At 35.7% G+C, this 128,606-nt stretch overlaps 2 protein-coding genes across 7 annotated transcripts; both read right to left on the reverse strand.

The window, feature by feature from the left end:
* Positions 1–913: 913 nt before the first annotated feature.
* Positions 914–13,109, reverse strand: TTC21B (tetratricopeptide repeat domain 21B). Its single transcript, XM_039387982.1, has 13 exons — positions 13,006–13,109; positions 12,652–12,781; positions 11,578–11,688; positions 10,745–10,911; positions 8,372–8,494; positions 7,061–7,218; positions 6,583–6,667; positions 4,952–5,050; positions 4,189–4,381; positions 3,182–3,279; positions 2,476–2,676; positions 1,526–1,655; positions 914–1,080 (listed from the first exon to the last, which is right to left on the reverse strand). Exons 1-13 carry the CDS (start codon positions 13,084–13,086, stop codon positions 914–916), a joined length of 1,743 nt encoding a protein of 580 aa, XP_039243916.1. The 5' UTR covers positions 13,087–13,109.
* A 2,032-nt stretch (positions 13,110–15,141) lies between these two features.
* Positions 15,142–107,732, reverse strand: LOC113994551 (sodium channel protein type 1 subunit alpha). 6 transcript variants are annotated; one of them, XM_027733731.2, is made up of 28 exons: positions 107,383–107,732; positions 99,488–99,564; positions 77,786–78,101; positions 71,244–71,362; positions 65,967–66,056; positions 65,059–65,187; positions 64,254–64,345; positions 63,068–63,340; positions 58,058–58,121; positions 57,573–57,714; positions 57,216–57,422; positions 56,423–56,728; positions 55,326–55,706; positions 54,028–54,160; positions 53,002–53,240; positions 50,617–50,790; positions 49,639–49,995; positions 48,438–48,920; positions 46,185–46,302; positions 45,449–45,603; positions 42,639–42,812; positions 40,047–40,169; positions 27,875–28,156; positions 21,674–21,727; positions 21,210–21,347; positions 19,404–19,508; positions 18,767–19,037; positions 15,142–18,406 (listed from the first exon to the last, which is right to left on the reverse strand). In XM_027733731.2, exons 3-28 carry the CDS (start codon positions 78,047–78,049, stop codon positions 17,238–17,240), a joined length of 6,042 nt encoding a protein of 2,013 aa, XP_027589532.1. In that variant the 5' UTR covers positions 78,050–78,101; positions 99,488–99,564; positions 107,383–107,732; the 3' UTR covers positions 15,142–17,237. The 6 variants fall into 6 exon arrangements, with proteins under 6 accessions (XP_027589532.1, XP_039243937.1, XP_039243939.1 ...); XM_039388003.1 differs by lacking the exon at positions 64,254–64,345 and adding an exon at positions 64,444–64,535; XM_039388005.1 differs by lacking the exons at positions 64,254–64,345; positions 99,488–99,564 and adding exons at positions 64,444–64,535; positions 104,795–104,936.
* Positions 107,733–128,606: the final 20,874 nt, after the last annotated feature.

Raw genomic sequence — 128,606 nt, forward strand, 5'->3', positions numbered from 1 at the left:
AAAGAAAGTATCTGCAAGGGAAATATAACTGTGTATGAAGTGGCAAGCACCTCAGTGTCTCCCAACTAGGTATTAGTCTTCAGGCTTCTTATATCACTTGGAGGAAGAAACTAAGATGAGAACATATTTGTGAGGAAATGGTAGTTTGTCACTTTTCAGCTAAGGAGTCTCAAGAGACTTGGCACAACTCTGACTTAATGGGTGGTGTGTAAAGTGCTTTCAACTCTATGTTAATCCTACATAAAGTTCCACTGATGTAAACAAATCAAAAATCCCACACTGCAACGTATTAGCCCATGAAATAAAACTGGTGAGGACCACTGCAAAACAGTAATGTTTTTTAATACAGTGCTCAATTTACAAAATTTGCTCCTAAGGGGACAGAAAAAATGCACAAAGATGTGACATTTATGGAAGACAGTATAGCACATGGTTAGTCTTTTAATACTTAGAGTGCTTAAAGTATCAGGAATTGTCAAGAGGTAACTACAGATCCCTTCTGATCCCCTCATGTATCTGTGCATATTTTCATTAGCAATTGTACATCTGTGCAAAAAGTCAGGAAACAATATTGGATGACTCTTCAAGTTCTTCTCTGTTGGCTTCTAAAGACTGTTGCAAGGTAAGTCTGAAATGACAAATTCTGTTTATATATTTTTAATATTTAAGTACAGATTTCAGGAAAAGCTGCCATTTCTTTCTTTTGTATTTCAAGCAATTTCAGCATGTTGTAATACGGTATTAGCTCTGTCTTTATGGTCATTTCTTTGATAAATATTCAGATACCACGTTCATATAAACATTTAGATATTAAATTTGTAGTGGAAGTCATAAAAAGTTCAGTTGAAAATTATTAGATCCAAAACCATACAATTCAGATGACTGATTGAATAAAATGGTTTCATTCTTTTGTTCAACTCACCTCAAAATTGTAACTTAGACAAAGTTCCAAGGACTGAGAACATAGTTTAGTATTGTTTTGAGCCAAATACACCTGGGCCATCAGTAAGTGTGCATCTGCATAAGAAGGATTCCTTTCCAGACAGTAACGTAGATTACTATAGGCTGCTTCAATATCCCCTAGAAAGTTAAAAAAGGAAAAGCAAACAACAGTTGACATGAAATGCAGAGGTTAAATACAAAACATTTATTATTTACTGATTTTTTTTTAAATAAATGTCAGCACTTAATGATTAAACTCATATACAAAGTATTATGTGGCTATGATGTGAAATCAAAAGCAGGTCAAAGGAACGATATTTTCCCATTGTTCCATCTGTAAGTCATCCAAAAAGTGAACTTTTTGGGAAGAAATAGATAAAAAAATACTGTATTTATGTGTCTCTACAATTAAGATACTTCATATAAATTACAAAAAAGGCAAATGCAAATATTCTTCACTTAGCTGTAACACAGTGTTCTGAAGTGAAAGGAAAATATTCATTAAGATTTAAATGTGTGAAATTATTTTTTTATCTTTAATAAACTAAAGAGGTGGATAACTAACCACTCATATAACTATTACCTGACAAGTACTTCACTTTTGCAATTAAAAAGACAGCTTGTTGAAGACCAGGCACAGTTTTCACAACAGTTTCAAGAACAGAAGCACAGTGCTTGAGAAGTGGTGAAGGAGACTGACCAGGACTTGCAGGCTAGGAGTGAAAAAAAAAACAAATATCATACTGATGTTTTAGACTTTCAAATATTATAATTTTATTACAGGTGGTGGGATGATAACAATGGAAAGCTACTTGTTTGCCTGTTAAGATTTTAAAACTCTAAATAAACAAATTTATGGAAAGTTTCTATAATTAGGCTAGAAATCCAGTAATGACAGAACGACAAAAGTCAGCTCCCAGCTATTTCAGAAGAATAATCCATTTAAGGAAGTTACTATTTCAAGAAATTTTAAATGTGTTTCTTCTGCTTTAAAGATGTCAGGTCCTCATTCAATTTATTAGGTTCTACGTTCCCAAAACTAGCACAAAATTCAGTCAGAAAATTAACCACCTAAGTAATATAAAAAGGCAATATTCCACTGATTTTTACCAACACAAAAAATGAACAGAAATGAAGAAAGAACATATGTATATTGAAAAGATATCCTAAGCCAGCAAAAATATTTCATGAATAGGGTTCAGTGTGAACACCGTAGTTTCACAATGAGATACCTCTATTCACTGTATTGTTAGAGTTTCTTAAGAGATACTAAGAAAGTATAAATATACACACAGAGTGCATTAAATAAATATCCCAAGTTTCCTCAGCTGTCATTACTGCAACTTGCTCACATCACAAGAGATGTATTTTTATCATTACTTTGATTAAATAGTGGTATAATATCTTAAAACACACTCTTACTTCAAATAAATTCACATTTTAAGAGGAAAAATTTCCTATATTTTTGCTTCCTGATTAACTGGTCTCAAAATGAAATAATTCCCATTTTCAGACAGATCTACAGCTGCTTACCTGTGCTGGGCAAAAATTAAGGTATTCTCTCATAATTTCTAGCAAGAAATCAGGGTTTAGTTTTTCAAAATATTCCACACCAAGAGGAAATCCATGCAAAGATGAAAAGTGAGTATCCAGAACATCATTCAATAAGGCAATAACTTCTTCTTGTCTCTTATGTTTTTTCATAGCTAGGACTGCACGCAAGAAAGATAATTCCTACAGGAAAAAAAAACACAAAACCCCCAAACATTCTCCATATTCCAGATACATTCATCTGTTACTCATAAAATACTAAATACTTATTAATGTTAGCCATTTCTTCTTTATATTTTGGAATACTGTAAGACATTTAGTATATTCACTGTAAAGGACACTGATGATTATGATATCAATTCATTCCTTTAATTTGTGCAAGACCCTCTAAATTTGTCTGAGCACAACATACTGAAAATAATTAATATCTCCCTGACATTTCAAACTTATCTTCAGAGATAAAGCATTGTTGGAAAGCAGTGATGGCTTTGCTCTGCAAGCAAACAGACTTGCATTGCGAAGTTAGGGAACACATTGCTCAGATAGGGAGAAAAACTGAAACTTAGATTTAACAGTACTCCATTAGGAATGCTCTGCACGAGTTACTGAAATACAGAACATGTAATAGCTAGTAGACCACAGCTCAGATTGTAATCAAAGTATTTTAATGAAGAAAGATCTCTCCTACCCCAGATTTCCCAATAGACTGTTGAATTTCATTAAGAAACTCCAACTGCTGCTCTGCGTCTTCCAATTGTCCTTGTATTAGCTGACAACGAATGATTCCTGTAACATATTTAAAGACTTTATTGCCAATTCATCTTCCCAGTCAAGCATATGCTTTGTATGCCAGAATTAACTTTTTCTCTCCTCAACCTCTTCATAAAGCGGTGACATGAGAAGAAAGAATGGATCAAGACTTATGATAATGCAAATTTTACATACCTAGAAAAACCTAGGGGAGATGATACATGATTGATACATTAATATATGCAATGCTACAAAGCAGTTTGAAATAGTAAATCTTCAACTGGTTCTAGACTAAGCAGAAGAACCACAACGTTTAGCTTCTAAATTCAGAACCATTACAAGAAGGAAATCAAAATAAAAACACACACAAAACACTCCTACTATCTAAATTTTTCATACTGTTTAAGGCAATGGCATAGTCAAGGGGAAAAAAATACAGGGGAAAACCTGCCAAGCAAATATGACATATTTTATCTTCCATTTTCTTGATAGCAGTGGGACTTTTTATAAAGTGGTTTGTTTTTTTCATGTAACATGCATCTAAGGTATGATGTTTTGACTATGCTTTTCAACCTAATTTGGACACAAATGTAGATATGGACAGCTTATTCTATCAACTGCCCCTGATTTTTTAATTTTTGTAGTGCCTAAGAGTTCTCCAGTTTCTAGGCACTGCAGAAATAAAATAAAACAATAAATAAAATACAGACACATGTCTGTTCCTACCATTACTTTGAGAGTTCTGTTAGAAAAGATCCACTTTTCAAAAAGTAAGACCAAAAGACATATCCAGTGAGGAGAAACTGTTGCTACAGGGAAGACAGCACAACATGAATCTGGAAGTACAGTCCAGTGCTGTTCTAATAGTTATAGATTTTCCTAGCAGCAGTAGTAGGAAAACTTGATCAAAAAAGCATTTCAGTAAAATAAAGTGTAAGACCTTACCAGTTAGTGCAGAAACACTTGTTTCATCAAGTGTCATAGCAGTCTTGTACCATTTTAAAGCTTCCTTCACTTTCTCTTGTAAAATCATTTGGTAGCCAAGTTCAGTAGCAAATTCTGCATTGTCAGATTCCAAATCAAATGCTCTTTCAACTAAGGTTTTTGTATGTTGAAGGATGAGCTGGTTCCGGCCACACTAATGGTAAAAACAATCTTTAAACCTTAAGCTTTTCTTAGTTTTCAGATTCAATTAGAAAAACACACCCAACATACTGTAGCAGTTGAGACAACATCATCTCATACAAAAATAATATAATCTGTAGTAATTCTATGAAAATAGTTACCTTAAAGTGGGATGGATTCAAACATATATATACAATGCTATACAACAAAGAACAGTTGATAGTTGCTTTGAATGCTTCCTTAACAGCATTTCTGATAAATACAGAGAGTAAAGAAACCTTCCATTTCAAGGTTATGGGATTAACCTTGTCATTTCCCTACATAAAGAACATCATTGGTAGACATCTGAATATTTTCATTGCAAACCTGTTTCTAATTTAAAAGCAGGCAGTAAAACCATTTTTAGAATGAGATGGCTTCGGTATTGTAATTCATACTGAATGTGGTTACCAAAGGCTACATGAGTTAATCTATTTCATTTGTCTGCAATCTTCTACTTTTTAGTAGACATTTAACATCTGCCTACCAGAAAATAAAAAAAAAACCAGGATATATAGATAGTTGCATACAATAACATACTCACTGTTCTACTGAAAGCTAAAGCCATTTTACAGAAGAGCTGAGAATTATGTGGTTCTAACCTATCCAGTGCTTTAATTAGGTCTCCCAGTCTTGCCGAAGCCTTGGAGAGAAAGGAAATATAAATAAGTAATAGAAAGAATTAACAGATTAGGACAACTGAAGAATTTTCACTAAAAACTACTCACATTTTTACCATGGAATAATATCTTGAAATTTAAATTCAGAGGTTTTCAGGGCTAGGAGTTAAGACTTTAGAATTCCTAAGAAAATACTCTGGAGTAGTAAAGTACCAATAACGCAGATTATGTGTCTTCTAGCCATGCTCTAAAAAAAGGTGAAAGACTTGAGCTAAGTCTGATATAAAAGAAGAGTTCCATAAAGCAAGACAGTTCAAAGAATCTGATCCGTGAATCCTGTTTGGGCTTCAGTGTGATACGGACACACATGCTCAAAAACAAAGCACTTCCAGATGCTCAGACTTTTAACATCAGTTTCTCAAAACACCTAAGGTGATTTTCTGGGCTTACAATAATCAGGTACACAGAATTTTTTAATATGATTTTAGATGCAGGCACCTGAAACATGTTTAAATCTAATCAGGCCTTTAAATTTTTCCCTAGACTTGGCTCTTAGTTACATGTGACATTTTACCCCAGAATCTTTAGTTTACACTCTACTACGCCCAGCAAGTTTCCTTCCTGGACAGATTCACTGGAGTCATCAATTTTTACTGTTTCTCCAAATTTCCCATGACTGTGCTTAAGTAAAACTTAAATTTGATTATAAATAGACAAATGACTGAGTTCTTGAAATAACTAAAAATATGTTAAACAACCTAAAATACCTTTTCTTCTAGAACTCGAAAACTCCTACAACACACTGAAAACACTTTTTTTGCTAAATCTCCATGTAAATTATACCAGTATTTTTGCATAACGGGAAAAAAAATTGAATGTTTTTTTGGTGACAATTTACACCACGTATTTTAAAATTTCCAGAAAAATGGCACAAGCACAGTATGTACAAAATACATGCATATGGCCCTGTGCAAAAAAAGAAAAAGGATCTTGCGAGTAGAAGGAAGCTATGTAGAATTCTTAGAGCTGAAAAAACCAAACAGTAATTGCCAAAATATGGTGAACAAAACACAGGGTATACAGTCTAACATCACAGACTGTTGATAACTAACTGTGACCTGCTTCCAAAAATCTATCACTACAAGACCTCATTATTTCCTTTATTTCAATTCATAAAATACTTAAAAATAATGGAAGACTTGCAATAACTTTTGAACTTATCAAAAGAGCATTTAAACAAAAAAAAGCTTGCTTTGATTCAAATCAACATGATTTAATTAACTGTCTAGTGGAGACTCCTGTTTGACTTGATACCTGTTTTCTGGAAAGATGGGGTTAAAAATTTTCTTTTCCTTGGTATCCAGAAAACACCTCAAGAATAATCTAGAGCAGCCATTCAAGTCAGAATAGATGAATATACTCCTTCTGCAGATAAGAAGTGTAGCACAGGACCAGACAAAAGTATATGAGAAGACATAAAGACAACAGTGCATGTGGCATCTAGTCCCTACAAAAGCTGTGTTGTGCTCAACATTCTGCTAGTAAGACGACTCACCTCAGTTATATTTCCTTCCCTGCACAGATAATGCAGGGCCTCCATTCTTATGGCTTCTAAATTGAGGGCATCTTTCTGCAATAGTCTAAAGCCAAACAAAAAGTGAACGTGAAGAAACCAAAACAAAACCTTTGCTCAATCATCTATTTTATCCTAAAATGAGAACAGATAACTTGTATTGTGTAGTCATTTTCATCATGGCTCTCAACTGAAAGCACAGCTCTTACTCCATGCCTATCTAAAGAAAGGTCCTCTTCCATCCCAAATGGATTCATGTATTGATGTAGTATCCTCACAGAATTGGAAGGCTGGGTTCTAATAAAACCTAATTTACTTAACATTTATTTTTAAAAAACTGATTTAACTAATTCAGATTCATTAAAAATGAATGGAAACCTATTCACTTTTGTTTCTAAGAGTCCTTAGAGTGTAAACATGGCAAGAAAACAATTTAGTGGCGTGCTACTTCATACTCAACCTGTGCGCTGTTTCAACCGTCTGCTCCCAGTCCTGCAAGGCTAGTTGTAGCTTCATTTTCTTTATGAAAGCAGGAATGAAGTTCGGGAAGTTTGCAATTATCTGGTTCACAATTTCCAGAGCTCCTGAGTAATTCTGTCGCACCTCAAAATACTGTGCCTAATGGAAGGAAGGGAAGCCATATCAACAACCTGTACACTCACACAGGTGAGAAGATTCTTTCATACAGAAACCAGGAAAAAGAGCTAGTGAGAGAAAAATCTTTCCTTACATAATAGCTTTACCTCAATATCTACCAGAACTAGACATACAACTGTTGTTGCCAGAATTAACAATTTTTAAACTGTGAAGTGATTTACAGAGTGCTCTAAATACAAAACTACTTCATGTCAAGTATCACAGTTTTAAATTAATTCAAGTAGAAATCAGGACTTCAACCCTGGTTTGTTTTGATGCTTTAAATTTACTTACCATGTTCCATTTGTGCCATTTTATTTCATCTTTTTAAGACAGAAATGGTTCAAACACAGTAGTTTCTGAGAGTTAATCTCTTAAGCCCTAGAAAGATAGCTGTCTGTCTAAAACCTAATTGCAGTAACTAAATTTCACATATACTGTTAATCTAATTCAATGGTCCACATGCAGCCAAACACACACCTGACTAGATACCATTGTGCACGCTCTCCTGAACTTTATCCTTTTAATATTCATTGAACAATTCCTTTGTGCCTTTAGCTTTAGAATACAAAGCAAACATGTCAATGAGTAACAATGTCTATGATATAAACAAACCAATATGCTCTGAAACAGAAAAATATGTAAAGAAGACAATTCATACCACTCCTTTAAGGAAATATAATCAAAATAAATCCTTGAAACAGACTAATGACAACTAAAAAAACCAGTGTTCACAAAAGATCACACTACAGTGTTTACTACTTTTTTGCCATGGCTAACAGCAATTCTGTAACATGCATAGGTGTCCCATGCAAAAAGGAAGAGATCACACATATTTTTACATTTTCAGGTGATTTGAAACCTCATTTTGTACATACAAATACATGAATAGAAAGGTTTTCTTGTGTACATAGTAAATTCATAACCTCAATATACATTTAGACTGACTGTATTTAATCTATACCTTTCTTTTTTACATTGGTGTCTAACACACCCTGAAGTACCTATATGATCCGAGTTATATTTCTATACCTTGAACAAGCTCACTACAGACAACTCTTCTCAGAATCTCTCTAATCACTCTACAAAGCTAACGTGACATTCAGGAAGAGTTAAAATCGTGAAGTAAACTTACTTTACCAAGCAGTGCAAAAACATCATTGCCCTCCTGCAGTGCTTCATCAAAGTATTTCACAGCTTTTTTAATGTGAGTTTCCTTCCCACAGGTGAGATCAAGCCATGCTTTCAAAATTAACCCCTGTAAATAAAACATAAATTGGAATTCTTCATTAAATAGGCAGTAAAACAATTATACTAGATACAATAAGCAGAAGTGACTTAAATATAAAACAGGACTTAAGAGTATCTATGTAAATTACTTAGAATATATATAATTATAACCAGTTTACAGCATAATCTAAAACGTTAGTAATTCATTTCAGCGTTAAATTAAACAAATAGTGTATTTACTTATAGGATTAAAAAAACACCAATGGCACTGAACTAGTCTAACATGCTCAGCAGACAGAACAAAACCTCACAGAAGTGATCACAGACAGAATATTTTCCACAAATGTTTCTGCACAATGTTTACTTAAGATTTTGCTTATATAAGACACAGAGAAACATATGGGTGCTGGAAAAAAGTGAGAAACTTGGGGTTTTTCTTCTACTTTCTGATTAATAAGAAAAACTTGTGTATGAAGGTCAAAAATCTGACATTTCCCAAATCTTCAACAGTATTATTAAAAAAAATTTAAAAATAGAACTTTTAAAGGTGAAATGTGGCTTTTCATTGAAGAAATTATTACTTGTAATTATGAATTTTATTTCTCTTATGTGTTCCAGACATTAACCATAGCTTAAGCAAATCAAATCTATTTTGAATTGCTGAATTATTTAACCAAATTATAACTGCCATCAAAACAAAAATTTAAAATATAAAATATCACTAGCTCTTTGGTATCTTAAAGAAATGAGTCTTGTATTTAAAACTCAAAGGTTAGCAGAAGAGACGTATTTTGTAACTGTTAATAACCAGGGTCATGATTTTGTTATGCAACACAAACTGTCTGAACTTCATATACTGAAGCATTTTTTTAAAGAAAGGCAGGTATCGTACTTCTATACAAGGAGCACACAGAGTATCTTATCAAAACAAACTGTATATACTAAGCAAATCATATTTCACCAAGTTTAAGCATCCTAAACAACCTCTAAAAAAATCTGAAGTACATATAACTCTGTATTGTCAAACTAGAAAAAGAGATAAGCATAACTGAAAGTAAAAAAAAAGGAAAACTATTTTTTCTATATATTTAAATATTAATGTACTTATTCATCTATATACAGGTGTCTATAAAAAAAAAATTACCTATTTCAAATATTATTAAATACTTCAGCTGGAAATATTTCCTACTAAGCAACATTCCCAAATTCTTAAGAACAAAAACCAACTACTATGACTTCAATAAGCAGTCATAAATACTGCTATTTCACCAAAATGACCTGTCCGTAGTTTTCTTAGAAATTAACATATAAATGCTTTGTGGTGTCCTTAATTATTTCTTCATTATAAATTATTTCTTAATTAGTATAAATTAGTCGGTAATTTAAAATAACTACCAGTTGTAATTAATAATCAGTGAAAAGCTAAGCCATTAGTTAATTCATAATGTAATGTCAGAAATTAATATTTAGAATAGTTGCAGATTTCTAGCCCATATTATAATAATTTATATCAACCATAAAACTATAAATTACAAATTGAGCAATGTACTGAACCACACAGTGGGACAACTCACAAACAGCATTTGTGTTTAATACTAGTGTCCTAAGAGAACGATTACGCATTCAGTTCTGACAGCTCTCCCTCAAAGATGTTGGACTACAAAAACTCCCCAATTTTTTGTGTTTCTCTGCCTGAGCTAAAGCTGATACCTCCTTAGAAAGAAAAAACATAGTAAGTTTTCACAAACCTCTTTAGAGATTAAAGATTCTAGTGAATTTTGATGTCCATATATAAATGCAGAGGACATTGCTACATATAACACTTATAGAGATTTCTAAAAAAAAAACAACAGTAGAACCCTGGGCAAATGTACCCTTTAACAACTGCTGAAAATTTAAATCCCCAATCCTCTGGGTATTTTAGAGCCTTCAGATTCAAAACAGATGTCTCCCTCTAGTGAGACTATCACGCTTATTTTTTTGTTAGGAATTATGATGCTCAGTATCAAGCTTAAGCGGGTATTTCTTTCCATTTATTAAGCAATTTTTTTTCCATTTATTAAGCCATTATTTATTATTTACTAAGTGAAAACAAATACTTGGTGGAGAAAAAAATCATCATGGGAATTTACTCAGCTGTGTCAGAAGAATTTATGACATTAATTAAGAAAGTACTAGAACAGAAAATAGTTAACCTTCAAACAGCATTAATGGAATAAGTCAAGCTTCACAGTACACATGGCCCTATGAATATTTTACATATGAAGAAAACAGTTACCTCTTTACCACCACCAGAAATTTTGATCATTCTATCAACATATTCCCGGGCTTTGTCCTCACGACCAAGATGCCACAAAAACAAGCCAGCATAGTAGAGAGCCTTCTGTCCTGCTGTTTTACGTTGCTCCTTCAATTTTGCATCCAGCTCTAGAATAGCATCTCGATCTGAAAAGGTTTTGTTCAGAGCTCTTGTTGATAGCCTCTCAAAATATTACAAAAGAGCAGCACATAAGCCAAGATCTTCCAAGGCAAATACTGTTTTCTTTATTGTACATTGATAAACACACAGGCAATCCCTCCCAACTAAAAATATTTATCAGTTACAGATGGAAAAGGCAGAAGAGGGTTCCCATCAACACGGCTCATGGGAAGAGGAAGTCCCAGTTTTCAGACTGGAGAAAGGAATACCAAGGTTCACAAAATTCTTTTTCTCGATTTGTATGGTCAGGGAAACTTGACAGATAAAAATGGCATGGCTTTAAAGATTTCTTAAACTGCAGTTCTGCTCAAAAGTACCAGTATCAGACATGAGTGAACAAGAATCACAAGAAACTTGATTCAATATTTTTTCCCTCAAAGATTTGTTCATCATGGCGGATAAGTCAGACTTGTGTGTGTGTGTGTGTTTTATTTTAACGTTCACCCTTACTCTTCAGAGTTTTGTGGTTTGGTTTTTGTTTACCATCTTGTGTCACTCAATTCAGTAAAAAATCCTATGTCAGAAACAAAGCCGGAGTATACCTTTTTAAATTAGGCAGAATTAGCCTACAACTCTCAGGCCTTCATACAGAGCTGTTTAAAACATGAAGCAGCATGTTTTAGTGAGCATACCTGGATTAGGGCTCTTTTTATGAGCATAAATCAGAGCCATCATTGTACAAAGTGACACCTCCTGTTTGTTTTTAAGACACTCCAACTGTCGAATACCTTCTTGGACATCACCTAGTGAAAACAATTGCAGAATAAGGTATAAAGCTTCTCAAGATAAAGAATATCAACATCAAACATCGATCTGACTTAAATTTTCCTCTCTATTTTTAATTCCATGCTTTTGTTCATTATTCACACATCCACTTTCACTTCTCTGGGCAAGTCTTTCAAACAGACACAAGAAAGAAAATAGCACCTCAATGCAGAGAACTTGAAAGGAGTTATGTGCTAGTTCTGCCAACTGCCATAAAGATGAATATCATATTTATTATTTACTTCATATGGGACATTGAGCAGCTCTTTTTGTTCTCATTTCTTTATACAGCCAGGATTTTTGCCCTGCTCGTGTGAATATTTTGAACATCAATAAGATAGACAATATCTTCAAAAATTATATGATTGTAACACAAATAAAAAACGTCTGGGAGTTTGGGAACAGATACACTACCTCAAAATCACCAAACCTTCCTAGACCCCTGCTACAGCCATCTGCCACTTTGGGTTATTTGTTTATATTCTGTGACATCCTTGAAATAAAAATATAGCTAAATAAACATATTAGAACAGTTTAATGTACACAAAAATTACCCCAATAGGTATTAGCTACCAGCTCCCCCAAGGCAGAGAATACAACAGAATTAGACACAGCTGCTTTGAAGGGAAGAGCTATTAGCTGGGACACAGGAATGACTTTGTTATCGAACGCTGTATGCGTTTGGGTAGAGCTCAAATTCCCTTCAGGGAATCCATTTACCTGACCCATGTTCACGTAACCATTAAAAAGAAAAGTACTCCGTATTTTTCACTTTGGCACTATGTGATCTAGATCACTTTCATCCAAACTGGAAAGGAGCGGTGACAGATCACGACACACTGGTGATTTCCTCAACACGGAAAACAGACTCCGTAATGTTGCTTTTCCCTGCGCAGTTGACTGAAGACTGAGTTCTGCGAGGCGAGGACGAGCAGCATTACCTGCCCTAAGCGCGCCGTAGGCCCGGTAGAAGAGCAGCACGGGGTCGCTGCCCAGCCGCCCCAGCGCCTCGTCCGCCGCGGCCCGGACGTGCTGGAATTGCCCCTCCTGGCAGTAGTAATTGAGCAGCGCCTGCGGGGGGAGCGGCCGCGGGTCACTCGGTCGATCGCTTCACCCGGGACGGCCCCGGGGACACCGCGCCGACCGCCCCTCACCGTCCCGTCCCGTCCCGTCCCGCCCCAGCCCGGCCCGGCCCGGCCGCTCGCCCTCCTGCCCCGGCCCCACCGGGCCCTCCCCGCTCCATCCCTCGTTCCCAGCCGCTCGTTCCTGCGGGGCGGGGCGGCGGAGGCGCCCACCTGCTGCACCTCGGCGTCCATGGTTGCTACCCAGCGGCACGGCGGGGGGGCTGCGGAAGGGCAGGGACAGCGCTCTGCCATTGGCCTGGACGGGAAAGGGGCGGGAGAGGCACGGGAAGGAAAACTTGTGGAGGCGGCGGAATGCGGCTATTGCGCCCCCTGTCGGCGGGTGGGCGGTGCCGCCGGCTGTCTCTCGGGAGGAGTCACAGCCGGAATGCCGAGGGGGAGCTTCGGGAATTTGTGTGTTTTCTTGCTTCTTGGCTGAGCATACGACTAAGTGGCCCACCCTCCATAGGTTTCATAATGTGACTCAACCCTGAGCACTTCGAGGTACGTGACACTTCTCTTAGAAATAAAACAGCAATAGGATAAAATCCGATATAGAAAGGTCGCTTTTACCTCATCCCCCTTTCGTTCCTCCTGGAGAATTACAGAGGTGCAAAGGCTAGCAAAATTCAGATTTTCCTCTGGAGGTGAAAGCGTCCTCAGCCATAATTTCTAGACACCAGGAACAAAAATTGCTGAACAGCGTTCCTTTGGAACGGGTGCGCCTTCCGTCCAACAGGAAAGCCGTCAGGAATGCCACCCAGGACAAGGGCAGAGCCCATCCTGCACTGAATCTATACGAGAAGCTGATTGACTCTTCCGGCAGAGAGCGCTCAGTGAGCTTTCCAAGCAAGTCAACCCCACGTGTGACTCCTCCATCACACACTTCTTATCCCAGCATCAGGAAGGAGACAAAGCAGCACCGTGTAAACATGTTTGGGTTTTCTTGTTGGCCAAGACAATCCTCTGAATTTTCTGTTTAAGTTACGTTTGACTTGTTCTGAAGCAACATTTTGGCTTCTGTAACACTTAAAACCTAAAAGTGGCATGAGAAACAAGGGGGGTTTTACATAGTTTTAAAGGTAAACTTTAAAGACATATTTTGTCTACATATTAATCTGAAAATACTTATCTTTTCACTTTGATACTTAGGCTTTTCTATCGAAGTCTTAGACCTTTTTCTTTCATAGAATCATAGAATCATAGAATCGATTGGGTTGGAAAAGACCTCCGAGATCATCGAGTCCAACCCTTGGTCCAAATCCAGTCCATTTACTACATCATGGCACTCAGTGCCACGTCCAATCTGCGTTTAAAAATCTCCAGGGATGGTGAATCCACCGCCTGTCTGGGCAGCCCATTACAATGCTCTCTCTGTAAAGAATTTACTCTTTACTCTCTCTGTAAAGAATTTTCATAATGCATTTACGAACAATTTGAAGGAGAAACATTTCCCGCTCTCAAATGACTTTTGATGAATTTCAGGGAAGATGCTATGAAATTTTATTTCTGCAATAGCCATTGAGCAAGCTTACAGACTGCAATTGCTCCTAATCTGGTTTTATACTAAGTTCACTATTCACCTCTGAGTGTTTTCATTGTAAGTTGTAGGGAAATGCAATATAAAATTATGTAAACATTAAAATTAATATTTTCAGAAATTCACTGAAGCGATTGATAAAGAACAACCAGAAGGCTCAATTTCCAGCAGCATTTGCATTTTTCCATATCAGTATCCACAAATGATTGCTTCTAGGAACATGGTGCTTTGAGACAGATTCTTAAAATTCCTGAGGAAAAGACTAGTGGTTATTCATTCCAACTCTGTTTCACCTTTTTCAGAAATGCACTTGAGTGCAAGATGCTCTTTAGCCTGTTTGTGAACAGTAGCCATCAAGAATAAACTGGTCCTTAATCCAAGTTGGGGAATGTCATGTATCCAATACTATTTTTAATACTCATTTTGTCTTTGTAAACTCATGAATGCTCAGTTCTCATTTCTTTAAATGCTCTGAGCCTTGTGGGACACAGTCAGCACAGCTGTGGTACCCCACTGCATGGGGCTGCTGCATGAAGTCATGAAGTCATGAGGTCACTCAGGGCAGAACTATTGATACATGCAGAATCATCATGCTCACTGTCTAACATACACTGAAGTAGAAATTCCTAGTTGGTGACTAACAAGCAAGTCCTAAGGATTTGCTAGTGAAAGAACAGTATGGCTGTAAAGGTTTTCAGTACCGTCTCATTCTGTGGTTTTAGAAGCATATCTTTTTATATTAATGTCAGATAATAAAGAGAAAAGGAACATACAATAAAAAATGTAATCTTTATTATTTTGACGCATTAATAATGTTTTTTAGCATCAGTTAGGGTAATAGTAGCATTTTCCTGCATGCAGTTCACTAATACAGAGTTAGTCAATAATTTTAATAAAAGTAATCTATATTTAATTTTCCTGTGTAAGAAACATAAAATGTCCTGATGTGTTGGATTATACAATTTTGATACTTTCTCTTTGTGAAAAAATATTGTGGACCCTAGATAACATTTAGAGCTGTTCTAGTGCAGCATGAATAAAAAAGAAAATCTGTGAGTAACTATGAGAAAAGATTAAGGATTCTGTGAAAGAAAGGTTGTATCTGAAAACTTATGATGCAGGCACTGCTTAGACATTCAATTTGAACTTTAGACCATTTCCCAACTGCAAAAAAACTTACATTTTTTGAAGCAAATTATGAACTTACTTTGCAGAAAGTAGTGACATGTTGGCAAATATTGTAAAAAATAAGAACCTACAGCTATCCATTCATGTAATTGTATCTTGTTCTCTGGAGTTCTTCTGTGAAAAAGTGCTATGGACAGAAAGTAACAAAAATGGTGTGACATCAACCTGAAGATAAAATTCAGTTCTTGTTTTATGTACATAATGCTGAAAAATAAAATAAAATGATTTTTACAGTATTTATATTTGCTTATAAAATCCTAACATTATTTTCAACAGGTTTAGTAATTTTCAACATGTCTGTACAGTTTGGATATACAGTATATGCTCTTCACTGAAAATTCAGAAATGTAAAACAAATAAGCTCCTAAATAGCTGCAAAATATTGCTTAATGGTATGGAGGAATGAGGTCTTGTTGAGTAGTTTATTTCACTTAGCTCTGATGTATGGCTTTCAATGTTTAAGGATCCTGGACAGTAAAAGGAAGAGCAGCATAGGCAATATAAACATGCATTGATTGCATCCAAACTATCTATAATGGTAGATAATACGTAATTTTTCCTGTTGAACGCTTGCACACTACACTTATTGTGGTACATATTTGATGCAATAAATGTGCTAAAGTCATTATCTGTTTGCTCAAACATGCACCACAGGTTAAAAATTACTATTTACATAGCAGAGGGCTTTTCATTAACGTGTACAACAACATCAACCTTACTGAGAGCTGAAGATGGCTAAACAATACTGCAGGATAAAGCAGAACAACTTTATAAAGGGCTCCTTTTGATCAATTTGGAGGGCTGAGGCAGATTCATTTAGTATTTGTATGCAGAAAGACATTTGACAAAGACAAAATCTGTGACTCCAGACCTAGAAAGAAGTTTGCACCGCTTGAAACTTAATGGTTTGTGCAAAAAATAAACCATCTCTACTATTCTTGTGAGTTGTAGGGGACTTTACAGGCATACCAAGACTTGTTTGGACATGATACAACATGAATACATTAATTAAGCACCTCAAAATCTGTTATTCCTTTCCAGAAACACTGTACTAAAAAAACCTGTTTTTCTTTGTGACTTTATGTTATTTTCATGCATGATCTATAAGTGCAGCATGCCTTCATGCAAATAATTTCTTTGTGTATATTAGTCATATAATAGAACACCTGGCCCTTGTACCTGTAAAGGTGTACTTAATCCCCTTCCCAAACAGAAGCCCCATTTACAAAAATAGTCACATATAATAAACAACATATGAATAAAAACAAGATGAATCCACCAACACAGATTTTGTAAAAATATGAAGTATGTGGCAGTTGAAATGCAAACAGTGGATACAGTTACCATATTGTTTTATGCTAAACACACAAATACTTGGTTTTGCACCCCTTTAACTGGTCCCTACAGTCTGTGTAGCCATTTTTTCTCTCCTCTTCAGCAGTGTCAGCTGGTAGTGAGAACAGTAACCTCCTGTCAAGGTTGTTTCCTCTTATCACAGTCACAGTCACTGACAAGGGGTCACTGTCTTTTAATAGGCACTGACCTTTAATGTACAGTATATTTGTAAAAATTGTCAGTTTGGCATAGACCTCCTTCAGGAGTCCTGTTGACACAAACACGTGATCCTTACAGGCTATGAACTATTTTGCACATATATGATTTTGCTTGTGATTTGCTTTTATTTCTGACCATCTTTATCTTCCTTTTCATGCTTTTCTTTGACTGGCCTCATTACACGATCATAAGAAGGTGGACAAACTGCTGTTGATGCAGTTATATCAGTTTTCTCTGTAAATGAGTTTTCATTTAACTTGTCAATAAGGATTTCATCTTTCATACCCTGACCAGCCCCTCCTTCGCTTTTGTTTTTATTATAGATAAAGGAAGCTTGTTTTACTGTTCGTTTTAAAAGGTGACGTCTGAAAGCACGCTGGATGATAACAGCAGATACTTCCTCCTGTTTTCGTTTTAATGTAGTAGTAATTGGTTCATAGGAAGCTTTTGAAGGATTGGATGCCATAAATCGATCTTCCATCTGTATTCTGAGGGCATCCATCTCTCCACTTTCCCCCAAAACACGCTTTGTGAAAGCAAAGAGGATGTCAAGGCAGTGAATTCTGTCACCACTCACCATGGGCAGATCCATTGCAATGAGCTGGACTTTGTTCGGTTTGGGTAAATGAAGAGGAGGCTCAAGCGCTGCTGCAAAATCAGACAATTTCTCAAATTCCATGAATTGTGTTGCATCGGGATCAAACTTCTCCCATACCTCATAGAACATCTCAAAGTCGTCCTCGCTCAAGGGTTCAGCGCTTTCCTCAGTAGCAACACCAAAGTTCTCCAAAATCACAGCAATGTACATGTTCACCACTACCAGAAAGGAGATGATAATGTAGCTGACAAAGAAGAAAATCCCAACAGAAGGGTTGCCACAGTCACCTTTCACAGAGCTCCCAGGATGAGCCTTGTTAGGGTCACAGTCGGGCTCCCCACTGTTCAGAATTGGGGCGAGCAAACCGTCCCAGCCAGCAGACGTGGTGATCTGAAACAGGCAGATCATGCTGTTGCCAAACGTTTCAAAGTTGAACATGTCATCTATACCAGCTTCCCTCTTAACATAGGCAAAGTTGGACATGCCAAATATCGCATAGATGAACATGACCAGGAAGAGCAGCAGACCAATGTTGAACAGAGCAGGAAGAGACATCATCAAAGCAAAAAGCAGAGTGCGGATTCCCTTGGCGCCTTTAATGAGGCGCAGGATTCGACCGATTCTGGCAAGTCGGATGACTCTGAATAGTGTGGGGGACACAAAGTACTTCTCAATCATCTCAGCTAAAAACATTCCTAAAAAAGAAAAGAAGAAAACCGAGACACATTATCACTTAATTTCCATATCACAATAGAAATTTAGAAAAATAGTTTTAAAATTGTTGGTTCTGTGTAGCAATCCAAGATATTCTGTAGATCCCACTTGAATAGTTTCTGTTATAGAAGTTATACTTAATAGTTGCAGGTGCAATATATGTTGAATGATTGTAACAGTTTTGATGGTTGGTTTAGCTAACGTATGAGATAAAATGAGAAGTTGAATGCCTTGGTTGATAAATCTTGCAAAGGCAAAAGCTAACCATATAAGCTCTATTCAAGTAAAAGTTCACCTCTTATTCATTTCACCTTCTTTTTACTTTAATAAACAAGACTTACCTACTATTGAGAGAATGACAACCACAAAATCAAAAATGTTCCAGCCTATAGTGAAGTAGTAATGGCGAAGTGAAATTAATTTCAGGACACATTCTCCAGTGAAAAGGACAATGAACACCAGGTTTATCCAGTATAAAATATTTTCCATTTCTTTACTCTGGTCATCAGTTTCTACCATCATGGTAACCATATTAAGACAAATAAGAATCATGATGCTGATGTCAAATACTTGCTGTGTCACAAAATCAAAGACCATTCCTTGGAATTTATTCTGAGGAGGAAAGTAAAAAAGAAACATTCAATACAAACTGTAATTTTTTTCTTTTCCTGTTACAAGAAGGTAGACAACCACATGCAGTAAGGTCTATGAGACTACAATAAAAATGTGGTCTAGTGGTACTTAAGACTAGTGGTCTTGAATACTCAAATACAATGGCTTAGTTCAGCCTTCTCAGTTGCGTATTCATACATAAAATGGTTGTCAGGGAAAAATATTTTTTTTCTGTTTTTATTTTCCATTTCTGCTGACTAATACACAATCAATGGTAATTTTCACCTGGGCATATTTCTGCTCTCTCTGTATCAGTAAAAACTCTTTGTAAATAGCTATTGGTCTGATGTGTATAAATAATTTTACCCCTGGTCTTGGTATAGGTTTTTGTGGTTTTTTGGATCCCAGCTTTTTCATTGCATTGTAGTATTTCTTCTGCTCTTCTGTCATAAATATGTCTTGACCTCCAAAGTAAAAACATGAAATCAAAACTGGTTATAATCACATTCATATGCAGTGCTGAAAAAAACTCTTAGAAAAATACGATTGATTGATTGATTGACTGATTTAATGAAAATCAAGAATACTGAATTGGGAAAAATCTCTTAGCTGGCAAATGCAGCTGTCTGTCCAAAGTAAACATTTAGTCTAGAAGTTGTCTGGGCATCCAGTACAGCATCTCACAAAAGCAAAAAGGAATGCAACATTTCTCTACAGTTATTTTCCTTGACCTCCAAAAAATCATTTTCAGTACCCTTGTTTATAGGGAGAGATACAGTAAGTAGTATTTGAGAGAAGCTCAAATAGTCTTGACTGCTCAGTACTGTCACTTCTGCAATTTTAGTGAAACAAAGGAAGCAGACAAAGTCAGGTTTTCAGTACATGAATGTGTTAGTGCTTTAGGTATCTCTAGCAATCATAATATTAGCATTGGGACTCAAAGTCTTCAAGGTTTTTGAGAAGATGGATAATCGGACTTTGGAGAAACTTAGCTAAAGATTGAAGCACTCTTGATACTGTTAAGAGCAAAATGTTCTCTTTTAAGTCTTTTATCTTGATTAGCTTCCATGTTCAATGAAGTTCAGTTTAGCAAAAGCCTAAACAGGCCTTTGGTGTTTGAGACTAACAGTATAGAGAGAATTATGGGTCATTCATGGCAACCTAGGCAAAATCCATAGTAATGTCCTTTTAGGGACAGCTTGAATGAAAACCTATCAGACTTCCCATACCTCATGAAGAAAATTTTTCATTGATAAAAGAGACTCACAGACATCTAATTCCAGGAATGTCAATGCATGCATGGGATTGGATACAGCCCTTTGTGGATGAGTGCATGGGAAGCTTGAAGACATGGGATCGCATGGACTCTAAGCTGGACAGGCTCCCTAACCATATACCTCTAGGTCTCTACCATGTACAGCTTCCAAAAATCTTACTTAGCATCTCTCGTTGTTAATATAAACCCAAAGAAAGTGATGCAGTCCAGTAAAGTAAAAGTAAAGTAGTAATTCGTAGCTGCTTTTTTCCTTTAGCTTTCTTTGCTTTATTTATTTACAGAAAATAATTTTAAAGATGAGCATTTATACTCAGACCATCTATACAGTGAGATTTTCTACATCTGCACTGTGAAACAATAAAAAAAGGCCCTGAGATAGTTAGAAACCACTCCTGCTACAAGTGGTTAAGATTGTTCAGTGCCGCAAAGTAGAACTTGAATACTTGAGTTCATTAAAACAGCATCTGTAGTGACCATTAAAATAGCACCTTAAGTTGTGTGATGAAATAATGCTTTATGTTTCATGACCAGCTAGTTATTTGTGTGCTGATAGAATAGCTACAAATCAAGAAGAAAGAAAATTCAAGAAATGATGAGTGCTTTGATGTAGAGACCTAAGTCAGTGGTTTGATCATGCAAGGTGATTTCATGAAGGTCAGGCACGGAAAAGCAGATGACTTGAGGAAGACTAAACTGGACATTGACAACATCTGTCCCATTCACTACAATGAAAAATCTTATGATGTTAATGCCTACTAGAGTTATGATTTTATGTCCTAATATACTTCAGCTTTTTCCATTTTGAACAAACCATGGGTGTACTTTCCATATATCATGCACCTGCAAAAATGAAATATTTTAGAATATCTTTAGAAGGGAAATGAAACAATACTTATCTTCTTTTTCTGTTGATTGAAGTTATCAATAATGACACCAATGAACAAGTTCAGGGTGAAAAAAGACCCAAAAATAATAAAGATAACAAAATACAAATACATGTACAGGTTGTCTTCATACTTGGGTTGCTGTAATACCTAAGGAAAAAAAAGTGAAATACCATTCCTAAGATTTCATGTGAAAACTTCAACTGAACAAGTGGCAACCTTGCGCAAAATGTCTCCAATATTTTGTGTTTGGACAATACTCCTATCAAATTTATCAACATATTTTGCCCATTCCATCTATAGCTGAGAGCATCTGGCAGTTTGCATTCAGTATTCCATATTTTTTTACCACAGAATCTCACACTAATTAATTTCTTTTTTCATTCTGTTGTATGGATATTAATTGCTTATGTAAAACACTTGTTGATAGACAGACCTCAAGAAAAAAGGTAATCTGAAATATTTGCAGTACTTACATCTCTTGAGTCAATAGCTGCGTACATAATATCCATCCAGCCTTTAAATGTAGCCTGTAAACAGTACACACCTGTTTAAGCATAGAGCTTGAAGACAACTCATTTAATAATTTCCACAGCAACTCAGTACAGCACCAGGAATAATTAGCATAACATTAGATTTCTAAGAATTTTGTCTCTTGGCTTTCTACAGAGCTGCTCATCGGATATACTGCTGTGTATCCCACTAGTTTGTCTCTATATGAAAATTTTAATCAGTAAGCATAATCAACTTATTTCTCATTTCTGATTAATTATCAAAAATCATGGAAGGCAGTATCATTTTAGTTCATCAAATCATGTCAACTGCAAAGGCTGAGAAGTAGCCTTATGTAACTGAGTTGCCCCCAATGAAGACTGATATGTAGTTCCTCCCTCTCAAGTCAAAAGGTGGCAATGAAAGGGAACCAAAAATTTGATCAGCTCAAAAGAGGTATTTTCCTATCAACCAGAATTTAGATTTTTCTATACTTTGAAAGATTATACCTGATTTAATACTTCTATTTTCACAAGTGCTTTATGTGCATTGAATACTTAATATGCCTCACAGCATTTAGTGAAATTTTATAGCTATTTCCTCTGCCCAAAATCTGTAAATTTTTATATTTGATGGTGAAGTGTAGATTGCTTAATCAGAGAGTTCAAACAGAAAGTAGTTTTCTCTGTTGTAGAAATCACTAATTTTTTAATCCAGTTGTGCTCAAAATAAAGCAAAGAAGTAGACTGTTCTCTGTCATTCAATCCTCATTATAATTTTGCTAAACAAGGCTGCAGATCATTGGTTCCTTCATATTTCTTGCCATAGAGACCAGTTGCAGAATGGAATCAGGAGTGGAACACTCTTCATCCATGGTTATTGCTGTATCACCATCATCTTGAGGTTTAATTTCTAGTGAAAGTTTCAAAAAGCCTTTGCTTATGCAGCACTTTGGCATCATCCTGAAGTGAACTTAAAACAAGAAGAAATTATTCTCTTATAGGAAAAGAGGTCCCTTACACACTTTTTCAAAAGTGGAATACTGAAAAGAGCATGATTATCCTTAGAAGCAAATCCAATATATATCAACTTTCACATCTTGGGGTCAACACAGAAAATATGAAGTTCAGGCAATGGTGAAATCAAAGTGTAGTATCAATAAATCAACAATAAATCTGAAAAAGTAGAAGTCTCAGCTGAAGAAGTCCTTTTGGAATACTTGCACTGCAAGGGATTAGGAGAAGTAGATCAGCTTTATTTATGTAATTACTAATATATGTTTAACTTGTTCTCAAAGGCTTTTAATGGTGAACACTCCACAACCTTATAAAAAAATATTTATTCCAGCACTTGCTTTTATTGTTTCTTAATACTTACATCTTTCTGTTGCCTTTTAAGACTGTCACTTGTCATAGTCATTACATATCTGGAGAACAGTAATAATCACCTTCATGCAGCATCTTTTACTTATTGCAAACTGATTGTTGCTGCTTTTCTTCTTTAGACAGTGATCACTCTTCCTTCAATCTTTCCACACAGATCTTGTTTTCCAGACCTCTGATCATTCTCATTATTCTCCTCTGAGCTCTCTTACACTAGTTCATCTCTTGAAATGACAACCAAAACGGGACTCGGTATTTCATCTAACGAGGTCTAAATAGGACAGGATGATTACTTCATGTCTTACAGTGCTATTTTTGTTTCTGTCTTGGTACACTATTTGCATTTTTTTGGAATGTCATAACTTGAAATGAGCACTTCAGCCTGAAACTCTAAATGCAAATAACTGGCATACTTTTGTAGCAAAAAGATGATGGAGTGGCACTTCTGCAAAGTGTGTGCTGTTGCCTCAGATTCAGACACATGATGATCTTTGTATATCATCCTCCAGGCAAAATGGAGTTATTATTGGGTTTCTGTAAATTTATTAGTGTAACCTAGACTAGAGTGAATGAAAAAAACCAGACTAATTTTTAAATTAAGCTTCACCATGATCAGTAAAGTACTGCACTATAAACAGACAGTGCTAGAAAACTGAAGAACTGATCTGTATTATTATTATTGTTGTTGTTGTTAAAAAGGAAACTTGAAAAGAGTGTGGGCATGGAAAAATAGAAATATAACACATTACTATCTTGTGTTTTCCACAATGACTTTCACAAAACTGTAAGATTTCACAATTATTGAAGAAATTAAGAAAGAAAGTCAAGGCATCACATTTTGTGATAGCGTTATTTCTACTGTAGATGTGTAGGTCTACTTATATTTATCTGCAGTAGGTTTTCTTTATGAAAAATAAGATATCATTTGAATATTTGTGCATACGGAATAGAAAATAACACAGAAAATGACAGGAGATCAAATTATTAGTTTCCTTTTTGCATATTACCATATAAAATATATTGTATATTTTCAGTGACACTAAATCAGGAGTAATTCATTGATTTCAGAGATTACAGCAGTATAACTGAAATCAGCATCTGTTCCAAATTTTTTTCCCCCAAGGAAATTTCAATGACACATATTCAAATGCTGATTCAAATGTAGTTAGAAAAAACAACAGAACAACAATCCCTCTTCTCCTTAAATATTGGTAAAAGTACACAGACTTTTTTTCCCCCTGATAAATAATTTTTAATGAAGTTGTAAGTCATGCTGGAGTTTCACTACTCAATTTCTTTACCAGAAATAAACACCAGGAAGATTCCTTTTTGGAGATACAATAGCATCTTGCTTTTAAAACACTGACCTACTGGAACTTTGAAGGTATCCTAAACTACTAGCCCTAGAATTCAACTTCCAATTTTTTTACCCTGCACTTCACAAGATGTATTTTCTTATTGATATTAGTAACAGGAGTATAATATAATATTGTGCTTTGACACCCACTGGTTTGCCACATTTTATCCTGGCAAGCAGGGTATATGCTTACTAGCAGGATAAAAGCAGGCCTCTGTGAGATTTACTTACCAAAGAATCCAAACACTAAGTTCAAGTTAAAAGGCATAAGGCCATAAAATTATCGAGGCAGATGCCACATCTCTGTGTACACCAACCTCTTCCTCTTCACTCTTTGATGCATGCCAATTGTTAAAGGAATTTCTCCAGTAAATCTGTCTCTGCTTTGATGCTTCTCTTTAGGGACAGAGAAATACTCAAGCAAGTTCAGACCAAGAAATGAAAAAAGCTTGAAGATCCACACAAACCAACATGATCTATGCTGCATCATAGAAGAAAAAAATCTTACAGAGAGAATGTGTACTTATGTGCTGATGGCATAAGTACTTATACTCCAGATTCTGTAAGAATTCTGGAAAATAGTCTGATCAACAAAGTCTATAAAACTTGGTTTTATCAATGACATATATGGTCAGCCTGTATTTTTGGGCAGTAAGAATTGTAACATTGCTATAATACTAAAGATTTTCCACACACACCTGTCTCCCAAAAGAAAAAAGACAAAAACCAAACCCCAACCAAAAATTAGGTTATGTTGTTTTCTTCGGCCCTTCATTCCAGAAATTCATTTGCCAGCACTACCAAGTAAACTCAAGAAAGAGCTTATCAGAGGGTTATTTTTGCTTAAAATGCTACTATGACACATTTCTATTTTTTGAGCCCACAATACTTCTTTCTGAAATTACCCCACAATTTTTGAATGCTTCTGTGTGAAATACCTGTGTTTCTTTTCTATATAACTTGTACAAAAAAGAAGAGTTTTCTGGGATGAACAGACCCACATACTATAAGAAATATTAAAAAAAAAGTTTTTCAGAGGACTTATTTATGTCTTTCCCACAATAGTAAAGTCCTCAGTGTCCGGGTTTGGAGTTTTGGAGTTCTTTTGACTTGGTTTCATTTCCACTTTTTGTCATGAAAATGGTACTACTTCAGTAGTATTCACTCAAGATAGTGGCACAGAAAGTAACACTAATGTTATGGTTCCTGTAACACAGAAAAGCTGAAGAGATTTACATTCTTTAACTGATGCAAAAGGTGTGAGTCCGAGGGCAGAATGGAGAATGGAAATTCTGGGGAATAAGAGGAAGCTTTCTGTAGTTAGTTTGTAGACTCCTGAAAATAGGGATCTGTATCAGTAACTTGTGCATTGATACTTATCACGGAGATTGTCATCAGAAAAATGACGTTGACCTCTATGGGGTTATTTTCTCAGGTCCCTCACAACCTAACAGCAGTCTATGCCAGAAGTTGTTAAGGTGGAGAACCAAATGACTTCAGTAGACTTTTCAACTAATCATTAGGATGTTTTAAAAAGGCCATTAATGTGCACATTAGGATCACAAAAAGTAATCCATTTGCAAACATGATTTTATAATCAGATTATTCAGGCTCAGTATCTTATTTTAGGCCAAATACTAAAGCTTCAATAGCTTTATCTTTCTTTCTGACATAGTAATGTATACCTCTATTTGAGTAATACCTTAGTATTTAATCATCATTACTATTGCTGCAAGGTGTTTAGGAAGGGTAGGTAAATCAAGGACAATGACATATCTATTCAATTTTTGTGTTTCTTTTGGGCGTGATGGCTTTGGAGCCCTGTTCTAGAGTCTCGTTCAAAGTACTTTATACATCAAAAAGAAAATCACCTTATAACTGTCTTCTTTGATTGAGAAAGCAATGTAAGAATCTCAAACATTTATGAATTGTGTTTTGAAGGTGAAAAACATAGATTCTGCACATTATAATACATTAATTAAAAATCAAGCTGATATTTTTCTTTCTTTGCCCTAGGGCTCTTATCATTCCATAACTCCAAAGTTATTACTGGTGGCTTACTTACCAAACCTTAAAAGATGCAGGGCCAAGTGTCTGTTTTGTGCAATGAGAGAAGTGCCCCTTTTTTTTCTGGTACATCAAACAAAAAAACCCTTTCATGCTTTTACAGGCATTTTAGCAATACATGGACATTCTACTTACACGCAAAAAAACCCCATCATCATTTTTGAGTTTTGTTGATGTCTTGTTTATCCTGAACATGTGTAATAAAACATTCTGCCCTCTGGGTCAGTGGATTTCATAAATAAGGCAAACAAAATAAGAATTTAAAGTCTTTCTATTACAACAAAATTTTGTTATCAACACCAGGTTGTATTCAGTAGTTTATTTCTTTAATACTGTTGGTCCCTCTCCACTCTTTCCTGATGTGACAGTAAAGTAAATAATCATAATGAAATGATTATTTAAATTGTCAGAGTTATCAGTCACACAGGTAAGATGATATGTTATCTGGGAGAGGCAGTTCACACTGCTCAGAACTACTGTTTTAGACTTTGTGCAGGACCATGTCGATACAACTTCATCATGTTAATGATTTGTATTATTGAGATTTCACATGCCAGCATAAAAGCTAGAAACTTATTTAAAAGCTAAAAAAATGAAACCTAAGATGTTACAGAATTAGACAGCAACCTAAAAAAAACCATAGAGGTTGCTGAAGACACACAACATATGCTAGAGTTCAGAATTGTCTTGATTAATGCTGGGTCAGCCTGTTAGCTACTTCAAAATACAAAGACAGATTGTGTTGTGTGGACACAATTTTTGATAGTAAATGCCTAATCTTATAGTATCTTTCTGCATATATTTTCTTCCTTCTTCCCTTGGTTTTTGCTAAATAAACCCCACTAGGTGCTTATGCACAGAAATATCAGGGAAAATATTTCATAGATTATGGTATTCAGTGATATTTTTCTTTTCTTATTTCTCTCCTGAATGAGAAATTGCTTCTTAGATCACCTAAGTCTGCACTTGTGGCAGCCACATGACAGATGAGGTTTACTACCTGGAATTCTTCTCTGTGACTTAATCACACCAATGGAGATGTTTGTTTTCCAGCAACAGGAAAACTTAAAATATTCAGGTAGCTGAATACCATTCCTAGGTACTTCTAGAAACTTTAAAAGTTGGAAGGGGCTGGAGGACTAAGGGAGCTATAAAAGGGAAGAACAGCACTTGTTTCTTTAGATGTCCTAAAAATTCTTTATTCATCCTATAGGCTCTACTTGCTGCTTATGATGAAAAGATTAATCAATTACCAGTGCAGTGGTATTACTAAGTCACAGATAAAAATAATCAGGTAAATGTTTTCTGTCTTTGTTGCTAGAATTGCTTTTCACTATTACATATAAACAGTAAAAGGTATATAAAGAGTGATCACTTACTACTTGAAGTAAAGAAAGATACCCAAATCCTACATTATCAAAGTTTACTTTCACGTTTTTCCATCGGGCACTTTGATTGTTTTTTATGAGTTCCTCGCACTGACTAAAATTGTTGATTTGGTCGACTTCAAACCTTTCATCAGTTGTGGTGTTAACACAGTAGTAGAACTTCCCAGCAAACAGATTTACTCCCATGATGCTGAAAATTAGCCAGAATATAAGACAAACGAGAAGCACGTTCATGATGGATGGAATTGCTCCTAAAAGGGCATTCACAACCACCTAGTACACAAATACAGGGGGAGAGAGAAAAGAGTATAAGCATATTTACAGCAATAAGTTTTGTATACTGTTTCACCAATGCTTAATAAATCCTTGTTCAGAAAATAATACTATAAATTTTAAAGCAGTACATTAATAACTGTAGCATTGCACTGTTCTTTTAAGTTATTAATATTAGTACATGTAATGAAAGGAAAATAAGTGAGAAAATGAAAATCATTAATAGAAGAACAGAAGAGAAGACCCGGTGGTAATAAGATGAAGCCTAACATTGATGTATTCTAGATAAAAAAGAAATAATGTGTTGAACGAAAATATAGACATAACAAAATTCTAAAAATGCATCAAATTATAGCTTAAAAATGTCTAAAAAAAATAGCAACCTGTAGATTTGATCAACATAGCTTTGAAATTTAAGCTGAAAACACAAATGCCATGAATCTAGAAACTAAGCTCTACATTAAAAGGATTATGCACAAATTAAATACATATCTTTATTGCCTTATTGTTCCATGCAAGATTATAACAAAGATTAATTTCTTTGTATAGAAAAGCAAGACAGTTTTGCAATACGTGTCTACTTGAATCAAAATAATTTATTTCAAGCTCCAGTCATATTGTTTCATGTATTAAGTTTAAGTCAGCAATACCCTTCATTTATCTAAAGAAGGACATATTTAGAGCTTTTGATTTTGCATTAAATTACTTTTGGCCAGTTGCCTTCTCAGCCACTTGCAGGCAGGATGTCAATAAACCTTATGTCAATAAAAAGTGTATTGTTCTGATATATTCAGTCATTAATCACATGTGTCTGTCAGAGCTACCAAAAGTTTTATGATGAGCAGTTATTTATCCTTAAGTATCCAATACCAGATTCTCATTTAAAAATTATATTTTGTTTTAATTTCTTTTTCCTCTGTAAACTTTTGGAACCTTGTATGAATGTAAAATAAAACATACAGTAGGGCTCTGATTCTCAGTAATCCAAGTCCTGCAGCGGGGCAGGAAAAGATTGGCATGGATACTTGAAGAGTATTAAGTTGTCTTAGTCCATCTTTGTTCCCTGCAATGTAGATGCATCCTTCCCACAACCAAAATAGTTCTGAGGAAGCTCAGAACTGCTCTGTCTTACTACCTGTATTTCACAGCCTCTTGAAGGCCTTTGGAAGAGGAATATTGTGGTTGTGTTATTCGTCACTCAGCACACCCTCCTCCTCCCAAATGTTATGGCCAGGAATTAGGACCTGTTTAGAGATCTGAGGTAGAAATGTTATTTTCAGGGCATATTTTCTCCTTATTTAGAAGGGTCTCCTCCGCTGCAAGACAGTAGAAATGGGACCTTTCTGTAACTGAGAATAATCCTTATCTTTTATAAAACCATGATTTTTTTTAAAATTTATCCTTTTTTTTTTTGTAGCTTCTATTTTTGATGAGAGCTTTAAAGGAAGCATTCTTGCTTCTTGAGATTTCTTAGAAAATGTGAAGTATCTAGGTAATGTATGCATAAGCTAGCCATTTTGAGAAGTGTTTAAAGAGGCTAAAAAGGTCCCAGTAATATTCTGAACATAAATCTGTTGATACTTAGCTTGATGGAACTGAGAACAACATAAAAATTAGAGATGGAATTAGAAATTCTGGAATTTATTCCAAGTATGATCTGGTCTATGACACTGTATTATGTTATTGCTGCTTTGAAATTCTAAGCCAGCTAGTTTTTGTCTTATCATTTTTTTTCCACTCATAAAAATGTTCCGGATGTGTTACACTGATTGAATTCATCTGTTTAATCTTGTGAAAAACCTGAAAATAAAGATATCAAGAAAGAAAGATGGGGATTTAGTTTTGCAACTTAAACAAATTATGGTTACCTGTGCTCCCACGAAGAATGGTTTTGCATGAATTGAGTGCCTGTAGCAATTACTTTTATAACAACCCTGAGATCCATTGGACCGCAGCACAGATCCAGAACACGCAGCAGAACACTAACAACTACAGTAATTGTTACAACAACTATGAATTGATAATAGTTGTAGAAAGAAAGATTTCTACAAAATGCCATCAGTGTGTCTTGCATCTTTAGATGAACGGGTAATGCAGTCTCACCACTGAGACTATGAAAAGATCAGCCACATCTTCTTGGATAAAAAGAGAACAGGTTCTAGCAAATGTTCCAACAATGCTTCCAACAATTTATTTCATATAGGTCACTGAAAACCCATCACATGGTAACAATTTTTGGTCACTACTGACCTGGCCTGGATGCGAACTGGTGACCTAGAGATGAAAGGCTCTGTATCCTATTACCAACCCCTTGAGCTATCCAGTCCCCCTGGAAGGTTTTTTAAGAAAAGAAGAAAAGAAAATTAAAACTTTTAGAAGTTGTTTCCCGTTTGCATCTTGGTTTTGTTTGACGTTTTTCTCCCCACCAGTGTTGAGCCTTTCCTCTATCATATTTATAATGTAAAGCTGCATTTTTACACTCTGGTCAGATGCTCGGCTGACTGTAAAGTCCACCTTAGGAAGAAGTCTTTAATTTCTTCAACACATACAGTTGAAGGTAATTGCTTTAACAGCATTTTTCTGATTTACTTTTTTTTTGGTATTTGCTTTGGGAATTACCTGAGATATGTCAAGATAACCACGACGTTAACTTACATAATATATATCCAAGATAGCACCCATACATACACAGACAACACCTACACACATAAGTTACAGCAAATGGAGAGAAGAAAGGGAGAACCGATTGAAAAGTGAACTGAATGCAGAAAAGAGATCAATTAGCATTTCTTAATGAGTTAATTTAGGAAATGAAAATTGTCATTCTCATCTTGTTGGAAAAAGTCTGTAGAAAATTAAAAGAAAATATTGGCAACTACAGCTCTTATTTTGGCTTGTTCTTTAAGTCTAGATCAGATATATGTGATTCAAAACGTATTTTTTATTTTAAAAGGTCTGTTCTCTTGGGCTTATTTTCTGTTATTTCTTCATACAGAATATAATGCCAGTAAATTGGAAAAAGATGTTTGCATAATTGTTTGTTTGGTTTTGTAGATTACCTATGTATTTCCTCAAGGCTGGGATGTTGTTGGTCAGGCTGACTCCAGTGAGTAAGCTGCAAAAGCCCAAGTTGATTCTGCTTGTTCACCTTCCTATAGCTTCAGGTAGGTGGAACAGCAATAAGAGCAAGTGAGAAGCAACACCTGATACCTACAAAGACAAAGGATCTCTAGACTATTTTTCATTTCCGTTCATATTCATCCAGGAATAAAAAACTGTCATGTTTCCTCTAGAACAAAGCAGTATTTCATATATAAACACAATTTTTCATGCTTACATTTTCATAATATTTATCTTCCAACATCAGATTTATACATAAGATAAAAGAATTACTGCAACACTAATTGTCTGTCCTATCTTCTGGCTGATATGACTTTATGTCAAGACAAAGTAGTAGCCCAGTTGTTCTTTTTTATTGCTGTTTATATCTTTTTTTGGACAACTCTCCAAACAAAACAATAAAAACTAGAAAAAAAATCAGTTTTTCTATCAGACCTGTTCATATGTATAGAATGAGGATTGTGCAAAACACCAGCTTGTCCCTGCTGTATGAGTAGAATATTAGGAAACTTTACTAGATTCAGCCTTGCTGTGGGAGACATAGCTGAATAGTGAGATATAAATGTATTTTAGTTCCCACAGCAAAATATTTTCCATAGATCCTGGCACCTCAGCAGCCCAGACTTTCTAGGAATTTCTACCTTGGAGCTGAGTAATCAGGGCCTCCTGAAATCTGTAAAGAAACCATGAAAAATCTACTTATCCACTTTCCCCATAACTGTCGCAGACTCTGTGAAGAAGTTCCAAACTGTGTTCCAGGTGTAAATGAGGAGGAAGTTACCATCTTTGGCATGGAAGAGGAGATTATAGGATTGTGTCTGGAACATTCTTCCCACTTAAAATGAAAAGTTGCCTCCACTTTGGAAGTTGTCACCTTCATAATTTTATGATTAAACAGGAAAAGTTTCCAAAGAGCTGCCAGAGAGACCATTTGCACTGAAAGTTGAAGCAGTGAGCAAGTAGACATTGTTTTAGATTCTTAGTGCATCACATAGGTAAGATTGCTGGAATGAGCAGGAGGTGAGCCATGAGTGGGCAGGAATGGAAGCGCAGGTGACATACATGATCTGAGTTCAGCATGTTCTCATAGTGAAGGACTTGGAAGACAACACACAAGGAAGGCTAGAAGAGGCTGAAACCACACTGATTTGACTAAGTGGGTATCAAGTAACAGACAGGTGTATTCTCTCAAACGGTGGAACAGCTGAGGCAAGGGAGCAAAAGACGTAAAGAATACACTGACTTTCCCAGTCAGGGGATCAAAGGAGCATCTGAGGCAGAGCATGAAGAAAGCCCATCCCTGAATCAAAAAGATTACCGCTATGGGTAATGATGCTGTAATAATGGCTTCCTGTTCTCCCTGGGACTGAAGTGATGATGGAAACTGCCTTTCTCTGAAGTTAGAGGAGCCACTTCTACAAATCATAACACAGCAGAGAGTCAGTGGGATTGGAGGAAATAGTTATAAGGCTTAATTTAAGAGTAGCTACATCGGTTGAAAATGTTTCTGTCGCAAAAGCAAGGGAGGTACTGGACCTGTGGGCCAGCAGATTGAATACAAACACTGCCCAGTGCACAGGATTAAGACTGATCCTCAGCAGAGGCTCTGGAATCTCTCCCAGAGTTGCTTAGTGTGAGGTTTGGAGGTGCCCATGAAGGAAGATAACTGAAGATGCAATTCAAGAAAAATATTCCCTCATCTGAGTGTATACATGGAGTTTGATGGAAGAGGGATGCCATGTATGGCTATATAAGGATTAAAAGTTTGTTATGTTGAAGCAATAAAGTATATGTGCACTGCCAGAGCAGTAATGTAGATGGGAACTTTTATTCATAGATAATAAAGAAAATTTATCCTGTTTTGTCAATGTTTATAACAGGTAATAAAATCTATGGGACAATGCAGTCTAGCAGATGATGACAGAATGGGAAAGGAGGAAAGATAGCAAAGGAACTGAGAGAGATTGTAATAATTCTTTTACCTCTAAACTACATATTTTCTCATTGAGTAGCTTGGAATGGGTACACTGGGAAGAAGTATGCTGCATATGCTTGATCAGCTATGAACAGGCTGTAGAGACAACAGAGGATGAAAATTAAATATATCTGTGAGAGAAAGACATGATAATTCCTCCCTAGATTAATGATTCTAGGGAGGAACTAGAAGAATTTTTAGATTCTAGGAATCTAAAAACGTAGATTAATCCAAGTAATTCAAACCTTCTCATTTCAATTAATTATTCCTCTTTATTTTATCCTGATGGATTTCTTGCAAGAAACTAACTTTCATAACTTTGTCCCACAAACAGAAATCAGGGTAGTACACCGTGTTGGTATGAATGTGTGATCTATAATCCACTAATTATATTCCATTGTTCCAGTGTTTGCCTCACTGCAAAAAGAAAATTCCCAACCTAAACAAAAAAACCCCCACCAAAATGAAAATCAAATGCCCCCAACCCTCCAAATTAAAAACATAAAACCACAAACTTCCCTAGAACCCCTTATATTAAATAAGAATTTCCCATAACCCAACTTATGTCTGTTGTCTTCTTACCACTTGGCACATCTAAGAAGAGTCTGGCTTTTTCTTTTATCTATCTTCCAACCAAAATTAGAATAATTTTATGGCTTTGCCTTTAAGAAGTGCATAGTAAAAGAACTAGTTGCCACCTTTGCTACACATTTTGCCTTAATGCTATGTACATATATATAATTTATCCTTAACTACATGATCTATCATTATGTAAGGCCAGAATTAAATAACATTTGGAAAAATGTTTAGCAGAGTTATAAGGAAATTGAAAAATAAAACTATAATCTTATTCTAGCAAATTAATGCTTAGCCTTAAGTCACGATCACTAAAAATTAGTAAGTTGAAAGTTTGTAGAAGTAAATTATGATAGTGGGACTATACTATTCCTTAAATTAATTTAAAAAAAATGCACAAAAGATAATATCCTGAAATAAATAATGAATGCATTTGGTCAGTGTTAGAACTGGCATGAGAAGCATCTCGTATGAATCAATTGAAAAAAATTATTTATGACCGAGTCTTCATTTTTTTAGTAAAATAAAGATTACATTGGGAATACATAGGGAAGATTATTTGAAAACTACAATTTAAAGCAGTGATTGTAAAGAAAAAGTTGTATTTAACTGAGAGTATGCAAAGGCAGGCATATGGAAAGAACCAAAGAGACCTGAGAAGGAGTTACAAGTAAATCTTAATCTGAACAGTAATGAACAAATAAAGATGAAGTAAGAGACAAAAAATCTCAGAGAAAAAGAAAATCACTCCCTTAAGAAGCCAATTACTGTATTTTGTTCTTGGGACTGTACAAGTGCACCTGACTGAAGAATGCTGTGAATTTTATCTTCAAAGAAAGCAAAATACTTCCTCAAGCGTTTAATGCACAAATTATTTTTGTAACACTTTGTGCTGGAGAAATTTCATGCTATTGGGTGGTGAGTTTATATTTTGGAATGCTACCGCTGTTAGCAGATAGTTTCAATTAGATGATTCTGCAGTTCTGTTGAAGCTTTTATAAGAAAATAAAACTTGGTTTAAGTAGCAACACAAGCATTTGTTATTCACATAACAATCTATTAAAAGCAAGCTATGCTTTTGGATTTAACAAAAGACTGGAGGTTCTGGAGCAGCCTGATTCTGTTTTTCACCAGAAATCAAGTGTACTACAAAGTACTTCTGAAGAAAACACAGAAGAAAAGACATAATTTAACATACTGTATGGTAAAGTACAATAATTATCTGCCAAGCAATAAATCACGACTCCCTTTGTCTGAGAAGACCTGGTAAATATCGTAAAGAAACATGAGCATGAAAACAGAGTAATTACTTGATGTGGGAACAGTATCTTTGTATTTCACAGAATGCAGTGAAAACACCCCAAGTTTTTGCCATTCCTGTTGCATTAATGAAATGTTATTGACCTTTACATGCCCTGTAACATTCCCAATTAAAATGCAAACTATATTATGTATCCCATTCAAATTTCATTAAATTTTGATTCTAAAAATAAGGATTTTCTTTAAGATACAACAAACGCAAATCTGGAAAAAAAAACATATCAGTTTCAATTATATACTATACTTCAATAGTCCTCTTCTAATTGTAGAATTATAATTAAAAAAAATACTAGGATATTTCCTGCATGATTTATGAACATCTATACACAGAGTCCTCTGACACCAAAGTTTGTAAAGCTTTGTCTTTCAGGAGACATAACACGTCTCATAGACTCCTTAAAACTCAAAGGTAATGAATAAGATCACAGTCCTCAAAAAAATCCTTGAAAGTTCAAAATCTTTAGATCGACAAATATATTCCTCTCTTTTTAAGAGAAACTTGCAGAAAATAGCAAATACACTTTCTTGAGAGTGAATACATAATCCTTAACTGTGAGACAGGATGATAAATTTACACTGAACGCAGTTTATGCTGATATATCATTTACACTGAAGCTATAAAAACTCCTGCACTAATGATACCCTATTCAGCAGGTGCTTGCAAGGGCTGTAGTTCTAAGAAGTGGATTTTTCTAATTATTATAATGAATGTAGAATTTTTACATCACCAACATGTCTCCTGCAGGACGTTTCTAAACCCTAAGGAAGATAATACTGTTACCGGCATTTTATCAAGATTATAGAAACTAGTTTCCAACACAGGCCAAAGGGTACTAACTTCAGATTCCAAGAAAGGATTATATATGTTATATGTTGTTTCATGTTGTCTGTATACACTTGGAGTGATTTACTTAATGTAACATATAGGGGTTTTAAAATTATGCAAAAATGTATACTGCAATTATATAAATATCTATATCTATAAATATCTACTGTGACTATTCAGATCACAGTGTTTTGGTGTGGGCTTAATGTATTAACAGTAATGTGCAAAACTTTCTACAGGATATTTGTTAATATATATAGCTACAAATTGAGTAACAGAGTAAAGCATGGATCTTTCCAAAACAATATAAAAGCCAGATTCAAATTTTTAAAGAAAGCCAATTTTTATCTCAGTTAAAAAAGTAACTAAATATATTAAAATAGCTTAGGTACCTTCTCCTGCAAAAAGAACTCCAGAAACTCTAAATAACAATACTGATTTGCTCAAAAGTTTTCATGTTGTTTCAGTAACATAAAAAATTTCAAAGCATTATTTCCAAAGATTTAAAGTGATTTAGAAGGAGTGTAGGGTGAATATTGTATTATTTTGCTGGTGCTGGTACTGGGATTCTCAAATATGATTGTCTCTCCTTCTAGCCCTAAAATATACAATGTGATTTAGTCAGACTGTACTCATTAAGGGTAGAAAAGGGGAAATACTGTACCCATAATACAGATAAGGGGAGGAACCAGGGGTCCACCCCATCCAAGCTGAAAGGTTATCCTATATGAAATAGAAATATATAGCCTGTTATTAGTTGTGAATCTGTAATGACAGACACTTGATGATATGTTTTATAACTCAACTATATGAGAAATGTTTCTTTTCTACTAATGAAAGTTTGAGTACTCTTGAAAATGACTCGTTATAACTTTCCTTGTAAGGAAATCTAAGGAATAGCCATTGAATTTTACAGGATATTTAAGACATCAAATACTCTAATTTAGTTTTACAAGTTATGAAATTGGACTGGAAATTTGAAATACAGTAAATGTTTAAAGCCATCAGCCAGAAATATGCATAAGGCATGCAAAACTGAAAGTGCAAGTGGATTTCAGATTGTTTGCTGCCTTCTACTATTTCTCTAATAAATAAATCAAGCACGGCATGACATGCTTTATTTTGTGAAATTAGACATAAATGCATGCTTTATTGTCACTTAATTCTCTAACTCAGCAAAGCAACGTATACTCAGTATTCTACATTTACAGGTAGCATACCAAATCAGGACTAGCGCAAAAGCATTATATTGCAAGTACTAGGAAGCTAAACAAAAAGCGATGGGTATATTCAAATCTCAGTTTGCAGCTACTTCTGCTTAATACATACACTAATTGAGATGAGAATATAAACCCTATGACAGAAATTTAAATTAAATTAAAGCAATTCTTTACTTTGCCTTCCAGCATCTGGATGGAGTTCATTTTGAGATTCACTACAGAAAGTATTAAAATATTTTAGGCTTCAGTATACTAGAGATATACTAAATGACTTTAATATGGCAAAATTCACGTCTGTGCTAAAGGCAAGCACAGGCTATGGATTACTTGTACCCTTTTTTGGTGCAAGAGATTCATATATTCACTTTGGAAAGAGAATTTATCCCATTTATGAAGCATAATTATAAAATTAAGTTTAAGCATAATTATAAAATTTATAAAATTATAAAGTTAAGTTGTAACTACAGAGTATAGCTGTAGACTTCTAAGAATGTAACTTAAAATATGAATTATATTTCATATTTTGGGATAACAGAATAGTCATCAGTATTTACTGACTGTGTAAAATGCTGTGTTCTTCCAATTCCCTAGAAGGGTAAACTTATATAAGAAAAACATTGATTGATTTAAAGTAGTTGAGAACTTGGCAGATTGTTTTACAAAATAATGCAGATCTTTTTATATACACGGACTTATGTAGAATACTTAAGATATTTTATATTTTCAAGGCAAAATTTGCACAGTTCTGAACATGGAGTAAACATTAAAATTTAAATACATGCTGAATAAAAAGTCAGCTTGTTTTATCACAGTTCAGCATAGGTATGAGCAATATAAGAAAGCGAAGAGGGATGATTTATTTTTACTTTCTGCAGGCAGAAAAAAAATCTTTTTATGAATTCTTATGCAATGAACTCAGTTTCTGAGAAGACTGCAATCTGATTATAGTCTAACCATGAGCTGGTCAATTATTTATTATTTGAATCTTTTTACTGTTCGTGAGTCATTCATAAGGTATGCCAACAACTGTCAGTGAGCTGTTATGAATACTTCCCAAGTACTTTGGAAAAAAACCTTTTCAGAACTTCATGTAACTAATAGTAAATATAAGGCCTATATAATTGGCCAGTCAAATTTGCTAAGTGACTGGAATCAGGCACTTCATTGACTGTCATTAATATTGGAGGACAGAGCTGAAAACTTTTTGCTTTTCCAAGCTTGTCTGTGATTCCTGCACAGTAAATTGCTCATGAATTATTAATGTTCTGTAGCTGAAATTCTATCATATAATTGGGCTTCTGGCATAATTTCATAGTTATTCAGCGAGACATAAGAGACAGGAGTAAATAGATTTCTAATAACAGGTACTTTTCTTTGAGCATGAATATCCTAAATTTTTAAGAGTAAACTTTACTAAGGCGATCACGTAAGAATACAGAAAAATTGAATAAAACATCTGGGAATCAATTTTGATACTTTCTTTCTAGAAATGACCTTTTTTTACAATATAATTTTTAGAGCTGCTTTTTTTTTTTCTTCCTATGTAATGTCTATACTGGTCTCCCAGTCCTCCTGCAGCTGACCAGAACGTTATTAAACAGGTAAACCTGACAGCAGTTTCATGACATTTCTCTGCACAAAACCACATACATTTTTCTGAATGTTCATGAACAGTATGTACAAAGAGAGACAAAGAGAAAATGGTTAAATCAAATAGTGGTAAATTCTGTAACACTTGACCAGCTCTTACCCTGCTGAATTCATGAGTTTCAAATAAGGAGAAAACTGTTAGAAGTCAATTTGCTGTATGAAGTTGAAATTTATTAATCTAGTAATCACTGGTTAGTGATATATTTTCTGCTGCATTCTGAAGTAAACATAGGTAGTCTACTGAATACAATTCAAGGAAAAGAATTTGAAGCTTCAATCATTAAGCTTAGCTTTCTTTCTGAAGACAGTATATTCCAACCTATTCCACTGGTTTATAATTGACTAGAAATTCATTATTGTATTGTTTCCTCTTATGTTTCCAAGAAGCAGGAAAAAGCATTTTCTTAAAACATATTTCATTGACATGCATATAGAGTTAGTTTGTATTCAGTGGCTTTAAGGAACAGAAGGTATAAACAAATGAAAAAATAAGTTAAAATGCCTTCTTAAATGAGATGAATAGTAAGCAGGGCCTCTAAACTACTCAGAGTAGTAAGAAATTACCTTATATACATTGTATTGAATATTGAATAGAGATTAGTTTAAACAGAAAAAAAAAAGCATTTACCTTACAAAGAGAATAATTTAATAGAGCAATCAAATAACTTGATTTGTTTTTTTAAGTCAGCCAAACTCAGAAATAGATTTAAACCACTAGTGGGTATGAATATATCTGTAATACCATCTAGTAAAATTCAGTGGGGTTAGACTAAAGGGGATTTATCATATATAAAGAAAAATTTAAAACATTCAAATTTTAACAGAGAATATCTTCAACGGATGCTAAATTAGATTCTTGTATCAATATTGTAATATGTTTATCAGTAAAAAATTAATAAAGTTTTGTTACTTTTTTTCATTATTAAGAGTCTGTTAAGTGAGTTCATAGTCGGTAATTTCAAAGACTTATATGAAAAACTCCTGAGATTGGCTAGAAAGTAAAGTAACCTTAATGAATGTAACTTCTATGTGACACTGCATATGGATTTAGGTGAATTGATGAAGCTTTTTGCTTATCTGTTAGTAAAAGATATGCGATAAAAAGATAGTGCAGCCTTTCTGCATGGACTTTTCATTCCTGATTCTGCATGCATGTACTCCTTCTATGCATGCATAGTTTCAGATTCTTTCATGTTGTCTTACCCTCATGCCTTCAAATCGTGACAAAGCTCTTAGAGGTCTCAAAGCTCTTAGTGTCCTAAGGGACTTAATGGCACCAAGTTCAGAGTAACCCAATGCATTTGCTGTTAAGCTAACCAAAGAGACCTATATGAAAACAGGAAAGTAAAAATTATTATATTGTACATACTACTTTACGTACCATAGATGTGAGATATACACTTCTTTAGAAGATTCTAACTTTGGACCACTTTCTTCAGGAATAGGGAGTCTTTCAAATGAAAAAAAAAAAGAAGAAAAAAGTAATATGAAAGAAGAAGAAGTAAATAAAAAAAATAGCATAAGATAACTAATATCTGGAAACATTAATACTTCTGAATTTCATATTTTGCTAGTGATTTGTAGGCATTTAAAACAACAAAAAGCAAATTAAATTAAACTCTCCTTTTTACCAATTTATGTATTGCTCTTCCTTTTTCTTTTTTTTACAGTTCTGTTGGGATCAATAATTATGGTTGATAATGTCCATTTGGTTGCCCACAACTGAAAGGAAAGTGATTGAAGATTGGGTTGAACTAACAGATGGATCACAGAGCAATATTGCTCCTCTGGAAATTGGTAGAAAGGATTAATTTTTCTATAATCAGTTACACTGATTAATCCTTTTGCCTTACTGCTGAATTTATGTGCTTTACAAGCTTAACATTGACCTGGATTATGTTGTTTCTAAGACCTTATAAGAACAGTTCCATAGGTGGCAGAATTCGACAAGCCTTTAAATATTCCATGTCCCTATGTTACCTCAGTGCAAAATACCACATTGCCCACATTTGCTATGGCTCCTGTCCAAAATATTACCTTCTGTTTGTTTCCCATTTCCCCTAAATGTTCCTGCATTATGCTGTTCTAATTCCTTAACTATTTATTGGGCCAAAAATAGCATAATATTCTCATGTACTCTTTCATTATAAGAAAAAATATATCACGTAAGGAGAACTCCATGACAGTGCTTTTTATGAACCATATTTAAAACCAAGCATTATATGTGAAATCTTTAGCTTTTCTGTACTTGTCAATCCTGAGCTCTAGCAACCCACAAATCTAGGTTCTGACAAAATCTGAATTTCTTTCTCCAGCATATTCCTCATACTACTAAAAACTTTCAAGCTGCTGTGATCTGAAGCAAAATTAAAGAAAATATCTCTGTAAAAAGATGTGTAAATCCAAGATTTGATCACGAGCTTATTGAGACACTTGAATACCTACTATACCTTCACAATATGTATTCAAATTTTCACATCACAAGACGGCCGTTTGCAATATTATGATTTAAATAAGGTCAAATATTAGAGAAAATTAGTTTAGAAAAGGAACAGCTGCTTCTGCTTGCATGCTTCTTCAAGCTTTTTTGTTGTAGGTGCCATTTTGAGAAGAATTTCAATACTAGAGAACCCAAGAGTGGCTCTTTCTTTGCATGAACATAGCTACCTGTAGCTCTATATGTGGGGTTGAATCCTAGATATACTTAAGCCACAATGTACACATATCAAAAAGGTTGTAGGCACCCATCACAAAACAAAGCTGAAGAAAAGTAATTGCTCTGATTAGCCCATGTATGCTGGGAACACAATCAGAAACTTTGGGCAATTCTTTGGCATAATAAATGCCAAAAAGTATAAAGTTCCGTTTACCTATTCAGTGTCTGTTTCTAATTCATTTAAACCAGGACAAAAATAATCTTAATTTTAAAACTAAGCTTGTTCAATATTTGGGTTTTGTGTATGTTTTGCCAGAAATTACTGTCTTAAAAATATAGTGACTGGCTGTGGTTTTGTAACTATGTAAAATATAGTACTTGCATTCCTGAGCATTGGAGGTTTTCTCAAAAGGGTATACTTAGGATAGTATTAAATTCTCCATAATTGTATCAATGCATTAAGAAAAGTTCTCTCCCATTACATGGCACAGCACAGTAGAGTTAGAACTATCAGACAACCCTTGCAGCAAAGATTATTGAGCCTAATTTGAAACACGGCTGTGAAAACTGCAAGTTCAGTAATATTTACTGGACTTTAATACTAAGTAAGCCACACTACCAGAGCTAAAGATATATCTTGCTTTCCTTGTAAAACCATAATTTATCCATATGCTGAAATTTGGAGACGTGATGTTTGTTTTCTTGCCAGAGGAGTTTTGATTCAGATGTGTGTAGGATGTCTGGTGGACCAGACATCCATCTAAATGCTGCATTCAACTTAGACCACAGCAGGAGGGATGGTGGGTCTGAAGGTGGAATGAGCAGACCAGGCCAGAATGGAGGACAGCATGGCCTCTTTCAACAGCAGTGCTGGGATAAACCCTTTAACTGCCTGTGGGGCTACCAAGTGAGGTCCTTCTGTTAGCAGGAGAACTTCCAGTCTTTCCTAACTCTGTGGTATAGCAAGGCAGTGCTGCAAGTATAAAGTGAAAGACAGAAGTATGGCTTTTCTAGCTACCTTACTTTTTAAAGTGAAAAGTAAACTAGTTGGCACTAATAGATATTATGGTTGCAAAGAGAGTAAATTTAAAAATAATCCAATAAATATAAAAGTATCGCCTAGGAAAAACACTACATACATCAACAATCAGGAAGTCCAGCCAGCACCAGGCATTAGTAAAGTATGTTTGGTAGCCATAGGCCACCCACTTCAGCAGCATTTCCAGTATGAAGATGTAAGTGAAGACCTTGTCAGCATATTCCAGCATGGTCTTGATAGTTTTACGTTGTTCAATATATATGTCTTCAAAAGCCTGTGAGTATAAACATTCAAAGATATGTTATTTTTTGTTACTGGTTGCAACAAAGCAAACCAAAAAAAGGCAACAAAAAAAGGAAACAATCTTCAAGAAAAGGCATGGATTTGTCACTTCTATCCAATGCTTCTTTTTCTGCTGACCTCAGTATATACCTGTTTCCTCCTATGGAACTATATTTCCAGCTCACAGGAGGAAGAAGCAGATATTGCACAGCAACCACTCCACTGGGCAGGGATTTTTATTTATTTATTTATTTATTGCTGATTGTGAATTATTCTTCTCAGATCATTTTCTGTACTGAAAAATAGCATCGATTCTGCAAAGTGTTGTGCCTGAACTGAATTCTACTCAGATCATTCGGTTTGTATGAAGGTAGATCGAATTTCAAAATGCAGGGCCATAGTTATTAAAATTTTCAGGAAAATGACAAGTCAATTGAACTTTTGTTTTTATGTCCTGTTGCTGTTTGAAAATTTTAGAGTTATAAATCACAGAATTTCTTCCTTTCTTAAAAGAAATTATTTAAATCAAATACCTGCTTTACTGTTTATTCACATTTTATGAGACACATAAAATTTCTGAGCTCTGTGCAATGTTATTTATACTTTTTGTGTTCTCATTTTTAGCCGTTTGAAAAAACAAATAGCTTCTGATTTTCATAAGTTTTTTCTGTCTCTAAAATATTTTTCCTTTAATTTCTTTCAAATTTCAGTTACACTATTATTTCTTATGCAGAATGACTGATTTCATCAGATTGAAAGAACTGGAATGATATGCCAGCTTGGAAAGATTTGGATATTTATTGGTACTAACATTTATTTTTACTCAGCCTGCTTCTGAATCACTTTACATCTGTCAGTTCAAATGATTAGTGTTTGTATATCAATCATAAAGCTAATAACTGTGTACCAGTAATTCTGGATACTTAGATCAGGCACTGGGGTACCTGACACTCTTATGGGTTCACTAAAAACTTTATCCCACAGAACTGGGAAGTCGACAGACATAATTTCCTTTGTATAGGTGGGAGTGTGCCAAAGGCTGAGCCAGCAGTGCTCCTGGCAGCTGGAAGTATGTTGGCTCCCCAAGCACCCCTGGGGTAGGGGTTTGGAGGCAGTTTGCAGTCTCTCTGTGTCTGCCAGATTTCCTGGCTGTGGTGACAGTGAGATTTGTCTGGAGCACAGCCTTGGGGGTGAACACTGGGATATAGTTCTGGCAGATCCAAAGAAACTTTTTCACTATCACAAAAGAATTTGAAGGGAAAGCTGGATCTCACATCTCCAGAGACTTGGGCTAATCCATGGTCTGCAAACCCTTTTCACAAAATAAAGGTTTTGTGGATGACACACCTTATGTTCACAAGCATGAGGTGCCAAAACCATGGGATCTCGTCTCAAACTTCCTCTAAATATAGTGACAGAAATTCACCTTTACCAGATCTCTTTCTAATACTTTTCTCTCATTTAAATTCTTGTCAGTGAAGATTTTCTCCACTTGGTTACATGAACCAAAATTCAGTAGTGTAGACTTGAATTTTTTGTTATTCAGATGGCTTTTAATGACAGGGAAGGTGTCACGTGGTGTTGAGTAAGAGTTGTTTTTTTGATGGATGCCTTGATATTAGACCAAACAAAAGCAGAATAATTCTTAGAGATATAACTGGAACTAGGGTAGGTATAATCATAAACTGCTAACCATCAACAGTATTTTAAAGTGTTGGGAATGGTCAAAAGAGCGTATAGTACAATTTTGCAACACAATATTTTTATTATGTAGGAACTTCAGTAACTTGACAAAGGGTAATTGCATCTATCAGGGTAGATGCTGGATATACTCTACATTATCTCAAAGCAAGTAGTTTGCCTAAGAAATGTTACCTCAGTATATATCCAGGCTCACCTATATTTCACAATCCATCTCAAACTTCTTTATTCTTTTTCATTATTTTTATTTTTGAAATCACATATTATTGGTATGTTTTGTTTCATTTATTGTTACAGACTGATATTATGGTTGGCTTCTTTTTCTTACATATTTGTTAAAGCAAATTCATGTTCTTACAGATGTCCCTCTAGTCTACATGAGTCAGTAGAAGCTGAATTGCAAGCCTAAGTAATATATTCTTAGTCTTAGAAAGGAATCATTAAAAATACACAGTCTTGATCTTTCTTTCTGTTCTAGCACATAACATTCATGACTGCATAAGCTAGCCCTGGCTCTTGCAAGCTATGGTGAACTGTTTATGCCATTACAGTTTAGTTCCAAACTCTTCAACAGTGACAGTTCTTTTCCCTGAGTTACACCAGTAAACACCAGTGAAACAAGAGAGGAAATTCTAATAACAAAGTTAAAAATGTTCTCTTCTTCACATGTGGTTTGTCTCTCTGCCTCAGGTATAGCATGGTCACCTTCAGCAATGAACTTAGGCTTTCTCTAATCACTTACACCCATTCTTTTTTTCTACATATTGTTGAGAAGAGACTTTTTTGCCATTTTTTCAAAGGCCTGACTAAAATTTAGTCCTGTCATTTGAAGACATGGAACTGTGTAAAGTTAGAACAATGTTTGAAGACCCAACTTTTAAGGAGTTTTCTCATAACATTGAGACATTCTGTTCATATTTTACTTACCAGAGCTCCACTGCTGAGGAGAATCATAAAGACAATGAAAGTCTCAAACCAGTTGTGTTCAACAATCCTGAAGCAGGTTTTTCTAAGGTTCCACCACTGCTTTCCTCTCCCTTCTTCTATACTTACTTGACAGCACTTGAACCTTCTTACACAGCCTTTAGAACAGTGTATGTAATGAGAGAGAAAAAAAAGAAGAGATTTTTGTTTTGGTTATGCATTATACAATGATATTTTACAGAAACTGTGCTTTTTAGTAAAAACCCAATAGATTTTCAGCTAGATGACCTTCTCATCCAAATGTCATATAGGTTTATGTAGTAAGAGATGGGCAAGTGATATTAAATTGTACCCTCTTTTGTTCAGGATGCTCAATTCAGACAACGTTGCATTCATTTCATGAAAAAAAATCTAAGCCTCTTAGCTGAGTTCTGGGCTTTTCTGTACCAGCTAACTTCTCAAACTTAGGCCCCCAATTTATTTAAGCTTTTGTGATTTCCTCCTGACTTTTGTTTCTTCTTTCTTTTATGTAGAAAAATACTAGTTAACAATAATGGTATTTTCCTTGCAAATTCTAGACTGTTACAGTAATACTTCTTGCAAGTTCAGTGCAAATTTCTAAAGAATGATTTGTTATCATGTCCAGAATTAACCCAACATGACTGTAGCATTTATTCTCCAATATCTAAATCTAACTGTTGCTTACAATAAGTATTATTAGTATTTTTGTTCCAAATACCTTCTGTGAAGCAGGCTTCTGGCTCCTGGGCTTCTTCAGGTTCAGCTTCTGGTTGTTCTTCTGCAGGAAGTCCAATATCAACTGTGCTACCTTCAGATGAACTAGATGAATTTAACTTCTGTAAAGGAAAGAAGCACCACAAATATACGGTAAATAATTTTAAGGCAAATATTATTTGATTCTGGAATAAGTAAATAATTGGGCAATGTTTTTGAATGTTCTAGAATTCAACATAAGTAAATTGCTGATAAATATCTGTGAAATTTGTACAGTCTTTGGTTTTCCTTCTGCACTGTACGGATCTATTAAATAGAAGGTGTATCACTGATAGATAAGACTTTAAACAAAATTATGCTTTAAACTGAAAAATATGGGTGATGATGCTGAACCTGCAAAGATTTATGAGCACAACAAGCCAAAAGTGGTAATGATGTCTTGACCTACACAGAAATAATGAAGCTTAAGTAATTATACAGGAATCTGTAACGTCTACAGATAATCAGGTAAGAGTCTAAAAATAACTACATAAATGAGATGGGAGCTCAGAGGAATGAGGGAAAAAAAGCAGAGAAGGCCATACTTCAGAGGTAAGTAACAACTAAACTCTTACTAAAGCAGGGTTAGTAGTAAGTCAGAAGTGTCATAGTACTTTTTCAATGGGATAAAAGATAGCCCTGTTCCTATATGTAGCAGCACATCAACATAAAGTTTTTCTAAACTGAATCTATTTCTAAAAGGAATCAATTCTCCATTGGTCAGTCATAAACCAACTTGTGTCACTCTGTTTGACTGCCTGCTCTATGATGGTTTGGAAGACTGGACTGACCAGCATTAAGGTAGTTGTGGGGAGAGTAGATGATTAACTACTTAGATGTTTTCCTCCAAAGAGTCTTTGCTTAAATGTTTTATTTTGAAATTCTTTATGCTGGGACAAGTTCACAGTGTGCTCAAATAAATTTTTAGAACCTCTCTTGTAACAACAGTTCAGAAGTGTGAGTCAAAGCCAAATTATCGAGGTTTTGGTTATAGTTAACAGGAAAAGAATTATTAATGGTTCAGATACTAACTGAAAATGGGAACAACACTGTCTCTGAAATAGCTTGCTGGGGGAAGAGGCTGTTTTGTACAGGTCTCCTTTCTTGGGGGAGGATCTGAAGATTGCACTTAGCTTAACATTAGGTTTTTGTTGAGAACACTAGATGACTTATGCACATTGAAGGGGCAGTGGTAAAGAATTCAGCTACCCTAAAATTAGGTATCTGAAGTACTGCTAGTAATACAACAGTGGGAGGAAGGAGGGAAGATGAGTTATCCTATAAAGAAACTGCATTGCTACCAGAATGGAAACTAGCTAGTTCAAGGTTAAAGTTCCTTTAAGTCAGAAAATTAATATTGTCAAGTGTCTGGAAAGGTAATTTTATATTTTGACTAAAATATCAACAAAGTACGTCACTGAGGTTGTAGTTTTGCAAATTTTGTTATTGAATCAATTTAAATTATTGTGTTAAAATAGCCACAGACAAAAAGTCACATAATGGAACAGGTATTACACTCAATATGTTTTTTAAATTTACAATTCCAAAAAAGGCTTAGATCTATAGCCTGCTTTGGCATTGCTTTAGAAACATTAGATATTTTCATCTGTTGATATTTTTCAGTTTTAACAAGTAAATTTGAAGTATATGGAAAAGTTTATGGTTAAGACTTCTTTCTATAGGAATCTAGGTCTAGAAGAGCTGCCAATTTTAAAACCTAAAAGAATTCCTGTGTCTAAAGGACATACATAAACTATATGCTCAGAAATAAAATCCCATAGAGGGGTATTTTTTAAGTGGCCGAGAGATGTAGGACACTCCTCATTGGACCCTTGTTACAGGAGGCAAAGTTTCTGGTAGAATAACATTGTAGCTAAGGCACTGCCTTCTACTAGGTATTGCAACTATCATATGGACCATAAACAGTTTTTATGGATTAGTTTGGTCTCCCACTGCCTGGCCTCTTATCCTCTCTTAGAGGTTATATTTTTTAACCCTTTCTCACACTTTTGTTCATCAAGAAGTAAACCCTCCTTTATACATTCATTTACACCCATCTACAAAGAAGTGTAAAAATAACAAATGATCAAGAATTGAATATACCGGCTTATAAAACCAAAACAAAAGAACTGTCAACAAACAAACAGACCCCCTTCCTTCTCCCTCAAAACAAAAACCCTCAAAAGATTAGAGAGAAATGCACAAAATATCTAAATACCTCTTTGCTTTCTTCAAGATCTGATTCACTACTAAACTCCTCTGTGTTCAGATTTTCAAAGTCGGATTCACCCACAGCAATGGGCACTGTCACAGTGAGGCTTGGGTTGTTTATGAATGACATGTAATCACTTTCATCAATTATGTATTTTTCCACACTGCTGCCTGTGCCTATACCACTGGTGGTTCCATTCACATCTTTAATATAATCATGATCCTTGCTCAGTTCCACAGTTGTATGGTTAGAAATACAGCTATTTTTGTTGTTCAGATCTTCAAGTGGCTTGATTTCATCTAAAGCTTTTTGTTTTTTAACAAAAGCTTTTTGGATGAATTCACGTGCTTTTCTTTTCACATAATCTATGCCTTTCTGCATTCTTGCTACAGCAATTTGGAGATTATTCATTTCATTATCATCGTCTGTCACAGCAAGGTTGTCCGCACTAAATGAACTCAAGAGCAAGGCCAAAAATAGGTTCAATACCTGCAGAAAGATAAAAAAAAAAAGGAAAAAAAAGGATGTTCTAGACTTTATCCCAACAAATAACATTTATTTTATTAAAAATGTCATATTAGTGACTTCAAAGACTGAGATCCCAATGATTCACCATAAAAAAAAAGCACCCTCAAAATTTTTTCTCTTCTCCACAAAAACCCAAGCTTATTTAATTTAGCTTAAGTCCTGCTCATCGTTCAAAAAATATTCCTACAACTGACTAATATCTATAAATGCGTCTTTAAATCCCCACAGTAAATAAATATTTTGGTGCCAAGTCTTATAATCTAAAAATGAAGAGATCAGATTTGGTATTCAACATCATTAAAAAGTTTAATCTATTCCATCACACAGTAGAAATTAGATATTTAGGTGACTAATCATATGGGATAAATAATAAAAAAATCCACAGCGAACAGGCTATAAAGAGTGGAAAATCTAAAACTATTTGTGGCACAAAATATTTACAAAGAGCCAAAAGACAAATTAGTCACATTTTTGAGTGCTCACTCTAACATTCTCAGGATTTTGATATTGCAGAATATTTTGTTCTCTATCCAAAAAAGCTCTTAAGCTTGACTTTAGGCATTGCTTGAAACCACCTGCTTAAGTGCTTCTTTGAAGCAGCGCCAGAGCACCTAGTTTACTTCAGGACTGAGACCTCTCTACTGCCAAATAATTTTTTGCTAACGCTTTGATTACATACCACCAGGTTTCCAATCACCATGACCATCATGAAGACTGTAAGGCACATGGCTTGGCCAGCAACCTCCATGCAGTCCCACATCGTTTCTATCCATTCTCCACACAGCACTCGGAATACAATCAAAAAAGAGTGGAAAAAATCTTGCATGTGCCAGCGTGGAAGGACACAGTCACTTGCAATTTTGCAGACACATTCCTTGTAGTTTTTCCCAAAGAGCTGCATCCCAACCACAGCAAAAATGAACACAATGATGGCCAGCACCAGGGTCAGATTGCCCAGAGCTCCCACAGAATTACCGATAATTTTTATCAACATATTTAGAGTTGGCCAAGATTTTGCCAATTTGAAAACTCGTAACTGGAAGAAAAGAAAAATATTGTTAGGACAATCAGAAAGACACAAAGGTATTTTAAAATTAATTTGTGGAAGGATATTACTGCAAAATATGCCCTGAGTATGACTGTTCAGATGGAATCACCTTGTCTAAAAGCATGCAGATGGAAGGTTCCCTTGAGAAAAATTTGTAAAGCTGGGGTTTGATACCCTCAAAGCATAGTTTTTATCGAAGCCCAAAGATGCTACTTGTCATACTAAATGAAACTTAAAATCTAGGATACATCTGTTAAAATCATCTGGGCCATTTTTCAACTGGTATTTGTAGAGCATATCTATTCCTGTAATGCCAGTCAGAGCACAATATATCTAGAGAGTCCATTTATTTCTGCATAGCAGGATGTTTAAATTGTGTATGTACAATAGATAGATTGAAAATAGGCCCAGGGCACCCACTGCTGTCTGTCTGGATCTCTATAAATTCCCACTGAAGACAGTAAGATACCACAATTAAGAAGGATTTGCACTAATGAAAGTGACATCAGGATCAGTATCATGGGAAACATCAAAAAAACTTTCAAGGCAGAAATCAAATCATTTTAATGAAACCCTGTTGAAAAATCAGTGCAATTGATGCATATTTACCAGTCTGAATGATCGAAGAACTGATAGTCCTTCCACATCTGCAAGACCAAGCTCGACCAAGCTAAGGGTTACAATAAAACCGTCAAAAATATTCCAGCCTTCCTGGAAATAATAGTAAGGATCCATTGCAATTATCTTGAGAAACATTTCTGCTGTGAAGATTCCAGTGAAGACCTGTGTTCAAAGTGCAGTTTGTTATTTCATTGTGAAATATACTATTACAGATTTAGTTGTTGTCTAGGTTTTTCATTCAAGATACATATCTGCAATGTCTTATCCAGAACTGATACTTAAAAATAGTTATGTTTACTGATTTATTATGCCCACCTTCCCTTAGCAAGTACCATACAAACCAAGTCATTTTTCAATTAATTAAATTTTATACTATTCAAATTACATAAACTTCTTTTTTACAGCATTTATAATCCAATTTCAACTCTATCAGGATATGGACTTTCTCATGTACTGTACAAACAATACCCTAAATTTGATTTTCAGAATTTAAACCAGAATGCTTTCCAAGAAATTACACAGTATAACATCTTTCTTGGTATACAAATTACAAATGAGGTCAAATCTGAGACTCCAGAGGGGCAGCTTTGCTGGTATAATCTGCCATTCAGTTCAACACAGCTATGATTGTTTATACCAGATGAATAAATGGTACATTATAATCTATCTCAGTTGATAGAGACAGTGAGATACATTATAATATACTGAGATACAACAATTTGCTGAAGCTGAGTAACTGCTACTTGGCTGTTGCCGGTAAGTTCAGTGAAGCTTGTTGGCTCAATTGCTTTGATGTCAGGAATGAAAGAGCATTTAAGAATGCATTTTAAACAGGGTATTGCTGGTAATGGCTTCTCATCATGGGATCCTATGCTGAATGAAGTAGGAATCATATTTAAGAGCCACCAAGGTAATGACCCTGAGTAGCTTTGAGAGAAGTCTCAGGAGAGTTTCCTGTAGGAGAGGAATGTACTAAAGCCACAGTTAAAGACTGCTCAAGCCCTGCTCTGAAATGCTTTCTTTTTTTGGTTTCAATAACCTCTTTTCTAGCAAGCTGAACAGAAAATGGGACAGCTAAAGAGAATAACCTAACTGGGATAATCAGGAGATGGGAAAGAGGAGTCTGACTTGCTCTGCCTAGGAACACCAATACTCAAGATAGATTTTGTTACAGTCTTTAAATACATTCTATATACAGACACTAGAGGGAAAGGTCACAAATTTTTAAGCTACAGGACTGGAATCCCTGAGGAAGACATAGGAATGATAAATACAGTTTGAAACGCTGACTAAGGTTCTTAACAATCAGGACAGGAAGGTTCTCAAGGAGTTTCATGCAACCCTCGAGAGCCTCTGTATTGCAGGAGGGGTTTATGTCAGGGAGCTCAAAACTGGAAGAGCGTGGTGCTTATAGCCAGGTTCTCTCACAGGCCCTTCGTAGTCAGATGTACACGAAGATTTATATGGAATTTTCTTTAAGTATATGAAAATCAGCTATACAATTATCTATTAATTCTCCCTCCTAAGTCCTGTAGTTATTTACATGATCTATTTTTTCCTCATTACAAAACAAGGATTATTAAAAATCCCACTATAAGAAATCAATTCTTAAAATAAGAAATAAAGTAGGACTGCAACTGCAGATACTTCTATGTGATCAAACTTGTCAGTTCAAAAGCATGAGAGTTACAAGAAGTTAACTCCTGAAATCTTTAATAATTTATCTTTTTGAAGTAGAAGGGAGAAAATATAGATGACAACATGAGGAAAAATATCTTACTAATTATCTGAGGATAAAAACAATAAAAAAATATAAGAGGAAAAAGTACTGCGGGATATTTTTCACATAAAGCCTATAAAGAAAACAATCCCTTATTCACATAAAAAGCTGTTTACAGAAGAAAATTCTACCAATGCTTTTAAATTGACATTTTAGCTATTGTAAACTTTTGCTCAGGAAACAGCAATTAAAAACACATTCATAATTTAAAGATTTGTATTGTATTGATTGGGAAATTTACACTACATTTATTTAGATAGTGCTTTTTTCATTGAACCAATGCATTTAGTTACACAAATCAACTTCTCTTTAAGATGGACTTCACTTAATGCAGCATTGGAGCCGATTTTTAAATTTTTTATTTGATTTTGCAGAACACTGCAATATATTGATTTTACAGTATCCTAAGCTACATGAATCAGGGTTGGTGGTGAAATTTCAAAAAATGTTCTGATACTCATATCTGGAGATTAATAAATATACAATAATTCTACTTTATAAAGACTTAACCCCCCCAGCTGTTAAAACTTCTTTCAGGTTTTTTTCAGATATATTTCCTTACAAATTATGACATAAAAACCCAACAGACTTACCAGATTTCCAACTGAAAGTACATTATTGAATTCATCGGTCATTGGATAATGTTCCATGGCCATAAAGAGTGTATTTAAAACAATGCAAATTGTAATAGCCAGGTCAACAAATGGGTCCATTACCACTAAGTTGACAATATGCTTTACTTTTAGCCAATGCGGACTGCAGTCCCAGATCAAGAAAATATTTGCAAATTTATACCAACATGGTGGGCATTTCTGTCTTGATTCTTCAAGTTCTGTGGCAAAAGAAAATTTAAAAAGGTAATTTTTAAATTGGATTGCTCTAACACTCTCAACCCTATATGAATTATACCAGTCAAGTTGTCAATCTGTACTGGTGCTGATTAACTTCCCATAAGCCTCCTTCCTACAGGGCTTTTCAAGAAAGTATTAAAAAATTGCTATCAAATATATTTACTATGTTCAAAGCTTATCACTATGCCAATCAGCATCAATTTATGCATCGATTTGTATTATGTATTTAATTTTTCCTTGATTACTCTAAGCCTGTTTCTTCCATCTACTGTTCTGGTATGTAAATATTTTTATTTTGAAATTTGTAAAATTTAGGTAAAAATTTTCATTCCTAGTTCAAGAAAAAACCATTTTGATCACCTAGAATAGCACTTCTTTAAAGAGTAACTGAATAAATGTAGCTGCTAAAATACATATATATTTTAACAATAGTTGCATATGTTTGAAAAATGTTCAGTTGCCTTTTTTTGTCCAATAATATATTTTAATTCTTATGCACAAGCATCCACTCAGTTATGACCATCTACATGAGTTAGATGGTGGCAAAATTATGAGATATAAATGCTTACGTATGTAATAACTTTAATGCTTACTAATGTAATAACCTTAATAAATAAAGACCTTTGAGTTTGCTAATAAATATGGCCCAGTTTCTGGGATGATATCTGTTACTTAAGCTATTTTAAATCAGTTTTTAGGTTTCAACTCAAATTTTCAGAAATCCATGGGAAAACCGATGTTAAATATTGAGCTATGCATAGCACACACCTTCCACAGTGTTTGTAAGGATGCTAGCAATACTCATAGCTCTTTCCCTTAAAGCTGGATCTTCCAGGAAGTCCATAGAAACATGAAAAGAACCTGATATTCTCTTCCTCATTTCTGTTTCTGTTGTGGTGCCCTGTACAGAGAACAATAGTAGGTGAGATCATCTTGAAGAAACAATAAGTTAAGCAAATACTATATAACCCTGTTATTAATATCTTAGTTTGGGTACGTGCTTCGTGCACTTCATTTTTTATTATGTCGGACTTTTATTACTTTTTAGTATCTTTTAAGTAATTTTAAAAAGGCATTAGGCCATAGTTATCTACTGTTCAGGATTGAGAGAGAGTTTATTCACTTTTGCATTTCTTTCCTTCAAAATATGAAAAACCATTAAAAGAAATGGAAAAGCATTGAGTTCAAAATATTGCAAAAAATTTTGCAAACTGTAATATTTTTTCCTTGCTCCTGCTGACAGAATATTCAGGGGTCTGTAACATAACAATCTTTTCCCCTAAGCAAACTGTAGTAAGTAAGAAAAGTCTGACTTCCTCATGCTTCCTCATGCTACTATTTTTTAGCAATGTGAGTGGACAAATTTGAACTAAGCAAGAAATTTTTTTTAGACTTCTTCTCTTACCTTGTATACAGTAAGAGAATGGCAGCAATATGTGCTGCACATATATTCGCACAGACAATTGTATTTTTGGAAGTGTGTATCGAACTGTGATCTTCCAATGAACTATTTGTTATCTATAGTACAGAACTCCACCAGATACGGATGGAAAATATATATGAAATGAGAAATAAATGATAATAAAGAATTGACAACTTCCTTACATTTTTAACCAGGCTGATAAGGAAGAATGTTATCAAAATTAACTCATAATGCTAATTTTGATAATGGTAATAGCAGTATCATATTGATTGCAGTTATATAACATTTCTATAATAATTTCAATTGTATGCCAACTATGATTGCTAGATGGACCTTTAGATTAGCTAAAGGAAAGTGTGGCAGAGTAATACAGTCAAGCATAGAATTTTTATGAACGTGTAAGTTAATATTTTATTACTTGGAAACTGTGAATTGCATTTGTTAGTTATGAGAATCTTTGTGAGTAGATGTTTGGGTTGCAAACCTATCTAAGCTGTTTAATCTACTAAAGATTTTACAAGATGCAGGAGCATTCACAGCTTGACCAACCAGGGAGCATTGCCAAGGGTTCCATTCTGTAGAAAACACTGGCTGGTGCAGTAAGAAAAGGCTACCATGCCTGAGCTATTTAAAACTTTCTTACATTGTCATCAGTAGCTGGCTTATCTATTATCACCTCTGGCAGAAGCTGTCCAACGGGCGATGTAGGAACAGATGGTCCACCAACCAGGGAAACCACCCCATTGCAATCCACAGTGCTGTGCATCTTCCCATTCACTGGAAACACTGCCAGCATCCTGGATGACCTACTGGCCTGACTAATGTTACTGTTGCGCCGTTCACCGTGTCTGCGCGGCACAAAGAGAGAGTCTCTTCTGCTGTCGTTGTCTTCAAAAGTGCTGTGCTCATCATCGGCAAAGTCATTTTCTGATCCTACATCCTTTGCTCGACCTCTGAAGCTGAAAAGACTTGTTCTGCTGTTGCGCCTTGGGGAGAACAGGGAGCCGCGAATGCTCAGCAAAGACTGTAGGCAAACAAAATATGTGATTATGAGCTGAAATCCTCAAACTTATCGCTGTTGTTAGGTTAGCATAGGTTTTCTTTTTTTTCTTAAATGAGAGTAACCATTTTACCCAGAAATTAAATGCTGCTGTGAAATTTTTTTATGTATTTCATTATATATATATTTTGCAGACAGAAATATCACTGTTCATGGGTTCTTTGGACAAAACCAGTGTTGAGCACTCCTTTCTCAGCTAGAGCTGCTGAACAGATTAGTTACATAATGCCCACCAAGATAAAAGGGAAATCTATACATTCACATTCTTTCATGTATGCAGCATCTTGTCCATAGTGAACAAATACTGGTTCAAACACCATTGAAGCAGGAGGAAAATATAAGTCTATCATAATGGAAATATACTGTGGCATTTTACTAAGTCTAGGTAATATATAATCATGCTAAAAAAACCCCCATAGAATCAATCGGAGAATATTTTAATATGATTTTTAAATAATCCTACTAGAAGAATAGGGATAATAGATTACATTTAATTCTGGGGTTTTTTTACCAGGCAGCTAGAGCACTAGCTCTCAAGAACTAGCAATACTAATAAAGCTTAGTAAAAATCTCAGTGCTTCCTTTGTTTAGGCAGCAGTACCAGGAAGACTAAAGTAGTTTTGCAACAGTCTATGATGATTTAAATGTATGGTTTTATTAAAAATAATTGTATGCAATACCTGATGTGGAGAAGAATACTTCTTTTCATATGTCAGTCTATTGCCTTCAATAGACAATCGGAAACCTTTCCTTCTGATGCTGTCTTCTGACTCAGACTTGTGAAATTCATCCTCATCTTTTTCCTCTCCTCCAGACTGTTCTTTCTGTTTTCTTTTTTTCCTTCTATTTCTCCTCTCCTTTGCACTCTTTGAGCTCAATTTTGATGCGTCTGAGGAACTTTCCGAGAGCCCTCCTGCTTCTCCTCCAGCACTAGGCTCCCTGGACTCTGCAGATGCTGTTACTGCTGCTGCTGCCACTGCTGCTGTCTGCCATGATGCAGAAAGAATTTATGTCACCGAGCAAACCATAACATAGGTGGCTTTTTTAAAATTTACTTGTACATAATTTCTAATCCAAATATCCAAATGTCCTGGATCGTAACACTTTCTACAGGATATACTCTCCCTAGGTTTTTTTTTTCTAATTATTATTACTCAATTGACTTAAGATATGTGTTGGTCATAACCTTCTTCCACTCTTCATGGGTAGATTTTAAATGCAGAAGTCTAATAAACTGTATTAATGACACTGGACTAGAAAACCATAGTGGATAATGTATATCTAGTCTTGAATATTCCTTCTTGATGGCTGAATCATTCACAATACAATGTCTTCAGTGCAGAATAGAAAACCTGTGAGCTAGCTCTATTGCTGAAAGAACAATAGTGTGTTTTACATCTCCAAATTCAGAAAGCAGATGGTGAATATCTCTAGTAAACATACACTTCTGCATTACTACACCATAAATTATACCTGAGCTGCTTCTTGTTGCTTCTTCAGTTGCTCCAGCATCTGCTGAAATTCTGCCTCTTTCTGCTCTGCTTCTTCCAAGGTTGCTTGATTCTGTTCTTCATAGGCCATGGCAACCACAGCCAGGATCAAGTTGATCAGATAGAAGGAGCCCAGAAAAATCACCAGAACAAAAAATATCATGTATGTCTTCCCAGCAGCACGCAGTGTCTGGAAATAATAATACATTTATAAGCAAGAATAGGTTAACAGAAGTACTGTTTTTCATATTGTTAAAATTAAGATAAGAAAATTTACTCTAGCTCTCTTGCATTATTGATACAATCATATTTAGTCTATTTTTAATTAACAGTTTCTCACCAATTGATAAAGGTTTTCCCAGAAGTCTTGAGTCATCAAGCGAAATAGTGACAAGAAAGCCCAGCTGAAGGTGTCAAAACTTGTGTACCCATAATTGGGGTTTCTACCAGCTTTCACGCATGTATATCCTTCTGGGCACTGCCTACAAAGACAAACTGGACATTACCTATTTAGGAATTTTAATATTATCATCTGGATGTTGATGCATTCATATATGCAACCGGAACTGAAAAATAACATGCATTTTCCCATTGCTGTTCCTGTTACTTTTCAACTAGGCAGGAACTACACTAATACAAAAATACTCATTCATTCACTCCAAGTTCATCTAACCAATCCACTGTGCTACGTACAGTATAAAATCCTAGTATTTCTTATGTGAAGGGAAGTGGTCACTCAAAATATAGCCCCCCTTTCACTGCACAGCTACAGAACGTGAATCTAATTTGTACCCAGTGCAATAAGCTGATGAAATTTGGTCTTACCCAGCATCAGAACTATTTCCACAAAGCAGAGCATCGTTTTGGCCTTCCAGAAAATAAAAATGACCTGTTTAGAAAAGAATGTTCAAAAAATTAGAATTCCAAATATAAAAGTCATCTTAAAATTCTTTGAATTTTAATTAACACCCTAAAAGTGTTAAGGTGATTTCAGATGCAATTTTAAACAAGCAGCATTATTTTTTTCAGCAGGACCACAACTTTAGAGTAAATGATATTATGAATTTCAGTAAGTGCTATCACTCACAGCACTTACCGTTAAAATGCCAAAATGTGCTAAAAATTCTGTCAAATGCTTCTGGATGTAGATTCTCCCTTCCATCTGATCACTGAACTAAATCATGCTTGAGAAGTGTTTTTCCCCTCAAAGCATATGCCTACAGTTGCTAAACTCTTGATTTTTGGAAGAATTATCACAGGAGGGGCTTCCTCCTGTAGTAACGATGTCCCACTTGGTCACAGGCTTAAGGATGAAATTTATACAGGGTCAGACCACATTGCCCAGTATCCCATTTCTGATGGAGACAGAAAACATTGCCTCAGGCTGCCTGTAAGGACAGGGCAGGGACATGGTGATGCTCCTTTGAGCACCTTGTCAGCTCAAAAACTTCTGAAGCACAGCAGCTTCAGAATTAAGTTGGTACCTTTTTTGCTCCCTGAGAAGATTTAAAGCCCACAAAGGATTTCTTTTCCATTGGACTGTCCTGTCAGATTCCCTTAAAATGATCTCATTTGAAATGCTATCAGCACAGCTGAGATTAAGCTTGACTCTGGCTGTGCTTACTGAGCTGCCCAAGCCAGGTTACTGTAGACATTAATGAATTCTGAGTCTGAGAAGGTGTCACAAGCTGCTGGCTCAGCACATTGATTTGTTGCAGGAGGGACACAGTACCCGGGCCAGCTGCATCCCTCCATATTGTGAAAAAAATTCACAATTTGGAAAAATTGTGCTTTAAACTGCATGTAGACCTTGTTCTGACACTCTGTGAAGGACTCATTTTCAGTGTCTGATGATATAAATGCATCTTACAGAGAACAATCTCCTGTGCTGTGTGAAGTGCACAGCCCTGTGTGCAGCTGCTGTCCCTCTGGGCTGGTGTGCATTGCAAAGCTGCCCTGTGCTGAAACACAGCTGTAAACAGTAAGCTGACAGGATGCTGCCCACAACTGACCCTTAGGAAGCAAATCTTACTCTGCATTATGTCAGCTAATCATGATTAAAACATGCTGGAACACAACAGCTGATGGGAAGAATGCAAACCTGCTTTGATATAGTTTACATGGAGCAGTCAGTCATGATCAGTGCTGTACCAGCCAAGCTGAACTGCTACAACAGGGTCTGCATTCAAGTTCTGTGCTTCAGACAAGATGTGCTCTGTGAGCATGCTGTACTTGCCAGCTCCACAGGAAACAGTCTCTGAGTACTCTCTGAGTACACTGATACAACCAGGACAAGTGTTTACAATATTATCATGATAGGAAAGTTCTTATAACACACAAGCTGAGCAGCATTAGCATGTATCCCAAACTAGGTGCAAAATTTTGAATTGTGTTTTAACAAAGTAATGTGAAAAATCTCTCACTATATAAAAGGTATAGGTTTGGCTCCCTTTAATTTGATTGGGAAATGGGAAAAAATCCCTTGTAGGTGAGCACTTTACTTCAAGAGGATTTATAGCTGTTTGGGTAAGCATAGGAAAATGACAGAATAATTGTTATTTCACAAAACAGATTGTGAGATTTCTTTTCCCCAGAAAAAAAATATTTATGGAAAGTTTGCCGAGATAAACTTCAGCTTATCCAGAACTAAGTTTTTCAGATTTCCTATCTTTGAAAAAGAAAAATAGGGAAAAAAAAAAAGAGTGCTTGACTCATTATTGACAGGAATGCTTACATAAAGACCCTCTAAATGGCATCTCCAAAAATGAGCTCAGTGGCAAAATTAGGGCTTACCTGCCTTCTTCACACAGTATACACAACTAATAGCATAAATACTCCTCTAATTCCTACAAAATACAGTGCCATTGCACTGCTCCGAGCTGCAGGTAAGCCGCCTGCTGCCCTGTGATGCAGCTGGTTTCTGTATCCTGTCTGCCCAACTGCAAAAAGAGAGCAGGAAGCCATAAGAAGATAATTTTTCTCTTTGAAATTGCTGGTAAGCAAGGACAAGCTTAATAACTTTATAATAAGACTCATAATTTAATTATAAATTTCATAATAAATATGAAATCCTGTGTGAATCTACCGAAGGCTCACGTAGCCATTCAGTAAAGTACTGTCTGTAACTAATTCAATTCAGCTTTGTTTTCAGGGAGCTTCAGGTCTTTTTTAAATCAAATGAAATCAGAATCTGAGTTTATACATTCTGCATTAAAAAGTGAGGAAATAAAGTTAGGGATTGAAGTCTAGGTCTTCACTAGGACACTTTGCTTAGACTTCATTATACCCCATGGCATGGGATCTCCATGAATTCACATGTTCAAGTAAATTAAGTTTCACAAAAAATCTGATTTAAGAAATTCAGCTGGAAATCCATCATAGTCATTGCTCAGCTGTGTGATCACAGTTAGAAGCTGTCTTCTCTTCAAAATTTGTCTGGCTTTGACTTGTAGCTATTGAACCTGTTATATCTTTGCCTGCTAGATCAAAGATATGTCTAGAATGAAATTTCTGTTCCCCATGAGGTTTTTTTTTCAACTGTGATCAAATCACCCCTTAAACCTTCTCTTTGATATGCTAAGTAGGCTGAGCTCCTGGTCTATCTTGGTATAAAGAATATTTCCCAACCCTTTAATCATTCTACTCTTTTCTGAACATACTCCATTTTTTCAACATTCTATCTAAATTGAACTTTATATAGTATTCCAGTAGCAAATGCAGTAGTGCTAAATACAGGGGTAATTCTGCCTTCCTAGTCAATAATTTATTTATGTGAACAGGATATTATTTAGCTTTTTGGCTGCAGAGTTTCAGCCTTAATTTGTCAGTCCTGGCTGTTCCACAGCGCCTTAGGTGCCTCAGCCTCTCTATTATTAAGGGCTTTCCAACTGCATTCTATATCCTGCCTCTCTTGCTCTGCAGCCTTACACATAAGCTGCTGTGGAATAGTTTTCCAGAGCCTCTGTGGCACTATTTTTCCTTTGTTCTCATGCTGTGTTTCATGTAATTATTCTTGTGACATCACACTTGCAAACACATTATTGCTGCAGCAGGAAGCAACTGTCCCTGGTCTGAGGTTCACCCCTTTCTCCCCCTTTTTCCTACTCCTTGCTTACAGCTTTTGGTTTCCATCAGGTGACCTAATAACATGGATGTACGAGCTTAAAAACCAAGCAGACATGCAGCACCCACTCTGATCAAAGTGCATTCCAATTAGTGCTAATAGCACAGTAAGAAGGAGAGAGCTGTAGGGAATTTGAGGAGATGCTAATGAAAACCTTACAGTTGCTATGGGAAAAGTATTGTAGAGTGATCACTGCTGCACTAAAAAGGATACCCAAGGGAGAAGACTTAACAGGGTATCCCACCACTTCTTTTGCAGCTAGTCAATGTGGTCAGTTCTACCTTTCCTCTTCCCTTTTCTATCCCTCTCCCCCCTTTAGTTCTTAATTTACACCAAAAGTAACTTTCACTGTTAGAGATTATGTATGCCACCACTACAGTCTCTATGCATGCAAACCTGTCTCAACAGAACTGTGCAGCATTCACATGTAGGATAGGGAGCTTAGGTTTGCCCTCTCACATTTAACTACTGAAATGCATTTCTTTATCTACTCTCAGTTTGTCAGACTGCTCTGTATCAGCAAAACTGTTTGGAAAATCATACTTTGGGAAATTATCAAAGTGGAAAGATGCATCAAAACAACTCCTAAAGGCATTTGTCTAAGATTGCTGCTATTTAAGGTTTTAACTAATCTAGATTATTGAAGAACGCTTAACAAATTCACAAATTATACTGATCTGATAAGGATGGTGGTGAGTTTGAGGAAACAATTACAATTTAAAAGGTCCAGGACAGTTGGAGAGATGGGCTGAAAAAATAAGGTGCTGTTCAGGTAGGAACAATGAACTGTGCAAACACAAAGTGAAAACTCAGTGAGGTAGAAATCTGTAAAAGATTCGGGAGCAGGTAGACAGCAAGCTGAACAATGCTACAGTTTCAAACAACAGCAAGCTATATTGGATATATGAAACAGAAGTATAAGCCACTATGCTACCACATCATCCTTATTCTCTGCTTAGTATTCCTTATGTGGAGGAGAAATGCCTAATGTGGATACTGTACTTTAAAAAGGATATTTATGAACAAGAAAGAATCCAGATGAGAGATCAACATCTAGAAAATACACTGTAGGAGAAAACGGTTCATGATCTGGGTTGTTTGAAATAAAAGAAGACTGAAAGAGGAGAGAATACAGCATGGAAACATAAGAATAGTCTCTAAATACTTCAGAGACAGTGATTAATAGGAGGGAATACTTTGGTTTTGATGATTTTGTTGCAAATAAATTTTAAGCAAAAATTTTAGCAGGAAAAACTGTTAGACTTCAAAAAATTCCCTTTCTAATAACAATGACAGTGAAGGATAAGAATGGATGGATGATGAAAATACTGAGGACTTCATCACTGGACTTCTCACTTTATGTCAGAAGTCTCTGATATCTGTCAGAAATGACACAGCATGCTACTGCTGATCTTGCTTTGGAGAATCGGAAAGGAAAATGTTTAAGACTATTAAGTAACTTTAAGACTCCTTTGAACTCCTTTCTGTCTCAGGTAAGATGTGAATTTGGCAGATGGAGCTGAGAAAAAGACATATATCAAGTAGTGAGACCATGTTCCGTGTTCCCTCTTCCACACAGGCCTTTGGAGCAGATCTATGAGAGAGAGAGAACACTTCTGCTCTGTCTTAACTAAGTGTATTATCCCCTCCTCTCCTTACTTCTAAGAACTGGGTCAGCCACAAACAGTGACAATTCTGCAGACAATACTTACTTTCATCTTCAATGTACCCCTTCCAGTCAAATGGAGTCACTGTTGAATTAACCAATGTACCATTTTCACCTATGGTGCTGTTAAGCTGGGAAGTTATATTTGTTTCCAAAGTAAAGTTTTCTGGAGGCCACTGCAGGCATTTATTCCTCAGGTTGCCCATGAACAACTGTAGCCCTATCAGTGCAAATACACTCAGACAAAACACAGTCAGGATCATCACATCCGAGAGCTTCTTCACAGACTGAATTAGGGCTCCCACAATAGTCTTCAAGCCTGCAAATGGAAAGGAATTTTTATTCTGATGTTGGAAACTTTTTCAAAGCATAAAAATGACAGTGTTCCCCACTAAAGTCACAGATTTCATGCATAAGCCCAAATAAATGATTGTAATGTCTGTGAAATAACATTTTTGTGAAGAGCTTTTTCATTTGTGAAAATGAATAAATAGCTGACATTTATGTTCATTTGAAACCGTGAATGGAATGAGTTGCATATATTTCAAAACACTTGTTTTAATGATAAAACAAGCAACTATTCTTTTTTCATGCTGTACATGAATCTCACATAAAAGTCTTCTTACTTTTCATTTGTCAATACCTCTTGCTCCAAACCTTTGCTACTATCAGTTTTATAACATACTAGATTTAGAAGACAGTAGTAAAAAGCCTGTTCAACAATAAATGAGATTAAAATATAATGCTATAAAACTGGAAATGGTTTGGAAAATTGTAGATTTTTAAGATAATAAATCCCCCATGCAATGCCCATGCTATTCTTTATTATCTTATTCCTTCATCTTACTAAGTCAACATTTCAGACAGTTCTATTTTTTACACACAAATATTCACAACAGATACCACATAACATCATGTAGGTAGGATACACATGGGTAAGAAAACTTCAGGGATACTGATATTCGTTGAATGTGGAGAAGAAAGCTTGACGTCATACGATGCAAACCACACACACTGTGTACTGCAATGTCTCATGCAAGAATCTGTTAAACTCAAAGGCTGATTTCAAAAGGAAAGTGCTCATGTTAAAAAGCAAAGAATCAGAGATTTCAGTGAATTCTGATATCGCCTGATTCCTTCTTTTTTTGGTGGAAAGAAATAAGATGTTTAAAAAAATATGAATTTCATTTCAATGAATTAAAATCAGCCTCAGTGTTTAACCTCTCTCTCACCTGGAATGACTGATATTGTTTTCAAAGCTCGGAGAACTCTGAATGTTCTCAACGCTGAGACATTGCCCAGGTCCACAAACTCTGTCACATATCTGTAATAGGGGAGTTCACACACAAACACAATGACAGGATAAAAAGGAACAGTTGGGAGGTACAAGGGGCCTAACACCTTACACCAGTTACTTCTTACCTGGAATTACAGAAATAGTTTTCAAAGCTCTCAATACTCTGAAAGTTCGAAGAGCTGAAAGATTGCCTAGGTTTACAAATTCTGTTACATACCTGTAGGATTAAATCACAGTTATTCAGAATTTAGGCAAAGTTTATGCTACTTACTTGGGTCTTTCATCAAGACCGCTTTGGCGTTTTTAGCAAAAAACTTAAATAGCAACAGTCAGAGGTTTACCTTTCACTGCAGTTTGCCTTGCATTAATACACTTTCAGAGCCTTCAGCTAAATTAAATGTCTCTGAAGTGAACTGTACTGATTTTACTTTGAAAGCCTAAAATTTATCTAGACTAGATTGGTAAGTTTGGAGAATGAAGTCAAAGGGACGCTCCTTTTCTGCTCCGGAAAAAAAAAAAATGCAGGACATGAAATTAGCCTCTCTAATACTAGCTGTACTAATGGCTTCTGCAGTATTTATGTTTACATCAAAATACGCATTTTAGAAAGTAAAAATTGGTTTAGACAACAGTAAATTCATACAAGATTTTCCATTTAACAAAATTGATATGTATTGATACTAATTTCATGCCCTTTTTGCCCTTCACTTCCAAAGAAAAAGCAAAAAACAAAAACTTACGCAAAGGTAATGACAGTGAAATCAAGCCAGTTCCATGGATCTCGAAGAAAAGTAAAATCTTCTAAGCAAAAGCCCCTTGCAATGATTTTTATTAGTGACTCAAATGTGTAAATTCCAGTGAATGTATACCTGAAAAATATAGGAAAAATTTAATCAAAATAAGTAACAACATTTTACATTGATATTCTGGCAGAAACATGACGATCAAACAAAAGAGTTTTTTATTTCAAAACTGTAGAAGAAACAAACTAAATAAGCAATTTCTTCTAAAATGCATTGTGTTCATGATAGATACTTGTGTATTTACATGCATTAGTTGTGACCTGTTGTCGAAGTACAGCAGTGCTGGTCTTGTACAAAAATCAAAATAAACAAATCCATAAAATAGATAACATATTAAAAATCTATTAGTGGCATTCAGTTGAAAAATATGCAACACTAACATAACTGTTAACTGTGTAAGCTGTGGGCATAAGTTACTGGATACTGTCTGAATCATTAACATCTAAAACATCTAGTATTGACTCAAAAGAGGGAAGAACACAAGCACGCACTGAATTCTCACTTTAGTAATACTTTTACTTATATGCTGTTCTTAACTAACATGTACATATAGGTGCCCATGGTTCTGCTACTAAGGGAAGAATAAAAACATTGGGTAGGTGCTAAATCATGAAGAGAGAAAACCAGTGGAATCTCAGGAGAACACTATCTGTAAACAACTTTGATTTTTGCCACCCTTGTTCTACCAGAATTTAAATAATTATTCAACATTTCTACATAGTTTAGAAAAGAAAGAGTAGTAGTGCCTCAGAATAGTTCCTGCAAGCACACCTTACACTGCAGTTATTGGCATGCTGACTTCTAGAGGAACAGCCAAAGTTATATTTAAATAATATGCAACTTACTCTACATTCTTTGTCCAGTCTGGAGGGTTACTCATGGTCATAAATACGCAGTTGGTCAAAATAGTGCACATGATAAGCATGCTGAATAATGTAGATATAGTTAAGGAAAACACAACAGTAATTCACACAATATCACATCAATCATATGTCTTATATACAGTAAAATATTGCCATTTACACAAATCTTTTAGACTTTCATAAACATTGACATACGTTTTGCTTAATCTCGTAGTTTTCAGTTTAGCATGTTAAACTTTACTATTAGTCTTGATTTGTTGATGCTCTGATGTTGATTTGTTGGTGTCCTCATGTTTTGTTTTCAGCTGCTACTGAAAGGTGAAGGAAATGGCTCTCATACCCTGGGAGGCAACACCAGCTGAGCAACAACCAAAATTGAAACACCTTGCGTAAGAATACAGTTTGCCTTATGTATCTGGCATGACTGAATAAGTGTTAGTCTTTCAGTTCTACAGGTTTGGTACTAAACTCAAGAGCTGGCCTACACAAGGTAAAAAACATTTCTTCTCTTTACCCTGGGTCAGAATTGAGCTGAGTCAGTGCCACTCCAGCACCCAGCACAGCCAGGCTGTCAAAACCAGAACAAAACACAGAATAGTTTTTAATTGTTGAAGTGACCACATTCCATGTTTCCCTAACACTAGCTTAGCAGTACGTGCTTCAGTCAGTGAAACAGAAATCCACAGAGAGCTCTCAGATTAAGGTGAATAATTTTCCAATATTACTTTTGGGCTCTCTCAAAACATGGGTTAGTGGCAAAGGCAGCCTCTAGTTCTACCAATGCTGTAATTTGAAACTGGCTCAATAGTACCTCGTAGTCAATTGCTTCAAAAGCATGGAAAACTGGTGGAGATTAAAACTGGTGAAAATTAATTTCCATTTGAAGTTTCAGCAAGGAGCATTTAGGTGTTTTGGAACTGTGAACCCCAGACTCAGAGGGGCTGGTGCTAGGGAGCTCAGACAGTTCACTGGGGCTTCATTACATTCAACGCAATGTTCTCGGTTTACCAGATCACTGGCTCTACAGACACTACAATCCTTCCCTTTTTGTGACAATAAACTCAATTATTCAAACATTAGGAAATACTGAAGTAACCGAACTAGATGAAAACATGACTCAAAATGGCCACATGATGGCAGCAAAAAATCTCTGCTACACATTTATACCAAATGCTTAATTCTTATTTTTTCTCTAGTCATCTCTCTAACTGAGGTGTTTCTTAAAAATAGCTGCATCAGCATAACTGACAAAGAAGCTAGTTTAAACTGAAGAAAGCTAATCACAGCTAAATTTGAATCTGAGAGACCAGGACTTAAATATTTTTATTTTTTTTAAATCAAGTAGATAGCATGTTGTTGTTTGGGGTATATTTTTATACCATGGACAAAACTAAAATGAAACAAAACCCAAACCAACCAACCACTATCACCACTACCAAACTCAGACCAAAAACCCAACCCTTTATTCTAGGTGAAGGAGGAATAGGAGAAGTAACATCATGGTCTAAACTTGTCAGAAGATTGGTGTGATCATTAAGATCGTTGCTTACAGCTACTGAAAAATTCAAACTTGAGCATACCTTTTCAAATAAACAGTCAAATCACAGGGAAGGATTTAGCTGTCTGATTCCCATAGATAGGTGTGTGACCTTTGTCTAAATACCTGACCCGGAAGTGAATATTTTTATCTATTCCAGTAAGTGACTTAACTAATTTTTGAAGACCTCATCACCGTCTATAACTACCTGAAGGGAAGTTCTAGCCAGGTGGGGGTTGGTCTCTTCTCTCGGGCACTCAGCAATAGGACAAGGGGGCACGGGCTTAAGCTCCGCCAGGGGAAATTTAAGTTGGATATGAGGAGAAAATTCTTTACAGAGAGAGTAATCAGGCATTGGAATGGGCTGCCCAGAGAGGTGGTGGATTCACCGTCCCTGGAGATTTTTAAATGCAGATTGGACGTGGCACTGAGTGCCATGATCTAGTAAATGGACTGGATTTGGACCAAGGGTTGGACTCGATGATCTCGGAGGTCTTTTCCAACCCAATCAATTCTATGATTCTATGCTGTCATACAAGCTTTGTACAGTAAAAATTGTTTGATGCCTTAGAATAAATTATTGGAATGCCTTACAATGCTTTTCATCACAGTCCACAGACAACTCTAAAGAGTCTGTCTTAACATGATTGGGAAATTCCTTTAAATAAAGAGAATCCATTTTGAAATCCAACTTGGAGATGCCTGGCTGCAGCTTCTGTCTTCTCATAAAAGAGCTAAAGTACAATGTCCTCTTAGAAGAGCTGAGGTTTTATCCCTGTGCAGTGTGTTATGTGCTTTCAAGTAAGTACTGTATTATCATTCATAACAAAGGCCACAGGTAGGTCCTTGTACATTGCTCACTCTGTGAGCTGCAGGGCCAAAGTGCTGTTCACTCTCAAACAGAACAGCTGCCCAGTAAGGGCTAACATACTTTGAAATATAAATGCTGATCATGCTTTCCCTTATGGGAATCTCAAACACAACTGACACATTCAATATCTGTGCATCTCTTCCACCTTCTCCCACATTTTGAGTGACTGATTTACAAGCTCAATGTTCCCTTAATTTACTATTTCACATAAGTAAATAATTCTGATTTATGATGACTTCTTCATGGAAACGAACTGTCTTTTTCATGCTCTTCCCAAAGAGGCAAGCAGTAGGGTTAGAGGCATCATACAGCCTCAAGCTAATCAATTAGAGGAGCAGCTGAAGTCTCTTGTAGTCTGCGGGACTGGTAGAAGATGAAGATTGGTAAAAAAACAAACACTGCCAATTGGTTTCACAGATAACTGCAAGTAGTGAGGTCACACTGAGGAATACTGTAGTTTCAGCTTCCAAAGATTTGCACAGGGGTACTTATATGCTTTCTGTAGAGCATCTTCCTATTCCTTTCTAATTTTCCTTAACACTCTGCAGCTCCAGCCACTGCCACCTCCCTTTTTTTGTCTGCTCAACACTCCACCTATTCTCATCTTGTCATCCTTTCCTATTAATTGCCAAAGTCTGGCCATTTCCCATCACTCTTGTGTTGCCCCCTTAGTTTCCATGCTCTACCTTGAGTTAGGCAGACAAAAGGGAAAAATACCAGGAGGTGAGTCAGCAGAGAGAAATTCATGCTGTTACCAGTTCCTGTATCCAGTATTACAACTGGTACCAGCAGTGAGGAAGAATATTCGTAGGGAACATCTGTGAGCACTGGGAAGAGACACACTCTTTCTTTGCAGGGAGAACAACATCTGCCCACATATCTGACCACATGTGATCACAGTGCCCTATACAGAGGTTCAGAGAATTTGGAGGACATAGAGATGAAGATTTTCCAACTGATGTGCCAGTTTCTTTGTGCTCAACACATCTTTCAGCCTGAAAGGCACATTTCTATTACAAAGGCCAAAATGCCAACATCTACCAGAAAATGTGAGGGCAGTAGAGAGTTTATAGATAAAAGTCAGAAGGTTATTAAAAACAGTAATCAATTTTACCCCCTAATCCTTTTTGTATAGGTGGCTAACCTTGTATAAACAGCTGAAATTAAACTACAGTATGGAACATATTACATGGTACTTAGTTAAAATTCTTTCATATCAGTGTTTGTACCACAATGAATAATAATTTAAAAAAAAAAGAAAGAAAGAATAAGAAAGTAACAGAATCTACACATCTATTCTTATGTTTAAGATTAAAAAAAAAATCCTATGTCTATATCTAAGATAAAAATAGCTCCTCCAGTACTTGGCTGGTTGCAAAAAAGAAATCAGTCCATATAGTGAAAGGAAGCCTCCTCCAATAGTAGAGCTAAATTGCACAATCACACAATCAGTTAATAGATAGAAGGAAAAATACTGAAATTGCATATTGTCTCTTAAATTTTTTTTTTGTTCTTACTGCCCTCAAGACCAGCTGGACACTCTTTGAACACAATTAAGAGAAAGTTAAAGCCAAGACCAAACTCAGTAACCAGTATGCCAGTGAAAAGCACTACTCACAACTAGCCCAGAAGCAGGGTTAGAAGGTACTGTAAATCAGTCTGTCATGTGAATGGATGAACATTCATTAGAGGCTGCAATCTGACAGTATTTGGACGTGCTTTCTCACCATCACCACCACTGTGTCTGTACAACTCTGTCAGGTCCCTTAGCTACTGTCCCCAAATGCTCCCTGACTCCTTTCCAGATACCTTCCTCTTCTCTCACTGCTTTAACTTCCCAGGAGCTCAGAGGAAAAGGTATTCTGAGTCAGCAACCATCAGCCTTGTTTCTTACTTTTTCCAAACACCTAGAAAATTCTGCCAGCAGTCTCTAATAATAAGGCTTCTGCCTTGACAACTTGTTCAATGTTAAAAGTCTTACTGTCACACTGAAGTTTTAATTTGGTAACTACATTTCCCAGTCCTGAGGTTTTGCAAAAAAACAAGTGCACCAAAATCTCACCCACTAGAAATTCCCATCAACCTGTTACGATCATCAGGCAGCAATCCCACATGTCAGTCTAAAGCTTTACCTTGCACACCATCCCATCAGTTATGGCCCCCAATCTGTCCACCATCTGCATGTACAGATGCTTTGCAAACCGCCTGCGGGAATGCTGCCTATGCTTTCTGGCAATCTATTAAATTTGGCAGAAGCTTATGGTGCAACTGGGCAGGATTGGGAATGTGAGAATCAGCATGCATGAGCCAGGCTTTCAGGAACACAGATCAAACTGATCCTGAGGATGGCCCCACAAGGAATCCAAAAAGGCAGTATAAACATACCCTGACCTGGCTGATCCTAAACAGCTGCATATCTGCCTAAATGCTTGCAAAACTCAGAACTCTTCTGGAATTCATGAGCACAAACTGCATTTTTTTAAAAGATGTTACTATTTATAAATAGGCTTCAAAGTGCAAAAAAAACCCCAAACTGGGATGCAAAAAAATATAATTCAATCTTAAGATAAATCTGAAAAAGTTTTCCTGAAAAATTAATCAAGATGGGTTCTTAAATCCTTATACAGATTTCTGCAGCAGAAGAACTGAAATTCAAGAAAATAGTTTGATTCAAAAATCAATGCATTTATAAAATACATACATATTTTCTCATATTTATAAAACCTTACCATAAGTCTTCCACTGTAAAATAAAAATGACAGCCTACAAAAACATTTATATATGATGAAGTAGTTATGTGTTTTCTTAATTTCATTGTGTAACATTTTGAACAACCACTAAAAAAGGATATGAATGTACCAAAATTTTAATAGCTATTTTTCTAAGAGGATTGAAGGGAGTTAAAATGTACAGGGCAGAGGTGGCACTGAATCGGAAGATTGCCTTCCCTTTATTCAATACTATAAAGGTCTGAAAAAGAGAAAGAAAAGACATTTTATAAGTGTTTATTCACTGTAGATACTCCAAGTGACCAATCACCAAAATTGTAAATTTTTGAACAGTTAATACACAAAACCCATGACTAATTTTTAAAATAAAAATTATTTCCAGTACTTACCTGATATACCTGACATATGAAAATATAATTAATTCATTAATGTTTTTATACTTCAATAAACACCTCGGTCTAGTAATATGATACATTTACATGTGTTTCTTGTAAACAAAGATGCAGAAATTATGAACTAAAATTATAATCTTATTCATGTTTTCCCACAGAAAGTTCTCTCTTCCTATTTGAAATACCATAAGCAGGGAAACCTCACATGGATATTAACGATATATTAGTCTTACTAACTAGAAGTCCTTCTAGAAACTGATTTAATGGACTATATACTTGTTCATATTTTTTGTTCTAGTCTGTTTCTTGGTCTTTGTGCTATGGAGAGAGGGAAATAGCAGTAACATTGCTTTGCTTCCACTGCAGGCCATCATGGCTGCAACAGCATTAACACTACAGGAAATGTGGACTGTCAGGTTTCTTTGTGTCACTAAAGTGTTCTCCAACGGCAAGATCAATCCGAAAAGAACGAAAACACTGCAGAAGGCTCAGTAACTCAGAAGAAACCTGCATCCAGTGGAAGGGATGATGCAAGGATTATAACCTAAATTCAAATGAAATTAAATAGAAATGTCTAAAATTGCCTTTTTTTTTGTCAGAGTTGTACATTTTGCAAATAAGCTATGAAAAATCCTCCTTGATTTTCATTATGTTGCTGACAAAATGTGCTATAAACTAGCATGCAAGTGGAAGTGTGGGAAAGGGTATGTTGGTCTTGTCTGGTGTCCAGGAGATCAAGCATCATTTCTAGACTGTAAGCAAGTGAACTATAAGATTATTTCTGTGAAGGCTGGAAGACAGAGAAAATATGCCAAGGAGGTTCAAGAAGGACAATTCTTCAGTCTGCTGAGATTTGGAAAGTTCATTATGTATGACCCACGAAGTACAGATAGAAATCTTTAGGAGCCCACAGGAGGTGGAGAGAGATGCACAGTTGAGGGTTTCCTTGACCAGTCTGTTACAGATGACAAGTACTGAAGGCAGAGGAGAAGCAAGGATTAAACCCTGAGGAAAAGTTGTTCCAGTCCCAACTCACTTGCTGACTTCTTCCCCGAGCTGTGTCTCTGTCACAGCTCTACACAGCACACCCTCCCATACAGACCAAACCCCTTACGAGTAAGGGACATTACCAGTCAGACTTTACACTGTCTTGAGTCCAAACTCAAGCTGTGTAGGAATAGCATAAGATACGCATTTGTTTTCTCTGCTTCTGCACAGAAATGGAGAAACCGCATATGAAGCTGAGGACAGCCTGAGCTAATGTTTCCAAATTACACTTCCAGTTACAGCTTACAGGTAACAACAACCTGCAGATGACCTGACCTTAAACAAAGCTTTCATTTCAACTACTGAAGCAACCAAGCAGAGGAATGATTTTTTGGCACAATGTTTTAAAGCCTCACACCCCAAGGGGGAAGGTGAGTTTCCCCTCCCAGGTCTGTCCCCAGCCCCCATGACTCATCTCAGAAGCCTCCAACTCCTGCTCTTTGCTTTTGTAGTTAGCTATGAGGTACTTGACAAAATGTATTAAAAAATCACACTCCCTACTAACTCTGTATCTTAGACTACACCACCTACATTTAGTCAACCTACATTTTTTTAAAAATCTTTGAACACAAGCATATTAAACATACATCTATTTTCTAACATGCCTTATGGAAAATAACAGCATGCTGGCACAGCTCCAGTTTCAGTTGGAAGCTGCTGCTATTTTAGCTGTTCTACTTTCTGCTGCCCTGCATAAGAAGAACCAATAAAACATAAATTCCCTAACTCCATTTTAACTTTTCACTCAAAGCATCTTTCTAACTCGAGCCTTCAGAATGACTTTATTGGTCCTCTGACTTCTAGCCTTAGACATGAACTAAAATTGTATCTTATCTCTGGAGAAGAATTTTCATTAAAAAATACAAATAAGAGCTGATATCCAATCCCTGTGTAAGCTTACCCCCCTGGTATGCCTGCTATATCTCACTCTACTCCCAACCCAGATGCAAGCTAATGTGTAGGCAGTGTGGATGAACATGAAATATTATACCCAAAGCTGTCAGGACAAAGTAGACATACATTGAGAAAAGCTAAAAAAATTCTACGTGAATTGTAAGAGTAATGCTCCTCCTATATGAAGGATTACGTATACTTTTTAGGGCTTATGTTTTATAAAGTGCTTAATTCATTTTTATAAAGGCACAAAGTGTGAATATAAATTCAAAGAATTCCCTGAAGAGAAGTCCCTGATTTGCTGCTTTTGTATTTGTAACCTAAAACCCAGTTCTTTAACTTCTGCCATATTTGAAAGAAAGCCAGAAACTGCATTTTGGGAAGGGCAAAGGAGGAGGAGTAGTGTTTCGAGAAGATGTAGCTAAGAGAGAATAATAGTCAACACTGAACAAAGATATGGTCTCCAAGAACCTCTTGGGACAAAGAGTTCCCAAAACCTTATTTCTGTTCTCCTTCCTCCTAGTTAGCTTTACACATAGTTTCTGGAAGGTTACATTTAGCAGGCTGACTGCTACCCCATTGCATTGCCACTTCCTACAGTTAAATAAACACCATCTAGAAGCTCACAGGACCTTTTGAAAGACTGGAGGTGACATTGTTGAGCTGGGTCCTCAGTTTCTCTGGAAAAACTCCAATGGCAGCTAGAACAAGAGAGTCATGGCATATGGGAAGTTGCCATTTCTTGGGTTTGTGGTTATCTTTTGAAACCATGTTTTCTAGCACGTCCTAACTGTTTGCTTTGTTAGAACTTTTCACTTAAAATTCTACCACTTGCAACCATGAAAATTTCTAAAATCACTACTGCATTCAACTTTACTGCTGTTATAAAGTTAAGTGAAGCAATTTTATGGAATCTTTTTGGTTTTTTCACAACCCAAGACAAGTCTGTGAAAGCCAGGAGTTAGTGATTTGATCAGATATTACCTGATATTACCAAATGCCAGGACAAAAAGAGGCATCTTATCTGATAGACATCATTCAACATCCTTCTAGCAAGAGGCAGGGCATGGAGTGGCAGTGAACAATGCTATATCTCTATTATAGCAGGAGGAAAGTGAAGTTTTACCCCCTTAGTTCCACCTATTCTCTCCTTCCTCTTTAACGCAGCAGCAAGGTTTAGGGGAAAAGAGCCAGCCCTTAAAGTATGAAACTAAGTGGACCAGATTTTGATTCATGCCCACAGGTCAGGATCTTAGGGGGTTCCAGCTGATCTTTTTTCTGTAGACAGTGATGTGAACATCGTTGATCCTTTGTGATGTCAGCTTGAGCATGAACAGGCAGTCACTATTATACTGGGAACACACTGATTTGCACTTGCACAGAAGCAGAACACAAAAAATGAACAAAGTTTCGATTCAAAAAAAAAAAAAGGTGATGCAACCCTTTAGGATGTTAAACTTCACAGTTCTAAAGGCGAGCAGTATTGGCCACCACAGTCAGCAGCATTTCATTATAATGAAATCAGAAGGATATGAGAACAGTATTGTATTCTATTATAATAAAATAATTATGTTTCAAGGGTACTGTTGCTGGCATTTGGCCTATCTGTGATACAGTGTAAATCAAAAATACTGTCAGGTGTGTAAAACTGCTCTAATGGGCTATTCTGTTGTCAAACAGTTGTTAATTTTTTCCTTTTGCCTTCAATTTCAGATTAATACTGAGCATGAGTATGACCTCTTTGGTGGTAGATTTTGCATAGAAGCACAGTTACAAAAACATAAATCTAGTATAACTATTTGCTTTTTTTTTTCTCTTAACAGGTTTTCACATTTTAACTTTTCATCTCAGGGCTACCTTAGGCATAAATTAGGGCTCTCAAATCAGTTCAACACATTTATTTATTCCTGTCCTTTTTTGTATTCAACTGTATCAAATCATGGCACACACAAATCTTTTGCTTAGAAAAAGGAGTCTCAAAGATGAAATGTAAAACACTCTAGATGATCTTTCAGTATTCAGTGCATGCAAAAATACAGTGAGCTCGACCAACTTTTCCTTGACCAAAATAGGAAAAAAACCCCAAAACACCAGGAAGTGGGATGCAATACTTGCATATGAGGCAAATGATGGGTGATTTCATTCATGACCCTAATTTGTAATAAAAAAGATATTCCTAAAAACTCTATACAGGTTTCCCAAATAAAAACCATGACGATGTTCATTAGCGTCATTTGATCAGTGCTGTGGGCAACCATTTCTATTCCCTATTTGAAAGTTTGGAAGTTAAACTGATACAGTTTCTGTCGATAAAAACAGCTTTGGTTTATGCAGAAATCTCAAGAGGGGGCTGAAGCAACAGTGGTATCTGATAATACTTGTCCTATCCTTTCTTGCAAATAAATATTTTCCTTCATTTTGGTGTTTTTCATTAGATCCATGATATTTTAGATAGATGTTTCTCCAGGCAGAAACATAAAATCTCTAATGATTGTGCAGTGGTTATCGGACTGTTACATCAGAAGAGTGTGTGCTGATGGACTTGGCTTTACAAGATGGAATTCAGAGAGGAGTAAACAAGAAGCTGAAATGTTAAATGTTAAAGAGCGTTAAGAGTCCTATGCAACTTCCTGGAGATGCTTATTTCTGCTTCAGGCTTTTCTCAAAGTATTTCTCCTTCTGAGACTTGCAGGAGCATCAACTGCTGCCAATACTTTCAAAATACAAGTGAAACAAGATAAAAGTATTTTCAGAATTCACATACAGCTAGATAAGAAAATCTAGAAATTTGATATTTTAAAGTTAAACTAGTGATGTAAAATTGAAACAGATTGTTGAATTTCTGTTAGGAAAGTCCATTTTCTTCTTACTGAAGGAAGAAAAAACAGAGAGAATTGCAGCATGTGAGAAATTTTTGTCTTGTCTTAGACTGACAGAGCTATTTCTATTTCTGTCCTCTAGAAGATTAAAGCATTTGCACAGAGAGCATGTGTGGACTTCAGCAGAAAGAAGAGAATCCCAGAGGGTACGTGACTGGCCCATAAAAGTTATTTAGTGTGCAAATAAAAAGATTCTTCCATTTAAATAGTACAGAAACTTGATTCAATATGTTCAGCTGGTTTGTCACCATTTCTTGCAAATTTATCATCAGACCTGGCTGATATGGTAAGTTTTCAGCTCCATTTGTGAAGGGATTGGAAGGGTCTTCCATTCCTAAGGGCTCTAGAAGCATATCTATCATAGTCATACCTATTGTGTATCCGTTTTCACTGTAAGAGCCACAAGACTGATTTGGCTATAAAGGTCCAGGATGAGCTGTGGACAGGTAGGGATAAAATTATATCGGATATTGTATCATAAACAGACACAATTAGTACAGAACTCTACAAAGCCTGCTTTTATAGAAACACATCTTTTATCTTTGTAAAAGTAGAACTGTGATTTAAAGATAAATCTTCATATGCTGTGAATGGCAGATAAAGGCTCTTTCAGAGGCATCAAATAATACAGATAAAAATACTGTTCTTTCATATAGTATTTTCTCTCTTGTCAAAACAGGACTCATAAATCACATGAAATTTAGCAAGCTGAGACACCTAGAACACAGTAGTTTGTTAAAGTCAAAATAACTCCTATCTTGATATTGATAGAGTTTTTATAATCACAGAATCCAGTAAATCAAGTATCACCAGATCTAGCTATTGTTATAAAACATGAACTTTTTCTGCTGCATATGGGTTGTACAACAGAATCATCCTGAAAGGATTCCAGGCCTGTCCAAGGCCAGCTCCACTAGAAACTTTAAAATAAGTTTTACACTCTTTTTATTATATTTTCTGCTTATCCGTTTGTTTCTCTATTGAATTCATAAATTGCTTAGGAATATGCTATCAGAGCAGATTTCTGTGAACAAAATGTTCTATGAATTGGTTCATGCTGTCAGTTTTAAACTTGAAGAACCCTACAGAATGCTAGTGTACTCAGTTCCAATGTATATTCATGTTTGTAAAGTTTGCAAAATATATGCATGTTATGTATACATGTGCTGTACAGGTATTACATATTGTTTATAATCAAAGACCACACACTATGTTTCAGCTTTGATAGAAATGTTTCTTTTATATAAGTTCAGTTGTATCAAAGGAATAAATTTTGATGTAAATTAAAAGAAAAGGGTGAAAAATTAGTAATCATTAAGGTGGATGGATTCTGGCTGCAAATTAACTGTGTTAATTACTGAAGTAACTACACGATCCACTTCATGAAAATGAAATGAACATGATAAAGCACTCCAAACACTGGCATATGAACAGGATTGATATTAGACTCACTTTTTTGTTGATGTAGTATGGGTCCATGTCTTCCAAGGGCTCAGACACCATTCCTGGAGGTATGTCGCCGTATATAAACGGGAGTGTTTTTCCTGCCTCCAAATCACTGTTTGGTTTTGGCCCATTTTCATCATCGTCTTTACGATCTTGTTTAGGATTCTTAGCTTTCTCTGCAGCAATGCGTTGTTCAATAGCTGCAAGAGACTCTCTAGTGAAGTATTGGAAGCTGTCTGGTCCTGGTGGTACAAGCACTGACTGCTCCATCTTTTCATCCTGCACATTTTAATTAACATTTATTCTTCTGCATAGGAAAATACTAAAAGAAAGCAGAAAATAAAATCAAACAAATGTGTTGAAATCACCAAGTAAGAAAGATATAACATTTATTTTTAAATGCTTTTGTTTATGCTATGTTGAAATGTTAAAATACACAATATTGAAATTATGTAAAGATAAAGTAAGAAGCTTAGTTGGTGATTTGACCTTTGTAAGAGGCACTTTGATTCTTATGCTAGTTATTGAAACAGCAAAAATTTCTCAACTCCAGGATTATAATAGCCTTTTACTCCAAATAAGCAAAAGTATGATACTTAGGAATAAATAAATACATTCTTTCCTCATAACTCTAGTTATATTATGGCCACCTTATACTCCCCTGGACTCAAGCAGGATTACATTGGTAGCTATAAATAGCACAGTTCCTCAGAGGTAACAGAAATTTTCAGTGAGTTCATCAAAAACCAAGCACTGTAGAATCAGAATTTCTATTAAACAAATGAAAACCAAGTCTGTGTATTATGAAATATTAAAATAGTGGTTCCAAGTAAGTTTTTGTATGGGTAGTTATTCTACAAAAGAAGAAGAGCAGTTGCCTAGTTTTATTTCAGATTAGTTGTTACTATGTACCTGGGTCTTTATTCAATAGTTGTAACTGGAAAATTCTGGAAGTATTTTAATATACATATTTATTTATATATTGCAACTGAGAAAATAAACCTGTTGGGGAAGGAAAAAAAAAAAAAAGAAATCCTGTTAAGACTACTGATCTGGCATCTTTCATGCTGCTGAATAGATTTCTAATGACATCAGACATATAGAGGAAATGTATATGTGGGCTCACAATGGTGTATATATCCCTCATGCCTGAATGTAAAGAGAAATATGCAGTCTCCACTCATTGCAGGGCTCCTTATGAAATGATCAGTCAGCCTTTCAGGAGACTCAAAAATCAATGCAGGTCAGTAGCCATTGAAATAAGCTAGATATATGGAATGAGAAAGAAGTAAGAATACAAGAGATGGTTGAGGGAAAATATATTAAAATAAATTAAAAGGTGACAAATAACCCCAGAAATTGTGGAAAATAAATGGCTCAAGAGTAGACTGTAAATGAATGCAGAAAGAATTAGGGGAGAAAATGAAAAATGCAAAAAGGAAAAAATAGGAAGACTGGAAGATTAGCGGTATAAAAATGCAGAGATGAAAACAAAGAAAAGTAAAACATAGGTGGAAGAACAGATTACTGGGAAAGGAGCAGGATGAGAAGCAAATGCAGATAGGGTTAAACTTAGGAAAAGTCAAAAAGGAGAATAGGAAATTAGATGACAAATAAAGGCAGAAAAAAAGAAAAACATAGCTGGGAAATTAAAGAGAAGGTCACCCAATTATCTTAGGCAATAAATGCCAAATTCTGTAGATCATTAATGCCAGGGTGAGCACAAATATCTTAATGACATGTATGTGCTGAGTAACGGATTACAGTGGATAACACAAGAAAGAGGGGTCAAAGTGCTTATGGGCTCTACAAACTCAATTTTCTTGATTTCTCAAGAAAGTTAAACTCCCCTATATTTCACACAGATGTATATGATCATCACCCCAAAACAGAGAAATGACTTCTAAAGAATCAAGGTGACAAATTTCTCACTGTAAAAAAAATTAAAGAGAGCTAATCCCTTATCAGAACACAAAGTATTCACTCATGCAGAGTACAGACTCAAGCCAAACCCCGTTCTGTACAGCTTTCCCTTCTTTCTAAGGGAAAAGGAATTATCCTGTTCTGTCTCCATTAGGGGGTGAAAGGATACAAGAAAACGTACCTCAACCAAAAAGGATTTAAGATCTTGCCTTCCTCTACATAGACAGCATCCTCCAGACAGTCCTCCCTATTTCCTGGTTTTGGTTACTTCAAGGAATTGAAACTTCAGTCACTTAAGTACTGAACAGTTATAAACTCACACTCGGAGTGTGAGTTTCTTACTATTCAATCACACCTTGTGGATACTGGGAAAGAAGGAGAAAAAACTACCTGCCACATCACTGAACTTTCCGATCCCAAACTGATCCCCGTAAGTGGCACCAGAATTTAGAAAACAGATCTCATGTTAAGCTGTTATTCAGATATTACAGAATACACAGCTGTAGGTGGATACTACTTGTTCTGTGGGCTTCAGAGACTTAAGAGAGAAGAGACAGTCAGGCTCTCCTTTCTACTTAGCTTCTTGGGCAAAGAAAGGGACTAAGACCTTCTCTCTTTCTCTTTCTCTCTTCCTCTTCCTCTTCTCTAATCCCCATGGGTATCAGCAAATGAGTCTACACAGACATGTCTGCCTTTCTCTCTCCTCCTTCTCCTAGTGAGACCCAGGAGGGTGGCTTTCCCCTTTACCATTTTTCCTTTGAAAATTTCATTCACTGTGCAAAACCATCACTGTACACAGCACTCAGTGTTCCCTGCCACAGTGGCCAGTGAGGGCACAGCAAGCCAAAGGAGTCCTGGCACAGGAGGAGGTGCTTGACAGTAGCAAGGGCAATCTCATGTGTTGAGGAGGAAGGAAATGTGAGCAGTCAGCAGAGAAGAGCTCTGAAACCATAGGGTGCTGTGTCAGGATCACCTTTTAGTTCAGAGAGTGTCCCCACCTGGGATGCAGGATAAGGAGGTAAGCCCGCAGGATTTGCCTGCAGATGCACAGAAACAAGCTCGTTCATAGCCATTAGTTATATTGCAAAAACATTTGATTCAGCTCCTGTGCTTACACACTGAGTTTAAAAATGGCAAATGCTGTGGGCTTTTCTAATAATACATGTATTTTTTCTATAGAAAGGAATTCTATATTGTTTTTCTATAATTAATCCTAGAACGTTCACAGGTCTGTCAGATGCACACAGAGCTAACTAGCTACACCTTTAGATGTAACTAAATCAAAGTAGGCTGTACTTAACAAAATGTTTCGGGAGGCTTTATGAAGATTACCTACTTTTTATCCTCTTAGCAGAATAGAGGATGATACTATAGATACATATAGATACATTTTCCATTTCTTCATGCATTTCCATGATTTTAAGTATTTAGAATTGCAAATAGAAATCTTCTATAAATTTAAAAGTCAATACTAAATACATACAGATTTCACTATAGTCAGTCCCAAAGCACTTTAATCTGTCATATCACAGTGGTTAACTAATAGGTTTGTATTTCCTTTACTGCAGTCAATGAATTTATTCTCACTTATCTGTTATGGGGATGGATAAAAATTGATACCAGACAAAATAATCAAATTATATCCTTCTGATTTCTACCAAGTGATTTATTAAATATTAATTGAATAACTACATATTGCTTACATGATTCAGATGGATTTTTTTATTTACACTAGTAATTCTACAAAAAAAAAGAATATAAGAATACACAAAATACAGATTTCTTATTAAGTTCTTTCCTACTCTCCTTGAGGGAAAGAGATTTTTTTTTTTCCTTCTACATTTCCAAGTCTGAGCCACTTTCTTATGAGCAGTTTATCAGTAGGTAAAACATTTAAAATTTTGGAAAATAAGGTACTCAGAATATTTGAGAATAGAATCATTGTGTTTCTTCTGATATTTCCCAAGCAAAGTATATTCATACCTACTTTGCAGTATACATTACTGTAAGCAAGATAACTGCAGAGGACACTTTAGTACACTCAGTGTGCATGGATCGAACCATCTGTAGACCACAAGCAGAATAAGCCACAAGTTGTTCAGCTGCATCTGTGTAATTGCACAAAGCACAGTTGATCTGCCCATGCATATTAAGCCCAAAGTACCCAGAACTACACTGGATTAGCTATGCACACACAGACCATCTGGACAATATACATACAGTTGGTTCAGCACTTCCCTGATGGATGTGGACTACTGTACGCCTTGCGTAATTTCAGATCGATACATATGTCAAAAATAACTTGAACTATCAAATATCCACAGAGCATCTGCAAATTTTTATAGTCTTCTATTTAGATTTCACCTAAATGATTTTTATAGGCAAAGTAGAGGAACATATTAGCAAATAGATGAAGAGATGGTGCCTTGTCAAACAATGCTTCCAAATCAGTTACACACTTCCCCTTGAAGAAATCAACTAAATGATATATAACTCTCTGAAAAAGAGACAAGTTTGAACAAGAAGATAATTTCCTAACCTGGTAAACATCTAGTTTACTGGTAATTTTCATGTTCTTCATGCCTTCATAACAAATAGTGATGTAAGTTTATGGAGAGTTTGGTCAGGAGAACCTTAGCACACATGTAGAACTGCAGGACTGCAAACACCTAAACTCTGGCAAGTGAACTTCTTTATATTATCTATATGTTTCAATCTATAACTGCAACATGCTTCAATGTTTGATCTCCTGGTACAACACCCATGAAATAAAATTTAGCTGCTACAAAATAAAGATAAATTAGTGAATCTACATGTAAATTCACAGAGTCCAGATCTCTGTGTTATAACATTTTGCATTGTTTATTGGAACAATTTCTCATTACTTTTCATTTATCAACTAGTCATTATGATTCTCGTCTTCAACATAAAGAATAAATATAAATTAGCTTCCTCAAAGTGTGGACTTGTGAGAGGAGAGGAAGGAAAGCATGGGAAACCACTGCAGTTTTATATCTGTGGCCTTAGCTAAGCAGGATTCCCAAGCCAGAGTCTGGCCTGTTTGTCTCTATTTTAGGGCTTTGCAGGTGGCAAAGGTAAGTAGGATATCCGAAGGATATCCATTTGGCAGAAGGGCAGAAATCAGTTTAGAATACTGGGACTATACAACTTTTTATGACTCTCTGTAGCTCCTATATAAAATTAAATGTAATGGACCGCTTTATAAGGGAAACATGCATATTACTAGAATTTCAATAGGATTCTCCCATATTTTTTTTTACCATCTTCTTGATATTTCCTCTCAGCATGGAAAATGCAGATCTGGGCACAAGGACTTGCTTGTATTAGATTACTTGGACTTGGCTAACTGTATTCATTTAACGTGTATTAATTTTAAATAAAGGGTAGGTACAATAATACTGCAGACATCAGAATAGGGTACATAGATATGCACTGAGCCATAAATAAATTATCTGAAATATTGGAAGTAATCAAATAGTATGTACCAGCTCAAGTGAAAATCTATGCTTTGCAGCTGGGTATTTCCATTACTTAATATGACATACAACAAGGTTATTGGTGCAATGAAAGAGTCACAGAAGGGAAGTGATGAGGGAGAGGTTGACTATTTAGTTTGCCACAGAGTTGCAAATAGCCAGGGGATAGCTATGTGATTTAGGAAGGCAGTTTAGTGCTCAGCCTAGGCTACCCAACAGCCAAAAAACAGAACAGACAGGGGTAGGAAATGCAGCTCATGCCTATGATATCCACACTGTTGTACAATTGCTTAGCTTACATTTCATTACGTATTTCTGCTAAACTCCCTCATCAGCTCCAGGGATTTCAAAGCCACATTTTCCATCAGTCAGCAAAACTCGTACATGGCCACAGGCAACAGACGATCTGATCTCTCTTTGCAGTTCTCTGCCATCACTATGCAGGAATGAAATCAAGATTAGTGGGATAGAAGCCTGTAAGAAAACATGAACTTGGCATCTTAATGGTAATCTTTCATTTGGAAAGGCAATCATGGTTTCTGATCCCTGCTCCTAGAGCTATTTCTCTATTATATCTAGTAAATTCACTTGAGAAAAGGCAGTTGAAAGTCACTAGAGATATATTCATAGCTGACAAGAAAAAAATTAGCACTACCTATGGGAAAAGAGGGTTTAGTTCTAGTTTTCACTCCTGATTAATTTCTTTAATTTAGGAAGAAAAAACAAGCCTCAGTTTTGAAAATAAAACAAAATAAAATAAGCCAGCCTGCCCCAAATAAGATAACTAGCCAAGCAAAACGCCCATGCTGGTAAAACCAGAATGCTCCCTGTGAGCTATCTGTATGGGGAACTGTTGTCCACTGCAAGCTTTTTTCCCCTGGATTTAACACCTAGATTCTCAGTTCTGTCCTTGTGTCTTGTTTAGAGGAAATCAGAAAGCCACATGATGCAGACACAGTATATTATCCATCTCTAATAGTTACATATATATATGCATTGTTGAAATTGTTATTCTCATTACATTTTTAAATTTAACTAATGTCTCTCTAAGTCAAAACATAGGCAATAGGCTTTGCTTTAGGTTAAAAAAAAAAAGCTTGCTTCTGCTTACTGCTTTGCTAGTTTAATTCTATTAACTTCAAGCAAGTCATTTCTATTTTAGAAAACTGAAAAAAACCCCAAATTATTTATGCAGTTCCATAGAAAGGAAAAAAAATATTTTAATGGGACAAGTCACAATGCAGCTGCATTACTACTCCATCTAAGCAAACATATTTAATAGCATAGAACTACTGGACTGCTACCAAGCTGAATGAATTCCATGCTTACCCTGTGCCTGCAGTGTATCTTGTGCAGCAAATGACTGCAGTACAGAGCAGCAATCTTTCTGCCTTCTTTCTTTTGAGTAGAGCACTGACCCCTTCTACTGACATTCTACAATACAAACTCAAGATTAATTTTCTTAAATATCTGTTTCCAAAACATCTGTTTCCATTTACCTTAGCAAGCATAATAGCACCTCTCTTCAGTTAAAACAATAAACAAGGCCATGTAGGCTATGCAGTGTACATTACATAATGCTACTGATTCATTTTACATAAAGGTAAAATTGAATTTAAGACAAGATTTAAGTTCTGGTCTTGGTCTATTACCACACTTGGGAAAGAAAAAATAAAAGCTGATGGAAAACAGATTGCACCATACCCTGTGATGATGCCAAATTTGCAGAGCTAACAAAACCAAAGATGTCACCATACTCAAATTATTAGTTTTGTGGGTTGCCTAACTCCATTAATAGCATTCAGGTACTTGCTATCTCATGTGGTCAGTGGAAAGGCCAGAAGCCTGAAAGACACAATGACAAAAGTATTTACTTTCAAACAGTTTTAGTTATGCTTGTTTCTGTGGAGTTTTTTTCTAAACAGATAGAACAGCAAGCACTGATTTCACTCTTGAGATTCCCCTGAATCAAGGAAGCAGATGCAGGAACATCAGGAACATGTCTAACATACAAGATAATGGGGAAAAAAATCAATTGTAATTAAGTAAACCAAAAGAATTTCCCGTTCGCGTGCACAGTGATGGGGCTGCTATGAAGTGGTAACCTCCCCCCAAACTGTAGAAACTTGTAAATACCTTTTTATACTGCACAGGAAATTCAGACACATATGAAAGGTAGAACTTTTGAAACTTTATCCCCTTGCTTTTAAGTCACTGTACACTCAAGGCATGTCTCAGCACATGCTTGTGCACAGTGCAGAGAGGAGGCAGTAACAGCTTCACTGCTCTGTTTTAGAAGGAGGGTATCATATGCTAAGTCACTGCAGTGCAGCACCCAAAGTGAGGGATTCATCTCACAGACTGTCTTCGAAAGGAGCAAGTGCACAAGGAATGGGAGATGTTCAAACCACAAACCAGCTCCACAGCCTAGGAAGCACTACTGCCACTGCATGACTTTGGAAATGCTCCTGTGGTCATCAGCCCCTTCTGCAGCCCTCAGCCTATCTTAGGTTTTACGACATGTAACAAATACACGGGCTACATGTGACAAGTGTTTTTCAGAGTAATTTGTACGCTGTATGTTAATTTCATCTAACATGGCATTTGTGTTGCTGTTTATGTGGGCAAGGCAATGTATCCTTGTTCACTGGCCACTCCTGATCCTAAGGATAGGAACTCATCTGCAGCTCTCTCCACATGGCCCTCAGCAGTTTTGTGATTCTGAACACAAAAATGAGCAACCATTTTTACCAACAGTAAGAGGATTCTTCTATTTCTTAGTATGCTGCTTTGAACTTAAGAATTTCCTAACAATATGTGAGAAACGGCTTAGTACCAGGAGATTCACAATTTCTCTTTACAGTAGCATAACTAGCATCTCTTCTTGCAGATACACATTTAACTTTAAAAACTATTTTATATATACATATATCTTTCAAAATAAAAATAAAAAAAGTCACATCACTACTATAAAGAAACTTCCAAAACACAGACCTGGTCAAAAATAAACATGTAAGCAACTCTCACCTATTTCCTGATTAAGTTTGAACTGATTTTCAACAAAATTTTGAATTAACAATGACAGTCCAATGTAATTTTCCAAAATTCTTGTTCAGTGGACACTCATGAGGCCACCATGTTTCAGTTTTATGTCCAGGCATGTCTATACATGAGATGGTCTTGAGACATGACAGTGCTCAAGCCCTGACACCTTGTGCCCTAGAGGTAGTACAGTTGCATAGTTCATTTCCTCTATTGAATATTAGATATTTGGCTTGTTTTGAGATCTAAAAACATGGCTCTCAGTATTTTCAGTTGCATAGAGGGGAAAACAATCTTGAAAATTCCTAGAAGCCATTCCTAAATGGTTCTTGCTATTAAATGGTTAACTACAAGTTGCAGCAACAGGACCTGCTGTCTCTGCCCCACCCTTTGAGCAATGCCTTATCGGAAAAAGTTCTGCATTTGCAAAGAAAGGTAGAGCCTAGGAATTAGTATTTCCACAGAAGCAGTGTTTTGAAAGCCACTGAGTGAAGATTGTTAGCCACACTGACTTTCATTTAAAAGCAAAGATTTCACATTTTTTTTCCTTTTGAGGTGCTGGTGACTTTCCAGTCATTTAATGTTTTCTATTCTAACCTTACAATAAATGTTCAGGATGTTAAGTTGATTTTTGATGGGAATGTAAAGATATAATAAATAGTCCAGTCAAAAGCCAAGAGCAATAATATTATAGATTATGAAATCTGGTGATATTGGGACTTTGGGAGTTTTTTTTAATTCTATGACTGGTCAAGAAGAACAATTAGAGAAATGTGCTTCTTAAAATAAATAAGAATATGTTATGTGCAGGGACTTTAAATGTTTAGCAGCCCAGAACATCTGAAAACTGATGAACTTAATGCTATGAAGTGTACTGAGAAAACAGAAAAAATGTAAAACTTGGACATTATCACCAGCTACTATGTGTTATTTAAAAATGGAAAACCATTAATCAGAAATTTCTGAAAGATTGATATATACTTAAAAATAGCATAAACGATAACAAATTTTGCAGAAAAACATTCAGTCATTCAAATTCTGAGCCACTTTCTGTTACCACCCTGAAGATCAGATAATCTGCTAAAAAGCAAGCAACATTTACTTTATCAAATATAGTACTGAGCTATGTGGTTAAACATAGAATTGTAGTGCACATTTAGTGATGATTTTGCAAAGAAATTATTCTCAAATCTAGGTACAGAAATATGAAAAAAGGAAGGAGGTTTGAGATCTGTAGTTCTTATAAATATCACGCATCAAATATACACAAACTATATTAATGAGGCTAATGAAGTAATAAAATATTTAATAATTTTAAAGTTTTCTACCTTTCATTCTATCTTAAATTGAAACTCATAGATTACTAGGTATGTATCATGTGACTCTGTTCATGTGGCTCCACCTGTAAGATGAAAGCTCAAATAGGAGAATCAACATGGTACAGTAAAGACGACAGCAAACAATGTCAGATCTGACTAACAGCAAATCACATTTCTTTCGATCTCAGCTTTTCTGATCAAAAAATAAGAGTTTGCCCATTTTACAGGATTTGGGATTGGGGATTAAAGTATGGTTCAAACCCATACTTTTGTCTTTTCATTGACTGAAAGTACTCTTGCATTTGTGATTGAAACTACTTATTGCCGTTCTAAATTGTCATTTTTAATGTATTAGAGACTAAAGTGTTTTGGAATGCTGTTTCTAAATAGTAATTTTTAGTTTATAATAGTGAGTTTTAATGTCTTCTGGTATTTTGGCATCAGGTGTCCAGGGTAGTATCTTAAATTATAAGATTAGTCATTGTTGTTGTTCCATAACTGTTTAGTACTAGCAGACCAGTGTGAAAGCTAGTTCTAGCCCTGCTAGATGAGAGAAAGCTTCAGCCACTCAACCTCCCAGAGTCAAGTATTGATTTACAACACACCCAGATGAGAAAAATGAGGAGAGGCATTCCTCAGCATGTCATGCTTCTTGTCTGATCAATGCATCTGAAGACAAGGCACCATTTTCTACGAGACTCTGAGAGCTGAATAATGTTTCTGCAGGCGTTATATATACAGCTCAGGTGCATTTGTATAAACAAGCTTACAGGGAGAAGCCAAAGCAGGAAACTCCATTTTTTAAAACCATTTTTCAATGCACTTGAGTGGGGGTATAACAATGAAAGTAAGAGCACTACATAAAGATGGGAATATCCACTTATAAAAAGTAAGTATGTCAACAGTGAACACTGTCAGAGAAAAGATCAATGCAATTTGTAGGGTCATGGCTCTAAGGAATCGAAGGACATTTAAGTCTGAGGGAAACATGCACAGTTAAAAAGCTTAAAAATGTTCGTGTCACATTCACTGTGAGTCAAGGACAAATTAGAGACAATATCATAAGTGGAAATGATATCAAATAGATCTTATTTTGTTTTTGAGGAAAAAGCTTATGAAAAGTATAAATATAGAATAATTTTCAGGGCTTAGCAATTTTGAGTAGGAGTTGGTTTGTTACACCTGTTTATGCAGTTTTCCATATTTATCACTCTTAAAATTCTTGGTTTTCTCTATAATTTAAAATTGCATCAAGATTTATGTTTGTAATCTAACAGATGAAGTCTTGATCCTATTAAAGTTGTTCTCAGAACACGTCATTGACCTCATTCATGCAGGTAAGTTTTGTTACCTAATTGATGTATTTGAGTTATATCTTGAAGAATTCTGATTTGTGCTAGGTAAAAATGTAATTTCAACTAAAAATCCTTTTGTCTTATCTTAAAATAGAGGCACATTAACCCAGAAGAATACTTCCCTCTAGTTTTCTTATACATACTGAAGTTTTATGAGCTGAATTTCACATATGCTAAAAAGATGCAGTTTCTTTTTCTGAACATATTTTGATATTTCAATGTTGTATGACTAATGCCTAAAAAAGAAATATGAGTGATATATATTTTTATTGATAAATTAATACAAGTACTATTACAATCATGTAAATCAACATATCATCCATCATTTAATAATTAAATTTTTGCAGAGTATTTATAAATTCATTATGATGGAAGTCTTCTTTTGTCACTTATAGCGCAAATTACTTCTCATACTTTAAATTGTGGGATGATAAAATGCTTTTTATACTACAATATGTAATGTCATACAAAATCTAATGTAATTGGAATCAACTACATAGCAATTCTCAAGGTGGGAAAGGTTGAGGATAGGGGGCAGGGATTTAGCCTGAGGAAAGTCCTCAAAAAAAAGGTATGAAAATTCTTGCTCTCCCTTCCTTCTTACTTTTTTTGCTCAGACTTTTTCCTGCATGAAATCTTTTCATCTTTCTGGCAAGCCCATGGAGAACTTGAACTTAACATTATCCTAGGGAGTAAGATGCAAGTGTGCTGTCTCCCTCCATGTCTGTCTGAGCCTTTCCAGGCAGCAGGGCTTGCTGGAAGTGAGTGCTTTGGGAGTGTTTTGGGCTAGATTGGATCAAGGCTGGGTTTTCAGGTACGTGGTTGTGAAGTTGGGCTTTCTGTTGGCTCAGTGACAAGGGAATTCTTGGGTGAACTGCATGTTGACCACAGAAGCTTGTAGCAAGCCAACAAGCAGGAAGAGGTGAATGTACCTAAAATATTCCAAAACCAAATAAGGTCAAGATCAAAATTGTTATCACTGTAAAAGAGTTAAAGCCAGGTGAGGATGCAGAGCAAGAGGCATTTTTTCAGTGAGAACACAATGACCTGATGCATAACAGATGGAGAAAGCATAAGACTGTGATTAGGCACTTTACACAGCCTGTCCCCTTAGTGACTATGTCCCCTAAGAGGAGAGGATCTCAGTGAAAAAGTGCAATATATTTTACAGTATCAAATCTTAAGACATTTGTTTTTAAACAAGAGTACATAGATTTATCAGCAGCAATATGGAATTTTAATATTCTGTTTTATTACCTATTTTTCTCAGGCTACATCTGTACTATATTTGAGAATGTACAGCCAAAACTTTATTCTGTCATAAGCAGCTTCTGAGGCAACATGAACCTGCCCATATTTCTGGCGTATTTGTGGTGATACTGGCCTTAATAGGTAGTCCTTCTGGACCTGGGAAACAGACTGCTTTCAGATCTCCAAGTCTGCAGATACCTGAGCTTTTCTTGGAAAGTCTCTCTTGAGTTACTTTTGGTTTTGTCCCCTGAACACCAGACATGTTCACATTGCAGGTAAATGGGTTTACACACTTGTGAAGTTTATCTTTTCAGAATAGCGTCAGAGCTGTCGAAACCACAGGGGCCCTGCTGAAAGCAGGCAGAATGGATGGCTGTAGCTATTTTAGTCTCCAAGCTCCCTTCAGAAACATCCTATTTATCCTATATGTAGTTCGATTGACCTAGGTTTTAATCATTTCAGACTTCCTTCTGCTGCCATTGCTGGTGTAAATGTCTTCAATTTCTAGATGGAGTGATTCATCCCAGACTATGAGTGCTTAACACAGCAGTTTGGCACATGAAAGGCAACCAAGCCTAAGGGCTGCTGAGGTCAGTGGTGCCTGTGCTACTGGCAGTCATAATGAATCTGACTCTTATATTATATATGTCAAATGTCCTTGTCCAAGTTTTGGAGGCAAACTATGTTTAAATCTTATTGTACTTTTAACACCTCTCCTATATCTAAGGTCTCTTTTCCATCATGCTTACAAAGAAACAAGTTTCTTTCTTCTTATCTAACAAGACCTGCCCTTATTCAGAATAAATTTCTAACTAGTTGCTTGAGCTATGTTATCCTGCTCTATAAGTTCTCAGAAAACAGATGACTGGTTTCCTCTCAGAGGGTCTTTGCAGCCTTTCTTCATTATCTTGAATTTCATTTTTTAGATGTTAACTCTGTTGTTTAAATTTTCAATTTACATCAACACTGTCCTTTGAAGACTTCCAGTTCCATTTAGGAGATACTAATATCTGCAAAGATTCCTCTTTATTCTCCTTTTAACCTTTTCTTTTTCACGACACCTTCTAAAACACTTCAGTGGTTGGGCTGCTCAGCTACCAAAACAACTCCATCACCATAAAGGTCTTCTTTCCCTCTGTGATATCTAAGCATTTTTCCTTATGCTAGATTGCATCCTGGTTGGAGCAGGGATTTCCTTTCTCTCTGTATTTGAATAGCACATACAGATTGGGGTCCTAGATTCCATATCTGAATGCCTGCCTACTGTAGGCATACAAAAGTATCCATATGCCATACCAAGCTAACTTGTAATGTAGGCCACAAATTGAAACAGAGTAATTAGCAGGTAAGAATCTGGATATTAAGAGGTGTTAAAATTCAAGACTGTGTACTTCAGAGGAGTAGTATGAAGGAATGCATTCAGAATTTGAGCCCGAGGTGGATTTTAATAAAGTTCCTGAAACTTTCAGAAGTAAAAATACAGTCCACAACACTGCAATATGGTATTTTAACTGGGATGACACATGAATGCCTCAAAAAACCCTAAAATCCATCTTGTTTTAAACCCCTAAAACTGTTAACAATTACTGCTTCAGCAAAGCCACTTGAATTGGAAACATTACACAAACACAGACCTGCAGACCTCCAAAGAGAGGAGAAAACTGCTTACTTTGTGGTCTTCAGTATACTGCTAATCACAGTTTCACTACCCTCAGCCATTATTCAGCCATCTTCACCATCTTTTCTCACATGAAAGAGAGCAAATGGCTTGTATTTCCTATCTGAAACTTATCTGAACAGACAGCTAAAGGCATAAGCCATCCTTTTCTAAAGTGCTAAGTAATCAAGAATTCACACAAAAATCAATATGAAATTCTTGTCACTGCTTGGAGACATATTTTTTACCTTAACACCAAAATATAGACTTATATACATAAGCTTATACCTTTTGCATGAAATTTCAGCCTTATATCATAGTCAAGCTTACTTTAATCACAAGAGGAAAAAAACTACTGCCAAAACCAACCAATTTCCTGCATTTCAGAATTCTACAAAGCATATAACCCTGAGAACTAAATGCCACTGCTGAGACAAACAGAGAAATATTATGTGCAAGGAGGTCAAAGAAAAAGGGAAGAAAACACTATTAATACTATAAAAGAGTTAAATGGAACTTAATGTCCTGAAAACTGATTTGTTTTGAAACAAAGAAATAGCTTTTCAAAATAAAATTTAATGTTTACTACTCCCCTGCACTTAAAAAAATTAATTCATATTTCCCCAGGTGTTTCCCCCCCCAAACTCAGTGTTAGATATCATCTAGGAATCAGGCATGCAGACATAAGAAACATAAGAGAGGGGGTACTGTATCAGCTACTTTGCTTTCTCTTGTTAGCATGTCTCATAATTTATCATTCTCTACTCTTGGTCAGTAAGCATTTTTGTTTCTCCCAGTGCAGACATTAAATATTATTTAGTGCTGGTTCAGGAATAGTCTGAACTTAGATTTCACAGTTGTATAGAAACCTGTCTTGAGGGGAAAGCAGAGAGCAAGTCTGAGGTCAATGCCCACCAGGGACAGACTCCCAGGCAGCCCGTGCAGCAACTGGACAGCACACAACCTACAGCAAAACTACCAGATGCACTGTCTAAAAGATATGAGAATTTCTTTTTACCAGGCTGTAGCCCCAGAGTTCCCATAAACTGTAAGAATACATGGGATTGGCATTACATACAACATTTATCATTTTTTAAAAAACTGAACAGAGAATGTATGTGCCCTTCTGAGCCGCTGCTCATTTTAAACTCATTGTAGTGACACCCTCAGCAGATGTGGTTGATAGCAAAGCAAAAGAGACAATGGCTCTTTCTAGGTTGAGCTGAAGTTTGTGTGTGAAATAAAGTGGTAGCACCACTGTTCCTAGTGTTGCAAGAAAACAGTTTCAAAAAATGATTGCAAAACAAAAACTAAAAAATTAAAATATTGTTTGAATAAAAGTAATCTTCAATTAGAATTCTATTTGAAAGACACTTATAGTAATTAAGATTTTTTTCCCCTAATCTCATTGCACATAAATAAAACTGAAAACTTCTGTCTACTATATGTCCCACTCACGAAATATGACAATGTTTTAACTTCAGACCAGGTACACTCCTCATACCTGGTGATGCAACACTGCATCTACATTAGCATTTCCACAATTTCTAATTTATATTTATATTAATAGAAATAGGTTTATAATTTATATATTTAATATATATATTTATATTTTATAATTTATTTTCTCATTTTCATTTTTTGGTGCTTAGTTTTTCCTTATTAGAGATGAACAAGCTGGTGACACCCTTCACCTGCACTCCTAGGATGTGGACTCACAGACTCATAGACTGGCTGAGGTAGACTGTATTACAGACTCATAGACTGGCTGAGGTGGGAAGGCTGTTCTACTAGAATAAAGAAATTCTGCTAAATTTTCTCACAGATAAGTAGCCCAGGTGGGTGTACATTCTGCTGCTATAAAATGTTGCAGGCAATTTTATATTTGCCCATCAAAAAGCAGACAGCAACATCTTGAAATAACATCTGGCAAGCCTTCTTCATCTAGGTGTGCCAATAACTACAGTTTTACAAAGCTCCACAGTCCCAGAAAACAGTGCTACAGAGTATACTATTTTGCAGCAGATTTTAAGTATATTCTATATATCTTTCTTTTCTCAGTCCCTATGTATATATCTTAACCATCATTTGTTAAAGCAAAATCAGTTTAATCTGCCACTAAATAGTGATGTATTTTTAATGATTCAAGTACACTGGTTTTCATGTAAGCATTCAGGATTATTAAAAAGAAATAAAACAATTTTTTATGTGAATTAAGTCCAGTCTGGCATCTGATTTAGCAAGATACTTTCTAAATTGGTTTTGCACTTCTTGTAAGTATTTAATAACAATCTTCTACACTATAACTAACACTTTCTAATTAGCATTAAAGTTAAACAATCTATCTGAAGATGTGTCCCTCCATAATATTGGCTTTCATAGAAGACAATGAAGCTATAGATTTCAAATTTATTTTTTTTCCAGCTATAAAATGTTCCTAAGGGACACTTTGAACAGTATTGTGCTGTTCCATTTGCAATTTTTATTTCAAAAATTGCAATATTTTTACAGAATATTCTGAGTTGTAAGAAACCCACAAGGATCATTGAGTCCAACTCTTAAGTGAATGGCCCATACAGTCATATGAACCCACAACCTTGGTGACAGCACCATGCTCTAATCAACTGAGCTAATCTCAGGGTCTTTTGTATGTAGTTGATTAACACATTATACTAGTTTGTGGATTTATTTAGCTAATTCTAAAACCATATTCTAAAAAAAATCTGATCAATAATGTGTTAGTATTTCTTCCTAGGTTAACTATAAATATTTTTCATTATCTATATTTATATGAACAATATTTATTTTGTTTGCTCTGTAGCTAAGAGGCCAATGCATTAATCAGTGGAGAGAAATATTTCTGGATCCAGGGACAAAATCACCTCTCTTGCTAAAAAGAGCTGATCTTGGTGCAATTTTCACTCGTTTTAGTTAGTAGTTTCCCAAAGAGTTTGAGACAAGACTCAAGAGTTAGCTCACAGCAGAAGGCATAGCCTGTTGACAGGGTGCAAACAGCCACCACGTTGGTAAAGACAAGATCCTCTGCAGACACAGGGTATCTTAATGCCAGTTAGTCTCAGTTTTAGATTGAGCCAAAATGAGTAAGAAAAAATTATATTGCAATATATGTATTATTTTCCTTGGAGTGAAAATTTTTGTTTCAGATAAAACATTTTATTAATTAACAGTACTTGATTTACAATAAATTTTTTTGAGAAAATATGAAGTCCTGAAAACATAATAAAGGACCATTCTTTATGATTTATCTCTCCCTGTGTGAGTAAAAAGAAAATAAGTTGAACTGAAGGCAAAAATACTCAGACACAAGGTTTCTACATTATACTTGGATTACATAGTTAATATTTAAGGAAAAAAATTAAATTGTTGGATAACTTTTTTTTCAATTAAGCATTTTTAAGGTAGTCAGTATGAACTCTGAATAGTTCTCTGTCTTTATCCATCACTGAACATTCCAGGTGGTATATTTGTCATTACTTAGGGTTTCATTTTAGAAAATAAATGTATCAGATTGAGTTTCTCAGCTGTGAAAAATACTGAATATAAACATTGAAAATAAAACTTTGAAATGGCTCTGGTACACTCACTTTAATCAGATTCTGAAGTGTCCTGGTTCTCTAGAAGAAAAACTATCAACTTAAAAATCTTTTTAATTAAATGTATAGTATTCTCCCGACAATAAGCAAATTTGGTCAGATTTGCCAAATAACCTTTTTCTGCCCCTTTTATTCGCACACTTGCTATCATTAACCAGTAAAGACTATTTAATCTAAGAGAAACACTAAGAAATTAAGTAACTTCTCAGTATCTGTATTCTGGTTTTTCTAGATATATTTGAAGTCTTATAAAGTGTATATATCATAGGATAAATATTTTCAGGGGATGTTTATATACTTTTAGGTAATCCTAATAAAGATAGCTATTACTAGGTCTATTTTGGACCCTATATAATTTCTTATACACTTTTTTTTTTAAGTCAGTTACACAACAGATATCTACTTCTTTTTGTAGACTCAGAGAAAAATCGGATTGGAAAAAAAAGATCAGAGGCCACACAGTTCATCTCGCTGCCCAAGGCAAGATTGCCATACCTATTTCCCAACAGATGTTTCATCTAACCTCTTCCTACAGACCTTCAGGACAAATTTCACAGATTCCTCTGACACTATTGCAGCTCTTCACTATCCTCTCTAGCAGAATGTTTGTCCCCATATCTCATCTGGGTGAGCCCATTTCTTCTGCCTTCACTTCCTATCCCACCCAGATGGACATCTAGGACAGTATTTGGCTCCTAATGATCCACCAGTCACTTCTGTTTTCAGGTGTAGAACTACTCCAGGAATCCTGCAAAGCTACTGAAAGAGCCCTGCTGAGACATTCCTAACAGGAGCACCTATCATCTGCATTCAGTAATACCTTCATCACAATTTCCTCTTAGCAAACAAATGCAACAATAATTTTAAACAGAGTTTAGACACTTTAAGTAATTAAAGAAAATGAAAGATCTTGCTCTGAATGAAACACCATTAAAGAGTAAGTAGAAAATGGAGTATGGGGAGGGATGAGTGGATGGAAGAATTGCAGGCATGTACATCTAGAACACAGTCTTGTTACTGGCTTAAAATGCACTTAAATAACCAAGTATTTGACAGCTTCCTCCAGACATATTACTTTAGTTAAACAATACTGTAGTTGCTATTTAGTGCTTTCATCTTTGATCAATGCCACTATTAAATAAAGCCTAATTGAGTCACACACTCTTCATTTATTTCTAAATTTATTCTGACCTTGACAGGATTTGGGTTTTAGTTGGGTTTTGTTTTGTTTTACCAGGAGAATGATCTTCAGTGTTTTGAACTGTATTATGAAGTAATTTAAAAAATCCAGTGCTGGAACCAAATTAAAGGATCTGTTTAAGGAGTAAGAGAAAGATGAAGATTGGTCTGCATGGTTACAAGGTACTGATTACCAAAATAGAGGGAATGAAATGGGATAGATCTTGAAAGCTTGAACTGAGCTGGATGTTTCTCACACCAAAACTAGGTTATGTCCTTTTTTTCCCTTGTGAAAAAAGAGGAAATTAATAAAAAGAAGGATGGAAACACTTTAAAATAGAGCACTGGAAGGTTAGAGATCCACTGGATACTTGCCTTCTGAAAATGCAATGTAAGGAGAATTTCCTGGCAGAAACAGGAAGAAGAGAGAGAGTTTCTGAGGCTGATAAACGAGTACAATAAATAGCATGGTGGCTGAATTACAATGGTGGATTTTCAAGTGATATTTAACATGGCAAGGAAGGTTGCTACCCAGAATTTTTTAACAATTTTTTTAACAATCTAATTTTTAACAATTGATTTTTTTTTTAAATCAATTATTTTTGCCAAAGCTAAATAGCATTTCATAAGAGCATGAAAAGGGACCTGGAACCACACACACTGATGGAAACAGAAGAGACAGAAATGATGATACAATAATAAATAAAAGACAGCAAGCCTAAAAACACTGAACACCCGTGTATTCAGTAAGACATCACAGTGATTCTTTCAATGAATATTACTAATATTGAATAAAAAGAAATCAGTACATTTTACAGAAGTTGGACTAACCCTAGTATGAAAAGGGAGATGATTTCGAAGTTCACATTTGTCATTTAACTAATTTCATCACTCCATACCAAACTTTCAGTTGTTTCCATCCAACTTCTATATGTTTTTATGGATAAGAATCTACAAAGCATAAACCTACAACTAGAAAAATTGAAGTAACATGTACCAGAACTACTGAGATTTGGGAAAAAAATATGGAGACCTTGCATGATATTCCCCACCTCCCTACAAAATTACATTCAGTCAGAAACATCGGTCATAGGTTTTAATTGTTAAAATTTACTCAAAGGTTGCTTTTTTTCACATTTTAGAATATTTCAGCTTCATGACTTATTTTCTCCTGGAGCAATGTGATCTCTTAAGTGCTCTAAAATATTATGCTAAAAAAAGCCTCATGGTATTCCTTTTCTAGTATGTCAAACTGTCGTCATAACATTGGTTGTCTCAGTTTACAAGTGGGAATATCTATTGTTCAGTTTTTAATTTGGTTTGTCTTCTGCTGTAGTAATTTTGGCTTGTGGAATCCCACTGCCTCCTACATATATCAACTGTTATCAACAGAGAAAAAGAAGGTAGAATATGTTCCTGTTACTGGAAAACAATCATCAATTCTCTTCATGATATTTAGCCCAAAAGACCCAATAAGTTTTTCCACAGGTGAGCTGGCACTGGAGTTCAGGAACTTAATAAGATGAAAGGAAAGACATTTATCCAGAAGAGTATCACAGTTCTAAATGCACACACACAAATAAGATCAAGCTTTCTGCCCCTTAAAAAAAAAATTGCAAAGAAGTACCCACTTCTCCTGATTACTATCGGAATATTTCTCATAACCAAAAGCAGGAGAACTTCGTTCTTAGTTCTTCAGTTTCAGGTAGCCAAAAATCAGAGAGAAGGATTTATAAAATATCATTTAAGGGACAAAATTCAGTGCTAAGCTTTGTGGGTTTGTCTCTCAAATATTTTGGGTTCTCTCATTAATGTACAAAACTCTAACAGTAGAATTCACATGTTGGAAGGATGTAGTGTAATATGGATAATAGCAGTGATGCCATCCTTTATGTCAACAACCAGCTGTCCTTTAAACTGTTTGGCATTGGGGTAGTGCATTGAAGAGTCATATTCAAAGACATCCTGAAGATTTTCTAGCTCAAGGCCACCTTCATTGTAAGAATGAAATAATATGTAATTAATTTTAGCTTCCCAGCTATCTCAGTTGTTGACATTCACAATTTCTGAAACTTCAAAGCAAGTTTAGGTTCTAATATAATAATAATTTTAACATAGATTTCAGTGATTGATAATAAACTACCCTTGCCCCAATATAAAGTATTGTTTCAAACAGCTGACAGGACACATGATTTCATAATATACATTTATCTATATAATTTTCCTGTAAGTCATCATAGTCAGACTATTATTTCTGGTACAAGATGATATACAAATTGTTGTTGTTTTCCTAGAATCTCACTAGAATTGTACTGATTAGACTATGCTTTATGCAAGCTCTTAATTCCCTTAATTCCCTGTGTTGCTCCCCCCCTTCTCGCTCTTGATACTTCCCTTAAAATAATGAAAACTTTCTGGCAAACTGAGGACAATCGGTTTGAGGCTGCTTGTCTCTAACTTGCTTTCCTGTGCCTAAATACTTCAGCAAATATTCAAGATCACACAAACCAGGCTCAAGAGAATAAACTATCAGGGTGTCAGTCTTGACAGCAATCATCCTGTTATTGTTTCACTTTAGATCTCAGAGTCATTTTTAGAACAGTCTTTTTTCCTTTATACTTTATATTAACACCTCGGTCAAGCCTGAAAAACACAATAGAAAAGTAGGTGCACTTCAAGCATGCAACACTAACATCAGCCAATAAAAGTACAATTGAACAGGCTTTCAATAGGAATAGAAAACACCAATCCATTTTCAAATATTGCTGAATGAGTAACACCTTTTTCAAAGCGGAGATGAAACATAGGTGGCTTGAACAAACAGCCCAATCCCAGGTAAATTATTTCAGTGGGATGCTTTTAAGCACATACCTCAGACAAGCAGCAGAGAAATCCATTTTAGAAAAGACGCTGAAATAGGTTGATGTCCACCTGGCAAATTTCTTGTGCTGTTTGAAAAAGCAAGACGGTTCAGATTATGAACCGAGTTATATCTACAGCTTTACAACCAGTTCTGGTCAGTATGTAAATGAAAATAAGAGCTTCTAGCAATGTACCTGATCAGAAAGACTAAGGTCAGAGGGCAAGTAAGATAAAGGAGAGGGATGCCTTTCTTCCTTTGGTAAAACATTCCTGTGAAGCATTTAGCCTTAAAGCAGAGCTTCTCTACAGGAAGGAAAACTGTACACTCCTGGAATGTTTGCTTTAGCCCTTAATGTGTTTTCCATGTGAAGGAATAACATGACCCTTTTACCTTCTAAACAGTTCAGGTAAAATACTTAATAATAATTCAAACAAAATCACCCCCCAACAAACTGGCAAACACCCAAAAATACAAGGCTGCTGAAATCCTACAAATGTAACAAAATGCTGTGATGCCAAAAAGAACTGACTGCAGCTTTTGAAAAATTTTTAAAACAGCAAAATTTTATTTTCTCCTTAATTATATGCTTAACAAGAACTATAAAGGAAGCATTCGGAAATTATTTTAGAAAAGAAAAAAAAGGGGGGGGCATCCATGTCAACAGCTCACATCAATGCACTAAGGTCTAGGATTTCACATCCTGCTGGCTTACCTGATAAAATGGGAATTTCAAAAGCATCATGAAGAAAACAAAAATTAAAGAAACACCAAGAGATAGTCATAATGAAAAGCTTGAAATACTAATAAACTTGTTCAGATTCTCAGTTGCAAAAGATTACAAAGTGTTTATAAAGTGCTGCATTCTCATCGAGAAAGGGGGAAAGAAAAAAGACCTCTGCAGTATCCTCTCTGCTTCATTCTTGGCTTCCTGTTCTAAGGCTCATTCTGTGGCACCTAATACAAATCAGCAAATTGCAGGAAAAAAAAAGGGGGGGGATGGGAGGAGGGTGAAGAGAGAGAGAGGAGGGCGAAGAAAGAAAAAAAAGGGGGGGGGAAAGATACCAAGCCATCACCTTAAAGGACAGCCCCATCTATCGGCAAAAGCAAAGAACTGGCTGTAAAAGATCGGTTTTTAGGTGATTTTCTGACTTAAACGAGTCTGAAAATCTGCAACCCCGTTTTCCTTCAGCGAGGAACAAAGGGCAGGGGTTGCACTGAGAAGTAGATTTCTTTATCCAGCGTTAAATAAGCTAGAGATTTCAGTAATTTTCATTTCTTTTCTGTTAATTACTTGTCTCTGAATCGTGCAAAGGAAATACTTTGGGTAAGTGCCGGCCATTACAAAAGCACTAGACACCTTTCCAGGTCAGCCCCTGGCATGCCACAGCTAAATGTTACATGTCCTCTGTCTCATTTTACACCTCCCCACTGAGTAGTGGTGGTAGATTCAACACCATCAGTCACGGGTTCAATCACAAGAAAAGAAAAAGGGTTGCTGCGCCCGAGTCCCGTGACGTGTCCATCTATTACAGACTGCGCTGCTAATCACGGCGCCTGGTACACGACTGCCACGTCAGCTCTATACATTCCCTGTATTCAGATGGCAGCTGTGCAGCCAAATCTGGAACCCAGACAAAAAAATGCTCCTTTTTAAAATTCAGCCTGCTAAGTAACAGTAACTGCTAACACAATGAACTCCATCTGCATTGGCTCAGCCTCAGTTTGAGCAAAATCAGATGGCATTATATATTTCTCATTTTGCTTTGTGGCAAAAAAACCCCAAACAAACCACAAACAAAAAAGTCGGGATGACCATGAGCAAACACTTCTGAAAACCCCAGTGCCCACCATGCTGGAGGGGGGTGGGTGCAGTATGGTAGAAAAGGAAGGAAGGGGACAGTGACTGAGAAGGTAAGAGATGCACAGAGGAAGGGTTAAAAGTAATACTGCATTTATTTCATTGTTTAATAGCATTTCTGCATGTAAAGATAGAAGAAAACAAACCTAATTCATACCTGCATGCAATAAGGCTACAATCTATGATATAAAATATACTTAACATTAGCCTCTGATTCAGTGACCCCAGGCAGCTTTAATGAACTTGATGCCTTAGAGTCAATTCCAGTATTGTTCTGATATAGATTTTTTCTAACATTTTTACATCATGAGATTTTGACTGCTTAAATTTTCCTTGAATCCAAACTATGTGAATGTGAATTTCTCCACCTCCCAATGGTGACCTGACATGCTTGTCCCTTCACAAGAAGCACTTAGAATCTCTCGGTATAACACCTAATTTTCAGGCATTTATCAATACAGAATGCTATGACCAATGAAATCTAATCTCACAAAATTTTAAATATTTTCTCTTCAAATATTGCAGTGATTAAAAGGACACAGCAAGCAAGCTTATGACACTAAATATTTAGTTAAAACACACCTTAATAGTACAAACCATAATAAAATATACCATAATACTAGTAACTCAAATGCTGACATACAAAGGGCAAGACCTAACTGGACACAATCATGCAACCTGTCTCCTTTGAATACACCTGAGGTCTGATTTAGAACGGCTTCCCATGCTTTCATCTTTCACTGCTGTCATGATCACCAGTTTTGAATTTAGCTTTTCTGATGGCACTACTGGTAGGCTGCTCAGACAGGTCCCCATTAGCCCAGTGCAGTTCAAGTCTATGACCTTCAGGTAGAAAGAGCTTTCTTTAAACCACTACCTTGTTATTATCAGCTGGCAACACACTCTTCAACTGTTTCATGCTTTCTTAGGTATAATTCTAAAGGATGATTTGTCCTTTTTCCATATATTCGCAAAATTCTTTGGGGTCATGAAGAGCATTTGCAGGTGAGAAATTATCTTGTAGCACTAGTAACACACCTGACTCTGAATCATCCTAAAAACTTTAAATACTAAACAGATGTTCAGATACTATTGCTGATGCCAATTTATCACTCACAGAAATTTGTCTGTTAATGGAGGATGTTTCTGGAAATGCTGTATTTTCTGGTGTTTATAAACACAGACTCAGATAAAAGGTAGAATACTTGCTTCTCAGCTTGAAGTTTTAATATGAGTTCCTCCAGTCTTTGCTATAATCTGGGCATGTGTGACATGTTACAGTCATAGCTCCTTTAAAACATTGCACTTTGAAATGAAACAAACAACACAAAATTAAACAGTAAACCAGGAATGAATGAACTAAGATATCCTGCTTTAAGCATCAGTAGAGGTTCAGCATAGGATGCTTAATATGACCACTGACTTTGAGAAATGTCCAAGTATAATAAACAGAATACAAAAGCTTTTTTTTTTTGAGCAGCATTTCTCATGCCTCAGATTTCACTGGTCACAGTGGTATAACCAGGTGCTCAAATTCACTCCAGCAGCTTATATTGTCAAGAAAATGGATAGGGTCTCTGGTTATCTTAACAAGCTCCTCTTGTGGCTTCTTGAACCAGACTGTCATCTCATATGGGGGGTTTTCAGAGAGAAGACTTCATCAACACAACAGCAACTTCTTTCCAACTGCTAAAGAGCTATATCTCATGAGTTCTTATATATTTAATATTTTAAACTTATACATTGCACCACAGCTGAAGAAAACAAAAAAGGTTTCTCAATCACAATTTCTCCAATTCTAAGATACAGGGAAAGTTAGTAAATAAAACACTGTTTAATGAGTCGTCTCCCTCCCCTCCCCAAAAATCCAACTTGCTTTTTTTATTGTCTCTAAATGAACAGCATTTAGTTGGCAAATTAAATTGCATTTAGTTTGGAAATTTTTGAGCATTTCTTCCTGCAAGTGTGGTGACAACTCCCTCCCTGAGTGCCCAAGCATAAATCATCTTAATGGGCAAGGGCTGAAGCAACCATCCAACAGGCCCAAAGGAGAACCCCTCTATGCCCTGCAGAGCAAGGACACAGTTGCCAGGCAAACTTTCCATTGCAGCCATGAGCTTGCAATCTTGCAGATTTCAGATTCTGCAGACCTGGTAACTTTGCATTAATGGAGATGGGTGGTTCAGTTGCACTCATATAAATTTTGACCAGTCCTACTCTTGGCTCTACCTCAGGAATACTGTGTAAATGTTTAAGAGCACTGGTGAAGAACATCCCACTAAGTTTTTTGCTCAAGAGCCTTAGTGATCACCAGGCATTGTGAGATACTGTTTTTCTAAAGCACATGAAAGGATTCATCTGGAAGTTCTTCTCTGGTGACCCTCTGCAGCACAATTCCCTTTCTGAATGGAACCTATAATGAACTGCAACTGGAGAAAAAAGAGAATGTAGTCCTTTTTGTCATTATCCTGTTTCAGCATTTTTGGTGCAAAGAAAGTTGTGTACAATCTAGAGAAACCTTTAAAATTGACTTTAGAAGCTGAGATGTTCATATGCGGCAGTAAACCACATAAGCAACAATGCAGAATAGTATGTTCTACATACACAATTATTAAAGTGTTAACAGCAATAAATATATATATATATTTAATGGCAGTGTCTGAGATATATTTTATTTATCTCCCTTGATTCTTTACAGTATCTCTTTCTAGTGTTCTAGGAATGAATTTTATGAATTACAGTGGGTGTGGAAAACAGCTAATGGAGTACTTCATCTAATATATAAGGGATGAGCCAACCAAGTTCCTCCATGGACAAGCAGGTAAACGTGATAATCCAGGGGACATTTTCTCCTTCTAAACTTGTGGACCAATTGTACTGCAGTCACAGAAGTGCTATACAGGCAGCTAAGGGTGGAAAAATACAATAATGGAAAACCAGAACCTGTAAAAATGAGATGAACTGTAGCAACACAGAACAGAAGACTTCATCCAACCAGTCTCAAGGAAAAGCAAGGAAAACCTCTGAATAAAAAGAATAGCAACTTTTTGCACAGGGAACAGAGCCCATCTGCCAGCTTCTAAACAGATATCTTCAGAACAGACAAAGCCCATTTCTACAGCAATAGATTTTTATCACATTTGGAATGTTTTTGTGTACTAGATGCAAATAAAAATTAGCTGTTCTGGACAAGGCAAGATCTGCATTTGTGAGCCCAAACTTACCTGGAAAGCTTGACAATTTTACTATTACAGTCTTACATTCAGATGCTACATAAGATAAACTAAAACACAGATCTTTGTAGTCTTCCAATTTAGCACTTAGCATATGATTATCATCACTCAACTACTCAAAATAGGCAGATAAAATCTGAGATATAAATACCTTTATAGAAAATAACAGTCTACTGTATACTGCTATACTTTTTTACATTATGGATTACAAAAACTGGTCTTACCATTGTTTATGCTAGAAAAATTCTTCAAAAATAACCTATTTCACACACTTTCATATTGCTTCCACGCTCCTCAGTTTTAGTGTCATTTCCATGACTATGAAGGGAACAAAGTAACCCCCTTGCAGTACAGAAAACTCTAGTGCTGTGAGGAAAAGTGAAAAGTTTGTCAGAAACTCAAGCTGCATACTGTGATTTGAGGAAATATACAGAACATTGAAAGCAAGCTAATGATGTAGTGGTTTGGACAATACCACTAAATCACAGAAAAATAACAGGAGGAGGCACTGACCATTAAGGGTCATTCTACATTGTAGTGGGTTCAAAACATACTTTACTGCTCAGATTCAATTTCTCAGACCCAAAGCGATACACCAGAATATAGGATATATAAATACACGTAGGAAACACCATTTTCTAACACTTTCTATCCTACTGTAGTATCTGCAGCTTGCTGTGCTCAGAAGTACTGTGCATGCCCTGCTGTGAACCATGATGCAAAAAATAAAAATAACACTCCCAGAAAATCACTATACACTTAAAGACAGTATTTTTTTCTTCTAATTGAATAGATAGGTTATTAATACTCCTTGAGTCTGTAAGAAAATACCTCAAGCACCCACACTTGAGATGGGATGGAACACAGTGTACTCATACATAATAGCATAACTATTTTAGAACACTTCATGCAGCAAGAAACAAAGAATGTGAAGTACATCATTACAATAATGCATGGTACCTAGCAGTTTTGTTCTAAGTTCTATATTATTCTATTATTTGTTTGAAAGACATACTTTTGTATTTTGAAACATGAAAAGGTATCTATAAAATGTTATACAATGTAATGTACTGCATTGCAACAGAGGTGTTATCGAGATAACAAAAATCAGTTACATTTTCTTGAACCTAACTTTCACAATGCAGTTAATGAAGGCACCAGCCTGGTATTTCTCCTGAATCACAGCACAGGTTTATACGACTGTCATTTGAAAAAAAAAGTAAATTAGTAACTGGTAAGGTAAGGCCAATTGACTGCTTGGTAGTTCTTTTCCAGAGAAAGAGAGTTTTCAAAGATTATAAGAAAATGATAAAACACCTCACTTCAGAACAAGTGCTGAAATTAAATTCTATCAGTTATTTCTAGAACAATGTGAAGAACAGCTAGTTTCCTGTGGGGTGGAAAAACACATTTAAAAGGCTTCCATTCTTTCCATCAAAATTAGTTTTAATCTGATATTAATACATAAACATATATTAATATCCAATCTTATTTTGACCTAAGGAAGGGACCCTGGTACTTACTCTTAAAGTGAGCAGTTACCTATTGGACATGAAAATTCTATAAATGCCATATTGTAAATAGACAATAATTTTGCATTTTTAATTTTCTGTTTTGACACTCATTAACATAATTCAATACAAACACCACTATTTTTAAGTTAATATTAAATGAAAGTAAATTAAATGGTAGTAAGCTGTTAAATACAATGCTGTCCAAAGTTTCTCTCCCCCTTTTTTTTTTAAGTTTCTCTGTGTTTTTGAATTTATTAATGTATCTTAAATTTGTGTTATTTAATTTTTACAAATTGCTGACTCCCATGAAGGAGAGTCATAGTACCACAGAACAAAAAAGTTGCTGTCCAAGGTACTGCACATAAAGACAAGTGTTCCAATTAATCTCGCAGATGCATTAAAAGTATTTTCAGATTTATTAGGCAGTAATTTTCCTTAGCAAGGAGGCTAGCCTTGTTGAAATTCCCTACATGATACTGCAGTATCGGTGTTATGCCGTTACTTTCCAGGGCCTTTTCTGCTGCATTCCAGTATAATCAGGCATTCCAGCACCTGGCAATACCCACCATGTATAATTCGTTTAAGGACAAACCTGTTCTATACTTCGTCACAGACTGATTTGCAGAAGGGTTTAAATCCAAAAAATGTCTTTGAATTCTACATGGTGCATGAAAAAAAGCTACCCTCTCATACAAATCTAGCTCACATGCACTGCTCTGGCATTCTGCAGAGCAGTCACTAAATGTAATTTTATCTGCAGTATTCACCTTACATATCTCAGAAGCATTTGATTCACAAATTCATGCAGTAAATAGCAAATAGCATCCTGAATTTAATGGTTACTTCAGAAAATAACCATAGACTAGAGGAAAATTAAATACCTTTTTGTTTATTTTGTTTAGTTTAATAATAGAAGCATATTTGTAATTTGCAAGACTAAAACAATGCAACAGCCAAGAACTGCAGTAAACCTCTCAGAGCTAATAGCAATATCCAATAATGTTTTCCCACACTGTCTTCAAGTAAATGGATTTAATTCACTGCTTAATCAGTCAAATTAATACTAATCCCACTATGGTTAGAAAAGATGTTTGTTAAACAAACCCAATTTATGATTTATTTATTTAGAAAGTGTCTTAAAGCTAAGATGCCTAGAAGAAGTTCTACTCTGTTAATTCAATCATGCTGACAGGGCTGGTTTCACCTAGCAAATTATCTCTGCAGTTCACAGCATGGCTGACAGCTATCTGCATAGAAAAACAGCACAGTAACCATTTAAATCATGCAAAAACACTCACCCAAGATGATGTAGCAAAGATCAGGATCCAGCTTCCAGACCCCATGAAGCTGAGGGAGCAATCCACTAGCTTGCTCAGGCCAGCAGTGTCTCTCCTACACTTGACCTAGACTGCCTTACATAATGAGGAATCAGTGCTGTATCCTGTGTGGAGGAGCAGGCTGAATGTCATCACTGGCAGAAGTAGGGAGAACTGGCAGCAAGCAGGTTGGTAGTTAGCATGGAGATCACGAAGTCTGCTTTCCCTGACTGTTCTGGGAGAAAACACAAGAACAGCTCAGAAATGCTGGTGTCATTCCTCCCCTGGAACGAATGACCGGAAGGAGCGAGGGTGTTACAAATGTGAGGCAGACAGCAAGCACTAAAGCTGCAGTTGTACCTGCTCTCCAGGCAGCAGAGTTCCTGTCACACTGTGTCTGCAGGACTGCACAGCCACAGCTGATAGGAGAGCAACAGCAAGGCAAAGCAAGGAAGGAGAGACAGACTGCTCCTGCATACGTTTGTCTATGTCTTACTTACTGTGGTGAGTAGAAGAAAAGCAATGGTATAAGATAAAATCTGGGATTAATTTCCAAAGGAAAGTGTTATTTCCTCAAATAAATCTTACTGCATGAAGGTTAGTTTCTGGAAAATAACCATTTTTTACCTGCTTTACATGGTGTTACAGAGGTTAAGGTGCTTGTATTACAGAGATTTTATTTTTCAAGAAAATGATGGGTAAGATATATTCCTGGTTGTGAAGACGTTTACAGTAATTTCTGATATTTCTTTGCCTTTTTTTTTTTTTTTTTTTTTTTTTTGAGAAGAATTGGTACATTTCTTAGCTTATTACTGTTTGGGTCATAACAGCACTTCCTCTGTGTAGGGCACAACAGGAGAAACAAGAATGCAGGCTTAGTCAGCTATTAGAAACCTACAGGACCTTGTTTACAAAAAGCACTTTATATTAATTAAAATTACTTCATATTACTTGTATTCCATATTTTGTTTAATTTTAATACTTCAATAGTAAGTAAAGAGCCTTAAATACTGATAATGCATATACAAACTATTCTTGAATGAATATTTTGATTGATAAAGTTTCTCCTTACAAAAGAAGGCAAAGGTTTCACTAAGATGGGGCATGTGAAGTTTTCTAGTTCTGTTTGACACAGCTTGATTAGGCATAATCAAGACAAAATGAAACTGGACACAAAATCCTGTGGCAAAATTAAAAGACAGGTCACGAAAAGTTTTAGTCTCAAGGTGGAACACTGACGGGATTTTACAGGAGTCAGGTTAGGTACAGGGACTATTACTCTTAGTTATGTACTTAGTTGAGTAAACATGACTCGTGCTCTGATCTTAAATGGCAAAATCAAGGTGAATGTGAAAGGGATAGAAATAATCCAATTTCTTGTTTACAAAATCCATTTAAACTATTAGTTTTCTTTTAAAGGTAAGCATACAATGAATTTTCTATCAAATTTGATCAGTTAAAAAAATGCTTTATTGTCACTGGTTTTTGAAATATATATTGTCCTTGTCCCTTGTTAAATGCTTTCCTTTTTGCTTTTTTGAGTATTTAAAAAAAAAGGCGAAAAAAAAGGAAAAATATCAGAAGCATTTGATATAAAAGGCAGATACCTAATAAGACCCACAGCTAGCATATCCTAAGTTAAGTATAACATAGAAACAAAACAAGTGTAAAGGAAATATAATTTGAGAATGATTTTTTAAAACAATTATTGCTGTATTTGAAACCAGTAACTTTTTTCCCCAGTCTTCACTATTTATACCACTTCAAAAAATAACGTTAAAAATACCTCAGTGCACTTTTTTTTTTCATATATTGGTGTGTACTGTTAATGAGAAATCCCTATTAAAACTAATCTATATGTGCCAACCTCTACTTTTGGTGTTTCAAGAGTTAAATGAGATTACTTGCTTTAGAAAAAATCTTTTTACATACTTGACCCGGGTTAATCAAGAGTTGAAAATATCATGACCTCTATTAGGCTATGAAAGCATACGACAAAAGTTTAATTAAGTTGCAAAAACTTAGCAATTCTGTTGATCACGGCACTTCAAACAGCAAAGCAGCCAAACTACTCACCTAAAGCAAGCTCAGATGTCTCCACAGCCATGGCACTGTTAATACATCACCAGGGCAATCTGCCTATAGGTAACTAAAAGTTGACTGCATCAGACAGAAAAATAAAGAAAGTTCATAAGTAAAGTACAGGTAAACCAACCCAACACAGAGATTGGGCAGAAAATGTCACCTTGACATTTTAGCAAACTTGACTGCCAGCACCGCAAAGGCAATATACAGTTTGCTTGATGTTACAGTTCAGGCAAATTTGTCTAAGTTTGATGCAGCTGATTCCATCTTTGGGCAAAATGTTGAACTAGATATTCCTTCAAAGCTTTTCCAGTCTTCTTTTCTATGATACTCCCTATAAACTGTATACCCAATTGCAGAACAATGACTGCCTCATCAAAGTCTGTTGTCATGAGGATACATAAATACAATGTAATAATTTACAAACATTAAACTATTGTTGTTCAAAATACACCTGAGAGCCATAACTTTTGTCTGGAGTATAAAAACTGTTTACTTCTCTTAGGTACTATCTACCTTGCTCTTCCATTGAGCCACAGAGTTTTTCAGTTTACAATAATTCTTATAAGCATTTTTCCTGTACATGAACTTGGCCTGATCTCCTGGCAACTCAAGACTATCTTAACACAAATTGATACAGAAATTGCTGACGTGTAGGACTCTCAGCAAAAGATCATTTCTGAGCCAGCTGCACTGGTAATGCGAGTAGTAATGTTGACTGCTTGACAGCGGTAAGAAAGTAAGTCAAGTTTATATCACACTCAACTAGCAATATAATTATTCTGATACCCCAGCAGATAGAAAGATTTCTGTCAAAGTAAAAAAAGTAAATGCAGTTTGAAAAAATGTCTTTTAAAAATTGTATTTTTTTGCAAACGACTGTAGAACAAAGCTGCTGATTGGAAAAGAAGAATGGACTAGATGACCCCTTTGCACAAGGAGGGAGATGAAAATAGGCATATTTGGGGGTTTAATGAGGAGTTCTTCTCCTACACATGTGTTATGAAGCTAATGCCAATCATTTTTTTATGGAAGACTGTAAGTCTATGAAAAAAGTTTTCGAATTTTTCTTTTATGGAAAATCTGGCAGTAGAAGTTTACAATGTTTATCACTAAATTATCCTTACTGGCTGAGTTTATTTCAATAAGGTCTTTTCTATTCCATGGTGAAATGAAGGAAGCAGTATCTCATAGACACCACTCTTGCCAACAACCTTGAGTAAACAGGACAATTTTTTTTTAGACACCTTGCTCTTAAGATGCCTTGCACATAAATAAATCATTACTTGAGGTTAGCTCATACTAAGCTAGATTCCATTTGGGATCTGCTAAAACATTAAAATGTTCTGGTATCACTGACTGGAGAGAGAACTACAATATCTTGAGGTGCAGGTTTTTGGTTTTTTTCCATCCTTCTCTGACCTTTCTTTCTTTCCTCAAAATAATTTATCCCTTGTGTTCCTGAACAACCTGCACAAGTGATTCATGCTGAAATGTGTAAACAGTGCCTCAAAGTCTTCAAAAAATAAATCCTTGTATTCAGACCTGATAACACAAAATCATATAAATGGGGAAGGAGAGGGATTCCATACAGGAGTCCTTTAGTCCCTCTGAAGACTTTGCATGTGGTACTTCTGTAAGCAAAACCAATAAATTCATACCACATAACTCCTTTTGGAAACAAGTAGCAAAAGGTTTTGATTTTTAAGTACTGTCTGACAACTCAAGACCTCAGTTTACATATACTTTATTATTATTTGACTCAGTCATATCACAATGAAGATCATTGGATGACTAGTCAAAGAAGAATATTCTTCTCCCTTAGTTGACTAAACTTCCTGGCTTCTGATTGATGCCAATATTCAAATAGGCAGAAGTATATTTCTAAATATTCTTTTACTCCTAGATGATACCTTATCAAAGTTGCAACTGAATTAAAGAGCATTCTAAAAGTATTTATATTTCCAAACATCTGAAATCATATGGTTTAGACGTATGGTTAAGATGTGTCAGTGTTTTCAAGTCTCTTTTCCTTAGTATTTCACAATATTTAGTATTCTACATATTTGCAAGAAGGTCCCTGATTTTCCTCCAAATGATGACTTATTCCAGCAATGATAGATGAACACCGAATTCTCAAATTCAGTGGATACTCCTCAGATAAGTATCACTGATTTTGTACTCCCATGCAGTTCCTGACATATAGCAATATACATTATCCTAAAAAAAACCTGAAAAATTATAATCCAATAAGCATAAAATCTTTCTACAATTGAGCTATGAACATTGAATAGGTCAAGGTCACAGTAATCTTAATATTCATGGACTGGTCTTTCACTTCTCTTTGACATCTTTCCCTCTACAATAAAACTAGCTACAATAGTCTTTTTAATTTCTTTCCCAGATTTTTTGCAAGATTTAGAGGGTTGCCTATTATACCTCTAAGAGTGCCAAGCTACTATTTTTGTACTTATCTCATAAGAAAACATCTGCTGTTTTGCATATTAATACTAAAAGAGAATGGCAAAAATAGAGGAAAGAAAAAAGTTAAGATGAAAAAGCAGTTAATTAAGCATTTGATAAATATGTCTATTTATTTTGAGTAAATGAATGATCTTTATCAACTGAAAATAATTAGTACTGGCAGGCTTTACTGTTGAATTTTCATCTGTCAATGATCCCAGAATGTTGAATTTAGAGTTTAATTATTTTCAGCATCTTGCTAAACTAGCTCTTATGAGCTGACGGGCAAGAAACAAACCACACTTAGTTTTGGAGATAAAATCATAAGTCACCCACCAGAACATTTCTAGAAATTGTAGTGGTAGTACCTTGAACTGCAAGCCATGGGTTATTGATGCCTAAGAACAGTATCAGGCAAAACAGATTTATGGTTCAGCATAATGAATGTACCATTAGCACTAAAAGCAATAAGGTGCCTTTTTTTTTCTCCCCCCTCCCCTCCTAAGTAGCCCACAGCATACATCATTTGTGATATTGATTTAACACAGATGCAGAACTGGCTAACAAAAATCTTGAAAGACCTACTGCAATGAATAAGTTTGAGAGACTGGTAATCCTCTCTAGCAATACATGAAGATACAATCAGCACTGACTTTTATCTAAAAGGCATAAAGTCATCGCTTCAATTTCATTCTGGATTCAAGTAGCTTGTTTTTGTCTTTCTTTAGTTGATATGGACCTAGACTGGTCAAAGAAACTGTATTTAGCCTTCATTAGGTTTTGATCTCTTTTCAAGTCTTTGAAATGCCTATATTACTCAGGGGGTGGGGGCAAGAATTTGGATTTAGTTCTTGTGGCAGGGTTCTTCATCCTGGACCATGGTCAAGCAACTCCATAGGACAACGCCCTGTTTGCAAATCTATCAGTGGTGGGCTGGGAGGGGATTCCAAGTGCTGCTTTTGGTGTTGAATTATGCTAAACCATAGCATAAAACCATAGTCTGACACATCAACCTCAAATCAACATCCTGGTAGCGAGGCAAAGATTTGGGAGATAAGCTCCTAAGCTGACCTGGCGACATCTAACTGACAGTCTTATCACTTTATACTATAGAAGCCCAGTCCACTTTCATTCGATCAGATTCTTCTAACATGCCATTTCTTGGAGTGTGTGGAAGTTTCTCCCCTGAAGCAGGGACACTCCTTCAAGGATACTCCTTGAAGTTGAGTGAAAGAGAACTGCCCGCAAGTGTTAGTATGGTGAGTTACATTGATCTCTAATTAATTATTGTTTCTTTTTGTTTACTTCAATATAATTGCTTTAATATAGTGCACTATACTATACACTACTAGTAGTTTTAGCTTTTATGCTGTGTAGTAAATAATTCTGATGAAGATATTTTGTCTGATCATTTTTCATAATAAATAATTCATTTTATATAAATATACCCAGTTTTCCATATTTAATCCTGCAGGGCAAAGTTGTATTTAAACTATTGACAAAGTCTGGGTCTGAGGTTGGATCCAACTGCACCTAGGCTCCTTTCTCAGAGGAGGAGTTTAGAAAGCACCTTGTGACTCAACAGGAGAGCTTCTCTAGAAGCTTGTGTCTCTGGCAAATTTTCAGGTCTCTAGCATTTGTAGCTGTTTTCCACAAAGGACTTACTGAGAAGTAATCTAAGCTCTTCAGGTTATGTATTCCACATCCAAATTTTGACCTTGGACACTAGAAGCACTCAAAGGCAAAAGATGTTCAGCCTTCACGCTATGCAGAGTTAAATATGGATGGTGCACAGGCATCTAGGTCAGGGCATGCTTCTTCTTTGTTTCTCCTTCACCAACCCAAAGATAAAGACTAGTAAGAATGAGACAAGTCTTTCAGGTCAATACCTTTGACCTAAACATAAAACTTTCGTTCAGCACTGAAAGACACAGTGGTCCAACACACCAGATGTCCCAAATCTTTGTGAGTTGAGGGTAGTCCCTTGCAGAGCAGGAGGATTCAGGGGCTGTCAGTTATATCCTGCAGCTCCCAGGTTCTGAGGTTTTTCAGTCCTTTGCTGACTGACAACCAGTTATTATTTATTTACATAGCAAGATACATCCTTGCCAACATCCTTGCTAACTCTTTATAGACTTAGGTTTGCATCCACGTTTCACTTACACTTTAAGTGCTGCTGTGTCTAATGTTGAGCTCACAAGCACTGCAGAAAAGCCTTAAAAATATATGAATACTATGTCATCCAAAGAAAGTTCTACTGAATTCTAGAATGCCTTGTTTTAAAAACATTTATTTTACCTGTCAGAATAAGTATTATTTTGGCCACTATTAATTGATCTTTCATTTAAGTAAACTCTCGACTAAAACCAATCAATTAACACAATAATTGTATAATCAGCAATAGTATTTTGAAGCTTATAGGACAAAGAGACATGATAGTCTGCATAACATTTGCTTATCTTGCTCATCTTTCTGACATAGCTGTCTCTTTTTCCTTCCCTTATGTGAGAAAGTAAACTGAATGTCCTTGTAAGTCACTGTGGCTTGCTTTTAGGCAGAGTCAAAAAAAACCCCAACAAACAAAACCAACCTAAGCAGTGCATAAAATGCCTTGTCATTAAATGATATTAGGTCTTCACGATAATCTCTTTCAAACTGATTTCACGCTGTAAAACAATGAGATTTCAGACCAGTCTACTGCAGAAGTTCCCCCATTCTCAATCACTCCTAGTGGATCATTCTTCAAGATTCAGCTATATAAACTACAATCGCAAGGTTCTTAGAGGTCAGTAAGGGAAAATAATTTTCTCTTCCTGTTTTTTCCAGGTCACCTCAGGTGAATTCCACGAATTCTACTGTTTATGGGACCTTAATGAAGGAAAATTCTTTCCTTCATTATATTTACTTCTCTAACAGTTTTTAATTTTTATTGGAAGCTGTGGCAATGTGACCTTGGGAAAGACATGTCTCCACTCTTCATTCTTCAGTTACTTACAGTGCAGTACTGGGATGCCGATCACTGTTCTGTCAGAGATCATCTTCTTCCCAGAACCAGTTATCTCAATTTATGCCTATCACAACTTGAATCATTGCCTCGCAAAATGCAGATTTTGGTCTCTCTTTGTCTAAAGATGGACTTGCAAAGGAAATCAAGCAATGCAAACCTCTCTATTCTTTTGCCCAGGAACAAATGGCTGAAGCTCCATGAAAGCTCCAGGTCTAAACAGAGTCATCTAGGAAAGAGATCGAGCTCTCTCCCACAAGACATGCCAGGACTTCTGTGCTAATCAAATAGAATCATAGAATCACTAAGGTTGGAAAAGACCTCTAAGATCATCAAGTCCAACCATTAAACCTAAGCACCACTGTGTTCACCACTAAACCATATCCCTAAGTGCCACTAGAATAGAAATTAGAACAGAAACATTAATAGCACTTTCTGCCTATAACAACAGCTCTGCAGTCTCAAACCTTCCTCCAGGATTCCTATTTTGATTCACCAGCTTCCTGGAAACAGTGGGTTTTCCACTGGACTTTCATTAGCCCCTTCTTGAAGACTAAGAGAACAGGACTGTGTAATTTTTTATTTTTTCCCTTTTTAACATGGCACTTCTGTGAGGACACTAATTACATAATTGCTGCTCCCTTAACCTTAAGCCGCAGCAGGGTTACCCTGCTATTGGCTGTGGGGCTATATTGATACCTTCATTCTACAACCTCTGCCCCCCCTTTTAGTTACTCTGAGTCTGCTGGAATAGCCATGTCAGTCTAGAATTGGAGCAGTATGTTACAATCTGCCATTGCTGAGAGCTGATTTTAAGCATTTTCAACAGCAGTATAGAAAGGAATGCTAATCTCTGATGAGTTTACTCAATTGCAGCCACATTCAGACAAAGAAGTGATTTTAAGAAAAAAAGCTGGAAAATATAAGCAACATTTCTTCACAGAACTTCAGGCCCCATGGACAAGAAGGCTTAGTCTGAGATTCATTCCACTGGATTTAGCTCAGTTACTCCTTTAATGCAACCATAATTCATTTATTTGGACTGGAATCAGAAGGAAATTAAGTAATTTGGTGAAAAAGGCCACAGAACGAAGAGAAAGAATTTCAGCAAATGCCTCTATGGGCGATTGCTAGGTCAAATGTGTTGAGGTGTCCTGTGCTGCAGAAGAAAGGAAGGGAAAAGCCCTTGAAAACCTTTCTCTGCTGATCTCAACGGTAGCCCCTGGCTCAAAAACCACTTTAACACTGATATGAGGAAGATACAGCTAGCTAATTCCCACTAGTCCTTCAGACTACAGGTATATTCCAAAAACTATCTAATCTCCAGTGCTAACTTATATTTCTTCAAAGCAATTCAGAGAAAAAAGAATGAACAGAATATTGCTAACTAATTTATGCATCTTGGAGTTGTTTCATGACCTCTAAAGGACATAATTTGATTATAATAATAATCTTAAAGCAGAACTGTTCCTATTAGTCATAGCAAAAACCTCTTTCAAGATGAAGGGAAAAGAGGAATTGCTAAGTTAACAAACTGCATGATGTAAGTGAACAATTTAAATTTGATATGCTCTGAATCTGAATTAAAGCCCCAGACCAGTTTTATGTCCACTGCCTTTTGTATTAGCTGTTCCCAAACTTATTTACAATAAACTGCATTTTACAAGGTGAACTCCACTATTAACAAGTGCTTGTTGTTAGGAGATATTTCATTGTCAGACAAGCTGAGGAGTCCTAGTGCAGTGTCTTCTCCAGCAGTCATGTGTGTTTCCTAATATTCTTTTCAGCAAATTCATAAGCTGAGTTGCTTAAGTTTGGTTTAAAGGTCATTACCAGTCCCTCAAAACACTTTTGTGGCTCTCTCTTGAGCAAAAGGCAGAATATTCTAAAGAAACTACATCAGTGCAATGTGTTCCAACTCATACTACACTCATGTCCCTGCTTCTACTTGCTGGTCTCTATTCCAGTGATCAGAGTATCACACAAATCTTTTTTTCCCAGACCACTCAGTTTGAGGTGGTTTTGACTTTTAAACATTTCATTCTAGTTTCATTTGAAAATGAACTTTCTTATCCCATATTCTGAAGTCCTAATTGTTGTACCTTGCATTTGACTATATTCAAATATAGTGCTTTCAATTTGAATATTTAAACCAGACTACCCAGTTTGCCCTGAAACAGCAACCTTATTAATCTGGTTCTTTCTCCATGCCATCTGCAAACTTTACTATCAAAAACATTACAGACTGTTTGCATAACTTACAAAAATATTACAACAAATCAAGAACCTATTCATAGAGGGTCTTTCCTAGAAATAATACCTCATATATCTTCTCATCAGCAGTATTTTAAAACTAATCAGCCCATCCTGTAGCCCACGTAATATGTTCTCTTACATCCAAACAAAGTGTTTAATGAATACATGATATTTAGTGCCTTAAAAAAAATCCCCAAAACAACTATGCTTCTACACTTGCCTTTTTAATATATCTGTGATCTTTTAAAAAAAAATCTCACAAGATTTGTCTTTGTGCTGATAACCATAATTAGCACTTTAGTCTCTAATTTTTTGTTGCTCATATCCAAAGACCTTCACTATTTCACTTGGAACTGACATTCATGTAACTAATCAATAGTTCTTCAAAATGTCATTTCTAGTGTTTATAAATTTGGAGTAAGATTGGCAGTCCTCCAGTGTTCTTAATGTCACATTTTCAGAAACTTACTGTTAATTGTGCTAACAATAAGGGAATATTACTATTGTTTATCAAATTGTCACTGATTAATCTCATTTATTTCAACTTTTGATATACAGTAATAAAATGGAGTCCATGCTTGATGTGTCAACAGACAGCATTCAGAATATTAAAAATAATATATTGTTTAATATATTGTTTCTCTCCTTTTCTTCTTGTTTGTCCTAATGACATGTTGTTTATCTTTCTTTTTTCTGTTATTCCAGTAAAATGCAAATTACCCTTAACAGTCACTGTTAGTGCCATGAATAGAGTGTGAATTCACATATTTACCTGTGGACCATATTAAAATTTCTGACAAAATACTTTGAGACACACAAACCCTTTTTTACTGTAATTTGAGCACATATATCTATTGATAAACTTTTGGGGGTCACATTCTTGCCTGTGCTCACTGTATGCCACCTCATCAGGAATAGTATAACTGCCTTAAGTGAAATGTGGAAGCTTCTTAAGATGACAATAGTAGAAAAGTATTTTTTGTACTTTTAGCAATATTTTAACTGAGATTTGAAACAGGAAATAAGTAGCAGCAGGCCTGTGCAATTCATAATGTGGCTAAGACTTGACTTCAGGTAATTTGGAGTTAAATGATGCTTTACTGTCTCAGTTGTATTTGTGTTATTTTGTTAATGCTTCAATTTTTTAAATTTTCATTACGAATAATTTTTGAACAGAAGAGTTCTTTTCTGATCTAAGAAAAAAATATGCAAAAATATTGTCTGGATGTATTACAAGCACTTGATATCTGTTTTGGATGTTGCCACCGTAAGCAATAGACGGTGAAATTTGGCAATGAAACTGAATTCTAATTGAAGTGGTTTTCAATGCACTCTGGCAGTCACAAAAGAGCAGCAAGTTGTTTCATTGGTTTTTTTAATTTCCTCAAGTCCAATACACAACCAAGGGGTGCCACAAAAATTCCCAAAGCCACACTAAAGCTACCCAGAACAGTATAAAAGGTGGTCTTACCTAGATGGCATCATGCTACAAAGCACAGTTCCTCTAATGATTTAAAACACATCAGTAATGTTTACCTTAATTCAAAAGCCTATCTGCCTTGCTTTGAATACTTCATATTCAACAAGAGCTTGAAGTCTTAGAATCACCAGTTTCTTTGGCTGGGAATAGCCATTAGAACACACCAAGCTTATGGAACATTTCCAAGATTCCTTCAGCATGATTCTGGGAAAAGCTTCCACCTATTCCCAAATATCTTTTCAGTCTATCAGATATAAATTCATAACTACTAGAAAAAGAGGATTCACACAATCTCTGGATTAATGGTGAATAACAGACAATGTAATGCAGGATTTTGTGGTGATGAGAATTCATCATTTATATAGGTTTGGATTTCTTGCCTGCAGAGACAAGGAGCTCTGCATAGCTATTGTGTGCCAAGAGCTACTGATCTTAATTTTTTATTGAACAGAAACTGGAGGGAGTTCTAATAATTATAGACACATAATTTTACATTCTCCCAAAGGATTTTAAGCTTATAATAATAATTAGAAAAATAATTACCAAAGTTGGTTTAGATAATTTTCAACCAAAATCCTACAAGCAAGGTGCAGAACACAATATTAAATTTTAACAAAATAATCATGTTTAGAAAGATTATAAAACCTTTAGTCTGAAACATTATCAGGCCTGTTGAAACACCAGTAGGAAAAAAAATACATTCCCCAAATATTTTTTTTTAAAACCAGAATAAATAGCTGAATAAAATGCAGTATATCACATAATAGAAAATTTTAACATTTAGGCCTAAGAGTTGTACTAGTTTTGGTAAATAAAAATGTCTTTGTTATTAAAAAATTGCCCTTTTTTTGTTTGTTTGTTTTTAATAATAATAAATAATTTAAAACATTGCATAAAACTATATATAGCTTTTTCTGTAGGGGTGTGGCTCACTTTTCATCTGTGTCTTGAAGGTTTTGTTATTTAAGTGTTTATTGTGTCCTGAGGTATTCCTATTGTGCACCCGCGTGACGCTGCCTACTGCTACTGCTACAGCTACATTTAGCTTTCTGGATTGCATTTGCAGGTTGAAGTCTGAAGCCATTACAAGCATGACTTTTACATTATTAGTTTTTCTACAATTTGTCAGAAAAGCGCACAATGGTTTTCAGTAATGAGAGTGACTGAAATATGCTTACTTGCTTGCATTACCAATTCTTTTAATCAGTACAGCTGGGAACCTACTATGTTTGGGAGCAGACATTCCAAATTGAGCAAATTATTCCATTTAACAATGAATTATCAAATAACAAGCTTTTTCAAAACCTTTTTTTTCTTAGGTACCTCTAGAGAGGTATTTCTGCGTAACGCTTCCATGTTACAGTTCATGATTACAAAGCCTGATGTCTCTGTAGATGCCGTAGTATAGGAACTGGGGAAGTATTTCTATGACCTCACTCTTGGTGTTTCCCTGCCTGCATACAAATGATTTGGAGATAAAACTGTCTAAACCATCTCCAGATAACACAGAATTGGAAATACACTGGGAATGGGAACTCTTTTTATCATGAGACATATGAACTGATGAGAAACATAGACATTTTTTGCAGCTGCTATAAAGGTGTATATGTGAGCTTCTGTTTAGGAGAGTCTCTAGAGGGAAGCATATATGCATGCTATATTGTTTACCATAATAACTTCTTCATCTTTCAAATGTGCCTGGTATCTACATTTCTACTTTCAAAAAGATTGAAGCATTGTATATTCCAGCAACTTGAAAATTAAAGCAAAGAAAGCTTCAGAAGTTCTTAGTCTAGTATTACTTAAAAATCTCAAGCAGCAAATATAACGTACTTGAGCTGATGGACCATCATGCCCAAAGTCATTTTCTCTAACAATTTTGATGTAAAAAAACTTAAAAAAACTTAAAAAAAAATATTGGAATGAAGCCTAGGCCTACTTTTATAGATTGCCACATTTTAAAGAATTCAAAACTCTTTTTTTTTCCAGCACTCTATAGATGTTGATTGCCTTTCAGTGCTCTCTCTAAATGGTTACAAAAAAAATAAGATTCATTCTCCTCACTTACCATTTATGGTGCTCAGATGGTATCCAGAATGCTTAATTTTAAAATTGACTACAAAGTCAAGAGCTTCAAACATGGGGAATACTTTCAATTACCTATGTTTTCATCATCATATTGAAGTTGTCTTAAATATTCAGTATCTTAGCTAGTTTTGCTTAAATTTGCTTTGGACTGAAATATCAATCCTTATTTGCTTCTGTGGTCTATTCTAATGTACTTTCTGAGTTCAATTGTATTTTTTTTTTCAGTTGATCACCTCCCACTAGACAAATTTTGCAAGACGCTATAGTTGGATTAGCTTGGTATTCCTTCTGGTCTGTTCCTTAAAATAAATATAAATATGTCAAGATCCCCTTGGACCACACTTATTGCAAAGTATATGTTGAATTTTGCGATGCTTTTAGATTCTTTATAATAGATTATTGATACATAGACTCAAATACCTTTGTGAAAGGGTCTAAATGTTACAGAAAGGGTTGTAATGTCAGTAAGAAGTATCTGGTATGCTGAAATGAAAAGTGAAATTATAGTGAGCTGAGTGGCTGTGCATTAATTTTTCTGAACTGCGCTTACCCAATTTCTTCTGAGGCTGGCATCTGTAGGTCTTCTATTTGTGAATTTAATGAAAGGATGGTGACCAGGCATTTTTGATTTAACAGAAGGAATAACTACCAACACGGAAGATATTTATGACAGTATACATGGAGTACCTGTTCTGCTAAAAATATTATTGGAAGATCTCTAGGTTCCTACATACTTATCAGGAAGAAGTTGAGCAGCTCTGAACACCTATCACCCCTTCTAAAAGACAGCTCCTGCTTTTGTAGCCAGTGCTCCCATAGTCCTGAAAAGCTCCAGGTGCTGACTCACAGGTCAGCTTCAGTGGGACGTGTAGGCAGCCAAGCCAGGAGTCTTCCAGATCATTGGTTTTGACCTGGCACCTCAACTGCCCTCCAGTTAGGAGCCCCCAGAGTGACTGCTTCCAATCTCCCCTTTTTTTTCTCATTATAATCTGCTGTCCTATTAAAGCAATTGACTCATTTGTGGACGAGCCTAATACAAGTAAAACATACGCTACTCAAAAACTGTTGCAGAGGTGCTTTGTCATGATCAAAAACCAAGTGTGATTCAATCTGTAATTATTTTCAGAATATTTTTATATCTTTCTCTTTCTCTGCATGTTTCAAGTCACCTACTTCTTCTTGCCTGTTTTTCCTTCCCTTTTATTCTTTTAGTTAAAAATTTCCCCCTCATTCACCCAAATCTTAACATTTAGCACTCGGTTGCTAGTTACAAAGCCTTCCAAAAATTGGCGATTCTTGTGCTTGAGATTCTGGAATGTATGGGATGGAGCAAGTATAGCCAAGGACATAAAAAAACCCAAATGTATCATGTACTAATTCTTACCTAAGAGGAAATCAAACAAATAAAATCATACACATTCTTTTTATAAAATGCAGGGTAGTGTATTTGATTTTGTTTGTTTGTTTTTTTCAAGAAACTGCCACATTTGCCTAACCTATTAACTCCCCCCTCTTGCCCCCCAGCAAAATCATAAAACTTTCTGCCTTACAGAGAACAGGGTACAGACTAGTCAGAGGCCTTTCCAAGTAATATTCTGCCTCTCCTGCTATTCAGTATGCATCAACTCTGACTTGTCTTCCCATCCAGAGATTTGTTCTTTCTCCTCCTGAGGAGATTAGCAGGAAATTTGATAGCTTTCAAAAACGGTTTGAAACCTCAAACAAGAAATAAGAGCAGTTGGGACCAATTGTTCGGAACAGTGAAACCTGTCACACTGCATATAGCCAAGCATGCTCTGACAGTTCTTTCACTGTGAACTGGGTAATGTGAAAGTCAGTAAAGAAACATTATGTAACCTGCCATGAAGTCCATATTCTTCGAGTTTCAGAGAATTGGAACAAAACACAATGAAAACTGTATTTGTTGTATAGGAAAAGAACGAGTTGGTTCTGCTTATCTTCTAAAGTAAACTCCTCCAGGCAGGGACTGTATCTTTGTACTTTTTACAATATCAAGTGTGCTGCAAGCACTTAACAATTAATAATGAATAGTAAGTAAATGCAAAGCTTGTGAGAAGTGCCAGACTGACATCTCTGGAGATCTGGCCTGTCTATTTATATAGAGAACAGGCAGAGCAGCATTGCAGGCTTGTTTAGGCTGCCCTACAAATCACTGATTCATCTCACACAGGCTGCTGAATGACCATCAAATGGTAACTGCTCACAATTGCTAAAGTCCTACAGAGATTTAAACTGCTGCCTTCCTATTATTCTAAAGCTAGAAGATGAGATTGTATCTCATTATCAATCACCAGAATGAAGTAGCATCCTTTACTATTAATTTGAATTAACATTAATTCAGTAAATAGAAGGTTTTTTAGGTACACCAAAAATACTGCAAATAGGATTACAGGAACTACTATTTGCCAGAAGTCTGCTTATGTGCCACAGTGAGGGACTTAAAAGCAATTTGTTTGCATTTTAGCCCTACAATTTTTATTTTATCTAGCATGTATGTCATGCTCTGAAATTAGAAGGGATGTAGGCATAGTATAACTGACAGTAGGGAAAATTCTAAATTAATATCTAATAATTCTCTTTTAATTTCCCTTTTGAAATACATATGTAATGAAATGGAAAGTATGAAAAGCTTTTAAAAGAAAATCTGAACAAAGTAGAATCATTCAGTGTTGTACTTACCAGTAATTCTTTGGATGGAAGAGTCAGGAGACTGAAGGAACTTCTTCATACCATGCAGAATTAATAAAAAAAAAAGAAAAAGATTTAATCTAAAACCATTTCCCCGTGTCTACAAAACAATGGGTTCACCTTCACATCAGTTGCTCTGTAACTAGTAAAGCAGCAGCAAATCAGGCTTATCTCTATTACAGCCACCAAACCCAAAAAACTGTCTTTCTCATTAAGCAAATAATGTGAAAAATGGGAGTAGTAGGGTAGCATTCTGTAAAGGTACTCATCTGTTTTTGCACTCAGGCAGGGTAAATAACATGAATCCAACTGAAATGACATCCTGTGGACCTAATCCCATCTGTCTATGTACTCTGAGCATAATGGGTTCATGCACAGAACCACACAAACACATTTAGGTCTAACTATGTCACCAAATGTTGATGGTACTGGGCTTTTTAGGTGTTGCACTGCTTGCTGCCATCCCCAGCCTCTCCCACCCATAGCTGTACCTTCTAGAGAACAAGCCCTTTTTTGTAACACAGAAGTCTGCTCAGGCTCTCTGAACATGCATGCCTTCATCCCCACGTGGTAGGCAGAAATGAACACCTCTACAGTTGATTTACTATGTAGATTTTTAATGATCAATAAGACTAGGCTCAAAGTAACATCTGTCTGCTTTGATTTCATGCTAATAACTTCACACTTTGCTCAATCACCCATTACACAAGTCAAAAAGCCTGCAGTTTTTTGCTACCATTCTTGGCTATTCCTCAAGGTACTATGCACTAGCATTGCATGGAATGGTACCTGTAATCAGCCTTCCAACTTTGCCATGAAAAAAAAAAAATCATCATAACACAACTAATAAGCACAAGTCTACATGTCCATCATTTACCTTGAAATAATAAATTCACTGACACTATTCTGTTTTTGTTGAGCTCCCCTTTAATCCCCAAAATATTGTGACAATGAATACTAGTGCTTTTTTTTTTTAATATTGAAGTTCATTATTCCGTTAGTTTACATCCTGCACTTAGAACAAAACCCACAAAAGCTGAAGCGTCACTACCATCTGCATTATCAGGTTTGTTACTATTTGTTACAATGACATAGACACTTCCCTGAGCCTGTGTAATGAAGATGATGTTTTAGCCAGTTCATACCTCCGGACTTCATAGCATTAATTTATGCCCTAAACTCTAAGGAAGCAGAAATTTACTGAATTTCTCAATATTCTCTTAAAAAGCATCAGCAATATCAGTAGATTTCTGAGAGCACAAACTGCAAAAGGTTGCTGTCCTTACACCTGCAAACTGCTGCAGAGCATGCTGGCTTGCCTGCTTCCAAAATTTAACCCCCTGCTCAGTAAGCATGCTGTGAAATCCATCCAGTCTCTCTCTCTCTGTTTTAGCCCCCAAAATCTTGGTACATTTACTGAGTCTGGCAACCAAGTGAGTTATTTTTCTTCCATTTTATTAGCATTTGTGGAGAGACAGGTAAGATCTAATTTTAAACCCTTCAGTCTTATTTTATTTTTGCCATACTCAGGAATCTTGGCAGAAAGCCCAAAGATGAAGAAGGATCGTTCTATTCATTCATAGGGGAGTGCTGCTTTTATTAAATCCTTTAAAGCTAAGAAAATATATTTTTATTCTATTAGTGAGGCATATATAATTACATGACATATGTATGAATTAGGTTAATCAATTATTTCCAGATACATGGCTTAGATATTCACATAAAAACCTACAGTTATTCAAATAAGAAAATTTATGCATGTTCTTTATCAAAAGGTTTTTTGCTGCTAAAAGCTGAATTTCTTAAATTTAATGACTGATAAGGATTTTGAAAGATGGAAAATTTCTCAAGGTTGTTCATAAATGTGAAATATCTACATAAGGTTGACTTAAAAAAAAGTCACCATCTGGGAATCCTCCCATTCAGCTTAGGTACAATTTGCTTCCTGATGGTATGACTCAGGTTAATAGGCTGAGGCAGCTAAAAGTGATAAAAAGCCATTAGACGTGGGTTGTCAAGATGATAAAAAGAAAAAAAAAACACCTCATGGGTGTTTTACTTCTTAATATTATTATTAGCTGTCCTGTCAGACATTAAGAAGATATTAAAAAGATACAAATCCCTAATTTTGACTCTAAATACCTTAAGAACAATTAGTGTAGAAATAAAAAAAAAAAAAATCAACTGCACGGTAATAAACATGTACACAGCCTATTTTATAAAAAAAGTCACTGAGACGTTTTGCTTCATAAAAAGACCTCTGGAATTCAAAGATTTATCTTTAATTGAATAAAGATTCCTTGAAAAAAAATCTCTTCTGATCCTTGGAAAACACGGCTATGGCAAAGACAGTTATGCATGATGCACTTCCAACTTATGCAAATCCTAAAGAGAAAATCATATTAATCCCCAGATGCTATGCATTCTTCAGTAATCATTTATTATGCACACTCAAAACCCAAAAAACCCAACATAACACTTTTTTTTTTTGTTTTCCCCAAGTCTAAAAATTCACAGATCTTCATGAAATAAGTAATACAGGGACGCACAACCAAAAGATGAAAGTCAAAGTGAAAGTAAATACACTGAATGGATGACATCTTATCCCAGACCCTGGATTTTATACAATTACCACATACCAAAGTTATCATATCAGTTGTTTGTGGTAGCTGCTCCCAGTAGCTGAACTGCAATACTGGGTTCTCCTCCTACCTCACTAAGCCACTGTCTCTGCCTTAACCCACCCACCCTATTGCCATCTCACTTTGCCTCTGCCAAGGTACATCTTTCATGTCAGACAAAAATATATTTTTATATACTACAATTGAGTAACAGATGAAATTCCTCCACTTGGAATTGGAGCAAAGTCCTCTTCTAAAATGGAAGTAGCCTTATTGGCTTATTCTACCTCAATGCTCCTCAACATTCCCTATTAGAAGACAGTGGGTTTTGGAAACTGGAATAACCAGAATAAGCACATCTTAAGAAGTGGCACTATGTATAATGTATGCACTACATTATAGCCATACTTTTGTGTAATTATTTGTGGCAAGACTGGGTATGGAGAGATAACTCCCAGGAAGAGTTATAAAAGGATCCAAGTTTAAAAACCATCACTGAGAAGTGAAGTTGGTTGGCTATATGCCTTTTATTTCTCTAATGGGTAGATAAAATGATCAGCTGATCAATCAGTAGCTACACATGGAGCATGGAGTAGGCCACTTTGAAGGTGACAAATAAAAGTATTAATGCAACTAAGATGTTGAAAGAACAAGAATGCAGTTTTCTGTTAGGCAAAACTTTGAAGAAAGTAATTCCTGCATTGAAAGGAAAATGATCGAAAGAGAAAATTAAGAAATTGTGCATCAGGTTTTTGAGGCTATAAAACTACCAGCAGCAGAGATATGGAATATAAAAGCTATGCAAGCAAAAGCTGACTTTCAATATAATATAGATAATTTCTTGCTTACTTTGCAGTTTCATTTCTCTTCTAGGAGCAAAGGAAAACATCAAGGCTTTAGCTCAAGGGACCACCAAAAGAAAACCAAAGTCATCGTTTCACAGATACCAAATTAGCATGCAAGGGCATTGTTTGCTGCTCTCCACCTCCCTTCTGTCTACCACAAGCAGTGGTACGGCCATAGAGTGAATTGAATAGGAAAATTATCTAGGTTAAGGATAAACTTTTGTTCTCACTAAGTTTTTAGTTCTCCAATCTAGTCTGTCATAGGGAAACACAAATGGTTGTTCTAATCTAGGGGAGAAGTCTGCTTCTTTCACTTACATTGCCACCTTATGGCAGTTAAAATGCTTGTGAAACTATGGCCTAATTTAGACCTTACACTTGACAACTAGTAAGGATAAGACACTTTCAGAGATGTCAGCTGTCAGAAGTGCTACTGAAACAAAAATCACAGTGAGTCACCAGCACTAGAGCTTACCCACCAAAGAGCTGTCAAGAATTTTAAGGAGAGAAAAAGAAAGCCACAGAAGTATGCCTACTTAAATGAAATTATGATTGTATGATAACCAGGTTTATTATCATTATGGCTCTCAGTATTACTTTTACTAAATTCACATTGAATCAGGAGAGTCAAGATTAATACACTACATTTTAAGGAAGGAAACTGGAATACTGGAAAAAAATTGATATAAGTCTACAAAATAAGAGAATAATTTTGCATTAATAATATGTAAAGAATGACATTTTCTTTCTAAATCACCCAAGATCAGGAAAATTCACTTATTTGGTAAGATCTGATCCTAACTTCTCTGTGTCCCATTCACTGCCTAGCAGCTGTGTTAATAAATCTGCTATATAAACCCTGAACATTAAAAGTACCTAAGAGCACTATAACAAATTCTTTCCAGAAACACTTTGACAATGTTTTCCTACAATGTCTTTCACAGCTGAGTTGTGAAAGAACTGCTAAATTGTCAATGTATCCTAGCAAATTTCTGAGCTACTTGGAGTATTCTTCAGTTATATTCAGTTGTTCCTAGTTAGGAACAACTAAGATTAGGAAAGGGTAGTGATATCGAATGCTAAATGAATTACACTGCACTATCTGTAACAGTAAATATTAATCATGACATGTCAGTGTAACTGACAGTAATAAATCTAGATGATTTCAGACAAGTTTGCAGTAGTCCCTTAATACATAAACTGACCAGAAGCAGCTGGAAACTCTTAAGCATGCATGTTTTATAAATACAAAGCAAGCTGTGCAATTGCTCAATCCCTCATATCCTAAAGAATCCCCTCAATGCTATCAGGTTTTCATATTTACAGTGGACTCCTGATTTTCTGACATAATTTCTCTTAATGCTAAATTAAACCAGTTCAGCTAATTCAGTCTTTGACATCTGCAACAGGAGTTACTGCCCAGCTTTATTTCATTCTTTTCCATTGTCTTTATCCCTACTCTGCCCAGCTCCGTGTCAGCTTTCTGAACTGAGTCTCGTCTCCTCTTTCTTTCCATCCCTTATTTCCCTCAGCTCACACCCTGGTGAACAATAAAGAACAGAAAACTGTGATGGAGAAACCCCACCTCACCCACAACAGAGGTTGCCAGTTACACACTCAAGGCTGTCACCATAACATGCAAGGTGGAGCATGTT

The sequence above is a fragment of the Pipra filicauda genome, unplaced genomic scaffold (genome assembly GCF_003945595.2).
Source record: "Pipra filicauda isolate LSUMZ 115617 unplaced genomic scaffold, ASM394559v2 scaffold5_size6683894_pilon, whole genome shotgun sequence".
Classification (NCBI taxonomy): Eukaryota; Metazoa; Chordata; class Aves; order Passeriformes; family Pipridae; genus Pipra; species Pipra filicauda.

Coding starts and splice junctions, on each gene's coding strand:
- TTC21B (XM_039387982.1), bottom strand. CDS start 13,086: ATGGCAGAGCGCTGTCCCTGCCCTTCCGCAGCCCCCCCGCCGTGCCGC. Junction 5,051..6,582: donor GGGAAGGAAATATAACTGAG/GTGAGTCGTCTT, acceptor TTTCTCTCCAAG/GCTTCGGCAAGACTGGGAGA. Junction 2,677..3,181: donor AGTCTATTGGGAAATCTGGG/GTAGGAGAGATC, acceptor TTTTTCCTGTAG/GAATTATCTTTCTTGCGTGC.
- LOC113994551 (XM_039388004.1), bottom strand. CDS start 78,049: ATGGAGCAGTCAGTGCTTGTACCACCAGGACCAGACAGCTTCCAATAC. Junction 57,423..57,572: donor GGGAAAACCTTTATCAATTG/GTGAGAAACTGT, acceptor TATTATTTCCAG/ACACTGCGTGCTGCTGGGAA. Junction 45,604..46,184: donor AGAAGCCTGCTTCACAGAAG/GTATTTGGAACA, acceptor ACTGTTCTAAAG/GCTGTGTAAGAAGGTTCAAG.